The following is a 144,179-nucleotide window of genomic DNA, read 5'->3' on the forward strand; positions in this document are numbered from 1 at the left end:
ACAGAGCCTGAGAATCTGCATTTCTAACAAGTTCCTGGGTAATCCCCATGCTTCTGTTAGAAAAGTTGCAAAATGTAATGAATAGACATTAAATATTACTTATTTATTACACATTTGTAAAAGTTAAAGTGCTTGCTTTAGAGACAGAGAGAATAAATATTCAGATGTCTAGAGAATTCCCAGCTAGTGGTAAAGAATCCACTTGTAATGCAGGAGATGTAAGAGATGTGGGTTCAATCCCTGGGTTGGGAAGATGTCCTGAAGGAAGGCAAGGCAACACACTCTAGTTTTCTTGCCTGGAAAACTCCATGGACGGAAGAGCCTGGTGGGCTACAGTCTACAGGGTCACAGAGTCAAAAACGATTGAAGGACTAAGCATACACACACACACAGACAATCAAGAGTAAGACACTTAGGTCAGATTCTCAAGGATTCTGTGATATGTTTTAAGCATGAGACAGAAAAGTTGCAGAATTTCATACATATTTAGCATTGCCAGAGAAATGTTGCCTCAGGTTTTTATTTTTTCCTTTCAGGATTTTGCTGAAAATTCAGTTAATTGCGTATCTGCTGCTACCAAAACACTTTTTCATGCTACAGCGATTCATAAATCTTCCCTTATATGTAGTTATTAGGTGATGGCTCTGTCGGCAGTGATAGAGAATAAGACACTTGCAGAGGAAACAAGAGATCTTTGTGTTTGCTTTTGGCTTATGTGATGTCAAGTGGGTTCATCATGTATTTGGGAGGTGGTTATTATTTTGTGATATGACTACAGACAGGTTTAGATTTCAGAGTGTCAACTTACTTTAAAGAGTGTAAAGAAATAAAATATGATTCAAAAAAGTAAAAATAGATCATTTGAATAATAATACATCCTCAATTTAAAACAGTTTATGAAATGAATAAAGGTATCATGCAAATGGAAGCAATCTGAGTAGGGAAATTTTCTACCTTGTCACAACTAATTGCTTTGTGGATGTTTATTAGATGAGAAGCTTAAATTCAAACAATATCAGAAGAAAAAACTGAATTCTGTTTTCACCAATCAGACAGAAAGTAAAATGTTTATATATTTTTATAGGGTATAACAAAAAATGTACTGCCTTTGGAAAACTTGTATTTGTTTCAGTGAAAATATATACACATATATTTAAATAAAAGCTCATCATAATGATAAAAGGAAATTAAGAACATGACTTGGACCATAGGGGCAAACTAGCTGTTTTAGACCTTCTCTCTGTCTGAGAACACCAGAAATAAAATTAAGATAATAAAACCAAGACCTCAGATACAAGATTAATGACACTTCCAACCCAAAATGATAAATGCTACACTTAGAACTGTCTTTTAACTGTCAACAGAAATGATTGTGAATAGTACATTACATGGTGGTGTACTAGGTCATGTCCAACTCTTTGTGACCACATGGACTGTAGCCCACTAGATTCCTTTGTCCATGGGATTCTCCAAGCATGAATACTGGAGTGGGTTGGGTTGCCATTCCCATCTCCAGGGGATTTTCCAGACCCAGGGATTGAACACTTGTCTCCTGCTTCTTCTGCATTGCAGGCAAATTCTTTATGGTCTGAGCCACCAGGAAGCCCAATTTACCTCTATATAAAAAATTTCCAAATAATTATTGGACAATGCAGTCCCTTGGAATATGTTATCTCACAGTATTTTAAATATAAAGTCTTTATACATTCCTTTTTCAAGAGTGAGAATGAGTGAAACAGAAAAGAAAATAAAAATGACTTGAGGATATTTTGCGTTAGAATTTTTTAACCTCTGTGTAAATACTAAAAAATAATCTCTCCCTCTTCTGAATTCAACTTTGGTGAATAAGAAGGCAGTCTGGACCAAACCTCCTGTTGAAAAGAGCTAAATACAAAGAATAAAATATGTTTTTAAATCTTAAAAACATCAAATAAGCAGTAAAAAATTACCATTATACCTTATCAATGAGAAAACAAAGAAGCAACCTAGTAAAGAGAGACCAGGACATGAAAATATTAGAAAACATAAAAATATAAAATATGGCAGGGTAAATTTGAAAAGGAAACAAGCAGACTATGAATAAAAAATAACTGAAATTTAAAAGTCACTGCATAATAAAGGGGGTGGAGAAACACACTTAAAACAACAATGCCCATGTTTGATAACTATTGAATGAGAAGCATATCATATTTATTTTATGATTCTTATTATTTTGTATATATTTAAATATTCCCATATAATGAACATTCAAAAAAAACTCCATGCATGCAATTAATAGAAAATTGGACACTGCTAATGAGAAAGTTAAGGAATTGGAAATTAGAGTACAGAATAAAGAATCAAAATGAAAGTATGAAGAGAAGTTGAAGTTAAAAGATATAAAAGATAGGTTAAAACATTTTAATATTTTAAATGAGAAATCCATAAAGAAAGAGGAAAAGAATGAGACAGAGTCAATAATGAAATAGATAATGGGTGAGAACTTTTCAGATCTATTGAAAAATTCACAGTGCCAAGAACCTAGAAAATTTCAAGCAGGAAAAAGAAAAATGCTTACCCATTTTAGTGAAATTGCAGAAAATCAAAGATAGAAACAAAATTTTTAAAGTAACTAGAAGAAAAACATGTATTACTTTCCAAGGAATGGCAGTGGAACTGTCAGCTGACTTAATAGTTACAATGAAATAATGTCTTCAGAATGATGAAAAAAATTCCAGGACCTATAATTTTTTACTTAGTAAAATATTTCTTCTTATAAAATGGACAAATAAGAGAACTTGCAGACAAACAAAAACAGAAAATTTACTAGCAGCCAAGAGCAATAAATATAGTCTCCATGCATTTTGTCAGTGGCTGGCAACAGTTATAACTATACTTGTTATGTATGACAAATATAAGTAAGCAAGGCCGAAAGTAGAATTTTTTAAAAAGATTTCCATTGCTGAAAAAAAAGTTAATATGAAATTTTCTGACACAACAAAGGTTCAAATTATAATAGCCTAAAGATGGCATTCTAATTGCCTTTTATAAATGGTACCATATGAAATGGAGGTGTTGTGCAATCATACACAATGCAAAAATGAAACATTTTGGCTTTTAAAATTAAAATTTGGGTGATTCCCTTAAGTTAGAGAATGTGTCTTAAAGGAGTTTTAGAAGTTATCATAGAAGTTCTAGTGCAAATGTAGAATTCTCCTTAAAAGGGGGATAAATTGGAGTTAAGTCCGTGTAGGAGGGAGAGTACTGAAGGAACAGTGCTTAGCTCCTCATTCTGCAGAAGTTCGGTTCTGTTAACATTCAGTTTGTCTTGTACACACTGTTATATTTTAAATGGATAACCAGCAGGACCTTCTGTATAGCATAGGGAACTCTGCTTAATGTTATGTGGCAATCTGGATGGAAGGGGAGTGTGGGAGAGAATGGATACATGTATATGTATGGCTGAGTGCATTCACTGTTCATCTGAAGCTACCACAACATTGTTTGTTAACCAGCTGTACTCCAATATAAAATGTTGTTTAGTCACTCCTCATGACCCACTCTCTTGAGACCCCATGAACTGTAGCCCACCAGGCTCCTCTGTCCATGGGATTCTCCAAGCAAGAAAACTGGAGTGGGTTGTCACTGCCTTCTCCAGGGGATCTTCCCTACCCAGGGATCGCAGGAGGATTATTTACTGTCTGAGCCACCAGGGAAGCACCCAATATACAATAAAAGGTTTTTAAAAAGATCCAATTTGTCTAATAGGGTTATGATCACCTGCGTTTTCTTTTACTTAGAACATTTGCCCAGGCATTTTTCCTTAAATTTTGCTAATTTGTTTTCTGCATCTTTAACTAATCTCGATCTCAAGGGAAGAGAACACAAGTGATCTTCGTAACTAGGATGATAAACCAGACCCATCTTTGGGCTTTTTTCTTCTATATTTATTAAAGTTCCACATATAATAAGAATTTTAGAGTTCATTTAAAGAGACAGTTGCTCAGTGGATCACCAAGAAGAACATTTGATAAGGAGCATCAGTAACTCTGCCAGATAGATCATATAAAATACAGCATCTCTTAAACTATTCAGTCATTTGTCATCCATGTGGATTATTCTATTAGTTGGTAAAAGCCAGAGATGAAGTGGAAGATATGAAAAAAAAATGTTATCATGGAAGAGATTGGGTTTTAAATAGGGCAGATATTTAACTTACCAAACTAGGACATATTGAAAATAGGAGGAAAAGCTATTAACAATTTTGTTGGGACAACAGGTATGAACCAGTACTGTGCTTGGCAAAATGGGATATACAGTCACTTTGCTTTTAACTTATAAAAACGTCTATTTTACAACAAATAATCTCTTGGACCTTGAGCCACATAAATCCCCTGAAAAGTGCATTTTTTTCCAGCAAAATTTTTTGGGAGGTTATGTTATTGAGGAACTGAGATGAATATATGGGAAAAGTTATTTAATGGCATAGAAATCTAAAGACCTGCAAGGAGACTTAAAAATCCCAACCCTTGTTGCAACTTTTTAAAAAATATGTGGAATTATCAAAGTGCACATGAATCAAGTTTTAATATGCTGTATGATGGGTGGATGAGGCTGTCCATTGTACCATTTCTTTCTTTGAATTCTCAGGCATGGTTTGGCAGTGCAAAAACTATGTGTCATTAACAAATTCAATAAAAAGTAAATATATGGAAAAAATATATATATAGTTCTTCAGCTAAAATTGAAATGTCACGTTGCCTATTCCTATTCATGTTTAATCAGTGAGATGCTATTTTGGAGTCAGCCAGACTGAGTTCAGTTCTCAGCTCGACACCTCAATAGACCAATAAACTTCTAGGTTATCTGGCTTTTCTGTTTGCTAATTGTCTTATTTTAAAATGTGAGTAATAATAACAGAAACTACACCAGAGAGTTATTATAAGCTTAATTGACTAACTTGGTTTAACACTGCATTAGTCAACTTTTTCTGTAATGACAAAGAGCCCCCAAATCTTAGTGGTTTATAAAACAAACACTGACTTCCTGCTCAATTATATGAAGGCTGTGGGCTGGTTGGGCCTTAGCAGGATCTCTTTGACTCGGTTAGACCTGACTCAGCCTCACACGTCTTTTTATTCCAGATCCACGATGAAATAGGAACACTTCTGGGTCTTGATGTTCTCTTGAGGAGGGCAGAAGCCCCAGAGAAACAGAGACAACCCACACGAATGCATTTGAAATGTCTGAGTAGGCAAGGAATATTAATGCCCACTCCAATTAGATTGTCCAAAGAAAGTCTGAAATTGAAGATTCTCATCAAGGGAGTAGTGACGTGTACCCTGCCTACAGGGCAGCATGTTTTTATGTTGTGTGCTCAGTCCCTTAGTCATGTCCAACTCTTTGCAACCCCTTGGACTGTAGCCCACCAGGCTCCTCTGTCTGTGAGGTTTTCCAGGCAAGAATACTGGAATATAAGAATACTGGAGTAGTATGCCATATCCTCCTCCAGTGGACCTTCCCAACGCAGGGATCAAACCCCAGTCTCCTGCATCTCCTAAGTTAGCAGGCAGGTTCTTTACCACTGAGAGGTTCTTTACCTGAGAAGACCACAGGGAGGAATGGCAAGAGGTACATGACGGTGAACAAGCCATTCCATCTACTTTAGGAACTTAAAGCAAAAAAAATTTTCTGGCACATATAGCACTGTAAAAATGAGAGGGAATGGAAGCTCCCTGCCCCTTTCCACAGACCTTTTCCTCTTACATTAGGCTGCTTCTAAGTTATATCCTTTATAACTGGGGTCCCCAACCTCTGGTCATGGGCTGGTACCTGTCTGTGGCCTGTTAGGAGCCAGGCCCTATGGCAGGAGGTGAACATCAGCAAGTGAGCAAAGCTTCATCTGTATTAACAGTATTTACAGTCACTTTTCATCGCTCAATTCGGAGAAGGCAATGGTAATCCACTCCAGTATTCTTGCCTGGAAAATCCCATGGATGGAGGAGCCTGGTAGGCTGCGGTCCATGGGGTTGCTAAGTCGGACATGACTGAGCGACTGCACTTTCACTTTTTGCTTTCATGCATTGGAGAAGGAAATGGCAACCCACTCCAGTGTTCTTGCCTGGAGGATCCCAGGGATGGGGGAGCCTGGTGGGCTGCCGTTTATGAGGTCACAAAGAGTCGGACACGACTGAAGTGACTTAGCAACTCATCGCTCACATTAGCTCCTCCTCCTGTCAGATCAGAGGTAGCACTACATTCTCATAAGAGCATGAACTCTACTGTGCTTGAATCATCCCCAAATCATCCCCATCTCCCCAGTCTGTGAAAAAAAAATTGTCTTCCATGAAACTGGTCCCTGGTGCCAAAAAGTTTGAGGACTGCTGCTTTATAATAAGCCAGTAGAAGAAAGTTAAATGTTTTCCTATATTCTGTGAGCTGTTCTAGTAAATTATACCTGATGAGGGGGCTGTGCAACACCGCCCCCCACCCCCTAATTTATAGCTTGTCAGTCAGAAATCCAGGAGTCTGGGGATTTGCCATTGGTATCTGAAGTGGGGGCAGTTTTGCAGGACAAAGCCCTTCCCTTGTGGAATATGACTGACTCCAGTTTGAAGATGTCAGAATTAAATCAAATTGTAGGACACCTATGTTGTTTTAGAGAATTGCTTGGTGTGAGAAAAACAAAACAAGATGCACATTTGGTGTCAAGTTTTCTGTGAGTAGGAACAGATCATAGTAGCAGACATCCTAGGAGGTGTAACTGGATTGCAGGGAATTTATGGATTGTCCACTTGATATCTGTCTGCCTGAGTTCAACATGACACTGGTCAACCTAGCTGACAGAAGCTTGGTATGGTTACCAGGATTCACATGGATCACTGGGTAAGAGGTGTGGCCAGTGGGCACACAGAACCCAGTATAGTCTTCCAAAACTTTGCAAGTGAGATTGCTCTCTCTCTGTTTCATTGAGCCAGTGACTTCAGGAGACTTAACCATTAAGTTGAATCTGAAGATGAGAGTGATGGTTAATTTTCTGTGTCAAAGTGACTAAGTCATACTGCTCAGATATTTGGTCAAATATTTTTCTGCCTGCTTCTATGAGGATGTGTTTGGATGAGATTTGCATTTAAACTGGTGGTCTTTAAGTAAAACCGATTGTCCTCTAGAGTGTAGGTAGCCTGGTCCAGTCGGATAAAGGCCTGAACAGAATAAAAGGCTTCCCACCCCCCAGCAAGGGGGAGTTCTGCCAGCCGATAGCTTTCAGACTTCACACCAGCTGTTCCTGGTTCTACAGCAGACTGTTTTTGGACTAGGACTGCAATTCTTTCCTGAGTCTGCTGGTTTCCTTCTTCAGATTTTAAACTCCACAATTGCATGAATCAGTTCCTTAAATTGAATCTGTTACTATATCTATATGTATTTATCTATAGAGATATCTATGTCTGTATCTGTATCTATGTCTCTGAAACTTACCATTGAGTATATACATTATATATGTACACATCCAATTATATATACAAATATTTTTATTTTGCTGTTTAATCACCAAATCACATCTCACTTTTTTTTGACCCCATAGACTGCAGCCTGCCAGTCTCCTCTGTCTATGAGATTTCCCAGGCAAGAATACTGAAGTGGATTATCATTTCCTTCTCCAGGGGATCGTCCCACCCCAGGGACTGAACCTGTCTTTCATGAGTCTCCTATATTGCAGGCAGATTCTTTACCACTGAACCACCAGGGAAGCCTATAGATAGTATCTAATAGTCAGTCAGTTCAGTTGCTCAGTCATGTCCAACTCTTTGCGACCCCATGGACTGCAGCATACCAAGCTTCCCTGTCCATCACTAACTCCTGCAGTTTACTCAAACTCATGTCCATCAAGTCGGTGATGCCATCTAACCATCTCATCCTTTGTAATTACCTTCTCCTACTGCCTTCTATCTCTCCCAGCATCAGGGTCTTTTCCAATGAGTCAGTTCTTTGCATCAGGTGGCCAAAGTATTGGAGTTTCAGCTTCAGTATCAGCCCTCCAATGAATATTCACAATTTCTTTTGGATTGACTGGTTTGATCTTCTTGCAGTCCAAGGGACTCTCAAGAGTCTTCTCCAACACCACAGAAGGCAATGGCAAACCACTTCAGTATCCTTGCATTGAGAATTCCATGAACAGTATGAAAAGAAAAAAAAAATCATAGTTTTTTATAATATATCCTCCACTGCGGACAATTTTTAGATGCTTTGATCTCCCTTTTGTTTTCATTTCGTCTTTAAAGTCAATCCATTGTGCAACCAGGAAGGTTTGTTCTCTTTGAGATGAGAGAACCGAGGAAGTGGTGAAGGTGTCTTTCAAAAAATTGTCATTACTATTTACTTCATTTCATTTTTAGAAATTCAGATTTGTTTTGAAAATTAATTCATATTGTGTAATTTGCTGGGCTAGGTAAATGTGAAAGTTAGCCCTTTACTTATTTTCTCCATGTAAGGATAACATTGTTATTTTGAAGTCTGTAAATAAATATTAAAGTTGGTGTTGAGGTGCTGCTGATTCTAAGCCAAGAGGAAAGCATATCACTGAGTGATTTTTTTTTTTTCCTTAGGAAACAGATACATGCACATTTAAGTTGTAAGTGTGGTGAGGCTGTGCTCCAATGTGCAATACATTGTAGGTAATATGGTGTGACCTAGGTTTCTTAACTGAAACCTCCAGCTGGGATTTATGAAGACACAGGCTTCAGAAATCAAGGGATAATAAAATGATTCCTATCAGCATCTAAGGACAGCATTATCCCGTATCCTGAGGGATATAAATGAAGGTGCCAAGAAGATGTGTTATTTTATTTTATTTTTTGTAAATCAGAAGTATGTAGGATGAAGAGAAAAAGTCTCTTTGAGGGGTTCTGTAAAGACTATTGTCCTCTTTAAAGAAAAGATAAGGTTTAATTAGAAAAGGACCTCTCTGCTCGATGTGGGAGCAGCAGAAAAGGAAGCAGTCAATTATATTGGAATAAATGACATGAGGAGAGTATGTAACAATAGAGGAGAGGAAATCTGGGGTGGAAGGAAAAGGGCATGCAGGCAATACCCATCAGGAGAGGTGACGCTGAAGCAATGGTCCTAGGGAAGTAATCTCTATGGAGGTGATGTTCCTCCAGGTTTCATGTGTGATTTAAATATAGTAAATGATTCTAGTTCATTAAATTAAGCATACTTAATAGGACACCGCTTTAGATGTTCAGTTTTGAAAAATCTTTTGACTTGTACATTTGGAACAAGCTGCTTATTAGTAGCAAAGTTGTCAAGTTTGATTTCACTCCCCATGCATTCCTCAAGTTTCACTGCCAATTTCACAAACAGAAAAATTCTCAAGCACTGTCTACATGACTCTGTTAGCGCCTTTATTGCTGCCAATAACTTGAACCACAAGGTTCTGGGGACCAGAGTAGAGGCAGGGTAATCATGGAAAGATAACAAGAACTTAAAAAAATCACACACACAAATGACAAAATACCACAGGCAGGAGAGTGAGCGAGGGAGGCAGGGAGGGAAGTGGGCCTGGCTGTAAAAGAGGAGCAGCAGGGATCCTCATGGTGGAGACTTTTGTCCCTTGACTTTGGCAGTGGACACATGAACCCACGTGTGTGAAGCGATGGCAGAGAATGAAATACACACACGAATGAGTACATGCTACACTGGTGAAATCTCTATGGATTATGTCTGGTTGTGATATTGTACTGTCCATTTGCAAGGAGTTACTATAGGGGGACCTCGGAGAATGGTATAGGGGATTTCTCTGTATCACTTCTTACAATCTTAGGTTAATCTACAAAGTTGAAAAGTTAAAAGCCAGTAAAACAATTCAGTTACTTTAGTTTCAGCCATCCTCATAGGTGTGTGGTGGTATCCTCATAGGTGTGTGGTGGTATTGTGGTTTTAATTTGCATAATTTGTACTTACTTCCCATGCATGTGCTTTCTTTGACAAAGCGTCAGTTCAAATCTTCTTGAAGAATATTCAATTCTTTTAATTGATTATTTTATTTCTTATTATTGAGTTTTGAGAAGATATGCATATATATGCAAACATTTGTTGTTTAATCGCTAAGCTGTGTCTGAATCTTTTGTGACACCATGCACCGTAGCCCACCAGGCTCCTATGTCCAAGGGATTTCCCAAGCAAGAATACTGGAGTGAGTTGCTGTTTCCTTCTCCAGGAAATCTTTCTGACCCAGGGATCGCATCTGGGTCTCCTGCATTGTCAGGTGGATTCTTTACACTGAGCCACCTGGGTAGCCCTATATACACACACATACATATATATTATCTAAATCTATCTACAGGGGCTTCCCAGGTAGTGCTAGTGGTAAAGAACCCAGCTGCTAATGCAGGAGACATAAGAGACACAAGTTCAATCCCTGGGTTGGGAAGATCCTCTGGAGGAGGGCATGGCAACCCAGTCCAGTATTCTTGCCTGGAGAATCCCATGGACAGGGGAGTCTGGCAGGTCACAGTCCATGGGCTTGCAAGAGTCAGACACAACTGGAGTGACTTAGCACACACATCTATCTACACAGTATTCTGTCTATGGGATCATACCAAATATGTGCTTTCTGAGTTTTTTTTTTTTTTTTTCATTCTATGACTTTGCATTCTCTTACCAGTGTTTTTGAAGATAAGTTTTAATTTTATGCAATCTAATTCATCAGTAATTTATTTTATGAATTGTACTTTTGATATTGTAGCTAAGAAATCTTTGTTTAACCCCATGTCACAGAGATTTTCTCCACACCAAGTGGTGGTGATGACATGGAGAAACAGAACTCTTTTATACTATACTACTTGTGGAAATGACAACTGCTACAACCTCTTTGGAAAATATTTGGGAAGTATTTAAAATGTTTTTTGAATATTGACACTACTTTCTGTTGAAGTGTATTTGATTTATAGGAATTTTTTAGAATGTCGACCTATTCCTGTTATATGACTCAGTCATTTCACTCTTAAGCATAACCAAAAGGAAAAGGAAGCATGTTGTCAAGCGCACAGATGCTCACAGAAGCTTTACTGTAATGGCCCCGAACCGGAAACAATCCAAACGCCCAATAGATGAATGAATGTACAAATCGCAGCATATCCACAGAATGGTATAATACCCAGCAATAAAAATGAGTGAAGTATTGAAACACATACTACATACTAGTCTCAAAATAATTCTGCCAAGAGCCAGAACTCACCTCCCCTAATGGGTATATAATATATGATTCCTTGTGTATAAAAACTCTAGGAAATGCAAACTAATCTATATGGACAGACTGCAAATCCTGGGTTGCATTAAAAAGGGCAGGGAAGGGAGGAGTGGAGAGAAAGATTACAAAAGGGTATTAAGGGTGGTGGGTGTGTTCACTAGCCTGATTGTGATGATGGTTTGACAGAGGTGTATGCATGTCAGATATATCAAACTGTGCACTCTAAATATGAGCCGTTTACTTAATAAAGCTGCTAAAAAAAATACCAGAAACAAAGAGACACTCCTGTTTGCGCTTTGGTTGCTGAAAACTGCTGCCCTAGGACTGGAAAGAGCCCTGCCTACTCCCCAAATCCTTCCTTCTTACTAACAAAGCCTTGAACCAGGGTTAGAGGGGCAGAACTGCCCAGCCACCCTCCCACACTCTGCAATTCCAGAAAAAGATTCATTGCTTTTGCAGAAGGTGGAAGCAATGGGGACCAATCGGCCCACAATAGAAGAAAGAAACTCTCTTGGTCACAGAGTCCAGGTCCAGTGATATAAATTCTGGGCAATTTCTCTAGTCTAAGACCTGCTGCACAGCAAGGGAAGAGTCGGGTGGAGGTGGGGAGGAGGTGGAGAAATTAAGAAAGCCCCACACCTGAGACACCGGTTCACAGGGGCAGCTTAAGGCTAAAGCTGGACCAGGATCTCTGAGAAAGAAGGTAAATATGGAAAATTGTTTCACTGACTTAGCTCAGGAAGAAGTGAGCTTCCCAGGCACTAGGCCTACATGATATTTCATCTATTGAGGCATCCTGGCTTGGCACACTTTGACAAAGTTTCTACCAAAATGGCAGGCTCTTGTTTTCTAGTGGTAATGGGAGAGGTCATGCTCAAAAGTAGGGAGCACTGTGGGTCCATCTCAGACCTTGGCCATCTTTTCCTCCATCCACCAATGAAAAGCAAAGTCTTTAATATCAGAAGACTGATTCAAATCCTTCTGCATCTCATTGGATGCATTTTTTAGGTGGAAGCAATAAAGTATAAACTAGCATCTATTTGAAATGCTAGAGGCATTAAGCACATTATCTTTTTCCTCCAAATGGTTTGTGCAGGAAAAGAATGATGATTATTGTTTTATCCTCTGATAATTTGGGGGACTAGTCATCAGTTGCTAGATGTTAACTTTCATTCTTTACTAAAAGATATTTCTGCATCATGAGGCATCTTGAATAGATTAAATTGCTTTAAAAAAATGAAACATTAATAAGCTGTTTAATATGGAATTTTGAAAAAATGTCCACCCTTATTGTTTATTGAGAGACACTTCTGTAGATTTTCCCCCAGAAGAATTTTCAAAGCACTACAAAATCATTGCTCAATTTAGAGCTAGTTTCAATAGTTCTCCTAGGATTGGAGTGTAATAAACACATTCATGTATTTTTTTTTTCTTTCATTACATGTTTCTTTGACAGATTTCAACCATTTCTGTCTCAGGGAATATCAACTTGAAGAACTTTTTAGTTAGAGGCATTTTAATAGAACTGCCTTTTTTTTCTCCTATAAAGAAGATAAATGACATGAGTTAAATGATAACCACTAGCACTTTACTTGACAAAATATTTAACATTAGCTAAAGTAAACAAGGAAAACTAAAATGATGGTAGTTATTTAAAGCTGGGAATGTGAAATTCCTGTTAATCCACAGCATCTACAGGCAGTGCTTCCTGCCACATTGTGCAGTTAGCAACCCACCAACACACCAAGACCTCCATTCTGTTGAGGTCCCTGCCTCACAAACAGGAATCCACCATAATTGAAGTTGGTTTGAAATGGAGGGGTGGCCACATTTCTCCTCTCTGTTAGAGGAAGCGTGAAGAGCATGGGTGTTGGAATCAGATGGAAATATTTCTGCTTCTCTTCCCCTCTTAACACCTTGGCTACCTCAGGCCAATGAATAACAAGGACCACAACGAAAATAATAGTTGATAATTATTGAACACCTTTATGAGTCAGTCTTTATAATAAACACTGTATGCATCAATTTTTCCACTTTTCACCACGATATTATACAATCTCTCCTTCAGATATGAAGTTCGGAGGAGCTGGATATCTTGCCCAGGGATGCATGGCTTCTAAGTAGCCTAGTGGTTTAATTAGCACTTTATCTGACGGCTTTATGAATGTAGGATGACATTTGGGTATCTACCAGCAAGAGACTCTGCAACCCAGGTCCATGAGTGGATCTCTGCTTAAGGGATAAGAAGGAATCTGCAGCTAAGAGAAACCAGATATTAGCCAGACAAACAATGAACTGGTTTGTTTATGGGCCCCATCACGACATGATATCAATGTTAAGGTCAAGGGTGCCAGTAAGACTCCTTGATTTTTGGCAGCATAAAACTGGACCTAAAAGTGAGGAGGCCTAACCCTGCACACCAGTGGAGAAGTAGTTGCACCTTCCTAGGGAAGATGCAGAAGGAAAAGAATTCTGACTCTCAAGACAACAGAAACCAGCCACACTGAAATCTCCCCTCAGTAGTTAAGCTCTATTACCTACATTTGATCATTTTCCTGTATAAATCAAGTTTGAAAAACAAAAGAAAAGGTTTACTTCCTTAAAAGTTGTTTTGTATTCTTTTATGCAATGGTCAGTCAGGTTCAATCACAAGAGAAGATACAGGAGGGGCTCAAGAAAGAAACGAAGCTTATTATACTCACAATTCCTGGAGTCAAGAAGCATGACATGTCTGCTATATAGGGTCATTCGGGAAAGCACGAGGGTGATCCAGAGGTGTTAGAAGGCAGGACTCAGGGAGACTTTTTAGGTCATGATATTTACTGGGGTTTCTGAGGGAAAGACACAACAGGTTGGAGTGAAGAGTTTAAAATTGGCTAATTTGAATAATTTCAGCAAGCTTTGGGCTGTAAAGGTCATCTCTAGTTGCCTGGTACCTGGCCCTGGACTGATTAAGATGAAGGACTACTCTCTCCTGAGTGGATGGACCACAGACAGAAGGTGAGGCTTGGTTAGTTTGCATGTCAAATACATGCTCCTTCTCAGCCCTTTGTTATCTCTAAGAATTGTCCAACCCCACGAAGGGCAGCGTCTCCCCAGACAGGTTTTTCTAGTATGTCAAAATATTACAATGCTCAGCAAACAAAAACCATACGTGCAATACAAACATAAACAACCTAGTAAGGGAATCTGCTGTCCACATGACTCAGTCATTCTGCTTCCCATGTCTTGGACTTTCCAACGCAAATACCCTCTGAGCTTACAACCTTGGTCTCTTCATCCCAGAGTGGTGTGTGTCAAATTTTACTGTGACATCTTGTAAGACTGTTAAATACCCAGAGCCTTGGAACCTAATTCCCAAAGATGTGGATTTAATATTTCCTGGTAAAGATCTAGAAACCTGAAATGTTAGCCATGGCACAGATCCAGGCTTCTTTGGCACATGCTGGTGAAATGTACACACACATTCACTCAGACTCATGATCATACTTGCACCTAAAAACTCCAGTTCTATCACCTTTTGGGAAACTTTCCAAAGCTTCTCTCCTCCCTGGATTAAACCACTGTGATTTTTCACAGCCAGTACTTAAAAAAAAAAAAGAAATTCTGGATGGAGGCCACAGTCCCAGTGCATGGCAACTTCTACATTTGGCTTTACAATGAGAGATTTGCTATCCTCCTCAAATAAAACATTTAAAACTCAGGCCTCAAAAGCTGGCAAACATGGTAGCATAGGTGAGGGAAACTGCTTCACATTTCTTGCAGGCTCCTACATCAAAAAGAGCAGAATGAACCAGAGAGAAATTTAGGCAGTGCCACATCACTTCATACCCACTTCAGTGTTCTTGCCTGGAGAATCCCAGGGACGGGGGAGCCTGGTGGGCTGCCGTCTATGGCATCGCACATAGAGTTGGGCACAACTGAAGCGACGTAGCAGCAGCACATCACTTCATGGGAAATAGATGGGGAAACAGTGGAAACAGTGTCAGACTTTATTTTTGTGGGGTGGGGGGGAGCCTCCAAAATCACTGCAGATGGTGACTGCAGCCATGAAATTAAAAGACACTTACTCCTTGGAAGAAAAGTTATGACCAACCTAGATAGCATATTCAAAAGCAGAGACATTGCTTTGCCAACAAAGGTCCATCTAGTCAAGGCTATGGTTTTTCCAGTGGTCATGTATGGATGCGAGAGTTGGACTGTGAAGAAAGCCGAGCACTGAAGAATTGATGCTTTTGAACTGTGGTGTTGGAGAAGACTCTTGAGAGTCCCTTGGACTGCAAAGAGATCCAATCAGTCCATTCTAAAGAAGATCAGCCCTGGGTGTACTTTGGCTACCTCATGCGAAGAGTTGACTCATTGGAAAGGACTCTGATGCTGGGAGGGATTGGGGGCAGGAGGAAAAGGGGATGACAGAGGATGAGATGGCTGGATAGCATCACCAACTCAATGGATGTGAGTTTGAGTGAACTCCAGGTGATTGTGATGGACAGGGAGGCCTGGTGTGCTGCGATTCATGGGGTTGCAGAGTTGGACACGACTGAGCGACTGAACTGAACTGAAACATATATATGCACATGGAGATATATATATGGAAGTAGTGGTTTAGTTGCTAAGTCATATCCAACTTTTTTGCAACACTTTGGTTTGTAGCCTGCCAGGCTCCTCATTCTATGGGATTTCCCAGGCAAGAATACTAGAGTGGGTTGCCATTTCCTTCTATAAGGAATCTTCCCGACCCAGGGATCAAACCCAAGTCTCTTGTGTCTCCTGCATTGGCAGGCAGATTCTTTACCTCTGAGCCATCAGGGAAGCCATACTCTTCAGGAAAACCAACTTTTATCTCTCTTTGGTGCAGAGGTGTAACAGGATGTGATATTCAGATTCAGATCTCTATATAGCAACTCACTATAGCAACTGTGCCTGCTTCCTGATGCTGCCAGCTGACTGAAAGCTTAACAACTGCCTTAATACAATGCAAATCACCCAGGATTGCGCCTATACTCCTGAGACTAGGCGCCTGAGAATAATAATTAGCTTGATAATTTTCACTGACAGCTAAAAGATATTAAGTGCTATTGCTAGGTACTGTGTAAACCGTTTTACCTAAATTACATAATTTATCCTTCTCATCAATGTTAGGAAATAGATACTATGATTATTTCATTTTACCATTGGAAAAAAAAGAGCGACAGCACGCCAGGCCTCCCTGTCAATCACCAACTCCCAAAGTCCACCCAAACCCATGTCCATTGAGTCGGTGAGGCCATCCAACCTCCCATCCTCTGTCGACCCCTTCTCCTCCTGCCTTCGATCTTTCCGAGCATCAGGGTCTTTTCAAATGAGTCAGCTCTTCGCATCAGGTGGCCAAAGTATTGGAGTTTCAGCTTTAGCATCAGTCCTTCCAATGAACACCCAGGACTGATCTCGTTTAGGATGGACTGGTTGGATCTCCTTGCAGTCCAAGGGACTCTCAAGAGTCTTCTCCAACACCACAGTTCAAAAGCATCAATTCTTCGGTGCTCAGCTTTCTTTACAGTCCAACTTTCACATCCATACTTGACCACTGGAAAAACCATAGCCTTGAGTAGATGGACCTTTGTTGACAAAGCAATGTCTCTGCTTTTTAATATGCTGTTTAGGTTGGTCATAACTTTCCTTCCAAGGAGTAAGCGTCTTTTAATTTCATGGCTGCAGTCACCATCTGCAGTGATTTTGGAGCCCAGAAAAATAAAGTCAGCTACTGTTTCCACTGTTTCCCCATCTATTTGCCATGAAGTGATGGGACCGGATGCCATGATCTTCGTTTTCTGAATGTCGAGCTTTAAGCTAACTTTTTCACTCTCCTCTTTCACTTTCATCAAGAGGCTTTTTAGTTCTTCTTCACTTTCTGCTCATAAACAATGGAAAAAGACTCAAATCTAGATTTCTGATTATGAACTTTGGACTCTTTTTAAATTAACTTTTATTGAGATATAGTTGACATGCAATGTTGATTTAGCTTCTGCTGTAAGGTGAGTGTTATATGTATACATATATCTATCAGTTCAGTTCAGTTCAGTCACTCAGTCATGTCTGACTCTTTGTGACCCCATGGACTGTAGCAGGCCAGGTTTCACTGTGCATCACCAACTCCCAGAGCTTGCTTAAACTCATGTCCATCATGTCGGTGATGCCATCCAACCGTCTCCTCCTCTGTCGTCCCCTTCTCCTCTGGCCTTCAATCTTTCCCAGCATCACGGCCCTTTCCAAAGAGTCAGTTCTTCACATCAGGTGGCTGAAGTATTGGAGCTTCAGCTTCAGCATCAGTCCTTTCAATGAATATTCAGGACTGATTTCCTTTAAGATTGACTAGTTTGATCTCTTTGCAGTCCAAGGGACTCTCAAGCATCTTCTCCAACACCACAGTTCAAAAGCCTTAATTCTTCATCACTCAGCTTTCTTTATAGTCCAACTCTCACACTCATACATAACTACTGGAAAAACCATAGCTTTGACTAGATGGACCTTTGTTGGCAAAGTAATGTCTCTGCTTTTTAATATACTGTCTAGGCTTGTCATAGCTTTTCTTCCAAGGAGCAAGTGTCTTTTAATTTCATGGCTGCAGTCACCACCTGCAGTGATTTTGGAGCCCAAGAAAATAAAGTTTCTCACTGTTTCCATTGTTTCCCCATCTGTTTGCCATGAAGTGATGGGACTGAATGCCATGATCTTCATTTTTTGAATGTTGAGTTTTAAAGCAGCTTTTTATTTTCCTCTTTCACTTTCATCAAGAGGCTCTTCAAATGTATTCTTTTTAATGGCTGAGTAATACTCCATTGTGTATATGTACCACTGCTTTCTTATCCATTCATCTGCTGATGGACATCTAGGTTGCTTCCATGTCCTGGCTATTATAAACAGTGCTGCGATGAACATTGGGGTACACGTGTCTCTTTCCCTTCTGGTTTCCTCAGTGTGTATGCCCAGCAGTGGGATTGCTGGATCATAAGGCAGTTCTATTTCCAGTTTTTTAAGGAATCTCCGCACTGTTCTCCATAGTGGCTGTACTAGTTTGCATTCCCACCAACAGTGTAAGAGGGTTCCCTTTTTTCCACACCCTCTCCAGCATTTATTACTTGTAGACTTTTGGATCACAGCCATTCTGACTGGTGTGAAATGGTACCTCATAGTGGTTTTGATTTGCATTTCTCTGATAATGAGTGATGTTGAGCATCTTTTCATGTGTTTGTTAGCCATCTGTATGTCTTCTTTGGAGAAATGTCTATTTAGTTCTTTGGCCCATTTTTTGATTGGGTCATTTATTTTTCTGGAGTTGAGCTGTAGGAGTTGCTTGTTGAATCAGTTCTAATGAGGTGGATGAAACTGGAGCCTATTATACAGAGTGAAGTAAGCCAGAAAGAAAAACACCAATACAGTATACTAATGCATATATACGGAATTTAGAAAGATGGTAACAATAACCCTGTGTACGAGACAGCAAAAGAGACACTGATATATAGAACAGTCTTATGGACTCTGTGGGAGAGGGAGAGGGTGGGAAGATTTGGGAGAATGACATTGAAACATGTAAAATATCATGTATGAAACGAGTTGCCAGTCCAGGTTTGATGCACGATACTGGATGCTTGGGGCTAGTGCACTGGGACGACCCAGAGGGATGGTATGGGGATGGAGGAGGTAGGAGGGTTCAGGATGGGGAACACATGTATGCCTGTGGTGGATTCGTTTTGATATTTGGCAAAACTAATACAATTATGTAAAATTTAAAAATAAAATAAAATAAAAAAAAAAAAGAGGCTCTTCAGTTCCTTTTTGCTTTCTGCCACAAGGGTGGTGTCATCTGCATATATGAGATTATTGATATTCAGGCCACTCAATTTCTGTTTTGTAAATAAATACTTTATATATATATTTTTAGATTCCACATATAACCAATATCATATGATATTTGACTTTAACTATAATTTTATCTTGATTTAAGGCACAGGTTGGTAAAGTGGATCCTTGCTAATATACAAATGTCAAGATAAGGTGCTAGGCCACCATACGTTCTTTGGAAATCCTAAGATGCAGAGAGGAAAATGAGAGAGACTTCATGGAAACTATTCAGCATGTTGGATACCTTCTATTGGACTTGGGGCTTCCCAGGTGTCACAGTGGTAAAAAAATTTCACCCGCGAATGCAGATGATGTAAGAGGCACAGGTTTGATCCCTGGTCAGAAATATCCCCTGGAGAAGGAAATGGCACCCCACTCCAGTATTCCTGCCTGGGAAATCCCATGGACAGAGGAGCCTGGCTGGCCACAGTCCATGGGTCACAAAGGATCACACACAACTGAGTGACTGAGCATGAGCACGTACTGGATGTTGGAAGACCCTATGAAGACACTGCCTAGCAGTCATCCCTAAGGAATCTACAGGACAGGAAACCACTTCCATCAGGGTAAAGGCAGAAATGGAAGATGGAGATTATGCTTCTCATGGCCAGATACGTGCATAATGGAGAAATAACCAGAAAATACATTTAAAGGAAACTCTGACCAGAAATTCCTTTTGCTCGGAGAATACCAACTGTTGTTCACAGTTATGCCTTTCAGGGGAGAAATATCCTAATCTTTTTTCCTATCCCAGACTTGCTGCACTGGAGGCCTGAAAGAAAGTCACAGATGTATGGCTAAGAAGCTGGAGTTGAGGGGAGAGGGAAGAGAGAGAAGAGAGGAGTATTAGGTGGGGGGAAAAAAAGGACAGATGGCTCATACCATTTGTGCCAACATGGACTTCTCAGACTAGCACTGGCAGAGGGCAGGATTAGCTTTAAATGAGATTTGGTGTTTTGATTATAGCTGTAGATTGGATGCTTGTGTCCCCCTTCACAATTTTTTTGGTTGAAATCTAAATCCAATGAGATGATTTGATTTGAGAGGTAATTAGGTCATGAAATTATAAGTTCCATGAGTGGTATTAGGGTCCTTATAAAAAAGACTGCAGAGAGAATAGCATTGAAACATGTATATTACCATATGTGAAATAGAAGACCAGTCCAAGTTCAATGCATGAAACAGAGCACTCAAAGTTGGTGCATTGGGATGACCTAGAGGGATGGCATGGGGAGAGAAGTGGGAGGGGGGTTTGGGTTGGGGGACACATGTACACCTGCAGCTGATTCATGTCAATATATGGCAAAAACCACCACAATATTGTAAAATAATTAGCTTCTAATTAAAATAAATAAATAGATTAAAAAAACAAAGACTGCAGAGATCCCTCTTGCCTCTTCTGCCATGTGAGAACACAGTGAGAAGACAGCCATCTATGAACCAGGAAGCAGGCCCTCCTTGGACAGTGACTCAGCTGACACCTTGAGATCAGACTTGCCATCATCCAGAAGAGTGATACACACATTTCTGCTGTTTATAAGCCATCCAGTCGATGGTTGTTTGTTACTGCAGCCTAAGTGAGCTAAGACAAGTATTAAACAGGGATAAGCATTTTAATTACTAAATTGATATTATTCCTGGGGTTAAAAGTTACTGGAAATTTTTGCATTCCCTGAGAATGATAAAAAAAGAAAAACAACATACAGGACTTAGCCAATATGCCTTCCATGAGAGGGTCATAAATTGCCCACTTAGATGATTTAAGGAAACAATAAAAACATAGAGTACAGTTAGAGTTTTGTTTTGTTTTTGCTTATGCTTTATTAAGTTTTGCTCTTGAACAAAGTTGATTTATATAAAGCACTTACACTAGCACCCAGCTAATAGTAAAAGTTGATATTTTACTATTACTGTATAAGTTAATATTTCAATGTAATGGCTTCATATTTAATTCCTTAAAGGAATAGAGGGTTTATGGGATCTTTAAAAACTACAATCAAGAATTAGTTTAAGATAAAGGAATTTGTTGTCTTGAGTATATCCTAGTACAGTCTGAAAAGCAGATTGTTGGTAATACTGTATAAGAAGGTTGAGATAGATGACTATTAAGCTCTTTCATGAAAAACAGCTTCACAATTCACAAGCCTGGCCCAGAGTCAAGTTAATCATTCCCACTTAGGAAAACTAAATAAGCACATTAAGGATGTACTTTTTGCTACTCTACTTAGGAATGTTAAGGACTGGCTTGTCTCTCCTACCAAACTCTGCTGAACACTCAGTTACTGACTTCATAGGGAGGATAAATTAATCTAGAAATGTTATATATACATTTAGAAAGACTTGTTTGCTCTTAAAATGTTCCTTAAATAAAAAATAATTCCATCTGCAGCAACATGGATGGAACTAGAGATTGTAATATTGAGTGAAGTAAGTCAGACAGAGAAAGATGGATATCATGATATCACCTGTATGTGGAATCTAAAAAAAAAAAAAAATGGTACAAATGGTACTTATTTACAAAATGAAAATAGAGTCACAAATGTAGAAAAAAAACTTACAGTTACCAAGGGGGAAATTGAGAGAGGGATAAATTGGGAGATTGGGATTGACATATACACACAACTATATATAAAATAGATAACTAATAACAGCCTGGTGTATAGCCAAGGGAACTCTACTCAATATTCTGTAATGACCTATATGGGAAAATAATCTAAAAAAGAGTGCAAATGTATATCCTGCTGCTGCTTAGTTGCTTCAGTCATGTGCTAACCTAAGGACTGTAGCCCACCAGGCTCCTCTGTCCATGGGATTCTCCAGGCAAGAATGCTAGAGTGGGTTGCCATACCCTTCTCCAGGGGACCTTCCTGACCCAGGAATCGAACCCGGGTCTCCTGCATTGCAGGCAGATTCTTTACTGCTGAGCCACCAGGGAAGCCCTGGATATGTATATATGTATAACTAATTCACTTTGCTGTACAGCAAAAACTAACACAGCATTGTAAATCATCTATACTCCAATAACTATTAATTTTAAAAAGAATCTATAGGTTCCCTGGTGGCTCAGCAGTAAAGAATCTGCCTGCAAAGCAGGAGACGTGGGCAGGATACACAGGTTTGATCCCTAGATAGGGAAGATCCCCTGGAGGAGGCAATGGAAACCCACTCCAGTATTCTTGCCTAGAAAATCCCAATCCATGGGATCACAAGAGTTTAACATAGCTTGCTTATGTTTTGCTGTACAGCAAAAACTAACACAACACTGTAAATCAACTCTACTCCAATAAATATTAATTTAAAAAATAATTTATAGAAGTGTCTTCTATATAGAAGAGGCAACATAACTTGATGACAAGACTGGTCCCTCTGGTGGAAGAGAATGGCTGAGCTCATTTAAGAAGAATAAGTAGAGAACAGGAAGAAGGACAGATACATAGGAGGAAAATGTTCTAAAATAAGAATCAGTAAGTACTAAGAGATGAGCATCGAGTAAATTCACAAAACCTCCCTGGTGGCTCAGATGGTAAAGAATCCACCTGTAATGTGGGAGACCTGGGTTTGATATCTGGGTTGGGAAGATGCCCTGGAGGAGGGCATGGCAACCCATTCTAATACTTTTGCCTGGAGAAGTCCAGGGACAGAGGAGCCTGGTGAGCTACAATCCATGAGGTCGCAAAGAGTAGGACGTGACTGAGCCACTAAGCATAGCATAGCAAATATGCATTATAAGCCTTCTTATGTAAGACAAATAGGATTATTGGATAGTTAGTTGGAAAAGTATATGCAACATATATTCAAGGTTTCAGTTTTTATTAAGTTATGTAATGTATTCATTCTTTGGCTCTAAGACAAAAGTTTTCACCTTGACTATGGGTATATTAATTAAGCTAATACAGTGAAGTAGTTAAATGGAGGCTGGTTTAAGAGTTCCTACTTAGGCAGAAGCAGAAGCTAGGGTTCCTAGAAAAAACATTCTCCCATTGTCTACTGGGGGTATTTGATTTTTCCCTAAAGTTAACAACTGTGGGAGGTGACCATGAAGTATTTTGTGATAGATTGTATGGTCACACTAGAAACTAAAAGATGAAAGATTGATCTGACAATGATGTAAGAGTTGATTGTAAGGACAGTGAGTCCAGGGGCTATGTTTTCATGGCAATACAGAAAAGACAAATAGGAAAGTCTTCAGATAAAGACATAGAGAAATGGGATATATGGCAAAATTAGAGGAAATGAAATTAACCGGAGTCAGTGTTAGGTTGTATTAGGGAGGGGGAAAGGCCATTAGTAAGACTTGGGTAACTGAGTATGTAGGTTCTTTACTATATACATGAGGGCAGGTATTGATGGAGATCCTAATGCAGAATGTATGGAGGGGAACAATGTTTGTTTGTTGTGTTTTGTATGTTGGGTTTGAAATAATACAACATTCAGGTAAAGACAACCTATGAGAGATATAGCACACCAGATACCACACTAAAGGCAACAGATTAATTTCAAATTCTTATACGCTGATAAGAGTGGGTTTCAGAATTTACTGGCAGTTTTTTCCAAATGAGTTTGACTGATTGTCTAGAAAATCGGAACCTACAGACTCAAGATTTATCACACTAACAACTGGGCAAAGTCAGGCCATACCAGTTACAACATGATCCAGCTTCAAAATGTGTTCTTTCTAAGAGGAGAGGCAAGAATATTTGCAGTAGGACACCCCCACATATTATAGTCACTATCTTTGAACAATTGTCCAGAATACTTACTTTTTAAGATGTTAAGATAATATTTTACGTCTGTATCAAGGAATTCCTAAGGATGCTATCTGAATGTCAGTCTGATCTCCTGAATGTTCAGTCTTTTTGAAGGGCTCAGCTTCTTAGTGAGAAGGAAGAAAATGACTTATTTTGGAGGAAGGTACTTCTAGGTGTAGCTGTCATGGAAAAAAAACCACAGGAGCTGAAAGACAAAGAGATCAATACTCCTCTAAGCATCAAAAACTTCATTTTCCCAACAGCATCTCTTCTGAAGCCAAGTTCATATGTTCTTATTCAAACAGAAGAAATAGAGCAACTGTCAGGTGTTAAAATCCCCTTTTCTTCTTTTCCAACATTTCATCACTTAAAAGTAAAAACCCAAGCCTCTCCAAGAGTCAACATTTCAGTATGATACAAAAACTGAAATTTAATTTTAAGTCAAGAGGAACTTTTAAAAGATTTTTTTTTGGGGGGGGAAGGGCTGTGTTTTGTTTCACTTTAATAATTTCATTGCTGGTTAATCATGAAGAAGTTTCCCAAATTAACTATGAATGTAAGAACAAGGACAATACAATTTGCAATTATGAGACTAACTGCTATTATGTTGCCTTGTGTTTTTTGAAAATCTGAGTTATTCTGTTTTGTCTCTATAATTAAGCAAGAACCTTTGACCCAACTGAAGTTGTTTCTAGAAGAAGGAAAGAGAACAGAGGAACAAAACTTCAATTAAATACTTCTGCATTCTGATTTCTGTAATTACTTCTAAGGGTCAGGATATATCACAGCCTACCTTATATCTGTTGTTTTTTAAAATGATTTTAAAAATAGAAGCCTATGGCTGATGTTCTTTCAAACTCTCATATGTGGCATATGTCATATGTGGCATCACCATAGACATCTCTAAATGAAAATGAGTCAGTGATCACTGTTTAAAGGACATGGTTGATTGAGTCCATTCCTAAATAAGCATAGGCAAATTGCTCCATAGGAATTCTAAGTTAACCTATGGTCCAAATCCAGGTCCTCTATTTCAGTGTTACTTAGAAGAGTGGCCCATGGGCCAGGCCCAATCACCACATGCTCCAAATACATTCAGGAGATAGGTACAGCAATTAAGAGTAATTGTATTACTCTTCAAAAGCAAATAAAAGAGTACTTTTATGTGCATTGATTCTAACAATTTTGAAACAAACGGGGCTTCCACATTATAGGCGATTTTTATTAGTTCATTTTTCAAGTGATTCATTCATTTTTAATGTTGCAAATTCTGAGCCTCCAACAGATTTAAAATAGAAAAAAATTTTTTTTAAGTTTTTTTTTTTTTTTTTTTCCTCCATGAATAGTTTGAGATTCCCACCTCTGGTCAGGAGATGAAAGAGCTAAAAGTTTTTTGTTTCTTTTATCCATGCAGCATGAGGGAATCTTAGTCCCTTTACCAGAGATTGAAGTCTTACCCCCTGCATTGGGAGCACAGAGTCTAATCTACTGGACCTCCAGGGAAGTCCTAGAAGTTCTTTTGGATGTAAGAGATTTTAAAGGTACCACTTAATCACTCTATATTTATGTGGTGGTTTAGTTGACTCTTGTGATCCCATGGACTGTAGCCTGCCAGGCTCCTTTGTTCATGGGATTCTCCAGGCAAGAATACTGGAGTGGATTGCCATTTCCTTCTCCAGAGGATCTTTCTGACTCAGGAATCGAAGCTGGGTCTCTTGCGTTGCAGGCAGAGTTTTTTATAGTCCCTTGTCTACTCAGTGAAGAGATTAAACTCAATTAAGGGTTTAAACTGGATACTACATTAGGATCACAGATGTTATGTTTATATGTTAACAAAAATGAGTTGTGAGAGGTGGTCCTAAGATGGTGGAGGAATAGGATAGGGAGACCACTTTCTCCCCCACAAATTCATTGAAAGATCATTTGAACACTGAGCAAATACCACAAAACAACTTCTAAACGCTGGTGGAGGATACCAGGCGCCCAGAAAGGCAGCCCATTGTCTTCAAAGGGAGGTAGGACAAAATATAAAAGATAAAAAGAGAGACAAAAGAGTTAGGGATGGAGACCCCTCCTGGGGAGGGAAACTTAAAAGAGGAGAAGTTTCCAAACACCAGGAAACCCTCTCACTGGTGGGTCTGTAGGGAGTTTTGGAATCTCAGAGGGCAACATAACCAGGAGGAAAAAATAAATAAATAAAACCCACAGATTACGTGCCTAACTGCAACTCCCAGAGGAGAAGTAACCCAGACGCTAGCGTCCACCACCAGCAAGCAGGGGCTGAACAGGGAGGCCAGGGCTGCATTGCTTAGGGTAGGGACCAGGCCTGAATGCCCTGAGGGCAATCTGAGGGAGATAATGTAAGACAGCAACCTAAACTGTGGGATAGCCAGAGAGAGGAAAAAAGAGAGAGAGAGAGAGAGAACTATCCCGCAAAAAGCCCTAACCTAAGGCACTGCTGGGCCCCCTCACAGAAAAAAGGACTGAGTGATCAGAGAAGAGGTAGCTGGCACTGGACCAGTCCATCCCCTGCCAGAGGCAGAGAGGCAGGCGGGCGACAGCCAGAGCCGGAAGGCAAGGGACAAACTCGGCCCCAGAGACCACATCCTCTACCAAACTGCCAATAGGCTCCCAGTTGCTAAACAAGTCTTCCTGGGATCCTGGACGGTGACATCCACCAGGAGGGTCACAGCCAGAGATCAGCTCCCCAAATGAGACTTACGGTACACCTGAGACAGCGCTCCCACTGCACACCCAGGAAACCAAGAAGCTGGGATGAGGAAGGTGATAAGATGCACTGCCCCACCTGGAGAGTGTGCGCTTGTCAAGCACCTTATCGCCTGAGCTGCTTGGACCTAGGAAGGGCACAAAATGCAAGCCCAACTGAATCTGTGCCTTTGTGGAGTACCCAAGAACTTTAACCTGACCAGCTTAGATGTGGGAAGTGCATGCAACCCAGGGTCCACCTTAGACAGCTTCCCTGCAGATCAACCTGGAGCTTGAGCAATGTAGACTGGGATAGCATACGCCGTGAGTGGGGGCAAACCCAGTGTGGCCCAGACATTGCAAGCACTCCCTACACGTGCCAGTGATATTTGTTTGTGGTTTTCCTCCCTCCCCACAGCACAATTGAACAAGTGAGCCTAAATAAATGACTACCTTTTCCCCTTTGTGTCAGGGCAGAAGTTAGATACTGAAGCAACTTGCAAATGGAGGAAGCTAAAATAAACAAAGAAGAGGGAACTGCTTTGGAAGTGACAGGTGCAACAGGTTAAAACCCTGTCGTTAGTATTGGTTACATTGGAAGGGACCTATAGACCTTGAGAAGAAGTATAAGCTGGAACAAGGAACTATCTGAAACTGATCTGACCCCAAACTGCCCTCAACAGCTCCAGAGAAATTCCTAGATATATTTTACTATCATCATTTAAAAATTTTTTTAAATTTTTTCAGTTTTTTATTACTCCTTTAATTTTCATTTTTAAAACCTACCATTACCTTGTAAAAGAAGACCCTATTTTTAAAGCAAATTTCATATTTTTTAATAACTTTTATGATTTTGTTTTGTTTTTTTTAATACTGTATTTTTTAGAGTCTAACCTCTACTCCAGATTTTTAATCTTTGCTTTTTCGTATTTGTTATCAATTTTGTACCTTTAAGAATCCAATCTTCAGTACCCATTTTTACTTAGGAGTGTGATTACTGGCTTGATTGCTCTCTCCCCTTTTGACTCTCCTTTTTCTCCCCAAGGTCACCTCTATCTCTTCTCTACTTAACTTTGTGAATATGTTTGGGTGTTCCGGGCTGTGGAGAACATGTAGGGAACTGATCACAGACTAGATTGGTCTCTCTCCTTTTGACTTCCCCTCTTCTCCTCCTGGTCACCTCTATCTCCTTCCTCCCTCTTCTATTTATGGAACTCTGTGAACCTCTCTGAGTGTTCGACTGTGGAGAGCAAAAAAGGAATTGATTACTGGCTAGATTGCTCTCTCCCCTTTTGATTCCCCCTCTTCTCCTCCTGGCCATCTCTATCTCCCCCCTCCCTTTTCTCTTCTCCATGTAACTCTGTGAATCTCTCTGGGTTTTCCCCACTATGGAGAATCTTTTCACCATTAACCTAGATGTTTTATCATTGGTGCTATATGGAGAAGTCTTGAGGCTACTGTAAGAATAAGACTGAAAGCCAGAGGCAGGAGGCTTCAATCCAAAAGTTGAGAACACCAGAAAACTCCTGACTCCAGGGAACATTAATCAACAAAAGCTCATCCAAAAGCCTCCATACATACACTGAAACCAAGATCCACCCAAGAGCCAACAATTTTCAGAGCAAGACATACCAAGCTAATTCTCCAACAACACAGGAACCTAACTCTGAGCACAAAATCAGGCAGCCAAAAGTCACACAAAATCCATAGACACCTCAAAATTCACTACTTGACACTTCCTTGCACTCCAGAGAGAAGAGATCCAGCTCCACCCACCAGAACACCAATGCAAGCTTCCCTAACCAGAAAACCTTGACAAGGCACTCATTCAACCCCACCCACAGGGAGGAACCTCCACAATAAAGAGGAACCACAAACTTCCAGCATACAGAAAGGCCACCCCAAGCACAGCAACCTAAACAAGATGAAAAGGCAGAGAAATATTCAGCAGGCAAAGGAGCATGATAAAAGCCCACCAAACCAAACAAAAGAGGAGGAGATAGGGAGGCTACCTGAAAAAGAATTCAGAATAATGATAGTAAAAATGATCAAAAATCTTGAAAACAAAATGGAGTTACAGAAAAATAGTCTGGAAACAAGGATTGAGAAGATGCAAGAAAAGTTTAACAAGGACCTAGAGGAAATAAAAAAGAGTCAATCAATAACAAATAATGCAATAACGTAGATCAAAAGCATTCTGGAGGGAACCAACAGTAGAATAACTGAGGCAGAAGATAGGATAAGTGAGGTAGAAGATAGAATGGTGGAAATAAATGAAGCAGAGAGGAAAAAAGAATTAAAAGAAATGAAGACAACCTCAGAGACCTCTGGGACAATGTTAAATGCCCCAACATTCGAATCACAGGAGTCTCAGAAGAAGACATAAAGAAAGCCCATGAGAAAATACTTGAGGAGGTAATAGTTGAAAACTTCCCTAAAATGGGGAAGAAAATAGCCACCAAGTCCAAGAAACCCAGAGAATCCCAAACAGGATAAACCCAAGGTGAAACACCCCAAGACACATATTAATCAAATTAACGAAGATCAAATAGAAAGAACAAATATTAAAAGCATCAAGGGAAAAACAACAAATAACTCACAAGAGGATCCCCATAATGATAACAGCTGATCTCTCAATAGAAGCTCTTCAAGCCAGAGGGGAATGGCAGGACATACTTAAAGTAATGAAAGAGAAAAACCTACAACCCAGATTACTGTACCCAGCAAGGATCTCATTCAAATATGAAGGAGAAATCAAAAGCTTTACAAAAACAAGCAAAAGCTGAGAGAATTCAGCACCACCAAACCAACTCTTCAACAAATGCTAAAGGATCTTCTCTAGACAGGAAACACAGAAAATGTTTATAAACTCGAACCCAAAACAATAAAGTAAATGGCATTGGGATCATACTTATCAATAATTACCTTAAATGTAAATGGGTTGAATGCTCCAACCAAAAGACAAAAACAAACCCCTATATATGCTGTCTACAAGAGACCCACCTCAAACCCAGGGACACATACAGACTGAAAGTGAACGGCTGGGAAAAGATATTTCATGCAAATGGAGACCAAAAGAAAGCAGAAGTAGCAATACTCATATCAGAAAAAATTAGACTCTGAAATAAAGGCCATGAAAATGGACAAAGGGCAGTACATAATGATCAAAGGATCAATCCAAGAAGAAGGTATAACAATTAGAAATATATGTGCACCCAACATAGGAGCACCGCAATATGTAAGGCAAATGCTAATGAGTATGAAAGGGTAAATTAACAGTAACATAATATTAGTGGGAGACTTTAATACCCCACTCACACCTATGGATAGATCAACTAAATAGCAAATTAGAAAAGAAACACAAACTTTAAATGACACAATGGACCAGTTAGACCTAATTGATATCTATAGAACATTTCACCCTAAAACAATGAATTTCACCCTTTTCTCAGGTGCACACGAAACATTCTCCAGGATAGATCACATTCTGGGCCATAAATCTAGCCTTGGTAAATTCAAAAAAATTGAAATAATCTCAAGCATCTTTTCTGATCACAATGTGGTAAGATTAGATGTCAACTACAGGAAAAAAAAAAAACTGTTAAAAATACAAATATATGGAGGCTAAACAACACACTTATGAATAACCAACAAATCACAGAAGAAATCAGAATATGCATATAAATGAATGAAAATGAAAACACAACAACCCAAAACCTATGGGATTCAGTAAAAGCAATTCTAAGGGGAAGGTTCATAGCAATACAAGCCTACCTCAAGAAACAGGAGGGAAATCAAATAAGTAACCTAACTCTACACCTAAAGCAACTAGAAAAAGAAGAAATTAAGCACCCCAGGGTTAGTAGAAGGAAAGAAATCATACAAATTAGGGCAGAAATAAATGCAAAAGAAACAAAGGAGACAATAGCCAAAATCAACAAGGCTAAAATCTGGTTCTTTGAGAAGATAAATAAAATAGACAAACCATTAGCCAGACTCATCAAGAAAAAAAGGGAGAAGAATCAAATCAACAAAATTAGAAATGAAAATGGAGAAATCACAACAGACAATACAGAAATAAGAAGGATCATAAGAGACTATTATCAGCAACTATATGCAATAAAACAGACAACTTGGAAGAAGTGGGCAAATTCTTAGAAAAGTATAACTTTCCAAAACTGAACCAGGAAGAAATAGAAAATCTTAATAGACACATCACAAGCACAGAAATCGAAACTGTAATCAGAAATCTTCCAACAAACAAAAGCCCAGGACCTGATTACTTCACAGCTGAATTCTACGAAAAATTTTGAGGAGCAATAACACCTATCTTACCCAAACTCTTGCAGAAAATTGCAGAGGAAGGTAAACTTCCAAACTCATTCTATGAGGCCACCATAACCCTAATACAAAAACCAGACAAAGATGCCACAAAAAAAGAAAACTACAGGCCAATATCACTGATGAACATAGATGGAAAAATCCTTAACAAAATTCTAGCAAACAGAATCTAACAACATATTAAAAAGATCATACATCATGACCAACTGGGCTTTATCTCAGGCATGCAAGGAGTCTTCAATATCCACAAATCAGTCAATATGATACACCACATTAACAAATAAAAAGATAAAAACCATATGATTATCTCAACAGATGCAGAGAGAGCCTTTGACAAAATTCAACATCCATTTATGGTTAAAAAAAAAAAAAAAAAAAACCCTCCAGAAAGCAGGAATAGAAGGAACATACCTCAACATAATAAAAGCCATATATGATAAACCCACAGCAAACTTTATCCTCAATGGTGAAAAATTGAAAGCCTTTCCCTTAAAGTCAGGAACAAGACAAGGATGCCCACTCTCACCACTACTATTCAGCATAGTTTTGGAGGTTTTAGCCACAGCAATCAGAGAAGAAAACGAAATAAAAGGAATCCAGACTGGAAAAGAAGTAAAACTCTCACTGTTTGCAGATGACATGATGCTCTACATAGAAAACCCTAAAGACTCAACCAGAAAATTACTAGAGCTAATCAATGAATATAGTAAAGTTGCAGAATATAAAATTAACACTCAGAAATCCCTTGCATTCCTATACACTAACAATGAGAAAACAGAAAGAGAAATTAAGGAAACAATCCCATTCACCATTGCAACGAAAAGAATAGAATACTTAGGAATATATCTACCTAAGAAACAAAAGACCTATATATAGAAAACTATAAATCCTACAGAAAGAGATTACGAAACTCTTGGAAGAATTGAGAGAAGCCAGAGAAAATCATACACCAGAGATGAAACATTTTATGATCTTAGAAAAGAAAATCAAACAGATGGAAATGAGACATGAGCAAAGAGAACAGGAGCTTCAGCAGATAATACAGCAGACACACCAAGTAGTAGAAACCGAGCAAAACAAAGAAATCGAGAAATGGAAAAGACTTGCACAGCTGAAGAATCGGGAGCTGGACAAGTTCCGAATGGAGTTAGATTCGATCTTGGATGTTCTCCGAGAGCTGCACCGGCAGGGGGTGGTCGTGCCAGTTGCTTTGGCAGAAGTCAGTGCACCAGAGTATTAGTAGAAACTCACATATCATGTGACCTCACAGAGAGGCCTGAAGATGGTTGGGGTCCCAGTCAGAAGGAGGCTTTTGAAAAAAGTGTTCCAGTATGTTGCTGGAACACAACAACATTTCAAAATAAGTTATATTTTACCAGCTAGGGAAAATAAGAGCAGCATTAATGGTGTATTTTACTGGAAAAACCCTGGAGAAGGAAATGGCAATCCACTCCAGTACTATTGCCTGGAAAATCCCATGGACAGAGGAGCCTGGTAGGCTACAGTCCATGGGATTGCAAAGAGTCAGACACGACTGAGCGACTTCACTTACTTACTTATAAAACACTGATGAAAGAAGTCAAAGAGGACACAAATAGATGGAGAAATATTCCATGATCATGGATTGGAAGAATCAATATAGTGAAAATGAGTATACTACCCAAAACAATCTATGGATTCAATGCAATCCCTATTAAGTTACCAATGGTATTTTTCATAGAACTAGAACAAATAATTTCACAATTTGTATGGAAATACAAAAAACCTCAAATAGTCAAAGGAATCTTGAGAAAGATGAATGTAACTGGAGAAGTCAACTTGCCTGACTTCAGGCTCTACTACAGAGCAACAGTCATCAAGACAGTATGGTACTGGCACAAAGACAGAAATATAGATCCATGGAACAAAATAGAAAAACCAGAGATAAACCCATGCACTTATGGACACCTTATCTTCGACAAAGGAGGCAAGAATATACATTGGAGAAAAGACAATCTCTTTAACAAGTGGTGCTGGGAAAACTGGTCAACCATTTGTAAAAGAATGAAACTAGAAAACTTTCTAACACCATACACAAAAATAAACTCAAAATGGATTAAAGATCTAAATGTAAGACCAGAATCTATAAAACTCCTAGAGGAAAACATAGGCAAAACACTTTCTGACATAAATCACAGCAGGATCCTCTATAACCCACCTCCAGGTGTAATGGAAATAAAGGTAAAAATAAACAAATGGGACCTAATTAAACTTATGAGCTTTTGCACAATGGAGGAAACTATAAGCAAGGTGAAAAGACAGCCTTCAGAATGGGAGAAAATAATAGCAAATGAAACAACTGACAAAGAACTAATCTCAAAAATATGCAAGCAACTCCTGCAGCTCAATTCCATAAAAATAAGCGACCCAATCAAAAAATGGGCCAAAAAGCTAAACTGACATTTCTCCAAGGGAGACATACAGATGGCTAACCAACACATGAAAAGATGCTCAACATCACTCATTATCAGAGAAATGCAAATCAAAACCACAATGAGGTACCATCTTACACAGGTCAGAATGGCTGCTAACAATGGCTGCTATCAAAAAGTCTACAAACAATAAATGCTGGAGAGGGTGCAGAGAAAAAGGAACCCTCTTACACTGTTGGTGGAAATGCAAACTAGTACAGCCACTATGGAGAACAGTATAGAGATTTCTTAAAAATCTGGAAATAGAACTGCCATATGGCCCAGCAATCCCACTGGGCATACACACCGAGGAAACCAGAATTGAAAGAGACATGTGAACCCTAATGGTCATCACAGCACTGTTTATAATAGCGGACATGGAAGCAACCTAGATGTCCATCAGCAGATGAATGGATAAGAAAGCTGTGGTACATATACACAATTGAATATTACTCAGCCATCAAAAATAATACACTTGAGTCAGTTCTAATGAGGTGGATGAAACTGGAGCCTATTATACAGAGTGAAGTAAGTCAGGAAGAAAAACACCAATGCAGTATATTAATACATATATATGGAATTTAGAAAGATAATAATAATGACCCTATATGCGAGACAGCAAAAGAGACACAGATGTAAAGAACAGACTTTTGGACTCTGTGGGAGAAGGCGAGGGCGGGATGATTTGAGAGATTAGCATTGAAACATGTATATTATCATATGTGAAATAGATTGCCAGTCCAGGTTCAAAGCATAAGACAGGGTGAACAGGGCTGGTGCACTGGGATGACCCTGAGGGATGGGATGGGGAGGGAGGGTCAGGATGGGGAACACATGTACACCCACAGCTGATTCATGTGAATGTATGGCAAAAACCATCACAATATTGTAAAGTAATTAGCCTCCAATTAAAATAAAAAAAAAAAATGAGTTGTGATGTATGTGCTCAATCATGAAGACCACATCCTGCCCCTTAAAAGTGGGACATGCTTTTGTTTTGCACATAGTGCTAAATGTGTGTGAGCTTCTGACCTCTGGACCATGGCTGCTAAGGTTTCTTCTAGCTCTATGACTTAGAACAGGACATAAAATGTTGTTGTTCATTCACTAAGTTGTGTCCAACTCTTTGCAATCCCATGGACTGCAACATGCCAGGCTTCCCTGTCCTTCATCATCTCCTGGAGTTTGTTCAAATTCATGTCCATTGAGTCGGTGATACCATCCAACTGTCTCATCCTCTGTTGTCCCCTTCTCTTCCTGCCCTCAATCTTTCTCAACATCAGAGTCTTTTCCATTGAGTCCTCTCTTCAGATCAGGTGGCCAAAGTACTGGAGCTCCATCTTCAGCATCAGTCCTTTCAGTGAATATTCAGGATTGATTTCCTTTAGAATTGGCTGGTTTAATCTCCTTGAAGTCCAAGAGCCTCTCAAGAGTCTTCTCCAACACCACAGTCCGAAAGCATCGATTCTTAGGCACTTAGCTTTCTTTACGGTCCAACTCTCACATCCATACATGACTACTGGAAAAACCATAGCTCTGACTATATGAACATTTGTTGGCAAAGTGATGTCTCTGCTTCCTGATATGCTGTCAAGGCTTGTCATATAGCTTTTCTTCCAAGAACCAAGCGAACATAAGATAACATTGCATTATTATTGTTGTTGTTATCATTATTATTTATTAATTTTCTATGAGAGTTTGAACCCATAGAGTAGCTCTAGTTTTAAGATTTTTTGAACTAAATCCCTGAGTGGGCCTACACTCAAGGCCTCAAATCTTTGCTCTAACAAGAGCATTTCATCTGTACTTGGTTTACAAGTTGGAATTTCATGTGAAGTTGCACTTGAGAAAAGGGAGTCATAGCAATAACTTTTTGAAAATAGTTTATCCAAATGTGTAAAGCCAGCACAGCTTTTACTTTATCATATTGGCTATGTGTATTTGATGTGTTATATTTGGCACACATCAAGATTGGCATGGAAAGAACCTCGGTTTAATTTGCCCCCATTTCATCCACAGGCCATTATTCCACAAGGTCAAACATGGCACTCAATTCACAAGACTCCTCTTTAAATATAAAAATACATGGGTAAGGGAGGACTACGACCCCTTTCAAGAGATAAGAGAAGTAGCAGAACACACAGACTATATGTGTACTGTTTTATGTCAAATGCTATATAGCCATGTGAGGAATTCAACATGAATTATGATTAATGACCAAAAGACTAGGGTGAGTACTAGAAATTATCATTGCCCATGTACCTTTCAGAAAAATTAAATTTGATTAACTTTTGAGAACAGGACTTTGATTATCCTTTAAGAATAATCCCTTATTTCCTAATTTTAAAAAATACATATTATTTTTATTTGAATCTCTTGTTTAAAACTGAGTTATGCATACACCTATACATATCTTTTCTCTCCACAGAGTTATAGCTCTATGACAAGAGAGTTCTGTGTACACAGACACATACTTTCAGCAAAAAGAATAAAATCAAAATTTGGAGAAACAAGGGAAGTGAAAGAAATGGCCTGAAGATAAAAATGTAGGTAAAATTCATGATTCTGGGCTTCTTGCACATTTCCTCCCTGAATTCACTCACAGATTGATTTCCAGTAGGAGATGGGTGAGTCACTAAGCAAATTGGGGTGTCAGCATGACATCACCAGCCTAAGATAGCGTTCTGCTTGTGGCAAATACACAATATGTATTGCAGTGCCACTTTATTTTTAACATTTGTTTACTACTTGCCTGACACGGATCATAGCAATTTACACACTTTATTGTATTTAAGCATGACATGATTGTATTACTTTAGTTATTAGTTTTATTATTTTGAATGTGAAGAAATTGAGTCACATTGAGCCTGGGCAATTTGCCATAGGTTATAAAACTAGTGTGTAATTACACAGTTAATCTCAGCTAGTCTATTTCTACCTGTGCTTATCTCTGGGGGACACCTGGAACCACAGTGCCAATCCTTGGCCATATTAGAATAAAATATAGAGTGATTAATGCATTTCCATGCTAGAATTTTGAAACATACAAAGGAGGCATCATGTACCAACTGGTCAGTATTCTTTAGAGAAAATGTACAAGCTAATGGTTTGCAACTGGTTTTGGTTTTATTATCATAATTTCTGTTATTAAACCTGATCCTGTGGACTGCTTTAGGCAACATGACCAGAGGATTGTAAACAACAATAAAGTTTTTGGATGAAACTATAACTTCCCTGAGGCCAAAGAATTTTGTGTGTGTCTTGGCAGTTAACCATCCAGAGACAAAAAGTGTGTCTCATGTGACTAAGAAAGAAATTTGGAAGCTGTGCCTTGCTGTTATCGTTCAGTCCCTAGGTTGTGTCTGACTCTTTGAGACCCTATGAAATGCAGCACATCAAGCTCCTCTGTCTTCACCATCTCCCAGAGTTTGCTCAGATTCATGTGTCAATTGAATCCATGATGCTATCTACCCATCTCATCTTCTGTCATCCCCTTCTCCTTTGCCTTCAATCTTTCCCAGCATCTGGGTTTTTTCCAATGAGTCAGCTCTTTGCATGTGGTGGCTAAAAGATTAGAGCTTCAGCTTCAGCCTCAGTCTTTCCAATGAATATTCATGGTTCATTTCCTTTAGGACTGATTAGTTTAATCTCCTTGCTGTCCAAGGGACTCTCAAGAGTCTTCTCTAACACCACAATTAAAGAGCATCATTTCTTTGTTCTCAATATTCTTTATGGTCCAACTCTCACAACCATACATGACTACTGGAAAAACCATAGCTTTTACTATATGGACCTTTGTTGGCAAAGTGATACCTTTGCTTTTTAATATGCTGTCTAGGCTTGTCATAGTTTTCCTTCCAAGGAGCAAATGGCTTTTAATTTCATGGCTGCAATCACCATTTGCAGTGATTTTGGAGCCCAGGAAAATAAAATCTGTCACTGCTGCCTGCCTTGAACTTCCCAGATCTACTTCTAAACCTAAATGTGCATCTTAATTAGTAAATGGGAATTTATTATAGATCCTTCACCAAGAGGGGTCTTCACTGGTGGCTCAGAGGTAAAGAATCTACCTGCAATGCAGGAGACCTGGGTCAATCGCTTGGTTGGGAAAATCCTCTGTAGGAGGGCCGGGCGGCCTACTCCAGTATTCTTGTCTAGAGAATCACATGGACTGAGGAGCCTGACAGACCACAGTCCGTAGGGTCACAAAGAGTCAGACATGACCGAAGCGACTGAACATGCACCAAGAGGAGATTTGGCAGCTGTAAGGTAAAGTACAAACACATGAGGAACTTCAAATAGGTCCTCTGAATTGGAAAAAAGCACAGATCATTAAGATATTATTAAATTGTTGTATTTTCCATGGCTTCCCTTAGAACTGCCCTAATTGGAGTCATTGCCAACTCATGGACTAACTGTTGATTTATTTCAATGACTGGAGTCTAATTTTCAATTCCTAAAACAGAATGCTATAACCTATATTCCCTAGATACCCTTTAGGCTATGACTTTATTTGATATTCATGAATTTTATTGATGTTTTAAAATATGAGGCAATTTTCAACTGCTGTGTAAATTTTTAAAATCTGTAATTTTAGTGGAAATGAAAAGAAATTGCTTTTAGTATTGGAATTCAAATAGGTTTTAGAACAGAGTGTTACAGATCTATATTAGAGATGACTAAAAACTGTTCCCATCTACATTTGCCAAATCTGAGCCATTCCTAAAGTTTAAGTTCATAATTTTTCAATTGGAGATTTTATAAAAGTAATTGATATAATATTGTTGAATTATGAGGTCATTAGTACAGTAAGCTGTTATATAGTAACAGCAAAAATTATTATTATAAATCATGAAACTACAGAAAACTTTGGATTTACAGAGTTCGAACCAGAACTTTAAGAGATTATTCTTCCGAGTACAAAGATATTATCATGGAAAATATTTCTTTTTATCCAAGTAATCTAAAAAAGATTTTGTTTTGTCCTTGACTACTTCTTCATGTTAAAAGAAAGCAATATACAATTATTGCACGGCTACTACATGTTAGATGTTAATCCAGCTTCACTGTGCATTTTACACTTTTGCCTCAATAAAATCCTTATAAAATTGCTACAAACTGCATAGTACTTGTAATTTTGATGTGGGGAGGAGATGATCGTGTGTTGTTGAATGCATTTGCTTGTGTGCTCGGTTGCTCAGTCATGTCAGATTCTTTGCAACATCATGGACTGTAGCCTGCCAGGCTTCTCTGTCCATGGGGTTTTTCCCAGCAAGAATACTGAAGTGGGTTGCCATTTCCTCCTCCGGGGCATTTGCCTTGACAAATGGAATGGGGGTGGGGGTTGAAATTTTAAGCTTACTTCCAGCATTTTTTTTTTAAATTGGACTCCAAATTGCTTCATAGATTACACCTCTGAACACAACAGACATACAGAATGTGTCTGTAACACATATATATACCTTATAGATATGACATGCAGCTATGTGACAACTATGCTTAAACAGTGTACATATTTTCAATGTACAAGTCTACACGCTATAGGATGCCCTAGCAGAGGCTTCTAATCTCGGCACTCAATGTCTCCTTGTCAGCTTCCATACTGACCGAATTCAAAATAGATTGATTGATGTTATTTTTTTTTTTTAAATGGGACTCTGAACCAAAAATCAGATAAGCTTTATAAAACTTTCTGCTGCTCTAGACTATGACTTTTCCCACTGAAAGGGAAAAGAACACAAGGGTTAATACATGGACTTTGGTTCTCATCTGATAAACCTTTGCAGAGGGCACTGAAATAGCAAGCATTCTGTTTACTTTCTGGGCATAGTGTTATCAGCACTGTCATGCAAAGCATTTGGAGTCTCTCACTTTGGGCTACTGCTAAAGATGTGCACAAAGTGAATTTGATGTCAAAACAGCCCTTTCAGGAGAACTGATGAGTGATGAGCCATTATAAGATGCACCCTCTGAGTATTTCCCATAGGAACACCTTTGGAAGGAGGGTTAAGCGGTCGGATGAGCTGCTGCTTTCTGTACTGGCTGCTTTTCTTGTCAGGATTCCTGTCAAGTTGAATTAATTAACATTTGAAAATAATTTTCACTCTCAGGAATAACTTTAACACTCATGGTTTTAACAATTATTCAATGTTAACCTTTTATTAAAATGCTGTCCTGAACTCAAGTTTTTAACTGAAAGGCTGTTTGAGGTCTCAGATACAAGGAATATTACTCCATGAAGAGGAATTGAAGAAAAAAGGCTTTGACATACTTAAAAACAAAAACAAAAACAAAAAAACACTACTACTGTTTTCAGCTGTATACTAGAGGTCAATCAGTTTGACACCAGAATCTTGCCTTAGTGGTAATAATAATAATATTTGATGCTAGATTTCCGTTTGATCCATTTCAGTGAGTGAAAGAAAGTGAAAGTGAAGTCACTCAGTCATGTCCCGACTCTTTGCGACCCAATGGACTGTAGCTCGCCAGATTCCGCTGTCCATGGGGATTCTCCAGGCAAGAATACTGGAGTGGGTTGCCATTTCCTTCTCCATTTGATCCATTTCAGTGAGTATCTAGTACATAATTGTATGGTTTTGCAAGAAGCTATAAAATCAGGCCACTCCTTGAATATAAGCTCTTGTTGTGACCAATGACTGGAGCAGTCTGTAGCAAAAACTAAAGTAAAGCAGAATATGAAACTGTGAAGATGTTCACCAACGCTGAATGCTGCTCCATGAAATCTAGATTAACTTTCAAAAAAAAATCTCTCCTGGTTACTGAGCTAAAAACTACTCCCCCATCACTTCCACACATCAAATCAGGGCTTCTGCCCTTACTGTGAGGAGGACACTCCCACTCCTCAGGTACATTTCTTCAGTTCAAGGAGGAAAAAGGGAGAAACTTTTTATTTGTATAAGAGGCAGTAAGATTGAAGGCAGGAGGAGAAGAGGACGACAGAGGATGGGATGGCTGGATGGCATCACTGACTCAGTGGCCATGAGTTTGAGCAAATTCTGGGAGATGGTGAAGGACAGGGAAGCCTGGCATGCTGCAATCCATGGGTCACAAAGAGTCAGACATGACTTAGAAACTGAACAACAAAAATATGTCAAAGTGGTAGAGATGTGTGTCTGCACCAGGGCAGGTAAATGTCAAAGAATTGAATTCTAGAACTGAGCATACTTCCCTCTAAGCAACTGTTATTCAGTTACTAACTCGTGTCCAACTCTTTGCGACCCCATGAACTGCAGCACGCTGGGGTTCCCTGTCCCTCACTGTCTCCCGGAGTTTGAGGGTCTCCTTTGGAAGCATGGGTTGCTGGTGGCCTGCTGCAGGGACAGAGGAACTGGCAGCAACAGTCCTGGGAGGTACGTGTTGACAAAAGTCCTTTTTGAAGTTTGCCAGTAACCTTACCATAGAGCCTATAGGCTCCAGGACTCCAGGCCAAACAACCAAAAGGGAAGAAACACAGCCCCACCCATCAGCAGACAATTGGATTAAAGATTTACTGAGCAAGGCCCTGCCCACCAGAGCAAAAGTTTTCCCCGCAGCCAGTCCCTCCCATCAGGAAGCTTGCAGAAGACTCTTATCCATCAGAGGGCAGACAGAAGAAGTAAGAACTGTAATCCCACAGCCTCCAGAACTAAATCCAAGCCATTGACTTGGGTTTGATTCCTAGCCATCATGTTAGTTAAGGATGTAGAGAGTCAAGCTCCTGAGTTTGGAACCAATTGGATGAGGAATGAATATCATCCCTTCTGTGAATAAGGTTGAATTGGAGAATGTGGCTTGAGCATTGATCATGGTGGTATTCCCTGACATGCTCTGGTAAGATGACTGGGCTGATCAACAGAGAAGATCTGTGTCCTTCGAGAACAGCCTCCCACAAAGTGACAGAAAGTCTTGAGATTAAAAAGCGGAATTTTTTTTTCTCCCAATATCACCAAACAGAAAAACTATTCTTCCCTGCACAGAAAGAAATAAGAATAAGAATAAAATTAAACAGAAGTGTTCCTCCCATTCATTGTCCTCAGTGAGAACAAAAGTTTCCTCCCTGTAAAGAAACATGAAGGATGGAGGAGAAACAGTCTCCTCTAATATGAGAAGCTACATGAAATTTTTAGCTTTAATATTACATATTAATATACTCTGACATGCAAATAAACTCTATCAGTGATGGTAAAACTACAGAGCAAATCAGAATCATCCAGGGATTATAAAAATAAAGATTATCATACAGAGAGAAGTAAATCAGAAAGAGAAAAACAAGTAATGTATCTTAACGCATACATGTGGAACTAAAAAAATGGTACAGATAAATCTATTTGGAGGGCAGGAATAAAAATATAGACATAGAGAACGATGTATGGGTGTGGGGGAAGAAGAGGATGGGATGAACTGAGAGATTAGGTTTGACATGAATACACTACCGTGTGTAAAATAAATAGCTGGTGGGAAGCTGCTGTAAGCACAGGGAGCTTAGCTGGGTGCTCTGTGATGACCTAGATGGCTGGGATGGGAGTAGGGTGGGAGGGAGGTCCAAGAGGCAAGGGATATAAGTATACATATAGCCGATTCACTTTAGTGTACAGCAGAAACTAATATAGCATTGTATAGCAATTGTACTCCAATAAAAAATTAATAAAAATGTTTGTTGGATGGAATTGAATATCTTTGGGTGAGCTCAAAGAATCTTCTCATGCTTCATTCAAGATAGATGATCAGCCTTTTCAAAGCTTAGACCAAGCTTAGATTGGTTGTTTCCTTTATAAAGGAATGTTAAGAACTGTTGAAAATATGTTCAACATATTTTTTGTGCTACCAGTTCTTAGTCATCTTTTAATTAAAAGTGCTTTTTATTGAAAAAATAGATGCCTGACCCCACTACATTTTTAATAACTACTTCCTGGGTCCCATTTCTTTCTTTCTTTTTTTTTTTTTAATGAATGTAAGTTTTGGAGCTCCATTCATCCTTTAAGAATTACTGCATTTGAGCATTTAAGACAATATTGCTTTAATATTAGCAGTGCTTACTGAACCCATGAATTCTGCATCCCAGAATCACAGAGGAAGTTTTAATTGATCTTGGACTCTGACTTCTGCTTTTCAGAATGCTCCTTTAGTTACGTTTGCATATGTGAAAGGAAAGTGAAAGTGAAGTCGCTCAGTCCTGTCCAACTCTTTGCTACCCCATGGACTGTAGCCTATCAGGCTTCTCCCTCCATGGGATCCAGGCAAGAGTACCAGAGTGGGTTGCCTTTTCATTCTCCAGGGGATCTTCCTGACCCAGGGATTGAACTCAGATCTCCCGCATTGCAGGCAGAACACAGGTGCTCCCGCATTGCAGCCACCAGGTACCTCCACATAAAATATAATAGAGAGACTAAATAAAGATACAGAGATGATCATAAAATCAGCAAAAATGTTTAGTATTTCACAGTATTTAATTAAGTGCAAAAAAGTAAGGAACAACTCTCTGACCGGAGACTTTTTCTGCCTCAAATATCATGATAAACATCCTCTCTTACCCTTCAAAGTACCATTGTAATTACTTTAGAGGAGCACTCCTCAGTAGGAATTTCTATAAGGGAAATACATTATATTTGTGCTGTCAAATATGGAAACTACTAGCCACATGTGACCACAGAGTTCTTAAATGTACACAGTGCAACTATAGGACTGAATTTTAAATTTCATTTAATTTTAATTTCAGTTAAAGTAGCCCTATTTGAATCCTGGATACCACATCGGAGAGTAAAACTTGAAAGCATATTTTTCAGATTGTAGGTTGAAATGCATTAATGGGCTCTGAACAAAATTTCATGTTTCATGCCAACATTTTAAAAAAGAAATTAAATAGTATAGATAAGAACAACATTCTTCACACATAGCAAATGTTTCTCTATGCGGGGTGACAAAATTGAGTCTTGCCTCGTGGCAGAAAACAGGGTTTGTGTGATTCACTGACCCCTGGCCTCCAAGGTCAGTGAAATAGTTGGTTATTTGGTGAGCAAACCAAAGAAGCAACAGACATGAAACCTGCAGTTGTTGGTTCTGTTTGCAGTGAGGGAAGATGAGCCCCTGAGAAACTATGTGATGATGGCTCCTCCTTGAGGTTCGATGATAATATTACAAGTGTGGGAAAAACTAAAAGGAAACAGCAGAGTAAAATGAGAAGAAACACACTAGCTTTCTCATGTTTACATGCAATAATTTACCTCTTCTCCCTACCGTCCTCAAACAGAGGGCCCACCTGCGCCAAACTTCCAGAACTTAAACTGGCCACTTCAAGCATAGGTTCTAAGTAGCATCTGTGTTAGTGGACAGAGCCTGCTCAGTGGTACTTCTGGCTATGTTCTGGTCCAGCTTTTTGATGTGGCATTTCAGCCAGGGACATAAAATCCCACTGAGCTTTATCTTAGGGGCAGCTCAAAGGTGGCCTTTGAAAGTAGCTCTGAATTTGAAATGATAAACGCGGTATGTCTGTGTGGATGGAGCAAAATTACTAAACCCTCAGAACGTGTACAAATATAGAAGTATGAGAGCTCTGTACTCTGAAAGTTGAAAGTTAATTATATCACAGTCAACCCATAGAATTTTTTTGTTACTGTTATTTATGATGTAATTCTATTAGAGAATTGGGGGGAGCAAGTTGTTGAAGCAGGGATAGATTCCACATGACACAAAGGGTGATTGTTTTTCTTTATTGAAGTTTAATTGACATATAAGGAGATAAGTTGCTCTTCACTGTTCAGTGAGATGAGTCTTGACAATTGTATATAACAACCACGGTTTGAAGGCATCAATTCTTGGGCACTATGTTGTGCTAGAGAAGACTCTTGGGAGTCCCTTGGACAGCAAGGAGATCAAACCAGTCAGTCCTAAAGGAAATCAACTCCAGGAGACAGTGGAGGACAGAGGAGCCTGCCAAGCTGCAGTCCACAGGCACACAAAGAGTGGGACATGACTTCATGACTGAACAACAAAAATGAACAAATACAGCAACCAACCAAAACAAGATAATGGACTTTCCCATCAACCCAGAAAGTTCCCATCTGCTCCCTCCCCACTGAATACCTGCCTTGCCATAGACAGTCCCTGTGCTGTGTTCTAGCACCAGAGACTAGTGCTAGACAAAACAGACTAGTTTTGTCTGTTTTTTTTTGGGGGGGTGGGGGTTCAGATAAATGGATTCAGGCACTATCTACTCACATGTGTCTGACTTCTTTGGGTCAGTTTCATGGTTTGTGATTCATTCTGGTTGTTCCACACATCAGTAATGCATTCCTTTTTGTCCCTGTAAGTAAGTGTTAGTCGCTCAGTGGTGCCCGGCTCTTTGCGACCCCATGGACTGCAGCCTACCAGGCTCCTCTGTCCGTGAGATTTTCCAGGCAAGGATACTGGAGTGGGTTGCCATTTCCTTCTCTGAGGGATGTTCCCAACCCAGGGATTGAAGCTGGGTCTCCTGCACTGAAGGCAGATTTTTACCGACTGAGCTACAAGGGAAGACTTTTTGTTGCTGAGTAGTATTCTATTCTACAAATAGACCACCTTCTGGTCTCTTAGTGGTTATTTATTTATTTGAAATTTATTTTGTATTGGGTTATAGCTGATTTGATCACTTATTATTTTTTAAAAGGCTGCTATGAACCCTCTCGTGCATTGTGTGTGTGTGTGGCTCCGTATTTTTACTTTGCTCAAGTAAACACACAGAGATGGAATTTCCAAGTCACACGATAAGGACATACTTAACTGTATAAGAAACTGCTGAAAAGCTTGCCACAGGGAGGACTTCAAGCCCGGATGAGTGTCCTTTGTGCATCCAGGGCACCAGTCATTTGTTGGGTGTATGTATGACTAAGAATGTTCTGTACCTTGTGGCTTTGCTATTTATTTCATTTGGTTCGTTTGGTGAGTAAAGCTTTAATTTAGCTGATGTCAAGTGTATATATGTGTGTGTGTTGCCGGGGTCCAGCCCTGGTGGATCCAGGGTATTCACAGGAGAGACGGCATCGGCGACCTATTTATTTAAATATTCATCAAAGATATAAAGAGTAATAGAATGAGGATAGCTCAGTGAGGAAATTCAGTGGAGAAAAGAGGCTGAATAATTCAGCCAGAAGGTGAGAGAAAGAACGACATGGGGAGGCCAAGTTTCGGTGAACAAGGCCCACACTTTATTTTTCAAAGTAGTTTTTATACCTTAAGTTATGCATAGAGGATAACGGGGGAAGGGGTAGAGTCATGCAGTAAGCCAGGCTTTCTTCCTGAAAACTTATCATATGCAGAAGTTTAGGTGATTTGCATCATCTTCTGGCCTGGAGGCCTGTTAACATTTTAAGACCCTTTCTTCAGAAAACTTATTTTTATCTAAAGGTGATTAGGCAGGCGCCACCCTCCAAAAGCATTCAAGTTGTATTCCTATAGGGCAAAGGTGTGGTGGGCTACAACAAAAAAGAATTAACTCAAGGGTCCAAGGTTACAAACATTAAAGCTACTACTTACACCAATTATATTAATCAATACACTGCCAGGGACACAGCAGGTAAGGGATATGGAGACTTAGCAGCAAACATTGGCCCAACAAGTGAAAAACCCTTCACCAATACAATTTCTAATCAATCTTTTAACTGCTCAAAGGACTCTGTATTTAGACAGTTTAGAACATCTCCTGCCTCTCACAGTTGGGAGGCTCTGAGCAATCACATGTGGCTGGAAAAACCTATTCAGGCAGGCTAGAGGACTTCCAAAGGAGTTTGTAGGTTGAAACACTATCACACCCAGGAACTTTATTAACTGGAGTTATAAGTTAACTCTTTTTTCAGAGAGAGGTAGTGGGGGACAGCCCCCCCCCCTCCCCGTAAAGTCAGAGGTGTAGGTGAGAGCACAAAGCAGAAAGTAGGCAGACTCTGGTTTTGGGGATAGATGCTTGAGAATTTCCAGGGGGACTCCTGAGGCTCGATCCTGCCTTTGAGTATGCCGAGCTTCCTTCCTCATGACCTTTGTCATGGGCGGAGTTCCTCACGCTGGCTCCCGGCAGTGATAGTATTCCAGATCCTGAAAGATTATGCTGTGAAAGAGCTGCACTCAATATGCAATATGCCGGGAGATGGCTCCCGGCAGTGTGTGTGTGTATATATATATGATTAATTTAAGACTGTTATTATTTCTAACCTAAACATTCAATAGAATTCACAGATGAAAGCCATTTGGGCTTCTTTGGGGAAGGTATTTAGTTATTGATTTAATTTCTTTAATAAATATTTGACTATTCAGATTTCCTATTTCCTCTTCTATAAGTTTTGGTAATTTATGTTCTTTTCCGTGGAATGTGGGTAGTTCAACAAAGTTGTTGAGCTTATGGCTTAAGGTTTTTAATGATTTCTGTGTCCTTTTCATGCTTATCGGTTATGTTATCATGTTTTCTATTTTATTATCAATACTGTAATTTCTGTTTTCTATTTCTTAATTAAGCTAGTTAGGCATTGATCAGCTTTACTAGCTTTTTTTTTTATAGAAACCAACTTTTATATTATTGATTTTTTCTATTATCTGTCTTCTATTTCATTAAATCTTTCTCTTATTTGTATTATTTTCACTCTTCCCCTTACAATGAGTTTAATTTGCTCTTCCTTCTCTAATTTCTCATGGTAAAAGTTTAATCATTGATTTTAAACACTTCTGTGTTTCTAATCAGGCATATAGCTTTAATTTTCCCTCTAATAACTTTTCCAGTACATCCCACACAATTTTGACACATTGTATTTTTAACTTCTATCTTAAGTATAATTAAATACATTAATTTCTTTTTTCTTTGATCCTTGGACCAGAGGAGGTGGCTTCAAGACTAAAATATACATTATTCCAAGGACATTTAAAAGAAAATATCTTGTAGCCTTAAGATCACAATGTGAACTTCTAAACAGACATTTTGATGGAAAAGTATTCCGGGATCTAACCTTTCATCATTTTATAAAAATGTAATTTGTTAAAGTACAGAATTATGGGATGTTTTGGAAAAGAAATGCCAGCTGGATATCAATAGCATATCAAGATCTTTCAGAATATCTTGATCTTGTATCATATTTCTTCTACATTCTGCACATTTTAAAAAAATGAATCCACTATTGCCAGTGAATGTGATATAAAAATGTTTGACGTGGCAAGATCATCAAGTCAGGGCTGTTAACTAGGACCGTTGCCTCAATTAGGAAAGCAGTTTGAGGATGCTCTGTCAGCTGGACGAGTAACATTAGGTAGGTGACAACGTCTCTGTTTTGACCCCATTGGTCCGTAGGATAAATTTTCGAGTGTGACAAGTGCTTGTTTGAACTGAATGTGAAGACAAAACCAAGTCACAAATGTGTTACAGAAGAAGGAGTGGGGAGGGGACAGGCAGAAATTTGAGTGAAGGTAAAGGAGCTGAGTTTGTCTGATCTTGTAACTAGTCAGTGAAGCATCCTTGACTGACTGTCCCAAAGAGTCCCCAGTCAAGGCAAAAATACTGTAACAACAACCTCTGTAGGATGGGAAGATTTTTTTTTTTTTCCTTTAGCAGTGCTTCAGCGAGTGGGATCTTAGTTTCCCAATCAAGGACTGAACCCATGCCCCCTGCAGTGGAAATGCAGAGTCTTAACCACTGGACCACGAAAGAAGTGACTGGAAAGGATTTGAAGCTGGGAGCCCATAGGCTGAGCAAAGATGAAGCGGAACAAAGAAGAGAGCTTCCTTGCATGAGATTAATTCACTGAAAAATTAGCACAACCAAAGGGAGTCCTTTTTGAGATTTTGGTTTTGAATCCTCATTATCACCTAACCAAAAACATACACTGTTTGGGAATAATATAGTTTTGAAAATTATCTTTTTTTCCTTTAGCTAACATGTGCATGACATTGCAAAGCAGTTTATGAATCAATTCAGCAGATGTTATTTCCATTTTAGAGATGAGAAAACTGAAATATAGGCAGATGTTGACTTGGCAGACAGAGATAAAAACACTAGTATTAATATAGCTCCAAAATCCATTATCTTCTTAATGGATCATGTTGCTTTACACAGATTTCCACATGCTGTGTTTTCTGGAAAATTCTAACTTTTGCAATCAGAAACTTACACCTTACAAGATTCATTTTAAAGCATTTATATCATCAATAGTCATCATGTTAAAAGACTCAGCACTACAGGAATGGACTATTAAGATTCTTGTTTACACAGCTAATGGATGGGGATTTGGGCCAGGACACATTGATGTATTGGCACACTAGAGACTTGAATAAACCCTGGCCGCGTCTGCTTCTTTGAAGGAGCTCTGTCCCATTTCTAAGCTGGCAGCCAGTCTTGCCCAAAATATTTGGAACTTGCAACAGCCTCCAAACACCTGGTGAGCTTTTCCACAGAAGCGCATCCAGACACTAGCGAGATACACGCCTTCCCTTTCCTGTCTCCTTGCATTCCACCAGCAGCTGGACCAAAGATGACTCATGTATGTCAACTATCAAAACATGATGTTTTGATTCTTCAGAAATCACAAGGTGCTTCAAGGATTAGAACATATTTTAAACTCATTTAAAAGGTGATTTTCCAAATAAAAAAGTGCTTATTGCAGTTATTCAGAATGTGTTTTGAAAAGCAAGTTTTGTACTGTTCACAGACCTTTTATTCAATTACTGGACCCATTCTCCACACCATTTCTTACAAATAACATTTTCCAGGTTAAGAAAAAAATCTTTGCATGCCTACATATCAGAAGAAAATATAAGTCAGAATAAAATGTTATTGCAATATTGTTTTTCTCCATTTACAAAACTAACATGAAACCATAAAAAGGTATATAGGGATTTTTCCTGGCCATATCTAGAAAGGCTGACTGTGGTATTTGTTTAAGGATCTACCTATGTATCTACAAAATGTAAGGTGAGTCTTAAATTTGAAGTTGAGGGTAATGCATTATTGGCCCAAAATACTCAGAATAGAATTCCTGCTACACTTGACTTGAGTGTGGGTGTTGGAGGTGGGGGTGAGTAGGGTCATAGCACAAAGACCAAAGACTCTTGCTATTCCTATTAATATTTAGTAGATGTCCTTGAATGAATGTTTTAAATTTGCTCTAGGCCCTTGGAACAATTTCTAGTGTCATTAAATAGCTGCTTTATTTTTCATAATACAATTTTCCGCAGTTATAATTGTTTCACCAGGTTAGGCGTTCATGGAGCTCTTCACATCACCATTTCAAAAGTCTATTCTTTTTTTCAGTTTTTTTTAAATAATCTGATTTTCAGTTTAAATAATTGTTTTTGCAATGTTAAAGTTCATTAATCTTTTATCTTGCAGTGCTTAACTAAATACCCAGCAGTTAAATAGCCAGTGAAATTTTCAAGTATTATATTTTTATCTCTAGATACTATTTAATTCCTTTTTGTGCCTTCCACTTCTCTCATCACTATATTTATGTTTTTCTTGAAATATTTGTTTATATTCAGTATATTTATAGCAACACTTTAAAATTCTTTGACGACTAATGCTATCATGTCTGTCATTTTTTGTCCACTTCTATGACTGATTTTTCTCCTGGTTATGATTCACATTTTCCTGTTTTTTGGTATGTCTTGTAATTTTTTATTACATGTCAGGTACTCCAAATATTATTTGCTTGGGATCTACTTGGAGTCAATTCTGTCTATCATGGTCTAGAGCATGTGTATATAGGTGGAAAACCATGATTACCCTGAGGCTAACCTCATGTTGTTGCTGTTTGTTTGTTTGTTTGTTTGTTTTCCCTAGAGGGCATAATTCTATGATGTCTGTAATCCAGTATCTATAAGCAATTATTTTATATATTTTGCCCTGTTTCTAGTTCTTTATAGCAGAACGTTTAAGTCTGGTCCATTTCATCAAATCATGGTTTGAAATTACATCATGACAAGATTTTAAGGAAGGCAGTCCTATTGTGAAAGCAAAAGTTTAAGAAAATGGATTTGAAATTGGTGTACAAAAAAACAGAAGTACAAATCAATGCCTGACTTCAAAGAATACACAGTTTAATGTGAACTTACCAAGATTCTCTTATTAAAATGTATCAGAAAAATATGTTCCCCCATTTGAAAGACTTTCTTGTGTATTTCTATGCCCTGTATCAGAGATCTTCATACCTGACTATAAAGCAGAATCATTGGAGAGCTTTTTTAAAAAAAATTACAGGTTATAAGACCACTCCTCAGATAGTTATGATACAGTTAGTCTGGATGGGACCCAGAAGTCTGTATTTTTAAATGATCTCTTCAGGTAACTTACACACAGTCAAGCATGAACCTTCAGAATGCAGACTGAATTACTTCAGATTCTTTCTGGGAACCATAAAATTCTCAAAATTGTTCCTGATTAAGTAGATACCAATCTGTTCTCTTTTGCCTTCCCTCTCTCTGTCCTGAGGCTCTCTGATTACTCAGCTTCTAGTTGCACTGTAATATTTCTTGGAACCCTAGGTGGCCCCCCAAATTTCCAACCTTTGTAACATAGCCCACATCAAGTCACATAAGGAGATTTGCAAATTTACCTCATTCCAGCACTATTTGGAAAAGCATCTGTGAATTTCACTCAACAGTTCTCCAAAATGTGTGTTTAGAGAACACACACATTCAAATGAAAGCCTTTTCCCTTTGCAGCTGGCTTTTCTGCTTGAATGGTTCTTATGGTCTGGGGCCTGGACCTAACTCCAAAACCATTTCATGACTCCTAAGATCCCTAGGATGCCTGTTCCCCAGGGCTCAACCTTTCTTGCTGTTGCTATTTAGTCCCTAAGTCATGTCTGACTCTTTTGCGACCCCATGGACTATAGTCTACCAGGTTCCTCTGTCCATGGAATTTCTCAGGCAAGAATACTGGAGTGCATTGCCATTTCCTTCTCAAGGGGATCTTCCTGACCCAGGGATTGAACACATGTCTTCTGCACTGGGGCAGGCTGATTCTTTACCACTAAGCCACCTGGGAAGCCCTCAGCCTTTCTTAGTGTGACTCTATTTACCCTTCATAAAGACCTAACAGTTTAAGTTTCTTTTTCTACCAATACTATTTTCTAAGGAAACCCCAAATTGACCTCTGCTTCTAGAAACTTTAACGGGGGAAGACAATTGACCTCTTTCTGGTCCTCTGGGCAAGCCAGCTGGCCTACATTCCCTTTTCTGCAGCTGTGTGTAAGCTCCATCTGCATTTTCAACCTTCACACCACAAAGAGGCAGCTCTGATCTGTGTGGTTGACCAGTGCCCCTTGTAAGTGAAACATGTCATCTTATCTTTGACATTAGATCTAGGAAATCATTTAAGTTCAATTGGATAATAAGAAAGGCCAAATGACTTCTAAAGTTGCAATTACAAATGCACCAACCAAGTTCAGTGCAGACCTAAATCTGAGATTTGGGAATGACGTGATGGCAGACTGGATATGCCTGATCTGTGTTTCCTGAGCTTCTTTTTCAGCTCATTCTGACCAACAAGAAAACAAATTTGAGCAATTTTATAAGGATAAGAGAATACCATGAGTTAATTTCCAGGAGGAATGTCTGCTAATTGGAATACTGATGAAGTGGGATGAGAAAAATATTCTTGAACAACACACCACATACATCAAATTCTGAAATAAACAAAAAAATTGCCCCCCTAAAACTTGCCTTATAAATTCACATTAAATTTATTCTAAAACCATGCACTTACCTCCACCCATATCCCTACCATTTTCTTTTTGTTGTTTAGTCGCGAAGTCATGTCTGACTCTTTATGACCCCATGGACTGCAGCATGCCAGGCTTCCTATCCTTCAGTATCTCCCAGAGTTTGCTCAAACTCATCTACATTGAATCGGTGATGCCGTAAAACCATCTCATGCTCTGTTGCCCCCTTCTCCTTCTGCCCTCATTCTTTCCCAGTATCAGGGTCTTTTCCAATGAGTTGGTTCTTTGCTTCAGCATCAGTCCTTCCACTGAATATTCAGGGCTGATTTCCTTTAGGATTGACTTGTTGGATCTGCTTGTTGTCCAAGGGCCTCTAAAGAGTCTTCTCCAGCACCACAATTCAAAATCATCAATTCTTCGGTGCTCAGCCTTCTTTATGGTCCAACTGTCACATCTGTACATGACTACTGAAAAAACCATAGCTTTGGCTATATGGACCTTCATCAACAAAGTGATGTCCTTGATTTTTAATATGCTGTCTAGGTTTGTCATAACTTTCCTTCCAAGGAGCAAGCATCCTTTTAATTTAGTGGCTGCAGTCTTTCTATCTTGGTTCATCTATTTAGAGATTTCAAGTGGCCAACATTAAAATCAATGCATACTTACTAAAAAATTAAGGAGAATACAAGTAAGCATATTCCAACTAAAGCTTGCTGGTTACATATGCAAAAGTTTCAAGAAAAGTTAGAATAGTAGAAGCAGTGTGTGCTAGGCATGTATCATTCATTCATGCATTCAGGCATTTATTTTGCAAACCACTGAGTACACAGGAGTAAACAAAAGAGATCCCAGCCTCACATTGGAGGGGAAAAAATGGAAAAAAAAACTTAAATGATTAATACAAGTATCATCTAATATCAAATTTATTCTATTCACAAGGATTTTTTTTTTATTCACAAGGATTTTATTTTTAGTGAGAGATATTATTTTACCTGAATATAATTGATTTCTATGTTTTGAAGAGTAAAATGAGAAAGTTTAGATTCAAGGGGTGTATCTAAAAATTTATTCAAGTCTATTTGAATCCTAGGGGCTTCCCAGTTGGCACATTGGTGAAGAATTCATTTACTATTGCAGGAGATGTGGGACAGAGAAGCCTAGCAGTCTATAGTCCATGGGGTCACAAAGAGTCAGACACAGCTTAGCAACTAAACAGTACCAGTAAATTGGTTATGGCCTCTGGGCTTCCCAGGTGGCTCAGTGGTAAAGAATCTGCCTGTCAATGCAGGAGACACAGGAAACACAAATTAGATACCTGGGTCAGGAAGATCCCCTAAAGTAGGAAATGGTAACCATTTCAGTATTCTTGTCTGGAAAATTTCATGGACAGAAGAGCTTGGTGGGCTATAGTCCATAGGGTGGCAAAGAGTCAGACACGACTGCACACACACACACACACATTTGGGTCCTGAGTCTTGGTATCAAAAATCAGAATAGTGGGAGACTGGGTGCCACAAAATACCTGTGTTTGTGAATTGTGTAGCTACCATGTAGGAGAAAAACAGGGTGAGCCAGTAAATAACAAGATGGAAGACCTGATGTAGGGTGATCAGAGGAATTCTAACACTGTGATGTTTCAGAGGAGATCTTAAAAGTGAGGTGGAGCTGGTTGAGAGAAACATGAGGGGGGTGTTCTTCCTTCTGACAATCTTTGGTGTTCAAGTCAATTAAAATGCCAGGTGCAAAGGCTCTCAGGTTGAAAAGGGCTGGAAGAAAACAAGTGTGTTTAGAGTGGGGTGGGGCTGAGCTAATGATGGAGATGCAGGGAGACACCTGTCCTTGCAGTAACCTGTAGGACTGGACCAGTTTCTGGATTCATAGCAGGGCTAGTAATTTCCCTCACAACTTGAAGGTACAAGTGGCAGCATCACATCATTATAAATAGTAGCAGATACTTCAAAGAGAAGCACAAACTGCAGAAAATTCAATGAGGTGAGAGCAAAGCCTCAAAGGCTGCTTCAAACTGGAGATGAAAAAGAAAAAAAAAAGTGAAACCCAAAAGAAGAAAAATATAGTTATTGTGATAAAACAACAGAGATCTAACATGCAGATAATTGATATTACTAAACAACAGATAAGAAAAATTAAATCTTGTTAGGCATATTGTTAAAATCCACTATATTCTGTTATCTCTAGCTACATGATAATTAAAGACTAAGTGGGACACATTTAACACTTACACTGTGGTTGAAGTTTTGGTCCTTTTTTGTTTGTATTTCTAACTTCTTTGGTTTTATACATTTCATTGCTGATATCTGGCACACTATCCTTTATATATAAAGAGCATCTATAAATCAACAAGAAAACAAGAATATGTTAATGGAAAAATTGTTAAGGAAAGCAAATTGGTTCTACAAATATGAAGAAATACAAGAATTCACTAAATAGATAAAAAATGAGAAACCTTATTTGTAATTAAACACAGGTCCATGAGGAGAAAAATTTAATCAATTAAGTTGGTTAGCTTTTAAAAATTATAATATCCTATTGAATCAAAGATGTGGGGATATGGATACTTAAGACACAGCATGTGCAATCAGCGCAACATGTTAGAAGAAAATCTGGGAATGTATTTAAACAGTTACCAAATATTCATATAGAAAAACAAAAGAAAATATGCACTGTTGTTAAGAATAAATAAAGATGGAGTAACAGGCAAATTTGGTGTTGGAGTACAGAATTAAGCAGGGCAAAGGCTAAGAGAGTTTTGCCAAGAAACGCACTGGTCACAGCAAACATCCTCTTCCAACAACACAAGAGAAGACTCTACACATGGACATCACCAGATGGTCAACACTGAAACCATATTGATTATATTCTTTGCAGCCAAAAATGGAGATGCTCTATACAGTCAGCAAAAACAAGACTGGGAGCTGACTGTGGCTCAGATCATGAACTCTTTATTGCCAAATTCAGAATTAAATTGAAGAAAGTGGGCAAAACTACTAGAACATTCAGGTATGACCTAAACCAAATCCCTTATGACTATATAGTGGAAGTGAGAAATAGATTTAAGGGACTAGATCTGATAGACAGAGTGACTGATGAACTATGGATGGAGGTTCGTGACATTGTACAGGAGACAGGGATCAAGACCATCCCCAAGAAAAAGAAAAGCAAAAAAGCAAAATGGCTGTCTGAGGAGGTCTTACAAATAGCTGTGAAAAGAAGAGAAGAAAAAATCAAAGGAGAAAAGGAAAGATATACCCTTTTGAATGCAGAGTTCCAAAGAAAAGCAAGGAGAGATAAGAAAGAGAATAATAGAATGGGAAAGACTAGAGATTGCTTCAAGAAAATCTGAGATACCAAGGGAACATTTCATGCAAAGATGGGTTCCATAAAGGACAGAAATGGTAGGGACCTAACAGAAGCAGAAGATATTAAGAAGAGGTGGCAAGAATACACAGAACTGTACAAAAAAGATCTTCACAACCAAGGTAATCACTATGGTGTGATCACTCACCTAGAGCCATACATCCTGGAATGTGAAGTCAAGTGGGCCTTAGAAAGCATCACTGCAAACAAAGCTAGTGGAGGTGATGGAATTCCAGTTGAGCTATTTCAAATCCTGAAAGATGATGCTGTGAAAGTGTTGCACTCAATATGCCAGTAAATTTGGAAAATTCAGCAGTGGCCACAGGACTGGAAAAGGTCAGTTTCATTCCAATCCTAAAGAAAGGCAATGCCAAAGAATGTTCAAACTACCGCACAATTGCACTCACCTCACACGCTAGTAAAGTAATGCTCACAATTCTCCAAGCCAGGCTTCAGCAATACGTGAACCGTGAACTTCCTGATGTTCAAGCTGGTTTTAGAAAAGGCAGAGGAACCAGAGATCAAATTGCCAACATCCGCTGGATCATGGAAAAAGCAAGAGAGTTCCAGAAAAACATCTATTTCTGCTTTATTGACTATGCCGAAGCCTTTGACTCTGTGGATCACAATAAATTGTGGAAAATTCTGAAAGAGATGGGAATACCAGACCACCTGATCTGCGTTTTGAGAAACCTGTATGCAGGTCAGGAAGCAACAGTTAGAACTGGACATGGAACAACAGACTGGTTCCAAATAGGAAAAGGAGTACATCAAGGCTGTATATTGTCACCCTGCTTATTTAACTTCTATGCAGAGTACATCATGAGAAACACTGGGCTGCAGGAAGCACAAGCTGGAATCAAGATTGCAGGGAGAAATATCAATAACCTCAGATATGCAGATGACACCACCCTTATGGCAGAAAGTGAAGAAGAACTAAAGAGCCTCTTGATGAAAGTGAAAGAGGAGAGTGAAAATGTTGACTTAAAGCTCAACATTCAGAAAATGAAGATCATGGCATCTGATCCCATCACTTCATGGCAAATAGATGGGGAAACAGTAGAAACGGTGCTGACTTTATTTTTTGGGCTCCAAAATCATTGCAGATGGTGACTGCAGCCATGAAATTAAAAGATGCTTACACCTTGGAAGGAAAGTTATGACCAACCTAGATAGCATACTGAAAAGCAGAGACATTACTTTGCCAGCAAAGGTCCATCTAGCAAGGCTATGGTTTTTCCAGTAGTCATGTATGGATGTGAGAGTTGGACTGTGAAGAAAGCTGAGCACCCAAGAATTGATGCTTTTGAACTGTGGTGTTGCAGGAGATTCTTGAGAGTCCCTTGGACTGCAAGGAGATCCAACCAGTCCATCCTAAAGGATGGACTGGGTGTTCATTGGAAGGATTGATGTTGAAGCTGTAACTCCAATATTTTGGCCACCTGATACGAAGAGCTGACTCATTGAAGAGACCCTGATGGGGAAAGGTTGAGGGCAGGAGGAGAAGGGGACAACAGAGGATGAGATATTTGGATGGCATCACTGACTCGATGGATATGAGTTTGGGTAAATTCCAGGAGTCATTGATGAACAGCGAAGCCTGGCGTGCTGCAGTCTGTGGGGTCGCAAAGAGCTGGACATGACTGAGGGACTGAACTGAACTGAACTGAAACTATAAGTCTGTCAATTATATGTTGACACATATATGTAACTATACATTAATATATAGATATTAGATGATGGAAAGGGGGAATACACAAATATCTGGATGGCTGGCTTTTTTATATTCTATGTAATTTATATATTCTTTGTGTCCTTCTCTAGCTTTCAATTTTTCCAAAGTGAACATTATTCTTGTAATATATGAAAATAAATGGGCAAAATTGAAATAATGGAAACAAAATAATTCTCAAATACTAGTTCTTATAAATTCAATTTTATCAAAGATAAAGAAGACACAGAATATATGTATGATGTAAATTATAAAGCTATTCAAAAGAATCAACTTTTGGATTCTGTAGATAGAATGAAAACCTCCATTAGACACAAAGATATATTTTATAGCACAAGGAACTATAGACAATATTTTGTGATACACCATAATGGAAAATAATATAAAGAAAGAATGTATAGACATATGTATAACTGAATTTCTTTGCTGTACATCAGAAATTAACATGACATTGTAAACCAACTATTCAGTTCAGTTCAGTCACTCAGTCGTGTCCGACTCTTTGCAACCCCATGAATCACAGCACACCAGGCCTTGCTGTACATCACCAACTCCCGGAGTTCACTCAAAGTCATGTCCATTGAGTCAGTGATGCCATCCAGCCATCTCATCCTCTGTTGTCCCCTTCTCCTCCTCCCCCCAATCCTTCCCAGCATCAGAGTCTTTTCCAATGAGTCAACTCTTCGCATGAGGTGGCCAAAGTACTGGAGCTTCAGCTTCAGCATCATTCCTTCCAAAGAAATCCCAGGGCTGATCTCCTTCAGAATGGACTGGTTGGATCTCCTTGCAGTCCAAGGGACTCTCAAGAGTCTTCTCCAACACCACAGTTCAAAAGCATCAATTCTTCGGCACTCAGCTTTCTTCACAGTCCAACTCTCACATCCATACATGACCACTGGAAAAACCATAGCCTTGACTAGATGGACCTTTGCTGGTATATAAACCAACTATACTTCAGTAAAAAAATAAATAAGCTTTCATCACACGCAATTTTTTAAAATTTGAGTTGTTCACAAGAAGATTTTAGACCAGAAATAATAGCTCAAAATGTCGGATTTGCCAAATATTTATACCACATACTGTCATCATGGTGTGACTGAATTGGAAATGTTATTAACGTGAATATATATGAATAAGAAAACTCTATGAATTATAAATTTTTAAAATAACTAAATAGTTGGCTGACTCTCACACATATGGCTCACAGATTTGAAGTCCATGGCCAAAGCTGAACTCAGAGTTAAATCATTTATTTATGCTTTCTTCTCTTTAAAAATGAATTATTCATCTTAAAAAATGTAAAAATAATATAAAACTAATAAAATTAAGACATCGGTTTATATGATGAATTAATTAATATAAAGAAGTAGTGCAGTAACATGAGAACTAATATAGGTGGAAAATAACTTGATGCCTCTGCTAAATTGAATTGAAATGAAAGGAAAAATAACATGAACAAAATTAGACACACAATATGAACTTTTTTTTTTAATAAGACAATAATTCTCTGTTCTAGTACATCTTTCTCCAAAACAGGTCACTTGAATTTTTGATATCTTCAAATGAGAAAATGTAACCATAATGACCCCAAAGGTCACATTTAGCTTTTTTAGTTTGGGGATTCCCAGCTGTCTTCAACAGGTGCTGTGGCTTAGCTAGTTAAAGCACCTGTCTAGTAAACAGGAGATCCTGGGTTTCAATCTCAGTGATGCCTGGGACACTTAACTGTAGTATATTATTGCTGTGAAGGGGATACATTTCCAGACTTCCAAGGGGAATGTGGAAAACTGTTAAAGGGGTGGAAATACCAGGCCACCTTACCTGCCTCCTGAGAAATCTATATGCAGGTCAAGAAGCAACAGTTAGAACTGGACATGGAACAACAGACTGGTTCCAAATTGAGAAAGGAGTTCGTCAAGGCTGTATATTGTCATCCTGCCTATTTAACTTATATGCAGAGTACATCATGTGAAATGCCAGGTTGGATGAAGCACAAACTGGGATCAAGATTGCTGGGAGAAATATCAATAACCACAGATATGCAGATGACACCACCCTTATGGCAGAAAGTGAAGAGGAATTAAAGAGCCTCTTGAAGGAAGTGAAGAAGGAGAGTAAAAAGGCTGGCTTAAAACTCAACATTCAAAAAATGAAGATCATGGCATCTGGTCCCATCACTTCATGGCAAATAGATGGGGAAACAATGGAAACAGTGAGAGACTATTTTCTTGGGCTCCAAAATCACTGCAGATGGCAACTTTAGCCATGAAATTAAAAGAAGCTTGCTCCTTGGAAGAAAAGCTATACCAACCTAGACAGCATATTAAAAAGCAGAGACATTACTTTGCCAACAAAGGTCCATCTAGTCAAAGCTATGGTTTTTCCAGTAGTCATGTATGTGAGGTGCTTAGTGGCTGGGTCATACCTGACTCCTTGCGACCTCATGGACTGTAGCCCACCAGGCTCCTCTGTCCATGGGATTCTCCAGGCAAGAATACTGGAGTGGGCTGCTCTCCTCCAGGATGGATGTGAGAGTTGGACCATAAAGAAAGCTGGGCACCAAAGAATTGATGTTTTTTGAACTGTGGTGTTGGATAACACTCTTGAGAGTCACTTGTATAACAAAGAGATCAAACCAGTCAATGCTAAAGGAAATAAGTCCAGCATATTCATTGGAAGGATTGATGCTGAAGCCAAAGTTCCAATAGTTTGGCCACCTGACGCAAAGAACTGACTTATTAGAAAAACCTTGACGCTGGAAAAGATTGAAGGCGGAGAAGGGAGTGATAGAAAATGAGATGGTTGGATGGCCTCACCGACTTGATGGACATGAGCTTGAGAAAGCTCTAGGAGTTGGTGATGGACAGGGAAGCCTGCATGCTGCAGTACATGGGGCTGCAAAGAACAGGACTGGACTGAGTGACTGAACTGAACTGAACTGAGCTGTCTTCCAGGTAGAAATGACTGAGTATGTAGTACCTGATTTGAAACACTAGAGGACAGAACAGCAAAGGAAACAGGAAGGCGAGCAGGCTCCAACAGTAGGTAATACCAATGCTGGGGGAAGCCAGGAGAACATGCATTACGTCTGGCTTATGGAGACAGGCTTACAATTTAGCCACAAACCCAGCCTTGGAAGGTTCAGATAACAGCAAAACTAGTAGTCAGGCCTGTTGAGCCATCTCTATTACCAGGCGTTCAATCTGGGCAAAGGCAAGAATAAGCAATCCACTTTAGACATTAAACTGTGCGCTGCTGGCTTTGTATGAATTTTGTGGAAACTACTGATCTGTCGCCCCTCCCCGCAGACAGGACAAAAGCATAGCATTTATCCTTGTTCTATTCTCCTTCTACACTCTTTGGCAAGAGTGGCTTACTAAAAACAGTGTTTTTGTTCATTAGAAGCCTGCCCTGGCCTTTGTTCAGGACTTTAGGGCCATACAATGGAGTGGGTGTCATGCAGGAGGAAGAGGGGCATTTGGAAAACGTGTGTTTTGGGGGGCTGAGGAGAGCAGTGGCTCTGCTGAAATGCCTGAGGGGGCTGGTTCAGAATTTCTGCAGAAACACAGACCCCCATACGTGGACCAGCTCTGCCCCTTGAGGTGACAGGATCAGTGGAGTGAACGTCAGGATGGGCAGACCCAGGGTCCAGTCCAGTGACCTCTGGATGGGAGCCTGAGTGAAGGACCCACCCAGGTCCTCTTAGTGGAAGGGGCTCCTGGGAGGGTGTCCTCACCCCAGATCAGAGTGCTGGGGTCTGCTGGTATGATACAAAGATCATTCGACCCATTTTCCAAACCTAGAATGCCCCCAGGTTCTTGTCTAGAGGAAACACTGGGCGGTGGGCAGGTGGGTGGGTGGGTAGGGGGTGTGCACTCTGACCTTCCACGGTAGCTGAACTTGATGCCCGAATTTCAAAGCTGGATTTCATTTTACCTAAATTCATGCAGAGCACCAGGGGTAAGAAATGGAATAGTCATGAAAAAATGTACTTTTATCCTTAATGTCATAACATTTACTATGGTTTATGAATACAAGTTAAAAATAATATGTATTTTCATTAAAAAAAAATCAAAGTGAAATGAACTCTTTTAGTATCAGGAAACACATCACACCTGATCAGAATCCATATCTCACATAATCTCTGGGACATGAAGGAATGATTCTTACCTGTATCCAACATGTAATGAATCTGGAGTCTATGTGGTTTAAGCAAATTTCTCAAAGTCACACAGTATACAGCACTGGGCAGTCTGTGTCTGCTAACTCCGCATAGAGATTTCAAAACTTCTCAGGAAGCACAGATTCAAACACACTTGCCTGCTGGAATTTCTTTTTTTTTTTTTAATTTTATTTTATTTTTAAACTTTACATAATTGTATTAGTTAGAGACGTATTACAAGTTTGAATCTTAATGCCAGTCATTTATAATCAGGAGAGAGATACATCATCTTATGATGTGAGGAGAGTAAGACTCCAAAGACTCAAACTATCCAAAAAGGATAGTTTGAGCTTCCCATGATATTTCAGGGCAGGTACTGCAATATTTCTGTTGAAAGGTGATGACCTTGAGGCTTTCCATAAAACCACTGCTCCTTAAACATGCCTGGTAGGTGAGAATATCTGGAGTGCTGCTTAAGAATACAGATTCTCAGGCCTCCTCCCAGAAGAATTGGACTCGGTATGTCTAAGGCAGAACCTTCAAATCTGTATTTTAAAAACAGGCAAAATCTGTGGTTGTGTCTGGGAAATACTGGGCGTGATTTCCTGGGTAGCATGCCCCATATTTAATTGTGACAAGTTTGTTTCTTCAGAGAACCAGATGATTTAAGCACTGGAAGAAGTTTCAGCGATCCCATGATCAAACCCTCCCTTTCTGCAGCTGGGAAAACTGTGGCCTACATGATAAGGTAAATGATTTAACCTTGACTTTAGTGGTTTAAATCTTTCAAAGTTACTAGAACTACACATATAGATGTAGTTATATAAAATACTTGGGAATCTTTGTTTTATTTTCATTGGCTTATTTGCTTAGCATTTGGGTTCTAAGGAATGAAGAAAAAAGGACCAAACGCTGAAAATCAGGAAAAATTTAAAAGAAGGCAGCAATATTAGAGAAATGCTTGCCAGCTGTATACCGTGTCAGAAATTTTAAAACTTTTAATTTAGATTTGTAAATGTTCCTATGTCCACATAGGTCCTTAATACCTTGATGGGGGAAGAAGGCCCATTGTACCCATTTTCCAGATGAGGAAGGTGAGTGGTAGGAGGCTTACTGACCTGTTCATGGTTGGTAAGCCAAGAACAACAGAGGCACAACTGGATGGCTATGGCAGAAACCCTGTCTTTCCATTCCTCTGTGTTGGCGGGAGTGCCAGTTGAAGGTCAAGATGAACAATAAGAAGGTGGAAAAAAATTACACGAAACATAATGACTGTAATGATAAAACCTAAAACCTTTTGTGCGGTGACATTTACCAGTCATTCCAGAGGTGAGTGCATGAACTAGACCTGGCATATCCATCATTCCTCTCGCAGAGTCCAGCGTCCTGTGTGTCTGTAACTCATTTGGCTGCTGCAAGCTTTTCTGTAGTGGTTGAGACCAGACACTCAAGACCTCCAAGTGGTTTGCAGGCACTTGTTTTCTCCAGTCTGTGGTTGGATGATCGGGTTTCGCCTAGGAGGGGAGAGCTGTAGGAGAGATGGAAAGTTCAGAAACCAGTTTCGTTTACCATCAAACCAAACCAGCTCCGTCTTCTCGAGGCATCTGCTGATGGTTACTGGGTAGGGACTGGAACAATCTGGGGGTTGAACTGATCGGGTCTGCGAGGCTGTGGGCGAGGTGTGGGTCGGGCAAGAATTCCAGACCCCCAACATCCAGCTGCGCTGCTTGAAAATTGCCAAGCCTGCAGCTGTATTTGAGACCTTCTGCAAAGATGCAAGCAGCAGCACAAACATCTCCTGGAACATTCCAACTTAAAAATTCTAACCAGGAACCCACAGCCGGCCAGATTATCTGCTTCCTCTTGGATTCACCAAATGCTCCTTTCTGCTTCAGCTAAGTTTAGCTTCAGTTCACTGAGTCTCCCTTTGTGCTGGATGGGACTCTGGGCACAAGGAATTCAGAGGTGAAGGGGGCAGGGGCTCGGCCCTAAGGACCTGAAAATGTTTCTGTGGAATTTGGTCGTTTTCTCAACGAAGTGTGCAAAAGAGTGAAGTGCTTTTCCTCTGCTTCCTGCTCGTGAAGCCACCCACAGCCTGAGTTCCCACAGCCTTGTGTTCAGGACCAAAAGGTGCTTTGACAATGACCTAGTGTTCAAAGAAAGAGAGATGCATGGAAATAAAGGACCTTAATAAAAGCAAGCAAACAAAACAAAATACCGTCCCCTCACAAATGCTCTCTTGTTATTGTTAGGACCTTAGTTGAAGCTCTGATACTTTGGCCACCTGATGTGAAGAGCCGACTCATTAGAAATGACCCTGATGCTGGGAAAGATGGAAGGCAGAAGGAGAAGGGGACCACAGAGGATGAGATGGTTGGATGGCATCACTGACTCAATGGAGATGAGCTTGAGCAAGCTCCGGGAGATGGTGATGGACAGGGATGCCTGGCACGCTGCAGTCCACGGGGTTGCAATGAGTCAGACACGACTGAGTGACTGAACAACAACAACAGTAACCACAGGAATTACTCTGTGCTGATGCCTTGGCCTTCTGAGAAATTTGTCATGCATTCTCTCACAGATGTGATGGGCACCGTGGTAAGAACAGCAGTGTGAGAGGTGGGAGATACCAGAAAGGCTTTACCGCACCTGACTGGACAGCCCTGTACCAGCCACACTGGCCTCCGGGCTGTTCATCAAGCCAACCATCAGCTCTCACTTCTGGAGATTTTTCCTCATTTTCCTCTCCTTCTGGAATGTTCTTTCCCCAAATATCCTCATGGGTAGCTTTCAACAGAAAGAAGGAAGGAAAGAAGGGAGAGGAAGGAAAGGGATTCCCAAAACACTGGGGCCACAGTCCCCTTTGGGTGAAGCCTGCTGGATGGAAAGATCAGGGACTGAGCCTGCAGCCCCTGGGCTCTGGACTTCTGTTAAACAAATGGACTTCATCAGCATCATCTCAAATGGGGATGCATACCCACACATTTCCTCTTGAGTCTCTTGAACTGTGGCTGTGATTCAGTCGCTTAGCTGTGTCTGACTCTTCGGGACCCCTTGGACTGCAGCCCACCAGGCTCCGCTGTCCATGGGGGTTCTCCAGCAAAGAATCTGGTGTGAGTTGCCATGCCCGCCTCCAGGGGATCTTCCCAACCTAGGGATCGAACACGGGTCTCCAGCACTGCAGCAGGCAGGTTCTTTACCGTCTGAGCCACCAGGGAAGCCCACAAGAAGAGAGGGCTCTGCAAATACGCACGAGCTTCAATCTCTGCGTCTCCAGTGTCTTGGGAACAGAAGGGATGTGCCTAACTCAGCTGGGGAAGTAAAGGTTAGAGACCAGATGGAGACTTTTGCCTTGATCCTAAATGCCTGAGAAGATATGGGAGTGGGAGAGGGGAAGCCTGGAGGTTTTCCCAGCACTGTGACCCTCCTGTGATTGTATTCTGGCATCATTTCCATTAGTCTGGAGGCTCCGCAGAGACGCTGATGCGAGGGGAGGGGAGAAGAAGGGTGGAGCCTGAGTGGGTATTGGCAGGTGAGTAAGAACAATGGCTCTTTCTCCCAGTACATCCTCTTTGTTGCCACCAGAGGGCAACGTGAGCGCAGTTTTCAGGTCCCTCCCTGCCTCCTGGCCACACCCTCCCCACTTCTGGGCTAACAGGTTATCTTCATGGGGGCAGCTTCTGCATTATGACTACATTTGTGTCCGGTTACAAAACTGTCCAAAACCCCAACTTCTCTGAGTAATGGGTTTGCATATATTCATAGCCCTAAAAGGACTCATCGCTATATACTTTGGAATATACAAAGCCCTGTGCTATGTGTTCTCTGGCAGTGATCATTTAGAATCTTCACAATTGCCCCTCACAACATGGAAACTCTGCTTATCCCCTTTTGTCAGATGAGAAAAGTGAGGCACAAAGAAACAGGCATGTGGTCTGTTCACCCAGCCTCCTTGTATGGAGCTAACGGGCAAGGTAGCCATCCCAACCCCTTCACTCGCCTCCCTGCAGACAGGGTGGGAAGGAGCGGGAGTTGTCTGCGGGGAGCAGGAGAGCAAGATTCCCTTAGGAATGAAGGAAGGGTGGGCTAGAGAGTAGAGACCCCGTGATCAGAGGATCAGAGGAGGAAAGAGGCACAGTGTGTTCACCAAACCATCACAAGTGTGATTTTGCTGAAGCTAAACATGTCTATGTCCTTTTCTAGGGCTGTGATGACAAGTGAGGCTGGGAGTGTAGCAGAGATCTGATGGTGCCAGTCTCTGGGCCAAGGTGAAAAGTGCATCTCATTTCCAAGGAAAGAGGAGCTGGGATGTGTTTGGCTGAGCCGTTTGTCAGCTGTACCCACTTAGGATCCTTTGGGTCTAGATTTTGACTACCTTGTATACCTGTTGGATCCACTGCATTCCTTTTAATAACTTGAAGTGATACTTTCTAGAGTTAATTCCCAGCAAGCATTTGGTGTGCCAGCTCCTGGGTTCTAGAGCACAGGCTCAGTAGTTGTGGTACATGGACTTAGTTGATCCTTGGCATATGGGATCTTCCCAGACCAGGGATCGAACTCATGTCTCCTGCTTTGGCAGGTAGATTCTTAACCACGAAGCCACCAGGGAAGCCCCAGGATTGTTTTCTAATAATATCATTCCCACCCAATTGTATACTTGATTTTAAAAAATTATTTGTTTTAATTTGAATGGGTTTTTTAAAAGCAATAACTTCAGCAACATTTTCTCAGTTATTCTAATGAAAGGATTATTCAGATCATTCTTTGAATGTGAGTTGGAATTGACAATTTCACACATGGTTTAGCAGTAAAACAAAATTTCTAAAAGCCTCAAACAACTATAACATATAGGTTTTTATGCTGAGAAATTGTGATGAAATGGATACAAAGTTTTGGGGGGAAAAGTAAAAATGGTCTTTGGCAGTTCCTTTGCTTTGCTTTCAATGTAGAATAGGGTGTTAAGACCAAAGATAGTTCAGCCTAGCTCTGTTTTTCCTATATAATTCCTAGGGTTTATAGAATGTACTTCTTTCTCAGAGTTAAAAAGTACAGTAACCATGACATATATCATTTGCCTGAATGAAAATATTAGTTATGTGACAGCAATGAGCTTCACTTTGGCTTAAGTGTTGCCCTGGGTCTATGTCTCCGAGCTTTTCTTTCCCTCTCCAGGCAACGAACCTCACTTTGTGCACGTCATGTTATTTCAGGGGACCTTTAATTTTAGTCCATAAAATAATTGAGCTTCTTTCATCTTGCTAATTATTTCCATGACTTCCTGACTCACTCTCCAGTAAATTGGTGAGATAATTTTCTTAATGAATGAAGCCAAATTACCAAAAACTCCCTGACTGTGAGTCACGGTTAAGTAAGTCTTGGGGTTTTAATCTGAATTTACCAACTAGCGATGAGGCCTTCAACAAATGCTGATTATACTATATTTTCCTTTCTAGACTTAGATTTTTTCATGTATAGAATAACACATTTAAAGAAAGTATTTGGAGGCTGTAGCCCATGGGGTTGCAAAGAGTTGAACACGACTTAGTGACTGAACAACAACATTTGAAGGTAACCCTCTACCTTCTTGATTTTATACCCTTTTATCAGAATATCTTTAAACTGTCATACTGATTTTATTAAACAGGTATAACATAGCAAGTTCAATAAAATTATTATCATTTTCTCTTTTATTGTGATTTTAAAAACTAACTTTATGGTTCTTTTGTTGAGATAGATGAACAGTGTTGAATAATCATTGTGTGTGTGGTCGCTCAGTCATGTCCAACTCTTTGCGACCCCATGGACTGCACCACGTCAGGCCTCCCTGTCCATCACCAACTCCCAGAGTTTACTCAAGCTCATGTCCATTGAGTCGGTGATGCCATCCAACCAGCTCGTCCTCTGTCGTCCCCTTCTCTTGCCTTCACTCTTTCCCAGCATCAGGGTCTTTTCAAATGAGTCAGTTCTTCGCATCGGATGGCCGAAGTATTGGAGTCCCAGCTTCAGCATCAGTACTTCCAATGAATATTCAGGACTGATTTCCTTTAGGATGGACTGGTTGGATCTCCTTGCTGTCCAAGGGACTCTCAAGAGTCTTCAACACCGCAGTTCTAGCTAGTGTACTATAATAAAACCAACCACTGGGTGGCAGTATAATGCAGAAATTCGTAGGCACCGAGGCTCCATAGCTGTCCCTTAATGAGATGTGCTTTGTCACGTCTTCTTTATTGTGAATTACTTAACCAATATAAATTACAGCAAACTAGTGAGTTGGGAGATATTAAAATAATTCTCTGACTGTTTTTAAAGACAACATTTTAAACTTTATGGTGAAATTCATCCCAAGGAATAATTCTGAAATATGGGGTGGGGATTTCTCAAACATTTCAAGAATTTCACCAAGATTATTGGAAAAGTATAGCAATCAAGTACAATGCTTTTCTTAAAAAAAAAAAAAAAAACAGGTGCTATGAATTATTATTGTGGGAAAAGGGTATGGCAGGAGAAAAAGGCTTGCTAATTTTTAATTTCTTTTAAAGGTTGGGCTGGTGAAGAATCTTCACATCATTACCACACATGGTGTGAGTGGTGTGAAATGGGCCCAGTGATCCCAGGCTCAGGTGATGGCCTAGGGTGAAAAATGAAACATTCTTGAATCAGAGGCATCACCCCTGGGATCTTCCACCTTTCCACAGGTTTCCTGAAAGGCTCTAGTTCAGACTCTATTACAATCACCTTTTCCCTCCATCACCAGATACGTTACAGGGGGACTGGGGCAAAGTGGTGAATTTCCTGTTCATGGAAGGTTACCCCTCCTCTCCTAATGGGAATGTGGGGATGTCTCCCCCAGGAAAGGGAAGACCTCAAAGATTCACGCATGAAGACTGGGGACAGCTGACCCCAGATGAGTAGAAATTCAATTGCTGCTTAGATTCCCACAGCAGAGGCGGCAAAGACTGTGGAGGAGTGCAGCCCAAGGAGGTTCCGTGGAGCTCAGCTGGGTAAATTATTGAGGAAACACATAGCATTTGACACAATTTTCCCAATGAGTTGAGATTTCCGAATGCTCCTTGCTTGCAATGCTGTTCTATGTACAGTTAAATTTCAGCTGCATCTAATTTCCTGTAAAAGCAGCACGTTGGTAGGTTTGCATTTTGTAGTAACTGTGCTGTAAGATGCACCTTGAAATTCTTCATTTGTACATCTCACTTATCTTTTTATCTGGTATCTGGCAGAGAAGAGGCAATCAAAACAATACAGAACTGAAGCAGACCTAGTTTATGAGCTTGTGTGCCCTTTTTCCTCTGGATCTTGCTGTTTGCTTTGCCCCCTTTCTTGTATGTTGTCTTGGGCACAGCTCTTGCTTGAGCAACCTCACATTGTAATCAACCTCAGAATTATAAAATCTGCTGATGCCTAGATACTTTGTTCAGAGGCTTTGATCTAAGTGCTGTGAGTGTAGAATGGACCCTGGGACTATTTTAAAGTTTCAGGAGATTCTAACATGTAGCCAAGACTGAGAGCTGCTATCTAGATTAATAATCTTGCTTCCCACCAATTTTTCTTCAGCTGTATCTGAGCTATAATCTGACCTAATGGTTGAGAATTTAATTTAAATGACTATGCTTTCTTTTCATTTCTAAGTGAAAGTGAAAGTCACTCAGTCATATCCACCTCTTTACGACCCCATAGATTGTAGCCTTCCAGGCTCCTCTGTCCAGGGAGATTCTCCAGGCAAGAATACTGGAGTGGGTAGCCATTCCCTTCTCCAGGGGATCTTCCCAACCCAGGGATTGAAATCAGGTCTCCTGCGTTGCGGGCGGATTCTTTACCTTCTGAGCCACCAGGGAAGCCCTTAATTTCTAAGACACACATTTTTTTTAAAACAAATTAATTTGCTTTTTCATTGTGATACCATTTTCTTGTGATCTCAACATCTTCCTTTATATCTTTAATTATTTAAAATCTGTTTATTTTGCAGCTTCTATCGGACAATTATTTTATCAGAAAATCCTGGGATTCTACTCTTGCTTTTTTACGTGGCATGTGCTGTCTCTTGCTGTCTCTTGCATGTTTTATAATTGTGGATTGTGAACCTAACTTAAGCAGAGCTCTATCTGGGATCCTGGTGGCATGGGATCCAAGATACTCTTTTCTGCTGCCAAATGCCAAGTACTATTTCCACAGTTGGAGGAAAACTATTTTATGTAAATTTCTGGTGTCCTGTGTCCTTGGATCACAGATATTTGCACTATGCTACTACAAACCACTGGAGTAGACAAGGGCTGGATTTTAGAATTCTCATGCATGGGTGGTCAGTCATGTCTGACCTTTTGCAACCCCATGAACTATAGCCAGGATCCTCTGTCCTTGGGATTTCCCAGGCAAAAATACTGCAGTGGGTTGCCACACCTTCCTCCAGAGGATCTTCCTGACCCAGGGATGGAACCCAAGTTCTCCTGTGTCTCCTGCATTGGCAGGCGGGTTTTTCACCTTAGCCCCCTGGGAAGCTCATTTTAGAGTTCTCAGGGAAGCATTTTTCACCTCCGGCCCAAAGGTTTGACAAGGTTAATTATTGCCTTCTCTTATGAGTGGATACATTTGTTAGGTGGATGATTTTTCTTAAGGATGCACATGTATTATTTTTTGCCTTTGTTGCTGTTTTGGAGTATAATTGCTTTACAATATTGTGTTAGTTTCTGTCTAACAAGGAAGTGAATCAGCTATATTCATATATATATCCCCTCTAGCTTAATCCTCCCTCCCACCCCCATTGCACTCCCATCCCACCCCCTAGCTCATCCAGAGCACCGAACTGAGCTCCCTGTGCTATATAGCAGCTCCAACTAGCTATGCTTTACACGTGGTAGTATACATATATGTATACATACATGTCAGTGCTCCTCTCCCCGTTCGTCCCACCCTCCCCTTCCCCACTGTGCCCTCATGTCAGTTCTCTACATCTGTGTCTCTATTCCTTCCCTGGAAATAGGGTTTATCTGCACCATTCCTCTAGATTCCACATACATGCATTAAGAAGGCCTCTATTCTTGGTTGTACAAAGAAATGACAGCCCAGTCCCCCACTTCAGTCACCATCCTTCCCTGACACTGTCTACCCCCAGAGCTTTACCGCTGCTCACATTTCTTATCTGTGGTTTATCTCTGCCACACAAGGGTTTGCCTTCTTTCTTGGCACCTCAGCGATGCAAGGGACATCATGCTTTCATCACTTTACCTGGCATTTTGTGAGCTGTGCCTCTAGAGACTTTCCAGTTTAGCCTCCTTCTTGTATAAACTAACTCCCATCTCATCCTCACCCTACTTCACTGTCATCAGACGTTCAAAAATATTTTCTGATTTCAGCGTCCACCAGCCTCACTTCTTCCATCAGTCCCTAATACCTGCTGGAGTCCTGTTACACCAAGCAGCACCTGTCATCCTTCACTTCTCTTATGATTTATTAATTCAATTGCTTTCACATATATTTACAGCACTAGGAGTGTTCAAAATTTCAGGTTAATAAACTTGTTCTGTTTTATGGATGAAAGAGCTTCTTGAAATTCCACCTGTCCCCAGATGCTTACAGGACATGGAGTGATCATTTTAAAATAGGCATGAATTTTTAAAGTTCTGACTAATTTTGAAAGAAAAAAAAAAAACACCAAAAAACAAGCCTTTCACTTCCTCTACTCACAAAGCCGTCCTGCATGGATGCATAGTCTTAAATATGTTCTGCAAAATCAGTGAGATTGCTAGTATTTTTGATGCATTTTTAAGTAAGTAACTCCTCCCATTCCATGTACTTTACATTATAAACTAAAATAGAAGCCTATGTCATTTATTTATATACTGAAATTTGGTGAATTTATGGATGATGATACTAGCAGATTATACTGAGATTTTTTCTTTATTGATTGTGTATATCTTAAAAAATAGTTTATAGCAGCTGTCTTAAAGGACTTCTAGCAAGATAATAACAATAAGCAAAAAAAAAATAGATGGTTTCTCCTACCCAATATTGAAGAAAAACACAATAATAAAAATACCTGTAGTGTAATTGGAATTTAGCTTTTAAATTGCATAGATTTTCAAGGAACAAACGAAGTAAAAGATAATGAAGGCAACATTCATCATCAGATTTCTCAGATGCATGAAAATGTCCTTGCCCTTAGTTTCAAAAAAAACCAGTGCCTCTCATATGTGATTAGCCAGACTTGGTTTTGATTGTCTCCATTATGATCTTCTTGTTAGAGTGTAATGAGATTCAAGCCTGCACATATGAATACCCACCGCCTGTCACTGAGCCATCTGTCCATGACTTAAAGGCAGGAGCACGCCGTCTGCACTGAATAGAGAAAAAGGGAAATTTATATTAGAACCGTTTCTCTTTGTCCTTTGTTCGGGATGTAAAGCCACTTGGCGTTGTTCACTGGGACTCAGATATTTAGCAGGCAAGCTATCCAGCAACTTTAAGACATGTCCTAAAATAGGGGGATATTTTGGCATATAGGCATTGGCCAGCTTGCCTCCTGTACCAGGTACTTTTTTTTTAAAGAAGTCTTTAAAAAGTATTAGTAGGCTTTGTATTCTACTGCAGCTATAGGTTTAACCTAAAAACTGACCAGAAAGTACAGAGCTCACCTTCAGTCCTCCCGATTATTAACATCTGCTGTTGGTGAGGTACATTTGTTACAGCTGGTGAATAATATTAATAACATTATTTTTAGCTGAAGTCCATAGTTTGGATTAGGGTGCCCTCTTTGCATTGCAGGTCGTGTGGGTTTTGTCAAAGGCATAATGTCAGACATTCACCCTGAGGGTATCATACTGAATCGTCTCATTGCCTAAAATCCCACATCCTACTGATTCATCACTCCTCCCCAACCCTAGCAATCATTGGTCATTTTTACCATCTCTATGGTTCTTCCTTTTCCAGAATGTCATAGAGTTGGAATCATATGCTATCTAGCCTTTCCAGACTTTCCAGATTTCTTTCCTTTAGTAATATCTGTGTTCCAGGTTTTAATTACACTGAGTACATCCTTTATTTCAACTCACCCTCTTTTCTTCTAATTCTTCCTCCTTCAATTGTGATATTTTCATTGTCACTAGTCACATCCCTAATGTCCGTCATCAGTTAATAATAACCAATCAGGAAAGCATGCAAATAAAAGCCAGAGTGAGATTTTTAAATGTACTTAGTCATGCTGCTTTTACAGATAGAGATATAAAAAGAAAGGCAGATAAAACAGAAGGTGATGATGTGGAGGAATGAGATATGTGCGTACCTGTTTGACTCTCTAAGCCTTCATCGCTTTATCATGAGAATGAGGATGCTATTACTGCATTTCAATTTCTCCTGAGGCTTAACCCTTCCATGTGGTGTATATAGAAGGCACTCGATGACAGAGAAGGAGACAGATAGGACATAGAAGAGACACAGAAAGAAAGCATGAAGAAAGATTCAGGAGCAGGAGAATAGAGCAGATTTCATCATGACCCAAAGTAGAAGTTGTTTCTGAGAACAAGGTTCCATCATCAGAATATTAAAATCTATTAAGTGGTGTGAAATAGAAAAAAAAAATGTTTACCTTTCAGAAAGTCCCCATGGCTTTTGGAACCCATATGACTTTTTTGATGGTCATTTCCCAAAGTCAATAGAACAGGCATGATATTTAAGACCTATTTCTCTTCCTTAATAATTCTAAAAATAAATAAAAAGAACAAGAATTTGCCTATTTACTGTGGAATAAAAATTGTGATGAAATATAATTATAATATTTGAGCTATTTCATTGAAAACATCTTTTTTAAATTTTCCATCGGTCCCATCTTTAGAGATTACATTGTATAGTCATACCACTAGTCTTCTTAAATATTATTGAATATTTTAGATCAGTGCAGAGGTACTATTTTGAACTTGCATTTTTGTTTGCCCTGTCCAGTTTCTGTTCCTTTTCTCTCCAAGCTGTTCTCCTCAACAAGTCTCTGGCCCCCACACTGCAACTCTGCCTCCAGGTCCACTTCCTGTGTCAAGTATTAGCCATACATTTAAATAAATAGGTGTTTAACTGAAAAGGGTGAGACCCATGCTGGGGGCCCAGAATAATGATTGAATAAATGACTAGAAGGCAGAGCTGAGTCTTCCTTCCAACACACAGCAATTGCATATGGTCACTTTCCAATAAAGGCTTGTTGAATGCAGTTTTCCAAGAACTCCTCTTTGGCTAAGTTTTTGTTCTTTGTTAACATATCCTTTTCCTTTCCCCACCCTCAAAGCATATACAGATAAATGTATAGTTCAGCTTGGAGGTCTATGCATTAACTGCATAGACACAATTGTGCTGATTAAAAATCCCCAAGTATAGATACCAAGGGGCTTCCCTGGTGGCTCAGATGGTAAAGAATCCACCTGCAATGTGTGTGACCTGGTTTGATCCCCAAGTTGGGAAGATCCCGTGGAGGAGGGGGCATGGCAGCCCACTCCAGTATACTTGCCTGGAGAATCCCCATGGACAGAGGATCCTGGTGGGCTATGGTCCATGGGGTCACAGTGAGTCAAACAGGACTGAGCGAGTAAGCACAGAATAGCACATAGATCAGATCAGATCAGATCAGTCGCTCAGTCATGTCCGACTCTTTGCGACCCCATGAATCGCAGCACACCAGGCCTCCCTGTCCAACACCAACTCCCGGAGTTCACTGAGACTCATGTCCATCGAGTCAGTGATGCCATCCAGCCATCTCATCCTCTGTCGTCCGCTTCTCCTCCTGCCCCCAATCCCTCCCAGCATCAGTCTTTTCCAATGAGTCAACTCTTCTCATGAGGTGGCCAAAGTACTGGAGTTTCAGCTTTAGCATCATTCCTTCCCAAGAAATCCCAGGGCTGATCTCCTTCAGAATGGACTGGTTGGATCTCCTTGCAGTCCAAGGGACTCTCAAGAGTCTTCTCCAACATATAGATACCAAGGGGTTAAGGGGAGGAGGGTGGGTGGGAGATTGGGATTGACATATACACACTATTGATACTATCTTTAAAATAACTAAAGAGAATCTGTCTAGTCAAGGCTATGGTTTTTCCAGTAGTCATATATGGATGAGAGAGTTGGACTATAAAGAAAGCTGAGCACCGAAGAATTAATGCTTCTGAGCTGCGGTCTTGGAGAAGACTCTTGAGAGTCCCTTGGACTGCAAGGAGATCCAACCAGTCCATCCTAAAGGAGATTAGTCCTGGGTGTTCATTGGAAGGACTGATGTTGAAGCTGAAACTCCAATACTTTGGCCACCTGATGCAAAGAGCTGACTCATTGGAAAAGACCCTGATGCTGGGAAAGATTGAAGGCTAGAGGAGAAGGGGATGACAGAGGATGAGATGGTTGTATGGCATCACTGACTCAATGTACATGAGTTTGAGTAAACTCTGGGAGTTGGTGATGGACAGGGAGGCCTGGCGTCCTGCAGTCCATGGGGTCTCAAAGAGTCAGACACGACTGAGTGACTGAACTGAACTGAAGTGAATGAGAAGCTACTGTACGGTACAGGGAACTCTACTCAAGGCTCTGCAGTGACCTACGTGTGAAGGAAATCCAAAAAAGAGGGGATATATGTCAGCATATAGCTGATTCCAGAGAAGGAAATGGCAACCCGCTCCAGTATTCTTGCCTGGAAAATCCTGGGGACAAGGGACCTGGTGGGCTACATACAGGCCATGGGGTCGCAAAGAGCTGGACACGACTGAGAGACTAACCCACACAGAGCTGACTCACTTTGCTGTACAGCAGAAACCAGCGCAATGTTGTCAAGCGACTACACTCCAATAACAATTAAAAGATCCCCACGTAAATTCAGGTTAATTGCTTGACTGCCGAAGCCCGCCTGCCTCACACAGGATGCAAAAGACAGCCCCTCTGCTCCTTAGCTTCCCTTACTTGGCAAGACTGGGCATCTCCGCAGCTCTTTTGGCAGACTCAGCTGAGATGTCATTTTCCAAGAAAAGGATTCACTCCTAGTGCAACTGACTGCTGCCTTTCTGTGTTGAAATGTGTTTTGGCAGCTACACAAACAGAGATTAGGCACAGGCTTCTCTCCCTTTGAAGGCGACTTGCTGAGACCGTGAGGGACCCGTCTCCCCTCTTTCAGGACATGCGGTCTAATGAGTCACATGTGAGGCCTGTGACTTCCATTGACAAAACAATTGCTTTGGGTGGACTCCACACCATCCGGTGCCCTTGTTGCAAACTTTATAAATAGGACACTTTTTCATCATGTTGTTTTTGTTTAGTCTCTCCATCGTGTCTGACTCTTTTGTGACCCCATGGACTGTAGCCCACCAGGCTCCTCTGTCCATAGGATTCTCCAGGCAAGAATACTGGAGTGGGTTGCCATTTCCCCCTCCAGGGGCTCTTTGACGATAGGGGTTATTTTCCTTGTAAAAGCTGCATTCCCTCCCTGCTCCTTAGGAGGCTGTTGGATGATAGAATGAGGGATCTGGGAGGTTAGCCTAGCCTTCTATTTTTTGAGACAAAATTTCTAGGTAATCAAAACATCTGCCTCCTGTATGTCCTGTCTATTCGCAGTGGTCTGATTATATCCCCTGCAAAATTCCTATGCTGAAATTCTCATCCCCAAAAGTGATGGTGCTAAAGGGTGGGCCTTTGGGAGGTGCTTAAGTCCTAAAGTTAGAGCCCTCAGAGATAGCATTAGTGCCTAATAAAAATAGGCTCCAGAGAGACTCCTAGCCCTTTCCACCATGTGAGGACATAAAAAGAAGGCAAAGTTATGACCCCAGAAGAGGACCCTTACTCAACCATGCTGGCAGCTTGATCTTGGACTTCCTGTCCCCAGAACTGTGAGAATTAAATTTCCATTGTATATAGGTTTCCCAGTCTGGAATATGTCACCATCGCAGCCCAAAGGGACTAAGACTTGATGATGAGTGTATTAGTTGCTAGTCACATCCGACTCCTTGGAACCCCATGGACTGTAGCCCACCAGGCTCTGTCAACAGAGAGAGAATTCTCCAGGCAAGAATACTGGATTGACAGGTAGCCATTTCCTTCTCCAGTGGATCTTCCCTACCCAGGGATTGAACCTGGGTCTCCTGCATTGCAGGAAGATTCTTCCACATCTGAGCCACCTACTCGGCATCTTTCTTAACTCCCTCATATCTGGAGCAGACTGAAAGCAACCAATGAAGGTTTACTTACATAAGCTAGCACTGTTTTATTCTGCTTGTTTTCTAAGAATCTTTCTTAATACTTATTCTAACTCTCTCCCACCTTTCCTAGTTTGATATCCTGCTGTTTCATTCTCCTTTCTCTTGAATCCCTTCACACTTTCTACTACCTAATGGCAAGCATCTCCTGGGGCTTCCTTTGCGGGTCTTTATTCTGTAATCAGGAATTTACTTTCATGGAATTATTATTCTGTTGGAATTTACTCTCATGGCTTCACAATCCATTTAGCATGTACCGACTCTCCAAATTTAAATTATTTTGTGTAAATGCCTATTTAACTTTATTCAAGATGTCCTACTACCTGTTCAAAATTCATGATTCATTTGGGATAGACACAAGCCGCTCAGAAATGCAGTATAAAGTCAAGAACTAAAGCTCTAGTTTCCTTAAGAAGGTAAGTTCCCTTCAGTACCCTGAAGCCTTCAGGGTCTTTGTGGAAGCCTGGTCCTCACCCCTGCCATTTCCACTGATACTGAGGAAGAGAATTTTGAGGGATTTCTTGGCCTCTCTTCACCCCTCTCACTGTACTCTCACCATAGGAGGAGGAATATCTGAACTTAAGTTAAAAAACAGTGAATGTGAAACTCAATCTACCTCCCCTTTTTATTTAGGAGATCCCTGGCTGTTTCCCAGCCATACTGTAAACTGCCCAGGCAGATGCCCCTGGAGGTCCTGAGAACATAGATTGCTTGACCAAGTGTCTAAATCTAGTTTTACAACTTGGCGAACACTCCAAAGTCCCGTTGTCCAACATCTGCATCAGACGATTTATTATTCGTTTTTAAATTGAGATATAATTCTCATCTAACATTATATTAGTTTCAGCTGTGCAACATAATGATTCAATATTTATACATATTGGGAAATGATTATAATTCTTTTATGGAGTGTAGTCAGTTTAAAATATTATGTTAGTTTCAGGAGCACAGCAAAGTGATTCATATAAATATTTGTATATGTATATGTACACTCTTTTTCAAGTTCTTTTCCACTGTAAGTTATTATAGCTGCTGAATATAGTTCCCTGTGCTATAGAATAGATTCCTGTCTTTAATCAGCTTTATAGATGGATAGTAATTTATATCTGCTAATTCCAGCCTCTTAATTTACCCTGCTTCCACCTCCATCCCTCCTGATTACCATGTTTCTTTTCCATGTCTGTGACTCTCTTTTAGTCTTGTAAATAATCCTGTCTTCTAGATTCCACATATAAGTGATATTATATAATATTTGTCTTTCTCTGTCTGACTTAACTTTGTTTAGTATGATAATTTCTAGGTCCATCCATGTTGCTGCAAATAGCATGATTTCATTATTTTTAATGACTGTATAAAATACTCCATTATATATATATGTACATATGATATATATATATAGAATATATTATATGCATATATATATATGCATCTTCTTTATCCATTCATCTGACGATTTACACTTAGGTGGCTTCCATGTTTTGGCTATTGTGAATACTGCTGCTATGAACACTGGGCTGTATGTTTCTGAATTAGAGTTTTCATCGTTTCCAGATATATGCCCAGGAGTGGGATTGCTGGATCATATGGCAACTTATTTTTAGTTTTTTAGGAAGCCTCCATTCTGTTTTTGTAATTATGATTCTTAATTTTCTATTTTACATATCTTTCTCATATCTAATTTTATTTTTATTCTATCTCCTTGTTTAGCATTTTATTATGAAAAATTGCAAACATAGCAGTTAAAAAATATTTTCTAGTAAATACCTGTACATTAATATCATCAGCATTTTACTAAACATGTTTTAACACACAACTGTTCATTTCGCCATCTTTCTATCCATTGATTCCATTCTATGCTCAGTTGCTCAGTCATGTCCAATTCTTTGTGACTTAGCCTGCCAGTCTCCTCTGCCTACCGAAGTTTCCAGGCAGGAATACTGGAGTGGGGTGTGATTTCCTATTCCAGAGGGTCTTCCCAACCCAGAGATGGAACCCATGTCTCTTGCATTTCCTGCATTGGCAGGCAGATTTTTACCACTAGCGCCATATGGGAATGCCATTTATTGATTAACCCATCATTTATTGAAGCACAGAAAAGTAATGCCTCAAAATAACACAACACTAACTTTCTCCTAAGTTCTTTCCAAAGTATTGGAGTTTCAGCTTCAGCATCAGTCCATCCAATGAACATTCAGGGTTGATTTCCTTTAGGATTGACTGGTGATCTCCTTGCAGTCCAAGGTACCCTCAAGAGGCTTCTCCAACACCACAGTTCCAAAGTATCGATTCTTTGGCACTCAGCCTTCTTTATGGTCCAACTCTCACATCCCTACATGACTACTGGAAAAACCATAGCTTTGACTAGATGGACCTTTGTTGGTAAAGTAATGTCTCTGCTTTTTAATATGTTATCTAGGTTTGTCATACCTTTTCTTGCTATAGGCAAGTGTCTTTTAACTTCATGGCTGCAGTCACCATATGCAATGATTTTGGAGACCAAGAAAATAAAATCTGCTACAGTTTCCATCTTTTCCCTCATCTTTTTCACATGAAGTGATGGGACCAGATGCCATGATCTTCATTTTTTTAATGTTGAGTTTTAAGCTGGCTTTTTCACTCTCCTCTTTTACCTTCATCAAGAGCCTCTTTAGTTCCTCTTTCCCTTCTGCCATTAGAGTGGTATCATCTGCATGTTTGAAGTTGTTGATATTTTTCCTGGCAATTTTGATTCCAGCTTGTGCTTCGTCCAGCCCAGCATTTCATGTGATGTACTCTGCAAATAAGTTAAATAAGCAAGGTGACAATATACAGCCTTGACTTACTCCTTTCCCAATTTGGAACCAGTCCGTTGTTAGATGTCTGGTTCTAACTGTTGCTTCTTGATCTGCAAACAGGTTTCTCAGCACATACCATTACAGTTTCTTTTCATTTTGATATAAACTAAACAATCCATGAAATGCACACATTTTAAGTATATCTATGTTGAATACTGACAGATACACAGTGAGGTAACTAAAACCTCTGTCAAGGTTTAGGATGTTACTATCAGCCCAAGAAAGTTATCTTATACCACTCTCCAGTAAATTTTTATTCCCTCACTTTCAGAGCAACTTCTGATTTTTTCCCACCATAGATTAAATTTGCTTGTTCTGGAGTTTTATATAAAGGGAATCACACATACAGTATGGATTCTTGTGTAAAGGTTTTTTTTTTTTCATTTAGCATAATACTTTTGAGACTCACCTATTGGTTCCATATATTAGCAGCTCACTGTTTTAGGATTATCGTATTGTATAAATACTTCACAGTTTATCTATTTTCCTAATGATGAATACCTAAGCTGTTTCCAATTCAGGGCTATTAGAATAAATATGTTTTGATCAATCTCGCAAAATTCTTTTGGTGAACATTTATTTCTTTTGAGTAACTACACAGGATTAGCTACATTAAAAAAATTATGAGTAGGCATATACTTGTGTCCATAAGAAAATGCCAGATCTTTATCCAAACTAGTTGTGACATTTAACTTTCCCACCAAAAATACATGGAAATCCCAGTTACTTTACACCCTCAGCCACAACTGATATTATTTGTCTTTGTATTTCTAGCCATTCTGTTGACTATGAAGTATTTCATTTGTTGACGAGTAGTATTTCATTTCTGCATTTTGTTTTACCGTAGTATTTCATTGTGGTTTAAATTTGAATGTATCTAATGACTCATTGTGTTGAACACTTTTTTACAGGCTTATGGGCCCATTTGTATGTCTTCTTTTGTGAATGTCTGCTTGAACTTTGCCCCAAATTTATGGGGTTGCTTGTAATTTTGTTACTAAGTTGTAAAAATTTTATAGCCTAGATCCCACATATGTCAGATGTATTCTGTGAATAATCTCTTCAAGCATATGGTCTATTAATTTTCTTAATGGTGAATTTGCTAAGATTTTTTTTTAATGAAGCATAACTTATCAATGTTTCTCTTATTGCATTTTTGTGATCCAAAGGCTGCTTTTTTACCATGAAGTCATGAAGATTTTTCAACTACATTTTCTTTTAAAACCTTTATAATTTTAGCTTTTACATTTAGGTCAGTATTCCATCTCTAATTACTTTTGTGTGTGGTAGAAAGCAAGAAGCCAAAGTTCACTATTTTCCACATGAATATCCAATGATTCTTGGATCATCACTTGTTTAAAAGTCTTTTCTTTCTTCTTTGGATTCTCTTGGCACCCTTATTGAAAATCAAAGGACTATTTAAGTGTGAGCCTGTTCTGGGCCTCTTTATGCTATACTATCGATCATTTTGCCAATACTTACATTTGTATCACACTCTCTTGATTACTATAACTTGAAGTATTAAAGCCAAGCACTGTAAACATTGAAATCTATTTTTTAAAAATCCTCTGGGATATCTATGTCCTCTGCCTTTCCATATAAATTTTAAAATTTGCATGTCTATTTCTACCAAAAATGTTACTTACTGAAAAAATGGTTGAAACTGTGTTGATTCTATAGGTGAGTTTAGGGAAAAAATGACAACGATGTTAAATCTTCCAATCTGTGGACATGATTTTCTCTCCATTTCGTAGGTGAGTTTCTCCTAAAAATTTTATCATTGTTTTCAACGTTGAAGTCTTGTGTGTTCTTGGTTAAATGTAATATTAAGAACTTTATATTTTGATGCTATTGTACAATAATTGGTTGTTTTATTTTCTATTAATTTATTGCTAGAATGCATATTTGTGCTAAGTCACTTCAGTTGTGTCTGACTCTGTGCCACACTGCCAGGCTCCTCTGTCCATGGGATTCTCCAGGCAAGAATACTGGAGTGGGTTGTCATGCCCTCCTCTATGGGATCTTCCCAACCCAGGGACTGAACCTGCCTCTCTTATGTCTCCTACATTGGCAAACGGCTTCTTTACCCCCAGTGCCACCTGGCTTAGAGTTAATTTTTGTATATTAACTCTGGGCTTCCCAGGTGGTACTAGTGGTAAAGAGTGTTAGCCGCTCAGTCATGTCCAACTCTTTGTGACCCCATAGACTGTAGCCTGCCAGGTTCTTCTGTCCATGAGATTCTACAGGCAAGAATACTGGAGTGGGTTGCCATTCCCTTCTCCAGGGAATCTTCCCAACTCAGGGATAGAATCTGGGTCTCCTGCATTGTAGGTAGATTCTTTACTGTCTGAGCCACCAGCAAAGCCGCCAAGTGGTAAAGAATCTACCTGCTATTACAAGAGGCTCAAGAGACTCGGGTTCAATCTCTGGGTTAGGAAGATACCCTGGAGTAGGAAATGAGTCAGACATGACTGTGCATACACACATATTAACTCTATATCATAGGTGATAAATTTCTTTATTAGTATTTGGAGTTACTTTATAGATGCCTGAAGTTTTTACACATAGACAATTAAGTCATCTGCAAGTGGAGACAATTACTTAATGATGCTTACATTTTTTTTTTATTCCTCCCTTCCCTTATTTTTATGGGCTAGATTTCCATTGCAATTTTAAATAAAGATAATGGGAGTGTGCAACTTTGCCTTGTCCCCCAAATTCAGGAGAAAACAGTCAATATTTCATTATCAGACATGATGCTAACTATAAAGATTTCATAGTTGTTTTCTCAGATAAAGAAAGTTCCTTTACATTCCTTGTGTGTTGAGGATATTTATTATATTTGAGTGTTGAGTTTTGTCATATAATTTTCTACATCTTGTTCTACCATATTACTAATTGTTTTCTCTTTCTCCCTCTATTTCTTGATCCTTTGTGTTTTCACTGATTTTTCTTTTCAAATTATTTGAATATTTAGATTTATACATTAAGCCATGTATTCCTTAGTTATACTCCTCTGCAGTAGTTATTGGTGTTTCGTTCTTTGTTTTACAGAATCTAGTTAAGCTTAATTAATACCATTTCATGGGCTTCCCTTGTGGCTCAGCTGGTAAAGAATCTGCCTGCAATGTGGGAGACCTGGGTTCAATCCCTGGGTTGGGAAGATCCCCTGGAGAAGGGAAAGGCTACTCAGTCCAGTATTCTGGCCTGGAGAATTCCATGGACTGTATAGTCCATGGGGTCACAAAGAATCGTACACAACTGAGCAACTTTCACTTTACTTCATACCATTTCATGTTAAATATAAGGATCTTGCCACAGAATACAGTCATGCATCCCCATATTCTTTGCACATATTTGTCATGTGTATTAAAATATATATAATTTCCACATGGCAATGTTTTAATTTTTGCTTTTAAGGAACCATGTGCTTTAAAGAGGTTAAAAAGAAAATCTAGTCTTCTGTATCTCCCCATAACTTTACCATTTCAACGGGTATTCAATTTTTCCTGAATATCTAAGTATCCATTTGGTATCATTTTCTTTCAGCCCATAAACTTTCCTTTGATGTATTTTGTCATGTATATCTGCTGGAGAAGTTTTCACTTATTTTTACTTTCTAAAAGATGTTTTTATTTCAACTTCATTAGTAAACTATATCTTTACCTATTATAGACCTGTGACAGAGAAGGCAATGGACCCCACTCCAGTACTCTTGCCTGGAAAATCCCATGGATGAAGGAGCCTGGTAGGCTGCAGTTCATGGGGTCGCTGAGAGTCGGACACGACTGAGCGACTTCACTTTCACTTTTCACTTTCATGCACTGGAGAAGGAAATGGCAACCCACTCCAGTGTTCTTGCCTGGAGAATCTCAGGGAGGGGGGAGCCTGGTGGGCTGCCAGACGTCTATGGGGTTGCACAGAGTTGGACACGACTGAAGCGACTTAGCAGCTGCAGCAGACCTTTGAGCTGACAGATTTGTTCTTTAGCAGTTAATATTATGCTCTACACTGTATCAGTATTGTAGTTTTTGTGCAACCTTAAAGTTCATCTAGAAAGCTGTCCTTCTATATGTACTATACCGCTCTTCTCTGGCTTCTTTCTATATATTTATAATTGGCTTTTAACAATTTGAATTGAGGTGACTAGACATAATTTAATTTATCTTTCTTGATGTTTGCTATACTCTGAATCTGAAAATTTCTTACTTTCCTCAAACTTTGGAGCATTTTGACTTTTGTATTTCAAAATAGTTTCTACATCATTCCCTCTCTTCTCTCCTTCTGGAGCTCAGATTATACATATAAGTGAAATCTTGATATTACTGTCTCACAGGTCTGTGAGGTTCTGTCAGTTTTTTTCAATACTGTTTCTCTAAAATCAGATTTGATTACTTCTATTAACTCAACTTCTGGCTCACTTTACCTTTTCTGTTTTAATTCTATTCTGCTAATAAGCCTATCCTATGTGATTGCTATGACTGATACATTATTTTTAAGTTCTAGAATTTCCATTTCTTTCTTTTAATAATTTCTCTATTGATTTTTTTCCTCTTTATTATTCATTGTAATCCAATTTTCCTTTTAGCTCAGTGAGCATTATTTGATAGCTGTTATAACATTTGAATGCCCACTCCAGTATCTGGATTATTTTGGAGTTGTTTCTATCTGTTGTCTGTTCCCTTCAGAATGGCTCCCATTTTCCTGACTCTTAGTATATCAAATAATTTAAAATCATATATAGGCATTGAGTTAGTTAGGAGCCTCAATAGTGTTGATGTTTGTTTTGTTTTAGCAATAAATTTGCTTTGTTGAAATTAAATGCAAGTTATGTGGCATTCATTAGGTAGTAACTCAAATCTGACTTCTGTTTTTTTATCCTGAGTTGCACTGCTTTGAATCTTCATGTATGCATGATTAAGAGTTCACCCACAAATTTTACTAGTTTATAATTTGAGATGCTCTTTCTTTGGCTTGCTTTGCACTGACATCCTTACCTCATCCTACCTTACCAGTAGCTGTTGTTGCCCCAAATTCTATTCTTTGTTTTTTTCAGAACAGAAACATTGATGCTTATTTAGGAAATCTTTTCACCCCATGTATCACTGATTGTAACCTGCTCTATCAGTTCAGTTCAGTCGCTCAGTCGTGTCCGACTCTTTGCGACCCCATGAATCGCAGCACGCCAGTCCTCCCTGTCCAACACCAACTCCCGGAGTTCACTCAGACTCACGTCCATCGAGCCGGTGATGCCATCCAGCCATCTCATCCTCTGTCGTCCCCTTCTCCTCCTGCCCCCAATCCCTCCCAGCATCAGAGTCTTTTCCAATGAGTCAACTCTTCGCATGAGGTGGCCAAACTACTGGAGTTTCAGCTTTAGCATCATTCCTTCCAAAGAAATCCCAGGGCTGATCTCCTTCAGAATGGACTGGTTGGATCTCCTTGCAGGCCAAGGGACTCTCAAGAGTCTTCTCCAACACCACAGTTCAAAAGCATCAATTCTTCAGCTCTCAGCTTTCTTCACAGTCCAACTCTCACATCCATACATGACCACTGGAAAAACCATAGCCTTGACTAGATGGACCTTTGTTGGCAAAGTAATGTCTCTGCTTTTGAATATGCTATCTAGGTTGGTCATAACTTTCCTTCCAAGGAGTAAGCGTCTTTTAATTTCATGGCTGCAATTACCATCTGCAGTGATTTTGGAGCCCAAAAAAATAAAGTCTGACACTGTTTCCACTGTTTCCCCATCTATTTCCCATGAAGTGATGGGACCAGATGCCATGATCTTAGTTTTCTGAATGTTGAGTTTTAAGCCAACTTTTTCACTCTCCTCTTTCACTTTCATCAAGAGGCCTTTTAGTTCCTCTTCACTTTCTATGCTAACAGTGAAAGTGAAAGTTGCTCAGTCATGTCCAAGTCTTTGTGACCCCATGGACTGTAGTGTGCCAGTCTCCTCTGTCCATGGAATTCTCCAGGCCAAGAATACTCGAGTGGGTAACTGTTCCCTTCTCCAGGGGATCTTCTCAACCCAGGGATCAAATCCAGGACTCCCACATTGCAGGCAGAATCTTTACTGTCTAGGCCACAGGGAAACCCATGCTAACAGTAAAGCTATGAAATAGAAAATGTATCATCCCATGCTGTTTTCTCCTTCCAAGTACTGCCTCTGGAATTTCCCTACTCCTCCTAGTGCCTTTGGGTAACTTTTTTCATATTTTGTCCAGAGTTTGTAGTTGCTATCTGGGGTAGAGTCAGTCTGATAAGAATTTACTTAGCCATATTAAAAACAAACTCCTTATAGCAACTGATATTTTAATCTGTGTCTTCTTGACTCTTTGATCTCTCTGCATTTTTGAGTAGCACAAAATTGGAACCAGATAGTAAGATGTGGCAGTAATCACAGTAAGTCAGACAGAAGGGGTTGAACTGGAGCAATTCCAAAGGAATACAAAGAAGGAATAGTTTTGCAATAGTATAAAAATCCATAGGACACGAAGTGATATATTAAATTAGTAATAATTTAGTTCTTAAACTGAGTGGTAACTTCATGGGTATTCATCTTGTTATTATTCTTCAAAAATAGTCCTTTAAAATGAACATGAATATTTTAGGATAAAGAGGAATACTTAAAATTAAATACTTTAAATAAAACACCAAATTACATGTGATTTGATCTTACAATATATCCTAAGTGAAAACTTGAGAGTGAAAGGGTGAGTCTCTCAGTCATGTCCGACTGTTTTGTGACCCTATGGACTATCGTCCACCAGGATTTTTCTATGGAATTCTCCAGGCAAGAATACTGGAATGGGTAGCCATTCCCTTCTCCAGGGGATCTTCCTGATCCAGGAATCGAACCCTAGGCAGGCAGATTCTTTACCTTCTCAGCAACCAGGGAAGCCAAATATATCCCATATTCCACAAAATTCCTTAATATAACCATAATTTATATTGTAAATAGTATCTTAAATTTAATGAAAAACTGTATCCATACTAAAAAAAAAACAAAAACTGAAAGTACAAAGAGAAAGAAAAAGTTCAAAAGGCTCTATAATGTAGCATGTCTAATTTCTAATAGTGGAGGAAATTATAACAGATACTTCATTTCTGGATAAAAATATATTAGCTAGGAACAGAACAAAGGAATCTAACTAAGGGAGACTTCTCCGGCACAGTGAAACAGCTGGTGCCACAAAAATTTTCCTGTTTCTCCTCTAGGGAATTCAGATGCTGACCGTATATGTTTTTCCAGACTAAAAATAAATATTAGGCTTATACTTCTACTGAGTATTAGTCCAGCCTGTCCTGAGGGAAATTCAACTGTGGATCTAAGAGTCAGAGAGCCTTAGAGAAATGTTTCATTCATTTCTTCAGCTTCCTTGTGAATTTGCTTTTAGTAGGGAGTGTATTTGTGATATTTAAAGAATCATAAGTAAGTAGGAAAAGTAAAAACTGACTGAATGAAACAGTTCAGTTCAGTTCAGTCACTCAGTCATGTCTGACTCTGAGACAGAGACACATTCAACTCAGAACAGAGGATCCCATGGATGGGGAGAGGATACAGAGAAATTTTGATGAGTAATTTTTTTCCTAAGCTGGATAGTGTGTTGAAGGGCATGCATCATATCATTGTTTGTCTTTTGCATGTCCAAAATATTTTATAAAAGATTTAAAATTTCAAACTATTAAGTCAAGAAACAAAAATCTCATCGAGAAATGACCTACTCTGCCAAGATTTATTATGGACATGCTGTGCTCAAGGCTCTGCAAGAAACATTTCTTTTCTGTGGGAAAGGAAGACACACAAGATCTGAACATGAACACCTAAAGAGGAATGGACTTCAGTGCTCAAATGACTCTGACACGTGTCCTGTGTCTCATGTGCCTGGTAAGCAATGTAAACACAGAGCCATAGATATTCAACAGGATATGACTCTTCTGGTGAGAAAGGGCTGAATGAAGCAGTTATCCATTCACTGGGGATTTGGTTAGGAGAACATTTTGCATGGAAATGGTTGAGTGTGGGAATGATTCCAAAAGAGACTCAAGATAGCATTTGCTATTACTAGGGAGGATATTTGTCAGAATATTTGTAAGGGCATACTGAAGGCTGTATTTGCTTAGTAAACCTCTGAAAAACCTCATTTTATATTGTAAAAGTGGAATATTCAAGGAACTTCCTGGCTGTCAAGAGGTTAAGACGTCTCCTTCCAATGCAGGGCGTATGGGTTCAACCCCTGTCAGGGAAGTAAGATCCCTCATGCCTCGTGGCCAAAAAAAAAAAAAAAAAAAAAACCCACAAAAGCAAACCATAAAACAGAAGCAATATTGTAGCAAATTCAATAAAGACTTTAAAAATGGTCCACATGGAAAAAGAAATCTTTTTAAAAAATTGAAAAGTAGGATATTTGGCATAAGATGACCTGGACCCTCCTCCTAGTCATATCACTTATTAGAGATGTGACATTGAGCAAGCTACATAATCTTTGCAACACACATTTGATAATTGGGAATAATGGAAGCATTGCCCTCCACTCTCCCCCTTAGAAATAAATAATGTATGAACTCTGCTGTTATGAGATAAATGTTAGATTTTATCTGTAAGCAGTAGAAAAGAAGGCTTCCCTAGTGGCTCAGTTGGCAAAGAATCTGCCTACAATGCAGGAGACATGGGTTTGATCCCTGAGTCAGGAAGATCCCCTGGATAAGGGAATGGCACCCCCATTCCAGTATTCTTGCCTGGAGAATCCAATGGACAGAGGAGCCTGGTGGGCTATGGTTCATAGGGTCACAAAGAATTAGACACTACTAGAGTGATTTAGCTACCAAAGTGACTTAACATGCAGGCCCAGAAAAGAAGGCTGCAAAAGTATATTTGGGCACTTGATGAATGGGCTTGTGGTGATAGATTTCATAAATTTTTATGATTGATTGAATGTAGGAAAAAATTACAGATGAATAAAAGGTATTAAACCAGATTGAGAGGTTAATAGACTGTGGCAATAATGATATGAAGTAAAGGAAAAGATTGGTTGAAGTTCATGTTGAGTTGGATATGCCCACAAGACACACAAGCAGAGATGTGCAGGGGGCATTGAGATGTATAAGGAAAAGATCAGAACTAGAGAAAATATCTCTTTCCTCGTGTCAACCCCCCTTTCAACATCTGTGGCTGAGAGATAGTAAGTCTAAAACCAAAATGGCCATGGTTGTTGAAAACACAAAATTGATGTCAAGGGTGGAATAGAGACAAGAAGAGAATATCACAGTCACAACATGAGGAATGTTCCAGAAGGAGAGATGAAACTAAAAAACGAGAAAAAAAAAAAAGGTGAAAGACTAAAGAATAAAATTGGAACACTGTTGGAGATGGTAGACAAAAGTGAGGAGGGAAGACTATGAGGGGACAAAGTAGGGGTCAGAAATTGTGCAAAACATGATAGATTAGGACTGAAGATGAAGTTTATGAAAGGACATTAAATTGGGTGATTTCCATGGATTGATTTCAGTTTGATAATATTAGTAGAATAAATCAGATTGCAAGATCCTACAGTGCAAGCAAGCATCTGAGGAAAGGTGTTTTGATCATTATTTCAGGAACATTGATGGAAAGTGGAGGTCATGGTTGTAGTGTTAGTGGAAGAGGAAAGAAGCACATTAGGAAAATATCAAATAATTTACAGTTTACTGCATTCTTTTATATGAGCAGCACAGAGTACAGCACAGAAAATGCTTATACAAGACAAAAAGATGGCAGATTTGGTGCTCAAAGGCTGGTGTTAGTGGGCCTGTGAGTAATTTTATCAATCATCTGTCATCAAACCCAGGAATCTCTGGACCTGCATGTTTCTCACATGGACACGTTTTATGTCATCTTGAACAAAGTCAAAACAAGCAGCACGGATGCAGCCTCCTGATGATACACTATTGTTCTTCCACTTCATGTCTGGTCAGGCTGTGTTAGCATTTGTCAGGAGGTGCCAGAAGCCTTGTAAGCACTCTTATCCTGAGCAGAAAAATCAGCATCTCAGGAGAACTGATCTGTGGAAAACAATAGAAGGTTAAGGGAGAAAAGACATGTTTTGAAAAATATTGGGTCCAGTTATTTTTGCTTTTGGTGCCCAGAAGAAAAGTTTTTAAGATGATTTCCACATGATTAAGATGTCCCTGGTAGTTAATATCACACAGGAAGATCAACAAAGTTTGACTTAAAGGAAATGTGAGCACTAGTGTTGTTGCTGTTCAGTCACTAAGTCATGTCCAACTCTTTGTGACCCCATGGACTGCTCCCCTGTCCTTCACTATCTCCTAGAATTTGCTCAAACTCATGTCCATTGAGTCCGTGATGCTATCCAGCAATCACCTCTTCTGTCTTCCCCTTCTCCTGCCCTCAGTCTTTCTCAGCATCAGGGTCTTTTCCAATGACTCAGCTCTTCACATGAAGTGACCAAAGTATTGGAGCTTCAGCTTCAGCATCAGTCCTTGCAATGAATATTCAGGGATGATTTCCTATAGGATGGATTGGTTTGATCTCTGTGCTGACTAAGGGACTCTCAAGAGTCTTCTCCAGCATCACAGTTGGAAAGCATCAATTCAGTGACTGATTGGCATATCCAGCTCAGATTTTTGAGCATATTGGGAATTATCCAGATGGGCCCTATATGCAGTCATGTGTGTTCTTGTAGGAAAGAGGCAGAGTGAGATGTAACCATGTGCAGAGGTGAAGGAGGACCAGAGGGAGACTTGAAGATGAGGAGCTTGAAGTGATGCACCCACAAGTCCTGCAGTGCTGGTGCCCACCAGAAGCTGGAATAACCGGGAGCAGACTCTCCTCCAGTGCTGCTGGACGGAGCATAGCCCTGCTGCGACCTGGGCTTTGAACTTCGGACCTCTGGAAAATAGAGAAATAAATCTTGTTGTTTTAAATAGCTTGTAATCATCTGTTACTTACACCAGCCCTGGGAAACATGCACTGAGTAACTTGATGAGAGTTCCATATAACCTCCAGAGCCAAGTCCCAGAACTTTCTGATTCCAATGTTTAGGCCCTGCTGGAGCAAAGTTTAGTATTTCCAAGGTTAGTGGAGAAGAGGGATAGGATAGATGGACTGTTAAAGGACAAAAGGTAACTGGTTCATCCTTCATTCATTCAACCACTATAGAGCATCTCTTTCTACACTTCTTTCCTTTAGAAAATGATGTATTAAATGGATCCCCTTACTTCCTGTCCTCCAACCCATTTCTTTTGACTTTGGAGTGATCTTCAAAGAATTGTAAGGAAAGTTTCACAGGTAAAGTTAACTCTTCTGCCCACTTTCTCACCTAGTGCAGTTGTAAAAAAAAAAATAGGTGATGAATTTGACTTTATGTCCCCTTTGCAAACACCTGGAAGATGCAATTTGGGTAGAAAATGAATTCAGTTGGAGTGCAGGTGGTCTTTAACATCTTTGCTGAGAGCACATCACAAAAGGATCTCTGATCAAATTAGGCTAACTCCTAAATTTTAAAGCAAGTTTTAAGTAATTCCTTATCTTTCAGAGCTAACCATTTCCCAAATTATGTTTGTGGCAATCAAATAGTCATAGATTATAGTCATTAGAAATCTGTTTCAAATATAGTAAAAGGTTATAGTCCTGAGGGGTGGGGAGTTTGAAATTAGAATAAATCATCTTTTTACTAAGATTACACAGCGTGACATGCACAGCAAACTGAAGCATGCTCATCATATTTATTATGTTGGAATATACAGTTGTTTGGGATTTCCAAGGTGGCACTAGTGGTAAAGAATCCCCCTGCCAATGCAGGAGACACAAGAGACTCAGGTTCTATCTCTGGGTCAAGAAGGTGCCCTGGAGTAGGAAATGGCACCCTGCAGACGTAATCTTGGCAGGAAAATCCCACAGACAGGAGAGCCTTGTGGAATACAATCCATGGGGCTGCAAAAGAGTCAGACACGACAAAGTATCTGAGCTCCATAGTTGTTTGAAAAGAGTCTGAACCCCTTCAAACAGCTTTGTTGTTGTTGTTATTCTATCAGTTGTTCATTCAATAAACAGCTATTACAAACTTGTCAGGTGCTTGGTCTTTGTGGTATGATTAAAAGGCATGTCATGACACTCCCACAGGTACCCTCATTTAGTTTACTCACCAGTAGAGCAGGGAGGACATTAACATACATCCTTATTTCCTGTTCTAAAAATCAGTCATCGCACTGAAGCACAGAGTCGTCAGTTCAGAATCCATGAGATTTCCCAGGATCTACACACACTTTCATGAGTCTACCATCAGTTTCCCAATCTCAGAACATAAATTCTGACTCAGTTTTCTACCCAGCAAAGTAAGGAGAAAAATCAGTGGTACTGTAGGACAGATATGGGGATCAAATGAACATAAGTATTTCAATAAAGTTTGAAAATATTTTTATGAAAGACTTAGCAGATCCCAACTATACAAGAGCACACATCTATATTTTACATGAACAAGACAAATGACATCAGACATCATTCCAGTTTTCCATGAAATTTGAACTGTGCTTTATTTTTTCCCTAGCTTTTTTGAAGTATAATTAACTAATGCAATTGTATCTATCTAAGGTATACAATAGGGCTTCCCTGGTGGCTCAGCAGTAATGAATTCACCTGCAATGCAGGAGACTTATAGGTGACGTGGGTTCAATCTCTGGGCTAGGAAGATCCCCTGGAGAAGGAAACAGCAACCCACTCCAGTATTCTTGCCTGGAGAATTCCATGGAGAGAGGAGCCTGGCAAGCAACCAGACAACAGCAACAAAGACTATATGATGTGGTTATTTGATATACATATACATTTTGAAATGGCTACCATAGTCAAGCTAATTATATCCATTGCCTCACATAATTACCTTTGTGTGCGCATGTGTGTGTGTGTGTGTGTGTGTATGATGAAAACACTTAAGATCTACTTTTTTAGCAAATGTCAAGCATATAAAATAGTATAATTACTTATAATCACCACTGTATATCGGATCCTCCGAATGTTTACATCTTATAACTGAAATCTTTGTACCCTTTGACTAACATCTCCGTTTCTCTCACCCCTACATGCCCTTTATTCTTTGACGTATTTAGGATGACCTATAGGGCTACATATTGTTGACCTGAAACAAATAGATTGTCAGTTACTTCTATAGCAAAGATGGGTTTATTTGAAATCAGCAGAAAATTAAAATTTAGGGTTTGCAACCATGGAAAGCCACATGCATGGCAAGAAAAAGAGAGAGCTTTCCTAGAGGAAAAGGAAAGTTGGAAGGGCCATAGTAAATAAAGAGTTCATGGTCTTTCATTAGCTGAGTCCTTGCCAGGAAAGAAGAGTCTGTCTTCTTCCTATTGAGCTCTGCTCTTGTTGGGTTCTGCTCACAGGATGTGAGGGCACCCACTTTGGGTCACCCAACTCTATTTAAATGAAGATTGTTGATTGTTGTTTTTCAATGGCTAAATCACGTCTGACTCTTGATGACCCCATGGACTGCAGCACACCAAGCTTCCCTGTCCTCCACTATCTCCTAGAGTTTGCTCAAATTCGTGTCCATTAAGTCAATGATGCCATCTAACCATCTTATCTTCTGCTGCCTCTTTCTCCTTCTGTGCTCAATCTTTCCCAGCATTAGGGTCTTTTCCTGTGAGTCAGGTCTTCGCATCAGGTGGCCCAAGTATTGGAGCTTCATATTTCACCAAGTGTAGAGAAGTATTCGCTTGGATGTAAACTGGAAGAATTAACAAGGTATCCTTATAACGACCAACTCCTCTCCTCTCCTGAGCCATACGGACTATGTCTCCCCATGTCTCCATCACCAGCACCACCGTGAACTGGAGTCACTGTCACTGTGGTATTACATTTGGATGCAATGAGTTAAAGCTCATCTTATGTTTCCAAATAGTGCAAGACTACTTCTTTCTCTAAGAGCTGCATATTTGCCATAGAATTGTTATCCTGGCAGCCAGTTGGATTTTGGATGGACAACTGACCGAAATTATGCCAATTAATGCTATTAATGGGGTTTCTCTGTTGGCTCAGATTGTAAAAAATCTTCCTGTAATGCAAGAGACTCAGATTCAATTCTTCTCTAGGGAAGATCCCCTGGAGAAGAAAATGGCTACCCACTCCAGTATTCTTGCCTAGGAAATTCCATGGGCAGAGGAGCCTGGAGAGCTATTTGGAACTAGAGCTGAACTAGTTAGTTCTAGTTCAATCAGTTTGACATGGACTCTTCAAAGAGAGCAGATGAGCCTAAGAGGCTCTTGGTGACCACACCCTGCCTGCTGTGTACAGAGAGGGCAATGCAGCTGTCCGCTCAGTCCAGGAGGCAGAGATAAGACACAAGGGTAGCGATGACAGTTTTACAGATCATTCCTGGCCCTGGTTCCCATACCACCAGACATTCCTGAGTTCTAAGAGATAACCTTGCTTCTTTTTAATGAGTTCCCATCTCACAGTCAGCCAGCTAGCTGGTTTCTGTTACTTGCACATCTTGACTAAGATTCCCAGGATATATTTTCCCAAATGCTAAAATATGTAATGTTTATAGCACAGCACTATTCCTTCTGTGAACCTTCTCTTCACACAATTTCACATTCCTTCTGTGAGAAAAACTGTTTCAAGTTTCAAAAAGTGACTCATATATATTTTGAAGAATTTGTCTTTGAAATATAAGGACTACCTGTTCCGCTTTTACTATTATTTGTGCTTCCCTTTTAAACAAGCACAAATACTTGTTTTTTTTTACTTCATAAAAGTGACATAAGAGATGGAGTTAAATAATGTTTCTCCCTAAGCTGACAGGACAACTTGGATTGAAATCAGACTCTTTCTGACTCAATGGGAATTTTCTAAAAGCTACTAAAAACAGTAGTAAAAATGTTTTATAAAGAAAAACAAAGAAGCAAAGTCAAGTTCATTATGTTTCTAGAAGGGTCACGCCACCTTTTTCTCTAGTTTCATGACTAAAAAACTTTCAAAATAAAAAGTGTTCAACCTGGAGATTTTTTTTTTTTAACTGCTAATTTCTTCACAAATTGACCCAGAGTTCCTAACAGGCTGGAGCCCCTGGGTGAGTAATTTCCCGTTAGGTAATTTAGCTCAAGGACCGCATTCTTTGCATGCTTCCCAGGTTCTCTAGTTCTCCATCTGCAAAGGCTCTTGTTTTCAACTTCATGAAGTCTTTCATTCCAGCAAAGCTTCATGCCTTGTTAGCCAGGAGGCTGGCAGAATCTTGTCACTTCTCCTGGCATGAGCTGCCAGGGTTCCACATGGCCACAAGCTGAGCAGAGATGTGAACTCATTTGAAATGTTTATTATGTTTTATGATTTTAATTCATTTCCTGCTCCTGTAAAGTTACCAAGCTATTTACTGGAATATGAAAGCATACAGGAGACTTCCAGAGATGAAGTAATTAATGTTTTTGGTAAAAGTTTTCAAAGTTTTCCAGTTACTCCCTTGTCAAAAAGAAACATTCACATTGGATGCAGAGAACGTTAGCTCTGCCTGACAGTACTTGAGAAAAATTCAGGGCTTCTGAAAGAACTTTCAAAAGACTCAGGGGTAAAAGACTCTTTGAATAAAATTCCTTTTATGAAACCTAAAAAAAAAAAAAAAAAGAAAAGAAAAAAGCTATTGATTTCTTCCACTTAGTGAGATATATAGAGAGGTACGCATGCTTGTGTGCTCAGTTGCTTCAGTCCAACTCTTTGAGACACCATGGACTCTAGCCCGCCAGGCTCCTCTGTCCATGGGATTCTCTAGGCAAGAATACTGCAGTGGGTTGCCAGGCCCTCCTCCAGGGGATATTCCCGACCTAGGAATTGAACCTGTGTATTAACACCCTATGAATGCAACCCTAGCACTGTTCAATCAGTGATACAACTAAAAGTTTATTCCTGATCAGCCCTTCAACCTCCTTCCTTTTATTATAAAATGTGTTCAGTTTTTATATCTATGTAGAGAAGAAATACAATAATACTTTATAATTCACTTCACAAGCAACTTTATTCATAGCAACAGTAAAAGGAAAATACACACAGAATTAGAAAAATGCAAACATTTAAGTGCAAAATAAAAAAATAAAAACCCCTTATCCATTTCGTTTCTTGCATCCCCAAAGGAGTACTAGAAGTAGTTTTTTATCATTAAAACACACACACACACACACACACAAACAGTAACACAAGTTGAGTGTTATGCTGTCAGTTGTGTCAGACTCTTTGTGACCCTATGGACTGCAGCCTGCACGCTCCTCTGTCCATGGGATTCTCCAGGGAGGAATACTGGAGTGGGTTGCCATTCCCTTCTCCAGGGTATCTTCCCGACCCAGGGATTGAACCCAGGTCTCCTGCATTGCATGTGGTTTCTTTACAATTGAGCCATCAAGGAAGATAAAAAGCAAATAACTGGCATCTTTCCATTTTACAAATTATGAACTGTTTTCATTATTATTCCTTAAAACCTTGTATTGATATCAGTTTGACCTAGTCATTGCTAATGTTTCTCTCTCCTCTCCCTCACCCCTACCCTGAAGACTCCTGCCAGCTTCCATAATTTTTTGAGTAGTTTCAACTTGATTGCAAACTCAAGGTGAAAGAGTTTAGTGTTTGCACATTGAGTGTGATGTTTTTGGTAGATATGTTTCATTTGATTGAGGAAGTTTCCTTCTATTCCTAATTTTATGGGCTTTAATACAAGGCTATTGAGACTCATATGGTGTTTTCCTTTATCCTGCTAATACAGTGACCTACTTTTATCAATTTTTGAATGCTAGTCTCATCTTGCAAGATTTTCTGATATAATTATTAATGATAATCATATATTATTCCTTAAAAATATTATTGGATTTGATTTATTATAATTCTCTTTAGGATTTTTGCCTATAGTCATGAGAAATAATAGCCTGCAATTTTTCTTACAATGTTCTTGTCAGTTTTATTATCCAGGTCATGCAAACCTGAAAAATGAACTGGGCAGTTTTATATCTTATTCTATGTACTGTAAGAATTTATGCAACATTTGAGTTATTTCCTCTTAGAATGTTTGAAAATATTCACCAGTGAAGCTATGTATACCATAAATTATGTTTGTGAAATAATATTAATTTTGTATTCAACTTATTTAATAGTACAGGAATATTCATATTTATTATGTTTTCTCATTCAGTTGCTTTGTTTGTCAAGTGATTCATCCGTTTATTCTATATCATAGAATTTATTGGTATAAAGTTGTACATAGTTGTGGTCAGTTGAATTATGGCTCCAATTATTCTTCTGCCTCTCTGTGCATTCACTTTTTATGTTCTCCTGGCTGGGCACAGCCCTGTCAGCTGAAATCCTGCAGCCCAACAGACATATGAGAAACAATAAACAATTACAGTTTTAAGCCACCAAGATTTAGGAGGAATTATTTTACCCTAGTCAACCAATAAAATAACTTTCTATAATTAGTTTTGCAAATGTATGCAAAATGCATAGTTTATCTTCTTCTTAATCACTCTTGCTAGAGATTTAACAAGTTTATTGATCTTAAAAAACTTTTTTTTTCTATTGTGCACCTGATGTTTTAGATCTTCTGTAGTTGCAGTGAGCAAGGGCTACTTTCATTGCGATCTTTTCATTGTGGTGGCTTCTCTTGTTGCCTGGAGCACAGGCTCTAGCGAGTGGGCTTCAGTAGTTGGAGCACATAAGCTCAGTAGTTGCTGCATGTGGACTCTAGACCACAGCTCAGTCGTTGCAGTGCACAGGCTTAGTTGTCCCACAGTGTGTGGAATCTTCCCGGACCAGGGATCGAATCCATGTCTCTGGCACTGGCAGGCAAATTCTTAACCACTGGATGACCTGGGAAGCCCCTTGATGTTTCTCTTAACTGAATATTTGCTTCTATTTATTCTCCCAGATTAGAATCTTATTCAATGCTTGTCACACATTTTTGTTGTGTCCTAAATTCCTTTTACATTCTTTTTCCTTCATGCATAAATATGCATGCTTTCTGAAGACATGTCTTCCAGTTCACTAGACCTTTGCTCTGCTGATATTTCATTACAGCCATCTACTCAATTGTTAGTTTCAGTCTTGCATTTAACTGTTCTCAAATTTCCATTTGACAATTTTGATGGATTCTGATTCTCTCCTGGAATTCTCCAAATTTCCTTCTGTTTTCTTGACATATTGACTCTTATTATTTTAAATATTCTGCCTAAAAACTCCAGCATCTGAATTATCTATTGATATATTTCTATTTATTTATATTTTTCTTCATCTCTAGTCTGTCTTTCTGTATTTTGACAAGTTTCATATTTTTGATTAGACATGTGAGTAAAAATTAAAGTGTTTCCCTTCAAAAATGTTATATTTTCTGAGAAAGGTAGATAGAGGTCTAGTGGACCACCTTGATCTTATTGAAGGTTATTTGGTGTTTTGGTAGGTATGGGCTATTTCAATATTGACTTTTTTCCCCTAGGGCATGGTCCTTCTGAGGTCTCAGGAGAAAGCTTGAGTTGTTTGCCAAACCCAAAGTCTCTAGTAAAATAATGACCACCCCCTCAAAATCCATGTTCTAATTTCCAGAAAGTGTGACTATATTAGGTTATATTGCAAGCTATAATCAAGTTTGCAGGTCGAATTATATTTGGCAATCAGCTGACCTTGATTGATATGGAAGGAATATCTTGAATTACCTGGATGAACCCAGTAAAATGACAGGCATTCTCGTTAGTGGGAAAAAAGAGGTAGAAGAGAGATATGGAAGCAGGAGAAAGATTTGAGAAGCAATGGTGACTCTGAAGGGGGTCATGGGCCAAAGAATATATGTAACCTCTTGAAGCTGGAAAAGATAAGAAGATGGATCTCCCATGAAATATCTGGGAAGAAATGCTGCCCTTCTGACTGTTTGGTTTTAGCTCATTGAGATCATTTTAGACTTTTGACTTCTGGAACAGTAAGATGATAAATTTGTATTGTTTTCAGACTTTAGGTTTGTGGACAACTATACAGCCAGCAATAGGAAACTAATACCCATCACTATAGATTAAACTGCTGCCTCCCAAAATGTTGAAGCCTTAACTCCCCAGTGTGATGGTCAGAATTTTTAAAAGTAATTAGATTTAGATGATGGAGAAGGAACTGGCAACCCACTCCAGTATTCGTGCCTGGAGAATCCCAGGGACAGCAGAGCCTGGTGGGCTACCATCTATGGGGTTGCAGAGAGTAGGACATGACTGAAGTGACTTAGCAGCAGCAGCAGTGGCAGATTTAGATGAAGTCGCGAAATTGGGGCCCTTATAAGAAGAGACACCAGAGACCTTTCTTCCTTTCCCTCTGCTGTGTGAGAACACATCAAGAGGGCAGCCATCTATAGACCTGAAAGAGAAGCCTCACCATGAGCTGATTATGCTAGCACCCTGAATGTGAACTTCCATCCTCCAGAACTGTGAGAAAATAAATTTCTTGTTTAAGCCACCCAGTCAATTGTATTTTGCTATGGCAGCCTGAGCAGACTAGGAAATGAATAAAGTTGTTGCTGTTGTTCAGTTGCCAAGTCATGTTTGACTCTCCGAGGCCCAAGGTATAGCATGCCAGGCTCCTTTACCCTCCACTATCTCCTGGAGTTTGCTCAAATTGTTGTTCATTGAGTCAGCGATGCTAGTTTACCATTTCATCCTCTGCCGGCCCCTTTTTATTTTGCCTTCCATCTTTTGCAGCATCAAGGTCTTTTCAATCAGTCAGTTCTTCTTATCAAGTGGCCAAAGTATTGGAGCTTCAGCTTCAGTATCCATACTTCCAAAGAATATTCAGGGTTTATTTCTTTTAGGATAGAGTGGTTTGATTTCCTTGAAGTCCAAGGGACTCCCAAGGGTCTTCTCCAGCACCTCAATTCCAAAGCATCAATTCTTAGATGATGCAGTTTCTCATTCCTCAGCATCAGGAAGCTATTGAAATCTCGCCTTAGCTCTTTTGCCTCCCAAATTCTGTTTTCTGAGGGATTTCTTAGAATCTTACCATGAAGGTATATACATCTTAGGAGTCTGCTCCTAGCTTATCAACATTCCCCCACCAGAGTGGTCCTTTTGTTACAAATGATGAACCTACACTGACACATCATCGTTATCCAAAGTCCATAGTTTTCAACTGGGTTTACTTTTAGTATTGTACATTCTATGGGTTTAGAAAAAATACCTAATGACATATATCCACCAATACAGTATTGTACAGAGTTTGATAGAGTTCACTACCCTAAAAATCCTGTGTTCCACTTATCCATCCCCTCTCTTACAATCCCTGTTAACCACTGATCTTTTTCCTGTCTCCACGTTTTGCCTGTTCTAGAATATCATATAGATGGAGTCATACAGTATTTAGTCTTTTCAAATTGGTTTTCTTCCATTTAATAATATGAATTTAAGGTTCCTACATAAGTTTTCATGGTTTGAGAGTTTATTTCTCTTTAGTACTGAATAACATTCTGTTATTTGGATGTACCCTCCCTCGGTTCAATAGGATACATTTGCTACAATGGCTCACAGAACTCAAGGAAGCTCTGAATTACATCATACTTGCTCATTATATAACAGAGGATGATACACAGGATGAGGACTGGAAGGATTCCGAGCACCGGAGCTTCTGTCCCCATGAAGTTGCTGTCTGCCACCCTCCTGGCACATGGATGTTTTCATTTAGCCACAAGTTCACCAAATCCTGTAGTTAAGAGGCCTTTGTGGAGGCTTCATTATATAGGCATGATCAATTTATCAGTTCAATATCCAGCTCCTCTCCTCTCCATGAGGACTGGGCTCAAAGTTCCAACCATCTAACCGTCACTTCTTGGTGAACACCCTTCTATTCTGAAGCTATCAGGAGGCAACCAAGATATGTTCCTATCACATGAGACATTCCAAAGAGTTTAGGAGACCAAATAACAGTATAAAATATGCTCTTACTACCTCTGTGATTTAAGAAGTTACAAAGGCTTTAGGAATTCTGGCCAGGAACCAGGGACAAAGACAAAAATATATATATTTTTGTCTGTTGTTTAGTCATTAAGTTGTGTCTACTCTGCAACCCCATGGTACATAGTCTGCCAAGCTCTTCTGTCAAGGGGATTTCCTAAGCAAGAATACTGGAGTGGGTTGCCTTTTCCTTCTCCAGGGGATCTTCCCAACCTACATACCCAATCCATGTCTGTCTCTTCTCCTGCTTGACAGGCAGATCCTTTACCCATGAGCCACCTGGGAAGCCTCATATTTCTTCAGTTCAGTTGCTCAGTCATGTCCAACTCTTTGCAACCACATGAATCGCAGCACTCCAGGCCTCCCTGTCCATCACCAACTCCCAGAGTTTACTGAGACTCACGTCCATTGAGTCAATGATGCCATCCAGCCATCTCATCCTCTGTCGTCCCCTTCTCCTCTTGCCCCCAATCCCTCCCAGCATCAGAGTCTTTTCCAATGAGTCAACTCTTCTCATGAGTGGCCAAAGTACTGGAGTTTCACCTTTAGCATCATTCCTTCCAAAGAAACCCCAGGGCTGATCTCCTTTAGAATGGACTGGTTGGATCTCCTTGCAGTCCAAGGGACTCTCAAGAGTCTTCTCCAACACCACAGTTCAAAGGCATCAATTCTTCGGCGCTCAGCCTTCTTCACAGTCCAACTCTCACATCCATACATGATTACAGGAAAAACCATAGCATTGACTAAATGGACATTTGTTGGCAAAGTAATGTCTCTGCTTTTTAATATACTATCTAGGTTGGTCATAACTTTCCTTCCAAGGAGTAAGCATCTTTTAATTTCATGGCTGCAGTCACCATCTGCAGTGATTTTGGAGCCCAGAAAAATAAAGTCTGACACTGTTTCCACTGTTTTGCCATCTATTTCCCATGAAGTGATGGGACCGGATGCCATAATCTTCATTTTCTGAATGTTGAGCTTTAAGCCAGCTTTTTCACCCTCCACTTTCACTTTCATCAAGAGGCTTTTTAGTTCCTCTTCACTTTCTGCCATAAGGATGGTGTCATCTGCCTATCTGAGGTTATTGATATTTCTCCTGGCAATCTTGATTCCAGCTTGTGTTTCTTCCAGTCCAGCATTTCTCATGATGTACTCTGCATAGAAGTTAAATAAGCAGGGTGACAATATACAGCCTTGACATACTCCTTTTCCTATTTGGAACCAGTCTGTTGTTCCATGTCCAGTCCTAACTGTTGCTTCCTGACCTGCATACAAATTTCTCAAGAGGCAGGTCAGGTGGTCTGGTATTCCCATCTCTCAGAATTTTCCACAGTTTATGCTTTGGCATAGTCAATAAAGCAGAAATCGATGTTTTTCTGGAACTCTCTTGCTTTTTCCATGATCCAGCGGATGTTGGCAATTTGATTTCTGGTTCCTCTGCCTTTTCTAAAACCAGCTTGAACATTTGGAAGTTCACAGTTCACGTATTGCTGAAGTCTGGCTTGGAGAATTTTGAGCATTACTTTACTAGTGTGTGCTGCTGCTGCTGAGTCACTTCAGTCATGTCTGACTCTGTGAGACCCCATAGACAACAGCCTACCAGGCTCCCCCGTCCCCTGGGATTCTCCAGGCAAGAACACTGGAGTGGGTTGCCATTTCCTTCTCCAATGCATGAAAGTGAAAAGTGAAAGTGAAGTCACTCAGTTATGTCTGACCCTCAGCGACCCCATGGACCACAGCCTACCAGGATCCTCCATCCATGGGATTTTCCAGCTGTATAGAGCTTCTCCATCTTTGGCTACAAAGAATATAATCAATCTGATTTCGGTGTTGATCATCGGGTGATGTCCATGTGTAGAGTTTTCTCTTGTGTTGTTGGAAGAGGGTGTTTGCTATGACCAGTGCATTTTCTTGGCAAAACTCTATTAGTCTTTGCCCTGCTTCATTCCGTATTCCAAGGACAAATTTCCCTGTTACTCCAGGTGTTTCTTGACTTCCTACTTTTGCATTCCAGTCCCCTATAATGAAAAGGACATCTTTTTTGGGTGTTAGTTCTAAAAGGTCTTGTAGGTCTTCATGGAACCATTCAACTTCGGGTTCTTCAGCATTACTGGTTGGGGCATAGACTTGGATTACTGTGATATTGAATGGTTTGCCTTGGAAACGAACAGAGTTCATTCTGTCGTTTTTGAGATTGCATCCAAGTACTGCATTTCGGACTCTGTTGACCATGATGGCTACTCCATTTCTTCTGAGGGATTCCTGCCCACAATAGTAGATATAATGGTCATCTGAGTTAAATTCACCCATTCCAGTCCATGTTAGTTCGCTGATTCCTAGAATGTCGACATTCACTCTTGCCATCTCTTGTTTGACCACTTCCAATTTACCTTGATTCATGGACCTGACATTCCAGGTTCCTATGCAATATTGCTCTTTACAGCATCGGACCTTGCTTCTATCACCAGTCACATCCGCAGCTGTGCCAGGGTCCAGCCCCGGCTGATCCAGGGTATTCGAAAGAGAGATGGTGTAGGCGAGGGTCAGGAAACAACTGCTTAATTAAACTAATTAAATTAAGGATATAAAGAGTAATAGAATGAGGAAAGCTCAGTAGGAAAAATTCAGTGGAGAAAAGAGGCTGAGTAGCTTGGTTTAAGCGGGAGACCAATAAAACTTCAAGACAAGAAGTTTGCACCACTTACGTAGGCCACAGGCGTCCTTCCGTTCTCCCGAAGGAGAGGAGACACTGAGGCCTCCCCGGTCGGATCTTAGAAGCCCAGGCATAATTAGTAAGCATGGCGGGTTCCCCGCTCCAGATGGGACTCAGCCAGAGTGAGAGAGAGACATGGGGAGACCAGTCTTTTGAGGAACTGATCTCAATTCTTTATTTTCCATGGTCTACTTTTATACACTGAGATGTTATGCAAGTGTCACGTGGGGTCAGCAGTCCTGACTTTTATCAAAGTCAGGTGCTCCATACAAATGTATACAGAGGTCTTAGGGGTGTTACATCATCTTCTGGCCAGGGAGCCTGCTGACAATTTACGACCCTCTCCTTGTGACAGCGGTCAGTCAACCAGGACACTTACTTCTCCAGGGGTGATTATTCTTAAAACAGACGCCACCCAAATAAAGTTACATTCCTATAGGGTGAGGGTGTAGTGGGTTTTAGTTAAGGAAAGAATTTACTTAGCCTAAGGTCTAATGTGATTAATATCAAAGGTTAATACTTATTTCTTCTATATATTCATTAATGTGTGTAAGGGCAGGGGATGTGGAGACAGCAACAAGCATTGGCTCAACAAATGAAAAACCCTTCACCAATACAATTTCTAATCAGCCCATTATACTTATGGTTTTCTAACTTTTCTAAGGAACCTGTTTTTAGAAGGTTTAAAGTATCTCGTGCCTCTCACAGTTGGGAGGCTGTGAGCAATCACATGTGGCCGGACAAGCCTGTCAGGCAGGCTAGAGAACCTTCAGAGGAGTTTGTAGGTTGAAACACTCCTATCACGCCCAGGAATTATTATTAACTGGAGCTCTAAGTTAACTCCTTCTCCGAAAGAGGTGGTGGGGGACAGCCCCCCGTAAAGTCAGAGGTGTAGGGGAGAGCACAAAGTAGTAAAGTAGGCAGGCTCTGGTTATGGGGGTAGATGCTTGAGGATTTCCAGGGGGACTCCTGAGGCTCGATCCCACCTTTGCGTATGTCGAGCCTCCTTCCTCATGACCTTTGCCATGGGCGGAGTGCCTCATTCCGGCCCCCAACACAGCTGGGTATTCTTTTTGCTTTGGCTCCATCCCTTCATTCTTTCTGGAGTATTTCTCCACTGATCTCCAGTAGCATATGGGGCACCTACTGACCTGGGGAGTTCCTTTTTCAGTATCCTATTATTTTGCCTTTTCATACTGTTCATGGGGTTCTCAAGGCAAGAATATTGAAGTGGTTTGCCATTCCCTTCTCCAGTGGACCACATTCTGTCAGATCTCTCCACTATGACCCGCCCGTCTTGGGTGGCCCCATGGGCATGGCTTAGTTTCATTGAGTTAGACAAGGCTGTGGTCCTAGTGTGATTAGATTGACTCGTTTTCTGTGAGTATGGTTTCAGTGTGTCTGCCCTCTGATGCCCTCTTGCAACACCTACTGTCTTACTTGTGTTTCTGTTACCTTGGGCGTGGGGTATCTCTTCACAGCTGCTCCAGCAAAGTGCAGCCGCTACTCCTTACCTTGGACAAGGGGTATCTCCTCACTGCCGCCCTTCCTGATCTTCAAGGTGGGATAGCTCCTCTAGGCTCTCCGGCGCCCGCGCAGCCACCGCTCCTTGGATGAGGGGTTTGTCCTCCTGGCCGCCGCACCTGACCTCGGACTTAGGTAGATCTTCTCAGCTGTTCCTGCGCCGTGGCAGCCTGGCACTCTTGGTGGCTGCCCCTGACCTCGGACTGGGGTAGTTCCTCTCGCCCACGCTTAGTGCGCAGGTCACAGCCTGTATTTCTTATTACATCACAATAACACAATCACAGTTTGGTGATGAGAAATTCTTGCTCTGTTAGTTATAGAAGTGAAGAATCTCACCCCAGCACAAGTCTCTTTTTATACTATTAGAACTTGGAAACTTATCCTATAACGCACCTCCTGCCAGGTTTCATTTTACATTTCTTTATACACACATTTCCTTATGCTTCCTTAGTAGCTCAGATAGTAAAGCATCTGCCTGCAATGCAGGAGACCTGGGTTCAATCACCAGGTTGGGAATATCCCCTGGAGAAAGAAATGGCAACTCATCGAAGTATTCTTGCCTGGAGAATTCCATGGACAGAGGAGCCTGGCGGGCTACATCCACGGGGTCACAAAGAGCGGGACACGACTGAGCAACTAAGCTCACACATACATTTCCTAATGAACTTTAAAGCAGTCTGAATAAAGCATTCTGGTTGTGGTTTCAGGTACCTCTAGGGGATGCTGCAGTAAATTTTCATTCTCAAATCACATTCCTGGTTTTGAGTGGGTTATTTCTTCTAAAGATTCAGCTTGTTTAATTTCAGCGGCCCTTTAGATTTTAAAATAATCTTCTCTGTTATATAAGACCCTAAGCTAGCTGCTAAATAGCAATGACGTTGCTAGACCTAGAAGCTGATGTCTTCCAAAAGCAGGGATGTACCTTCCCCATTCTAGATGTTTGTGAGAAGGAATGCTTTTCTAGACAAATGATGGAGGTGGGTAGAAGATTGTTGTTTTTGTTTTTGTTTTTGTTTTTTTAACTAAAAGCCATTCTGTTATAGTGGGAAAAGGTGAAAAAGACGGTGGCATATGGTAGCAAAAAAAACAAAAAAAAAAAAAACAAAAAAAAACACAGGATCCAAAATGTTAAAGAAAAGACCGGTAGTAGTTTTTTAACTAAGGTTTTTTTCTAACATATTCAAAAGTGAAATTCCATCAAGGGAAATAAATAAAATGTTACTGTTATGAATATAAATATGGATCATAAAAGAACACAAAAAGAGAGAAATAACATGTATGTAAGACACTTGAGATCCATAAAACATACTTATACTTTGATAAAAACAAATTGTTATGTACTGAAACATATTGATATATCTTCTGGGTATATCCCTTATAACTAGTGAAAATTTTAAAATAAAAGCCTTAGTGATAAATAACTTAATTTTCAATATTAAAGCATGCCTTAGTCTTTCTATCATTTCAATATTAATTTTACTGTAAAATAAAATATATTTTACATCAAGAAAAAAAAAACCCTCTTTATATCCATTTTGAAATACTAAAGAAGATAATTTCTAACTTATGTTCAGATAATATCAGGTCTTTTTCTGTCAGCAAATCTTTTTTATTTAGTTTCATGGCATAGACAAGAAAAATTCTCTGTGGTTTCTGGAAACATCAGGGCTTATTCTCCATTAGGGTTTAATACCATCATTATAAAGGATGCCTTTTATTTTGAGAAATCCATTTTTCTTAGTAAAACAACTGTGTGACTATATTTACTTTGAATTAAACTACTCTAAATCTCCATACATCTTCCCACACTCTACATTACAACTCATTTTCATTTCATTCCATATTCTTGTGTCTCTATGTTTTTAAAATCTTAATTCTTCAGTCACTTTCATCTGTAGCTCAGATCACTCTTCCTTCATTTCAGATTCTTACTGAAATAAATATTGTATTTTTATCTTGTCTTTCCAGCTTGCCACAAGAAGTGATAAAAGCATTCGATTGAGGTTTCATTACCTTCCTTTGCAGCTATTATTATGTGCTGTAATAAGTACCCAATGGTTAATGTACTTAATCCATACACAATCGGTTAAAGATACACTACATATCAAGCATTTGACTTGGTGCTTCATATACTTTGTTTCTAAAGGCATGAAGACTACAAGCTATTTAGAAACACAGGAAAATAATTACACAAGGTATTTAATAAATTCATTTATATTGGTGTAAAGTAGCCATGGCTGCGAGGGCGCAGGAGGGCCTAGAGGAGCTATCCCACGTTGAAGGTCAGGAAGGGTGGCGGTGAGGAGATACCCCTTGTCCAAGGTAAGGAGCAGTGGCTGCGCTTTGCTGGAGCAGCTGTGAAGAGATACCCCATGCCCAAGGTAACAGAAACCCAAGTAAGACAGTAGGTGTTGCAAGAGGGCATCAGAGTGCAGACACACTGAAACCATACTCACAGAAAATGAGTCAATCTAATCACACTAGGACCACAGCCTTGTCTAACTCAATGAAACTAAGCCATGCCCGTGGGGCCACCCAAGACGGGCGGGTCATAGTGGAGAGATCTGACAGAATGTGGTCCACTGGAGAAGGGAATGGCAAACCACTTCAATATTCTTGCCTTGAGAACCCCATGAACAGTATGAAAAGGCAAAATGATAGGATACTGAAAGAGGAACTCCCCAGGTCAGTAGGTGCCCCATATGCTACTGGAGATCAGTGGAGAAATACTCCAGAAAGAATGAAGGGATGGAGCCAAAGCATAAACAATACCCAGCTGTGGATGTGACTGGTGATAGAAGCAAGGTCCGATGCTGTAAAGAGCAATATTGCATAGGAACCTGGAATGTCAGGTCCATGAATCAAGGTAAATTGGAAGTGGTCAAACAAGAGATGGCAAGAGTGAATGTCGACATTCTAGGAATCAGTGAACTAAAATGGACTGGAATGGGTGAATTTAACTCAGATGACCATTATATCTACTACTGTGGGCAGGAATCCCTCAGAAGAAATGGAGTAGCCATCATCGTCAACAGAGTCCGAAATGCAGTACTTGGATGCAATCTCAAAAACGACGGAATGAACTCTGTTTCCAAGGCAAACCATTTAATATCACAGTAATCCAAGTCTATGCCCCAACCAGTAACGCTGAAGAAGCTGAAGTTGAAAGGTTCTATGAAGACCTACAAGAACTTTTAGAACTAACACCCAAAAAAGATGTCCTTTTCATTATAGGGGACTGGAATGCAAAAGTAGGAAGTCAAGAAACACCTGGAGTAACAGGGAAATTTGTCCTTGGAATACGGAATGAAGCAGGGCAAAGACTAATAGAGTTTTGCCAAGAAAATGCACTGGTCATAGTAAACACCCTCTTCCAACAACACAAGAGAAGACTCTATATACATGGACATCACCAGATGGTCAACACCGAAATCAGATTGATTATATTCTTTGCAGCTAAAGATGGAGAAGCTCTATACAGTCAGCAAAAACAAGACCAGGAGCTGACTGTGGCTCAGATCATGAACTCCTTATTGCCAAATTCAGACTGAAATTGAAGAAAGTAGGGAAAACCACTAGACCATTCAGGTATGACCTAAATCAAATCCCTTATGATTATACAGTAGAAGTGAGAAATAGTTTTAAGGCCTAGATCTGATAGATAGAGTGCCTGATGAACTATGGAATGAGGTTCGTGACATTGTACAAGAGACAGGGATCAAGACCATCTCATGGAAAAGAAATGCAAAAAAGCAAAATGGTTGTCTGGGGAGGCCTTACAAATAGCTGTGAAAAGAAGAGAAGTGAAAAGTAAAGGAGAAAAGGAAAGATATAAGCATCTGAATGCAGAGTTCCAAAGAATAGCAAGAAGAGATAAGAAAGCCTTCCTCAGCGATCAATGAAAAGAAATAGAGGAAAACAACAGAATGGGAAAGACTAGAGATCTCTTCAAGAAAATTAGAGACACCTAGGGAACATTTCATGCAAAGATGGACTCGATAAAGGACAGAAATGGTATGGACCTAACAGAAGCAGAAGATATTAAGAAGAGGTGGCAAGAATACACAGAAGAACTGTACAAAAAAGATCTTCATGACCCAAATAATCACGGTGGTGTGATCACTCACCTAGAGCCAGACATCCTGGAATGTGAAGTCAAGTGGGCCTTAGGAAGCATCACTACAAACAAAGCTAGTGGAGGTGATGGAATTCCAGTTGAGCTATTTCAAATCCTGAAAGATGATGCTGTGAAAGTGCTGCACTCAATATGCCAGCAAATTTGGAAAACTGAGCAGTGGGCACAGAACTGGAAAAGGTCAGTTTTCATTCCAGTCCCAAAGAAAGGCAATGCCAAAGAAGGCTCAACTACCGCACAATTGCCCTCATCTTGCATGCTAGTAAAGTAATGCTCAAAATTCTCCAAGCCAGGCTTCAGCAATATGTGAACCGTGAACTTCCTGATGTTCAAGTGGGTTTTAGAAAAGGCAGAGGAACCAGAGATCAAATTGCCAACATCCGCTGGATCATGGAAAAAGCAACAGAGTTCCAGAAAAACATCTATTTCTGCTTTATTGACTATACCAAAGCCTTTGACTGTGTGGATCACAATAAACTGTGGAAAATTCTGAAAGAGATGGGAATACCAGACCACCTGACCTGCCTCTTGAGAAATTTGTATGCAGGTCAGGAAGCAACAGTTAGAACTGGATATGGAACAACAGACTGGTTCCAAATAGGAAAAGAAGTATGTCAAGGCTGTATATTGTCACCCTGCTTATTTAACTTATATGTGGAGTACATCATGAGAAATGCTGGGCTGGAAGAAGCACAAGCTGGAATCGAGATTGCTGGGAGAAATATCAATAACCTCAGATATGCAGATGACACCACCCTTATGGCAGAAAGTGAAGAGGAACTCAAAAGCCTCTTGATGAAAGTGAAAGTGGAGGGTGAGAAAGCTGGCTTAAAGCTAAACATTCAGAAAATGAAGATCATGGCATCCAGTCCCATCACTTCATGGGGAAACAGTGGAAACAGTGGCAGACTTTATTTTTTGGGCTCCAAAATCACTGCAGATGGTGACTGCAGCCATAAAATTAAAAGACGCTTACTCCTTGGAAGGAAATTTATGACCAACCTAGATAGCATATTCAAAAGCAGAGAATTACTTTGCCAACAAAGGTCCATCTAGTCAAGGCTATGGTTTTTCCAGTGGTCATGTATGGATGTGAGAGTTGGACTATGAAGAAGGCTGAGCACTGAAGAATTGATGCTTTTGAACTGTGGTGTTGGAGAAGACTCTTGAGAGTCCCTTGGACTGCAAGGAGATCCAACCAGTCCATTCTGAAGGAGATCAGCCCTGGGATTTCTTGGGAAGGAATGATGCTAAAGCTGAAACTCCAGTATTTTGGCCACCTCATGCGAAGAGTTGACTCATTGGAAATGACTCTGATGCTGGGAGGGATTAGGGACAGGAGGAGAAGGGGACGACAGAGGATGAGATGGCTGGATGGCATCACTGACTCGATGGACATGAGTCTGAGTGAACTCCGGGAGTTGGTAATGGACAGGGAGGCCTGGCATGCTGCGATTCATGGGGTGGCAAAGAGTCGGTCACGACTGAGCGACTGAACTGAACTGAACTGAACTGAAAGTAGTAAAGTATCTGTAAAGTAGCAAAGTAAAGTGTTTAGTAATAAAGTACTAAAGTACAATACTTAGTATCTGTATCAGTGAAGGATCGGTAGTAAAGAATCTGCCTGCAATGCAGGAGACACAACAGGAACTGGGGGTCCTATCTCTGGGTCGGAGAGATCCCATGGAGTAGGAAGTGGCAATGCCCTCCAGTATTCTTGCCTGGGAAATCCGCTAGACAGAGAAGCCTGGTGGCTGGCAGTCTAAGATCCATGACTTAGTGACTAAACAACAACAGTGTTACCCTATGGATTATATAAGATACAGAGGAGCCAAAAATTCTAATATCATAATATTATTCTTCATTTATAAAAAGCTTTAAAATGGGAAAAGGAGGTTAAATTGTTTCAACCCCAAAGGAGTAGTGTTTTAAGGCATAATCTCTCATTTCCTATCAAGCCAAATTTTTACTATAGCCAAATATCTCTAATTCCATCTTGTGGCTCAGTCAGTCAGTTCAGTCACTCAGTCGTGTCTGACTCTTTGGGACCCCATGGACTGCAGCACACCAGGCCTCTCTGTCCATCAACAACTCCCGGAGTTTACTCAAAGTAATATCCATTGAGTTGTTGATGCCGTCCAACCATCTCAACCTCTGTCGTCCTTGTTTCCTCCCACCTTCAATCTTTCCCAGCATCAGGATCTTTTCAAGTAAGTCAGTTCTTTGCAACAGGTGCCCAAAGTATTGGAGTTTCAGCATTAGTCCTTCCAATGAATATTCAGGACTGATCTCCTTTAGGATGGACTGGTTGGATCTCCTTGCAGTCCAAGGAACTCTCAAGAGTCTTCTCCAACACCACAGTTCAAAAGCATCAATTCTTTGGTGCTCAGCTTTCGTAAGCATCCAACTCTCACATCAATACATGGCTCTTGGAAAAACCATAGCTTTGACTACATGGACCTTTGTTGGCAAAGTAATGTTGCTGCCTTTTAATATGCTGTCTAGTTTGGTCATAACTTTTCTTCCAAGAAGCAAGAGTCTTTTAATTTCATGGCTGCAGTTACCATCTGCAGTGATTTTGGGGCCCCCCAAAATAAAGTCTGTCACTGTTTCCTCTGTTTCACCATCTAGTTGCCGTGAAGTGATGGGACCAGTACTGCATTTTGAACCCTTTTGTTGACTTTAATGGCTACTCCATTTCTCCTAAGGGATTCTTGCCTGCAGTAGTAGATATAATGGTCATCTGAGTTAAATTCACCCATTCCAGTCCATTTTAGTTTGCTGATTCCTAAAATGTCAATGTTTACTCTTGCCATCTCCTGTTTGATCATTTCCAATTTGCCTTGATTCATGGATCTAAGATTCCAGGTTCCAATGTACTATTGGTCTTTACAGCATCGGCCCTTGCTTCCATCATCAGTCACATCTACAACTGGGTGTTGTTTTTGCTTTGGCTCTGTCTTTTCATTCTTTCTGGAGTTATTCCTCCAGTGATCTCCAGAAACATATTGGGCACCTACCCACCTGGGGAGTTCATCTTTCAGTGTCCTATATTTTTGCCTTTTCACACTGTTCATGGGGTTCTCAAGGCAGGAATTCTGAAGTGGTTTGCCATTCCCTTCTCCACTGGACCACGTTTTGTCAGAAGTCTCCACCATGACCCGTCCGTTTTGGGTGGCCCTACACAGCATGGCTCATAGTATCATTGACTGTATCAAGACTGTGGTCCATGTGGTCAGATTGGTTAGTTTTCTGTGATTATAGTTTTCAGTCTGTCTGCCCTCTGATGGAGCCCATATCTTGTGGCTATGAAGTATTTTATAGAGTTTAATAATATGCCAATAAATTTTATTTTTAAATGAACATAAATCCTTGCCTAACATTTATGAGTAATATTTAAATTGTCAATTAAAATACTATAAAATTTTATTTCATGTTAAATATTCAACAAAGCATCAACAATTCTAAGTATATGTCAGAAATAACATTAAAAAAAAATAATGTTGAGACAAGCTGCCTGGAGTCAGACACACTGAATATGTGTTTTACTTTACTACTTAAAAGCTTAATTTAGTTACTTCACATCTTGGTGACTCCATAACCACATTTCTTAAATGTCATATACAATAATATGCATATCAGTGGATAGATATGAAGATTAAATGAATTAATATATATATTAATAAATCACAGTGCCTGTGAGTTGAGTGAACCCCAAATAAATGTCAGTCTTCATTATTAACATTAGTGATCTGAGAATTGATAGGTCATTATCTTTAACTATCACTTTCTCATGTCTAATTTTTATAGCATTGCTTTGTTGAAATATTGCTCTTGGGTCAGCTTTTTATCTCCCTAAGGCTTTTGCTGGGAAAGATTGAGGGCGGGAAGAGAAAGGGGTGACAGAGGATGAAATGGTTGGATTGTATCATTGAGTCAATGGACATGAGTTTGAGCAAACTCAGGGAGATGGTGAAGGACAGGGAAGTCTGGCGTGCTGCAGTCCATGGGGTCGCAAAGAGTTGGAGATGACTTAGTGACCAGACAACACCAACAAAGGCTTTTAAAAACTTTCTAAATTTATTAACCCTGAATATTCATTGAAAGGACAAATAACTGAAGCTGAAGCTCCAATACTTTGGCTATCTGATGTGAAGAACTGACTCACTGGAAAAGACCCTGATGCTGGGGAATACTGAGGGCAGGAGGAGAAAGGGGAAACAGAGGGTAAGATGGTTGGATGGCATCACCTACTCAATGAACATGAGTTTGAGCAAACTGTGGGAGACAGTGAAGGACAGGGGAGCCTGGCGTGCTGCAGTTCATGGGGTCACAAAGAGTCTGACATGACTTCGAGGCTGAAAAACAACAACAATGCAGAAGAGCCAACACATCTCAGCCTCTCCAACACTCAGAGGGCAATAGATTTTAAAATTATGCTGCTATAACTACATGAAAACTTAGATTTTTCTACAGATATCTATGGATAAGGAACTTATATTAGGATATCTAGTAAACAGATGTCCATCCAGCATTCTGCAAAGGAGTTCTCCACACACGTTCTCCACACACATGCTCCTAAGTATCTGTAGATGAAAGTTCTCTTCCTTCTACATTCCTTCTTCTCTATAAATGGGGAACTTTAGCAAGTTACCAGTGAACTGAAGTGTAACTTATTCAATCATGTTCAACTCTTTGCAAACCCATGGATTATACAGTCCATGGAATTCTCCAGGCCAGAATACTGGAGTGGGTAGCCATTCCCTTCTCCAGTGGATCTTCCCAACCCAGGGATTGAACCCAGGTCTCCCACATTGCAGGCGGATTCTTTACCATCTGAGCCACCAGGGAAGCCCTGAGTTACCAGTACCAAGGTCAACCTAGGATTTTCACCATGTCATTGAACCCACACCTCTCACACCTACCAACACACTTTTAAGGATCAGAGTAACCTTCTGGGCTCCACTTCCACCAACATAGGACTCAGAGAAGCCCCTGCTCTCACAGGGTAAGATGAGGAGAAATGTGTGCCTAGACTTTGAAATGACTTCTCATAAGAAATAGCCAACGTGAGGTTTTGTTTACTAAACTGCACTATCAACATTCAAAGCACAACACCAGGTCTACAGTTGTTTCAGGCTAACCTGAGAACCCAATAACTATGTAACACATCATTTCTAGGGCTTCCCTGTGGCTTAGCTGGTAAAGAATCCACCTGCAATGTGGGAGACCGGGGTTTGATCCCTGGGTTGGGAAGATCCCCTGGAGAAGGGAATGGCTACCCACTCCAGTATTCTTGCCTGGAGAATTCCATGGACTTCATAGTCCATGGGGTCACAAAGAGTTGGACACAACTGAGTGACTTTCACTTTCACTTTCTAGGAAGAAGTCAGTTCTTCTGCCAGAGAAGTGCCTGGAGCATTAACTTTTTGGAAACACAACCTTTTTTACATCAGAGTCTACTTTGTCTTCAATTCCATAATTTAAAATCAGATACTTTGAAATATCTACATCTGTGCCAATCTGAAGTCCAAAGTTTGCTTTTCTAGAAATCTGATCTAAAAATGCCAGTATGTCATAAAGAACCATTATTAGTTTTCCCCTAAAATTATAAGTTAAATGTAAAAAGAGAGATGCTTGTGTCCACTGCAGAAACTTGGCTTCCCTCCTCACCTCTACTTACTGACAATACATTTCTCCATGCAAACATCCCAAGCATCCTTCCAGTCCACGATTTCATGTTCTATTATTGCTTCTCTTTCATGTAAAATTTTAATTTGCCTTTAAAATGCAATAAGAGATTTTAGATACAGCCTCATGAAGGTGCAATCTGAGCAGTTGCACAGAGCTCTGTGCTGGGAAGTATCCCATATTTGATAAATTGCCTTGCTTATATGGTCTTGAAATTCTCAACTTTATTTTTGAAGCTGTCTTTTGTAATTGAAGAATGATAAGATGATGACACACACGTTTGGTAGAGGATGGCACTCGGTGTGCATGTTCATGGATTCTGGATGCCCCATTCTGGGTATAGTACTTGCAAGATGTCAAGAACGCAGAACTCCAGGGGACCTAAAATATGTGGAAACTCAGTGTGAATCAAAGAGAGTACAAACTAAATGTGTTAGGTCTGTAATGGAGTAGGTAGAAACACTGATAGCCGGGAGATGCCAAACTTTTGGTCAAACCAGAACTTGTTTTGAATCCTTAAAGAAGAGGGTGCATTCTAGGAAATACAAATGGCCACAAAATCCTAATATACTTATTTTTTCTTGTGTTACTTGCATGTATTAGCAGACCATCCATAGATGGCGCATCCCATTTCCTTTTCTTCTAGGATCTTCCTTGTGTGTGCGAGTTCAGTCGTTTAGTCGTGTGCAACTCTTTGCGACCCCATGGACTGTAACCCGCCAGGCTCCTCTGTCCATGGAATTTTCCAGACAAGAATACTCGAGTGGGTTGCCATTTCCTCCTCCAGGGTATCTTTCTGACCCAGGGATCGAACCTGTGTCTCCTGCTTCTCACGCTTTGGTAGGTAGATTCTTTACCCTTGTGCCATCTGAGAAGCCCAAGGTCCTTCTTACTCATCAGTAAACCAAAGGTAGAGAACGTTGGTAGAAATGTGCGCTTGTCAAGAAGTGCTATAAAAGCAGTTAAGTTAATTTTAAACAGCCTTCTCACCATTCTGGTTAAGGATGCGATACATATGCATGTATGTGCTATGAAATAGGGATTGTGTCATTTTGATGATTCCGCACACCAGTTAAATGCTCTAAAAATATTCAGGGAAAGCTGGCCCTGCACAGTATAAAGTTGAACTGAAAAACTCATGCTAATAATTTAAATTTTTAATTTGTCTTTACTTAGAATGACTTTAACTAGCAAACAAAACACCATGACAAGTCAAGAGAGAAATCAAAAAATAAAAAGTTATATTCATCAGTACCTCAATGACACTTTTTTCCTGTTTTTAGATCAAGGGGCTGTCTGCATTTGCATTTTGTTCTGGACTTCACAAGCAAGAGGGTCCACCCTGACTAATAATGCATATTTCAAAGAGAATTATAATGAGTGTCTCTACTTCATTGCTTTCCAGAAAATTAATAACATAAATGTTGTGAATATAGCTTCAATTACACATAAACTAATAAAAACTCAATATGATTATTCATGAAAAATCTGAAATATGGCCTTTCTGATTGTATTGATTTGGTCCTTTTAAACTCCATAGCTCATTCATTTGATTCCTCCACCACCACACCCCCTGTTATGTGATTTCAAAGCACATTATAATATTCATCAAAATATGCTATATCTTATTTTCTTTGTTCTCGTTATTGAGAAATGAAATGCTGTGGGATCCAGGAGGGAATTAAACTACAGATGGCTGTCTCCTTCCCAGAATCGATCTGTACCTGCTCTCCAGAAAGTGCCCAGAAGGTAGGATTCTGTTTTAACACCAGAGCAGAAGGCATACGGTGTGCATTTCTAGCATCAATCATTGTCCATCAGGGATGCATTTGTGTGGATGTACAATTAATTTATTCCAGGTCCCAAGAATCCCATTCAACCCCAGGTTTATCCCTTTCCCCTGCCTTTTTTTTTTTTTTCTGGCTTGAGAGGATCCCAAACCAAGTCCTTTAGTATTCTTGACTCTGCAGACTCCAGTCTGAAGATACTTGCTTCCAACCCAGAACTCCGCCACTGTCTTGCATCACCATCTCTCTAAATGCCAAACCTGGTCCTCTGACTCAACAACTCAGCCTGGCTTGAAACCTCTCCAGCTTTATCCTGAGGTCTATCTGAGGTCATCTTTGCCCTCAGAACTTGAGGAAATAATCTAACCCTACAAGCCAAAACATATCACAGCAGTAAATTTAGGTACTGCATGTCTAAGGTGAACCACAGAGAGAGAAATGATGTACTGAACTAGGCGAAGGTGAAAATAGGGTACAGCAAGAAGTAAGATGGAAGTGACGAAGGGCATCTTTTCATAATTTCCTCTGTGTCATTCAGTCACTCAAGTGACTGGGTGACTACAATGTTGTAAATTCTAGAAACATCATGGTGAGGCAATAAAAGACAAAAACATCTTTGTAGAATTATGGTTTAATTCTACCAGACATTCAATTTAAGGACATTGTGCATGCTTGTTTTCAAACTTGTATTTCTACTCTATATGTGGGAAAGAGTGAACTGAAGAAATACAACCAAAACAAAACAAGAAGACATAAAGTTGATTATGTGAATTTTTCCTTGGAGGATGTCACTTGAAAAGGAGAGATTTAAGTATGAATTTTCAGAAAGGATTTGCTTCACGATTCCATTTAGAATAGCTGAAAAAGTGAATAAGCTTTAGGAGCATTTAAAAGAGCTATGACAACATCCTTAATCAAAATACAGTTTTTAAAAAAGCAAAGCAAACTCTCACCGCAGTCTTTAGTTATTACTGATATGTTGGCTTCTCAGAATCCAAGCTCCTTTCTGGTGTTTGTGGAATCCCTCACTATGTAGTTTTGGTGGAATCAATGTGAGCATTTTCAATGCCTTTGAAGGAAGCCTTTGTGTACAGAAAAGATTATTCAGAAGACAACTTAAAAAATTAATATTTAATTATTAGAAAGCCAAATCCCCAAAACTAACTCATCCTTAAACTTTAACTTAAAATTATGAATCTTATTATTTCATTTATTAACAAATTTTTGGCTAGCAGTTTTTAGAGGCACCTGTGGCAACTCTGGTTTTATTCACAAATTTGATTCTCACTTGCATTGAGATGATTTTAACTAAATTTATAAATTTAGCAATGCTGATTTTCTTTCTAGGTACCACTTTTTGATGGAAGAATCAAAAACCATAGTAAATCTTAAAATCTAATGAATTGAACATAAATATTATTAAAGTAGGTTCTCAGACAAATTGATTCAGAGCCTAGGTCTAAGTTTTGCTTCAAGGGAAAGACTTCTAAGAAATTCAATGATTGCAACTCAGTAGAGGCATTTTGTAGTAGGAAGAAATGATTAGAGAATCATTTTACACTGGATTTTTAAGATTCTTATTAAGGAGACAGCAAGACTGGATAAACAGTAATTAAAGTCCTGAGGCATGTCACCAGGTTAAAGTCAGCTAGGCTGTTCTCAGAAGAGGTTCTTGAGCTAATTAATGTCTATCAGAAAATTGTTCAAGCATTTTTATCATGTAGGTTAATAATTATCTCCCAGAAGGGGCTCTGGAGCACATCATACCACAAAGTTCTGCCTCATCCCAGGACTGGAAAAATTATTTCTCAAGAAGGTGACTCTTAAAAAACAAAGATCATTATACTTAAATGAACATGCATGCTTCAATATCATAGTAAATTACCACTAAAATTTTCAACCAAGAATTAAGCAGGTTTTATTTTGAATTACTCTACCACAGCGTATTATTGTTGATAAAATATTGAACATGCTGAATTGCACAAAAATCCATCTTAACACAGCAGGGCTAATACTATCAATTTGATTCTTCTAAATGTTTCCTTAGAAGATTAGATCTTCCAATGTTAAAATTTATGTATGCCCTGGAGAGGCACTAACCCTGCTGACTTGGGTTCACTACTGACCAGAGATCTCAACAGAGTTTGAAGTGTTCTTTAGCCACTCAGTTCAGTTCAGTTCAGTTCAGTCACTCAGTCGTGTCCAACTCTTTGTGACCCCCATGAACCACAGCACGCCAGGCCTCCCTGTCCATCACCAACTCCCGGAGTTCACCCAAACCCATGTCCATTGAGTCGGTGATACCATCCAACCATCTTATCCTCTGTCGTCCCCTTCTCCTCCTGCCCTCAGTCTTTCCCAGCATCAGGGTCTTTTCCAAGGACTCAGCTCTTTGCATCAGGTGGCCAAAGTATTGGAGTTTCAGCTTCAACATCAGTCCTTCCAATGAACACCCAGGACTGATCTCCTTTAGGATGGACTGGTTGGATCACCTTGCAGTCCAAGGAACTCTCAAGAGTCTTCTCCAACACCACAGTTCAAAAGCATCAATTCTTGGGTGCTCAGCTTTCTTCACAGTCCAACTCTCACATCTCTACATGACCACTGGAAAAACCATAGCCTTGACTAGATGGACCTTTGTTGGCAAAGTAATGTCTCTGCTTTTGAATATGCTATTTCGGTTGGTCATAACTTTCCTTTCAAGAAGTAAGCATCTTTTAAATGAATGGCTGCAATCACCATTTGCAGTGATTTTGGAGCCCAGAAAAATAAAGTCAGTCACTGTTTCCACTGTTTCCCCATCTATTTGCCATGAAGTGATGGGACCAGATGCCATGATCTCAGTTTTCTGAATGTTGAGCTTTTCACTCTCCAACTTTTTCACTCTCCTCTTCCACGTTCATCAAGAGGCTCTTTAGTTCTTCTTCACTTTCTGCCATAACGGTGATGTCATCTGCCTATCTGAGGTTATTGATATTTCTCCCAGCAATCTTGATTCCACTTGTGCTTCATCCAGGCCAGCGTTTCTCATGATGTACTCTGCATAGAAGTTAAATAAGCAGGGTGACAATATACAGCCTTGACGAACTCCTTTTCCTATTTGGAACCAGTCTGTTGTTCCATGTCCGGTTCTAACTGTTGCTTCCTGACCTGCATATAGGTTTCTCAAGAAGCAGGTTAGGTGGTCTGGTATGCCCACCTCTTTCAGAATTTTCCACAGTTTATTGTGATCCACACAGTCAAAGGCTTTGGCATAGTCAATGAAGCAGAAATAGATGTTTTTCTGGAATTCTCTTGCTTTTTCCATGATCCAGCAGATGTTGGCAATTTGATCTCTGGTTCCTCTGCCTTTTCTAAAACCAACTTGAACATCTGGAAGTTCAAGGTTCACATATTGCTGAAGCCTGGCTTGGAGAATTTTGAGCATTACTTTACTAGTGTGTGAGATGAGTGCAATTGTGCAGTAGTTTGAACATTCTTTGGCATTGCCTCTCTTTGGGATTGGAATGAAAACTGACCTTTTCCAGTCCTGTGCCCACTGCTGAGTTTTCCAAATTTGCTGGCATATTGAGTGCAACACTTTCACAGCATCATCTTTCAGGATTTGAAATAGCTCAACTGGAATTCCATCACCTCCACTAGCTTTGTTCGTAGTGATGCTTCCTAAGGCCCACTTGACTTCACATTCCAGGATGTCTGGCTCTAGGTGAGTGATCACACAACCGTGATTATCTGGGTCATGAAGATAGCCACTCAGTTGTGTCCAGATTTGAAGTGTGGGTCTTTACAATTCACAGGGTTTTTTTCTGCATAATACTTGCTGAGTCCTATGTTATAGTCACTATATCCAAATTTTTGCTCTCCTCATCCACATGGCCCAGGTCCCCAGAATTAAGACTTAGAGTTATCTAATGTTTCCCTCTACCAGTGAAAGTCTGAAAGGTACATTAACCTTGTTAAAGGATGCTGCATTTCTTTGGTGCTATATATTGAATGATTTCCTAAGAGAGTCTCTCCATGGTCCAGCCTGGCAGCATCTGGCAGCACTACGGAGAAACAGTGATGATGAAGGAACAAATAGATGGTGGCCACGATCTTGCCCTATATGCAGCGGTGATAGCTATGGCATCCACGCCAGGTTCTCCTATGGCACAGCCTTCAATAATTCCTGCCAACTTGCTTCCTTAGGTTCCCAGTCATTTTTCAAGTCTGGTTCTTCCTCTCAGCAGTCCCTAATAGACTTCCAATATATTAACTTTCTGCTTAACAGTTTGCAGCCAAGAACCTGGTAAGTAAAATTTTGTTTAAAGTAGAAAAATGTGTATACCTGTGGCGGATTCATGTTGATATATGGCCAAACCAATACAATATTGTAAAGTTAAAAAATAAAATAAAATAAGAAAAGAAAAAAAATAGAAAAACTTAGTGAAACCTTAACTGATAACATTAAAGTGACATGATAACAATTTGTACCTAGGTATTTCTCTAAGTCACTTTCTAACTAAAGGGCCATTTTAAAATATTTTAGGTGGTTTAGTTGCTAAGTCATGTCTGACTCTTTGTGACCCCATGGATTGTAGCCTGCCCATGGGATTTCACAGGCAAGAATACTGGACTGGGTTGCCATTTCCTTCTCCAGGGGATCTTCCCAACCCAGGGATCAAACCGGGATCTCCTGCACTACAGGCAGATTCTTTACTGAATGAGCCACCAAGGAAGCCTAAAACATCTAATCTGTTTGTTGCCTTGGTAGAAATTAATATATTTATATGTATATATGTATGTATATATTTATATTGGAGAAGGCAATGGCACCCCACTCCAGTACTCTTGCCTGGAAAATCCCATGGATGGAGGAGCCTGATAGGCTGCAGTCCATGGGGTCGCTAAGAGTTGCACATGACTGAGCTACTTCACTTTCACTTTTCACTTTCATGCATTGGAGAAGGAAATGGCAACCCACTCCAGTGTTCTTGCCTGGAGAATCCCAGGGACGGGGGAGCCTGATGGGCTGCCGTCTATGGGGTCACATAGAGTCGGACACGACTGAAGCAACTTAGCAGCAGCAGCAGCAGCATATATTTATATATATAATGTGTGTGTGTGTGTATATATATATATATATATATATCTCCTGAAATATGCAAAGCAAATTACTTAAAGTAATTACCCTTGTCTCCTAGGGAACAGCCTGTCCAAATAACCCCCCATTCCCTTGGAGGCTACCGCACTCCGATGAGGAACCCACACTCTAGGGAGAACTGCTAGAGAACCAGCTGGGCAGGGTGTCATGGCAGCCATGGATCTGGTAGCTGTTAGGGTGTTAGGATCTTTAGTTAAGACACTTCCCTCAGATGCCAGGGTCCTGAGCATAGACCCAGGCCAGGGTGTGGTCAGCCCGTAGCTGATCCTGTTTGCCTTCTGGCCAGACATAATTCAACAGGAATGGAGATTTCAGACTGCAAAGCAAGGAGTTTGTACATTTGATATTTTAAGCATTTGTAACATGAAATCAACCATAACCAATTAGAATAAAAAGTCAGTTTTGTAACTCCTTTTCCAAATACAGAAATGAGTAATGTTTTAAAATAAATATTTTATTTTATTTTAGTTGAGTTTTAGATTTACAGAAAAAAATGTGCAGATAGTACAGAGTTCCTGTGCAGCCCACACACTATTTCCCCTGTTACTAGCATTTCACATTAGTGTGGCGCATTTGTCACAGTTATTAAACCAATATGGATATGCAGTTGATCTTTGAACAACACAGTTTGAACCGTGCAGGTGTGCTTATACATGAATTTTTTTCTATAAATATAGTACCTGTATTTTCATTTTACAGATCTTTAAAATAATTGTGTGGAAAATTTGAGGTTTGATTAAAGATTACAACTGTGTGTGCATGTATGCTCAGTCATGTCCGACTCTTTGCATCCCTATGGATTATAGCCTGCCAGGCTCCTCTGTCCATGGGATTTTCTAGGCAAGAATACTAGAGTGGGTTGCCATGCCCTTCTCCAGGGGATCTTCCCTATCCAGGGATCGAACCTGGCTCTCTTGAGTCTCCTGCATTGGCAGGCAAGTTCTTTACCACTAGCACTACCTGGGAAGCCCAGAGATCACAATATGTTTAGTCAAAAGATCTAAGATTTGAGTACTGATTTTACCCAAACAGTTTCAGCCTCCAGCCCTTGGATGCTTCATTGATCTATTCCTTTATGTTTGAGGCAGAGATAGCAGCATGCAGATTTTTGCTAGGGTGGGCCTCGCTAACCTCTGCTTCCTTCCAGTGTCATCTATGTTCTTACTAACTCAAGTCCATACTTTTTCAGATATCCTTAGTTTTGACTCCTGTCATATTTATGTTTTATTTTTTGTGTTTATTTTTCCCTTTATGTTTCATCCAGGACAGCATATTGTACTTAGTTGTCTTGGTTCCTTAGAGTCTTAGTTGATTAGGCTTTAAGATGAAGTTGAAAATATTCTTGGGACATCCCTGGTGGTTCAGGGGTTAATAATCCACCTTCCAATGAAAGGGAGGTGCTTGTTTTCAATCACTGGTGGAGTAAGATTCCACATTATTGTTAAGTCGCTCAGTCATGTCTGACTTTTTGCCAACCCATGGATTGCAGCTTACCAGGGTTCCCTGTCTTTCAATATCTCCTGAAAGCTTGCTCAAACTCATGTCCATTGAGTAGGTGATTCCATCCAACCCTCTCATCCTCTGTCTCCCCCTTTTCCTCCTGCCCTCGATCTTTCACAGCATCAGGGTCTTTTCCAAGATCCCACATGCTGTAGAGCAACTAAGCCCATGTGCTGCAACTAGAGAAGCTCACGTGTCACAACTAAGACCCAGTGTAGCCAAATGAAAACATGCTTTTGCTTGGAAGCGGGCATCCTTGAGGTCCCCTCCTACTCCAAAAGCAGTGAGTTTCTCTGAAAGCAACTTGTGGGAACCCGGGGTCTCTGAGACCAACCTCAGCTCGAAGATGACAGTGCTGGTGTCATTCTCAAGGTGCCTTGGGCCACAGATGAGAAGTCTCCTTGAAGCCTCTTGAAGATCTTAGTAGATGCTAGGGGCATCCTAGCCAGACTCACAACTTGGAAACACTGGACACAAAATAAGACAAGAATGACTCTCTCTCATGGCACTTTATTTTGCATGTTCTACCTTCATCCAATGCTACAGAGAACTTTTATCACATTAAAATTAGGCCACCGGGCAGTCATGTTGACACAGATGGACCTAGTGGGTGACTTGTACTTTTTTCTAAAATATATGCTTTTATTGTCATTGCTGGCTATCTGAAATGTTTGGAATGAGAACCATCTCCAGTCAAATGTTTTTGGCATTGTACACTGTGTAATAACTTGAAAAGACTGTGCTCATGTCTGTAGGAAAAGCAGGATGCCTTTGTGCTATTTCCTCTTGGTGGTCTGTAGGTAGCTGCTGCTGCTACTAAGTCGCTTCAGTCGTGTCCAACTCTTAGCGACCCCATGGACTGCAGCAGCATTCAGTGTTTTGGGTCACTGCGAAGGTTCTTTTTCTACAGAACAGGCATAGATCAAAAGTATATCAGTATAAAATTGCCAAACTGCACTCCGTATTCTGGGAACATGGAATTAGAAAACATGAGCAAATGTAAAATGGCATGTATGTCCAGACTGCCTCTGATTCATAACATATGCTTTTGAGGATACTAAGAATTTAATTTACATATATGTATGTGTATATATATCAGAGAAGGCAATGGCACCCCACTCCAGTACTTTTGCCTAGAAAATCCCATGAATGGAGGAGCCTCGTAGGCTGCAGTCCATGGGGTCGCTGAGAGTCGGACATGACTGAGCGACTTCACTTTCACTTATCACTTTCATGCATTGGAGAAGGAAATGGCAACCCACTCCAGTGTTCTTGCCTGGAGAATCCCAGGGACGGGATGCTGGGCTGGCTGCTGTCTATGGGGTCGCACAGAGTTGGACACGACTGAAGCGACGCAGCAGCAGCAGCATGTGTGTGTGTGTGTGTATATATATATACATATATATATATATATATATATACACACACATATGGGCTTCCCAGGTGACACAGTGATAAAAAATATGTCTGCCAATTCAGGACACATAAGAGACAGAGGTTCAGTCCCTGGGTCAGGAAGATTCCCCTAGAGTAAGAAATGGCAACTCATTCCACTACTCTTGACAGGAAAATTCCATGGATGGAGGAGCCTGGTGTGCTGCAGTCCGTGGGGTCACAGTCAGACACAACCAAGAACTGAGTACATTTATTACACACAGACAAATATATATATATGTGTGTATATATACACACACATGCACATATAAGTTTGTGTATGCATGTGTCTGTGTGTCTGTCTACAGGTATAGTTCATTCACTGTTGGTTCTAATGGCCATTTATTGAACACTCAGCTCTGCCCAGCACTGTGCTAAATGCAAGATATGAATCATCTTGTTTAAGCTTCCCCACAACTCTGAAGGTTGGGCATTACTCTCTTTCACTGATGTCAGGGCAATAAACTACATTACTCATTATCTCAGATCCAGAATAAGATGAAGACTAGATCAAAGGCTAAATTGAGTTAAATAACTGCCTCTGCTTTTACCAAACAGGTGACATAATGCTTCTATTAACAGAATGGAGATTCATACACTAGGCATATGTCCTGAGTTTACACAATGACTTTCCAAGGTCAGCACAGACACAACAGGTGTTTGAAATCAGTGCCCCAATCCTTGACTCTTCCTTGTGAATTCGTTCCTAAAACTGATGTGCCCAAGAAAGCACCAGCTTTTGAGGCATCTTGAAGGTTCTCCTTTTCCACCCCTGCTGCCCTCACAGCAGTGCACACTCCTACAAAGGTGTGCCAACATCCATCTCAGATCTTCTGTGTCTGCGTTGTCAGCTATTTTCTTTTCTTTAGTGTTTACACCGATGGTTGTTTATGACTTTACAAGATACTGTTTTCTTCTTTCTAACTTTGTTGGACAGTTTTTCCTAACGGAGAATGCTGTGTTTAGTCACTCAGTCATGTCCGACTCTTTGTGACCCCATGGACTGTAGCCTGCCAGGCTCCTCTGTACATGGGTGTTCTCCAGGCAAGAATACTAGAGTGGGTTACCATGCCCTCCGCCAGGGGATCTTCCCAACCCAGGGATCGAACCCAGGTCTCCTGCATTGCAGGCAGATTCTTTACCAGTTGATTTACCAGGGAAGCCCTAACAGAGAATGGATATAGTCAATAATTCTAGGACAAGTTTAAAGCATCTGTCCCATAACCACTAGGCTTCCCCTTTTCTTTTTCTTTTCCTTTTCCACATGGAAAATAGAAAAAAAAATTAAAACCTAACTTCATAATATTTGGATCTCAACCAGTCTGGTGACCATTTCTGCCCCCAAATTAGGAAAGCCATCCTGGGGACACGTCACCCTCATCCTAACTGGTCAGCTCATCCTGGGATACAGTGCTTCCACATTAGAAATGGCAAGAATTTTTAAAACCTTTTAATAAGTCCTAGAAAACTTTTTGTTTGTTTTTAATTTTCTGGCATAGGACTAATCATTCTTAAAAGGGCTAAACACTCTTTAAAATATTTTAGAGCATAATCAAAATAAATAGAAATCAAAATAAACAAAACACCTTATGCATACTCTTCGATTCGTGCACTTCTTCCCTTACATTCTCTGTGCTGTGTGCTGCTAACATCTTGGCTGAACACACCCCCAGCCTAAGCAGACTGCCATTTTTTAAAACAATCAATTGTAGGGCACTTTCGATCTTTCAGGCTCCTATCTCAATCTGCTACATTTAAAAATAACCGATTAGAAAGATAATTAACATTTGAAATCGGAGTCAAAGGGATCAAAATGAATACACAGACTACCACCAGCCAGACACACACTAATTAGGTCAGCACTTGATCAGAGTAACAAAACAAAACAAAACAAAACCTATTTCACTTCACAGACATTAACAATCCTTGCCTCTGATACAAAGTCATCTTAACAGAAAGCAAAATTGAGAAAATCATGAGATTGGGTATTCATCATAAAAACATTTTCATTTCAGTTCTATGCCGTAGTCCTTAGAAGATGAAGGACTATTTCCAGTTTTTTAAGGAATCTCCACACTGTTCTCCATAGTGGCTGTACTAGTTTGCATTCCCACCAACAGTGTTCATCGCAGCACTGTTTATAATAGCCAGGACATGGAAGCAACCTAGATGCCCATCAGCAGATGAATGGATAAGAAAGCTGTGGTACATATACACAATGGAGTATTATTCAGCCATTAAAAAGAATACATTTGAATCAGTTCTAATGAGGTGGATGAAACTGGAGCCTATTATACAGAGTGAAGTAAGCCAGAAAGAAAAACACCAATACAGTATACTAACGCATATATATGGAATTTAGAAAGATGGTAACAATAACCCTGTGTACGAGACAGCAAAAGAGACACTGATGTATAGAACAATCTTATGGACTCTGTGGGAGAGGGAGAGGGTGGGAAGATTTGGGAGAATGGCATTGAAACATGTAAAATATCATGTATGAAACGAGTTGCCAGTCCAGGTTCGATGCACGATACTGGATGCTTGGGGCTGGTGCACTGGGACGACCCAGAGGGATGGAATGGGGAGAGAGGAGGGAGGAGGGAGGAGGGTTCAGGATGGGGAACACATGTAAACCTGTGGCGGATTCATTTTGATATTTGGCAAATCTAATACAGTTATGTAAAGTTTAAAAATAAAATAAAATTAAAAAAAAAAAAAAAAAGAAGATGAAGGACTTTCCACCAGGATGAAAAGTCTTTGCAGAAATAGACATCGTATCTCTTTGCTGGCGTTATGAATGATGGTGAAACCTGACAGCCCGTTGAAGTCTCGCCGTTCTCTGGAAACCATGGATGGAAGCAGCTTGACTTGGTACCAAAAGGAACATTAGAAACCCTGTAGGTGTCTCTTCAAATGCAACCCTCATTTTCCGAGCAATTAAAGCTGTTTCATGCCAACAGGACAATAACAAGGGGGCCGCACCTAGAAAAGCCTGCTGCTTCACAAGATTGCATCTGGGAGAGCAGCTCAGCCACACATCCTGGACAAGAGAGCTCCTGGGGAGCCTGAGGAGCCTGTGGGGCCATAATCCTGCTCTCTGTGGGAGTTTGGGAGGTCAAATAATGACAATCATTTATCCTGGTAATTAACTCCTGGCTCCCAGGGAAGACCAGGACCCTCTTCTTCTTCTTCAGACTCTCTCCTGGAATAGCTCACATACACACTGATGATAATTGTGATAACAGATGTTACTGAGAACCACTAAAAACAAAAATAAGAGCAAGCAGGGGGAGTATCCCATGGACAGCCAATATCAGCTGTGGTATGACTAGAAGAATAAGATGATATCATATAGACCACATTTCAGTTTAGCTCATTTTCTGATTTGAAAACTGAACACCCACGTAAGATAAGGTTCCTATTTCTGGTTGAATCTTAACAACAACCCAACCCAAATCTATGACTCAGTCATCAACAGGTATTTATCAGTCCCCTAAGATGCATCTGATCATCATGCAATTCTATGCCCTGGAAGACAATGTAACAGTGATTAAAACAGACTGTCCTTGTGGTGCTTACAGTAGTGGGAAAGAGAGACAGGCTCCAGTTACGTAAGTAGGTAAATAAGAAGAGTATACTGATAAAACCTAGTGATATGAAAAACTCAGCTTTTCTGAACACAGGTGCTGAATCGAATCTCAGAGACAGAGTTCTGAGTGAAGTAGAAAAGGACAGCTTTATTGCTTTGCCAGGTAAAGGGGGACACAGTGAGCTCATGCCCTCAAAACCATATGTCCCAACTCGGGGAAGATAGTGAGAAGTTTTATATTAATTGTCCAAAGAGGGTGTAATCAGCTCATGGACATTCTTCCGGTGGTGAGGTAAGTAGGAGTCAGCATCATCAGCATTCAGGTCCAACTGATCTGGTGTCTATATGCTTGTGGACAGCATAGCATTGTTAATCGTTAGCGAGGGCTTTCAGTGTCTGCAAAACAGCTCAAAGATATTATTGTGTGTATCCATTGATGAGGAAACAGGACCATTTCTCTTTGGTCCCCCATCTCCTCCCTTCCTTAATTAACAATTGTTTCAGTCTGCCCCTTGGAACTCAGGGAAGGTCATGGAGGCTGAATGAAGGCTGTTTCCTTGTAGTCCAAGAAATGGGGGACACAAAGACTGTGTGCTGAGAAGTCCCACAGGGCCCTGCTGATATCTCTAATGATGGGGACATCCCTGGTGGTCCACTGGCTAAGACTTTGTTTTCCCAATGCAAGGGGCCCAGGTTCAATTCCTGGTCAGGGAACTATATACATATTCCACATGCCACTACTGAAGATTCTGTATGTTGCAACTAAGACCCAGTGAAACCAAATAAGTAAATATATTTTTAATCTAATAATGTTTGGAATGTCAGTGGTAATAAGAGTTATCACTAAAAAGGAGTTGTACAGTGGGCCGGGAGTGCTGGTGGGGAGGTCAGCGATAGGGTTGCTCAAATGTCTCCCTTGAATGCATGGACAGTTGAACACAAATCTAAGAAGCAATAGTTTCTCACGTAACAGGGAACAGAACAGTCCAGAAAAGGGCACAGTGAGGGTGGGATCCTGGAGGCATGATGGCCAGCCTGTCTGAAGAGCAGGTATTTGGAAGCAGAGAGAACAAGGGTGAGGGCAGATGTGGGAGGAGTCAAAAGGTAGAAGAAGGTGATGAGGATTGAGAGGAAGACAGATGATGTATCTTTGCAAGCATTTGTAAGGACCTCAGCTTTTCTCTGTAGTGAGGTAGAAGCCAGGCTGGCAGTTCTGTGCACAGAGGCCTCGCAGTATCCAGGACCTCACACCTCAAGCATTAAGGTAATGGAAGCATAATCACATGGATATGTGTGCTCATTCAGTGGTGTCCAAGTCTTTGTGGCCCCATGAAGCCCAATAACATGGATATACTCAATGCAAATAGAAACCAATGGGCTTCCCTGGTGGTTCAGATGATCAAGAATCTGTCTGCAATGCAGGAGACCTAGGTTCGATCCCTGGGTCAAGAAGATTCCTTGGAGAAGGGAATGGCTACCCATTCAAGTCTTCTTGCCTGGATAATTCCATAGGAGCCTGCTGAGTTACAGTCCATGGGGTTCCAAAGAGTGGGACACAACTGAAGTGACTTAACATGCAGGCATGTGGAATTTTTATTTTTTAAAAAGATATGCAATTAGGAATAAAAATTAGGTGCAAAAGTGATTTTTGTTAGAACAAAAAAGGAAATGACAAAAAAAAATTTCAAGCAGAAAAGATTTTAACTAACACAAAAATCACAAAGAACTTTTCAAAGCATTGCTTTCTTAATTAAGGGCTTGACAAACCTCTTTACTCTTTTAGGGGGAGGAGGTTATATTTTTAACTGAATACTTTTAATCACTTCTTTATATGACAACAATTTAGTAGGACCCTCTCTACAGAAAGAATTAAGAGATAAATTAGTCTTTCTTCAAGTTTTATGAATTGAATGGTGTCCCACGCTCCAGTATTCTTGCCTGAAAAACCCCATGGACAGAAGAGGCTGGTGGACTACAGCCCATGAATTTGCAAAGAATTGGGCACTACTGAGCAGCTAAAGAACACAACCATCCCCACAATAGACATGTGGATGTTCTAGCATCCAGTATATCAAAATATGATCTGATTTGGAAATAGATTTTTTTTTTTGCAGATGTAATTATTTAGATGCAGATGAGGTGACATTAGAGTAGGGTGGATCCCTAATCCAGAGGGGTGTCCATGTGAATAAACAAAAATCACAGGGATACATCTAAGTGAAAGGATAAACAGAGTCTGGAGTAATGCTACTACAAACCAAGGAAAACCTGGAGCTGCCAGATGCTAGAAGAGTCCAGAAGGATCTTGCTCTGGAAGCTTCAGTTGGATGAAGCTTTGCTCTGACAACACCATGATTTTGGACTTCCAGAACTTCTCCAAAGATGTGAGGCAATAAGTTTCTATTAAGTCACCTAGTTTATGATACTTTGTTATGGCAGCCATGAGAGATTTATTTTTTCTAGTATGACTGGTAAAATTCAACTTTTATTATAGAGAATTTAGGAAACATGTTTTGGGTTTTGTGATCTATTATTGATAGCATGATGAAAATGTTTATTATTATTGTTGAATTTGAGAAAACCTCTATCAAGTTTCTCTCATATTGAACTGCTGCAGATGGTTTCATGTGATTTCCATGTGTATGTGCATGTATATGTTTGTATTAAACATGGTGCATTATCAAAAATTTTTGACACAAAAGAATTTCTGTTTTATTGACTAGGTATCAATGAGAAACAAAGACTTCACTTAAAACCCTGTATGTCTGATATCTGGAAGGTTTTTACAAAGACTAACTCCGGGTTCTGTGAACCTCAAGGATTTTCTTTTTCCCTTTCTCATTGTGCCAGGTACATGGTTTACATTCATATTACGGTCCAACCTGTGGTCAGGCATGTCTTAGGAAAATATGATGCTTGCTAAGCTGGCATAGAGAGTGGTAGAAAAATTCCTGGGAGTCACTTCTGCACTTGGAATAGATGCAATATCTTGACTCTACTCAGGAAATGACTGAGAACCACAATAACCACCCAGTCCCAAACTTGAACTATAGGTACCCCAACTTAATTTACTCTTAACTAGATCCCCCAAATGTCTGTACATTCCAATATTACTAACCAGTAGGGGGGATACGAAAGAGGATAATTTAAAGTGGAAAGAGGCATCAGTTTTGACCAATGGGAAGTAAATACTTAGATTTACAACTTATACAAAACCATGTGAACCATACTTCATTCTAATTCTGTCCAGGGCCCTTGGAATACCCCTTGTGCAAGTGAGAGTCAGCGTATCTTATGTCTCCTAAGCTTACTGCTAAATTTGCTTTTCTGTTTCCTACTTGATGTTAGGGACCTGCCCTGTGATGGTTAATTTTCTGAATTCAACTTTATTGGGCAAACGGATGCACAGATAACTGGTAAAATTATTTTTGGGTCTACCTGTGAGGGTATTTTTGCGAGATAATAGCATTTAAATCAGCAACTGAGTAAAGAATATCACTTTCGCCAATGTGTTATTATTATTGTTGAGTCTGAGAAAACCTTTATCAAGTTTCTCTCATATTGAACTGTTGCAGATGGTTTAATGTGATTTCCATGTGTTTCCAATAACACATTGTCCAATCTATTGAGCACCTGAGAAAAACAAGAAGGGGAGAAAGGTTAAATTCTTGCTTTCCTCTTCTGAGCTGAGACATTCATTTTCTGCCCTTGAACGTCAAACTTCCTTCTTTTCAGGTCTTTGGTCTATGGGACTTATACCATCCTACCCCAAGTTCCCAGGCCTATGGTTTGGACTGAAGTTACCCCTTTATTTGGGACTTGGACTGACTTATACTTGCAGCATCCCCAATTCTCCTGGTTGCATGGCATATATCAGCTTCCATAATGATGTGAGTCAATTCCCATAGAAGACCTCTTCTTAAATATCTACGTATGTTCTTGATTCTGTTTCTCTAGAGAACCCTGAACAAAGCACTCAGTCTGCTTTGTCTTTCAATTTAGCATAATGGTTCTCAAAACACAATGTGTTTAAGAATCACTGTCCAGGATTGTATCTATGAAACATGTATTTTGTAAATAATATTTATTAAGGTGGTCATCAGGAGATAACCCCCATTTCATGTAAGAATAAACTCCACAGCTAATCCCTTCTAAACTTGGATACTTCTACAATTAAGACTAGAATGTGTCCTCTAAAAAGAATTATATTAAATCTACATATTTGAAAATAAGACCCAGAAAAGGGGAAGTCCTCGCTTATTGATATTAGCAGGCAATTGGCCTTTGCACATCTTTGCTTTTTTAAGTGATAAAGCTTCATAAGAGAGAGCATTATCACAAATTTGTTTCCTTGATGAATAAAGGTTGGATATTTAACATCAAAGATCAGATTATTCATTGAAAAAGTTCAATTTTTTTTAATGTAAAAGTGTCAGTCTCTAGTATTCATAACATTGTAATACTGTAAGAAGTCTAAAGTATCTGTGTTAAATGAGGAATTAAATAATGTAAGTAGTTCACCCAAGGCCATATAATGAGGTGTGTTTTTTTTTTTAATATCTGCTAATGGTAACAAACAAGCAAAAAATAATAATTACAGAAATTATACAGATCTTAGCGATTACCAAAATGCATCCTTGATCAGTGAGAAAACTCATTTTCTGCAGCTCAGATTCAGCCAGAAAGCCCATGGGACCTGTAATTAGAGTGACTCATTCCTGAAGAAGCTATTGTGAGTAGTCACTGTTCCTACAATAATGCATTGGTTTTTGCTTATAAAATTCTCCTGAAGTTAAACCAACTCAGAGGTGATGATTTTGGATGCAGAAATTATTACATCAGGTAAATCCATCAACAAAGTGTTTCATCGCAATGGGTTTTATGTTTTTCTCTACTTATTTTTTTAAGATTTCTTCTGCCCTTCCTTCCAGTCACACTGTTTACTTACACAGACATTTCCATCCAGTTGAAATCATGGGCTTGATGATTTCTATTATGACTTTATTGAGGATAAAACTCAACACAGTCACTGGATTCTTAAAATACCTAAGAAATAAATACAATTCAAACTCTTTAATTTTAGAGATTTGGGCACGAAAACAACAGAAATGTTTTCTTCAAAATCACATTTAGGGAATATGGACTAAATACCTAAGTCACCCAGTATTTGTCCTGACCTCTCCCATGTGTTATGCTGCTGTCTTGTGTCAGACAGGTAGGCACTCTTTCTAAAGCTTTGGTTTCATGCTGTCATCCTAATTTCCTCCAGGATAAATTTTGGACTCCTATGCCAGGACTTCCCTAGGAGCTCAGAGGGTAAAGCATCTTCCTACAATGCGGGAGACCTGGGTTCAGTCCCTGGGTTGGAAAGATCCCCTGGAGAAACAGATGGCTTCCCACTCCAGTACTCTTGCTTGGAAAATCCCATGGACAGAGGAGCCTGATAGGCTACAGTCCACAGGGTCACAAAGAGTTGGACACGACTGAGTGACTTCATTTCACTTCATGCCAGTCATTCAAGACTGACCTCAATTTGGTTGAAGTTATTGAACTAATCATAGTCACCATTATTTCTCAGTATAAAATACTCTACTGAAGTCATCTTGGTCTTTTCCAGTTCATAAACCAAGCCTTGCTATTTGTGCTAGGTAACAAAATAGGTGAGAAAGATCTATAAGACTGATGGGGATATATAATTAGATGTCAAACCTAAGAACTTTACTCTTATGTCAGTTAACTTAAGAAGAAATATGTTCATAAACTCTAAAAATCAATGGGTTCAAAGAGAGCCTTGTAGTATTGTAAAACAGAAAATTGAAAGGTAGAAAAGAATATTATTTAAACAGTCTGGCATAAACATCTCATCATTTATAGAAACCAGGTGGCCCCAAGATGGAGGTACATTCTAAAGGATGATGTCAAGATCACTGAGGAAACCAGAATTGAAAGAGACACATGTACCCCAATGTTCATCGCAGCACTGTTTATAATAGCCAGAACATGGAAGCAACCTAGATGTCTATCAGCAGATGAATGGATAAGAAAACTGTGGTACATATACACAATGGAGTATTACTCAGCCATTACAAAGAATACATTTGAATCAGTTCTAATGAGGTGGATGAAACTGGAGCCTATTATACAGAGTGAAGTAAGCCAGAAAGAAAAACACCAAAACAGTATACTAATGCATATATATGGAATTTAGAAAGATGGTAACAAAAACCCTGTATACGAGACAGCAAAAGAGACACTGATGTATAGAACAGTCTTTTGGACTCTGTGGGAGAGGGAGAGGGTGGGATGATCTGGGAGAATGGCATTGAAACATGTGTAATATCATATATGAAACCAGTCGCCAGTCCAGGTTCGATGCACGATACTGGATGCTTAGGGCTGGTGCACTGGGACGACCCAGAGGGATGGTATGGGGAGGGAGGAAGGAGGAACGTTCAGGATGGGGAATACGTGTATACCTGTGGCGGATTCATGTTGATATATGGCAAAACCAATACAATATTGTAAAGTTAAAAAATAAAATAAAATATATTAAAAAAAATGGAAACATGCAAGAAGTTGACTCTTCATGAAGAGGTTTGGAGTTGTATTCAAGCCATCAGAGCTAAGTGAGATGGATAAGAACATGAATTCTAGAAAGGGAGATGAAGTTAACTCTCAAGAAAACATATGGAGCTGCATTCAAGTCATCAGCTAAACTAAGTGAGATGGAGAAGAACATGAATTCTAGACAGGGAGACGAGGCTAAAGACCCAGGGCCAAGCTCAGAAAACCAAGTGCCACTTGGTGACAAAAAACTATGGCAGTTGAAACAAATATGGAGGCATTCCTAACCCTGGTCTTCTTAGTCCTGTGTAATCAATTTGGCAGGCATTTCCTGATGGGCAAAGAAAGATAATAATTTTTGCCCAATTATTCTGGGTAGCCAGTGGTCACTGAACAAGAAGTTTGAAGCAAAAAATCTAAATATGCACACACTTGCATACAGCTGTACACCATTCATTTCCTCTTCTCCTCCTATACCCAAATTCTACCTTCTTTTTTGTTTGAGGTGAAGGAGAGACATGTACACTATTTATTTTATGTACATATTCTTCCTTGACTGGTGGTATCTGCATTGTTTTCAGATCATTAGCATAGTTTCTTCAGAGAGGAGATTCAAAAAGGAAAACTAAAATCTGTAATGACAAAGACTCAAGCTTAGTTTACTTAAGTGTGCTTGCTGCTGTTCAGTTGCCAAATTGTGTCCGACTCTTTACAACTATATGGACTGCAGCACGCCAGGCCTCTCTGTCCCTCACCATCTCCCAGTGTTTGCACAAGTTCATGTCCACTGAGTCGGTGATGCCATCCAACCATCTCATCCTCTGTTGTCCCCTTCTCCTCCTGCCTTCAATCTTTCCCAGCATCAGGGTCTTTTCTAATGAGTCAGTTCTTCACATCAGGTCGCCAAAGTATTGGAATTTCAGCATCAGTCTCAGTCCTTTCAATGAATATTCAGGGTTGATTTCCTTGAGAATTGACTGGTTTGATCTCTTTGCAAGTCCAGGGGATTTTCAAGAGTCCTCTTCAGCACCAGAGTTCAAAAGCATCAATTCTTTGGCCCTCAGCCTTTTTTATTGTACAGCTGTCACATCTGTACATGGCTACTGGAAAAACTATAGCTTTGACTAGATGGACCTTTGTCAGAAAAGTGATGTCTTTGCTTTTTAATATATTGTCTAGGTTTGTCATAGTGTACTGGTATTTAGTTTCAAAAAAAGTAGATCCCCTCCAAGTTTATTAGTACTGAAAAAAAAATAATTTTGGTAGATTTCCATCACCCCTATATGTATGCTTATTTAAATTACAGAGAAATGAGGTAAAACCAGAAGCTCAAAAACAGGGCTCTACATAGAGAACGCTTTAAATAAAATTATTGTTAAGGGTCAGAAGAACAAGAAAGAGCAGGAAGGAAAGAACAAGAGACATTTATCAGAAACATTCATAAAATGGACAAAACACCAATAAAATGTAACACCTCCAGTTTATCTTTTTCGACACCTCCAGTTTAAATGACTGAGTAAAATGTTATGCTAAGGCATGGCTAGCTAGTATGTCTTTTGAAATAGAAACAATACAGAAGTATTCATTTGATCTCATCATATTTGTTGGAAAAGTGTCATACATTTTTCACATTTATAGCACATTGTATTTATTGTATAAAAACAGTGGCAATACTCTGTTCAATACACAGGAATACGTTTTAAACATTCAAAAGTAATTGAGATACTGAAGGGGAAATGAATAAACTCCCAAATTCCCAGGCATCATTCTGAGGTTCATTTTTCATTCTTTACCTGAGAGTTAGAATATATGAAAGCAACCAGTTCCCTTTGAGTTACATTTGTAAGCTCTTTGTAAGGTGAAACTTCTCTGTTTGTCTTTGTACATGAGTTGCATCCGACTGCCTTCCATCATCATTCAGGCTGTCTCCAGCCAACCCCACAGGACTTCCTTTTGCCCTCAGGCCAAGCTCAGCTCAGGCAAAATTAGTATGTACAAGCTGAGCACATCAATTTGGTGCAGAACCTGAACGGAATATGAAAGGAAGACACATGCTAAGACACCTTCTTCAAACTGTCTGGACTCCTGGCCTTCCATGGGTACTTGCCAGACATGTGGGAATATTAACCCAACTAAAATTTACTGCCTCGTCACTCCTCGCTGTCTACCTCACTCTTCTTCCATAAGGCAAATCTGTTTTCTGCCTCCAGTCTGTCTGATGACCAGAGAGAAGGGAAGAAGAAGCAAGAAGATAATAAAAAGCTCTAGGCAGGTTTTTAATCAAAGGGAAATAGCCATTCCTCATTGGATCCAAATATAGACACTTCTAAGAGGGGAAAAAAAAATAACCACTATCTTTGCAATATCTCGTTAGACTTATCTGTCGTCCTTCGAAGAGGCTCTATTTCCTTATTTGCCAAACTGGCCTATTTTAAGGACTCTTTGTGAAGTCCCTAAAAGAACAGAATGTCTTGTTCATTTACATACAGTAAACAGATGTTTCCTCCAAACAGCTCAAAATTGGGAAATCATTCTGAAACTCCAGCCATTCACTGAAGCTTTGAAATCCCTAGCTAATAAGAATCCCAAAAGGATGAACTTCCAGTTGTTTATATGAGCAGATTATGTTATAAAAACATGTTTATGAAAGACAATTCATCTTTTGTTTCCTACATACTGAGTTTCAGTTTAACTACAGTTTCAGAGACAAGCATTAGGGACTTCTATTATTTATCTATCTGTGTTGTGATGAAACTGGGTTTCATAAACAGACAGGCAGTATACATGTCAAACTTATTGTCTTGGTTCAGTTCTACTTTGGAAGTTGAAAATAAAATCTGAAAGAGAAATATTGTCTTCCAGAGGTCATTGTTTAATCTTCATTCATAAGGCAGGGGTTATTTTTCTCCCTGTGTTTTTCATTCTGGAAATTGGAAAGAAGAAAAAGAATGCTTCCAACTGTTTGGGGATTTTTTTTTTTCATTCCCGTCAGTTATCTTGGCCAGTCAGCTATGTGAGGAGTCTCTAAATCCCAAATGAAGCAATAGTTTGTACTTTGATGTTAAATATCAGCGGATCCCAAAGTTGTAAGTAGCAATGGACATACAACATAGAGTATATGAAATAATTGCTCAGATTTATGTAGGTTTTGTTTTGTGTTTCAGAAGCTAGGCTCTGCAAAGCTAGTTTTTTGTATGTGTGTGTGCTCAGTTGTGTCTGACTCTTTGCAAACCCCGTGGACAGTAGCCCTCCAGGCTCCTCTGTCCATGGGATTCTCCAGGCAAGAATACTTGAGTGGGTTGCCACTTCCTCCTGCAGGGAATCTTCCTGATCCAAGGATTGAACCCATGTCTCCTGTATTGGCAGGTGAATTCTTTACCACTCAGCCACCAGGGAAGACCAACCTTATCCCCTGCCCCCTACTAAAATGCCTGCCTGAGAAAACAAGGCAGCCAGAACATTTGCTATTTCTTCTAGCCAACAGCTGACGATAGGTACATATCTCTCTTTCTTACATTTACTAGAAAGGGCTTATAGTATAGTGAAAGTCACTTAGTCATGTCCGACTCTTTGCAACCCCCATGGACTATGCAGTCCATGGAATTCTCCAGGCCAGAATACTGGAGTGGATAGCCTTTCCCTTCTCCAGGGGATCTTCCCTTGTGGCTCAGCTGGTATAGAAAGGGCTTGCAGTTGTGACTATGTATCTTACACAACTCAGACGCATCTTTCTCAGGGACCCAAGAACCATTTCTTTGCAATGTTATCATCAGGAAAAACAGGGTCTCTCTCTCCCAGATTCTGTGGGGGGATAAATTCTTAACTTGGATAACTCCCTGCCAACAAACACAGCTGGCCTAATCATATTTACATTGACCAACCCTTTGTGATTTTTCACTTCTCTGCTCTGTTAAGACCCCACCGTCCTCTCTCTTTCACTCTCCCTTAAAATGTTCAAAAACAAAACAAAACCGTACCAGTCATAATGGAGTTCGTCTATTTCCCCCACTGTCAGCAGTTACTGAATAAACCTGTTTTTATTACTTTAATTAATATCCAGCTCTGCTTGCCTTTGACACTCTGTACCAATAAATCTCTTGCCCATCTTATTCCATCTTGAAGTCACTTCTTGAAGAAACTAAACTATCAAAGGTGCCCCGTGTGGCTGGAATCTCTAAAAGTGTATGAGGGATGAATGGATGAAGCCAAGAAGGCAGCAATGGAACAGGTCATGGTTAGAACTGAAATTTTTTATCTTGAGTGAGATGAGGATGAAATGAAGAGTTTTGAGTAGAGAAGTGACAAGGTCCGTTTTCTTTCACTTTTTTAAAAAGGATATTCTGGCTGCTTTGGAAAGGCAAAGCCAGGAATCCCAGGAGGAGGCTATAATAATAATAGGCTATAATAATAATAATAACAGTAAATGATGATGATAATTAAAGGGCTTCCCTGGTGACTCAGACAGTAAAGAATCTGCCTGCAGTGCAGGAGACCAGGGTTCGATTCCTGGATTGGGAAGATCCCCTGGAGAAGGAAGTGACAACCCACTCCAGCTTTATTGCCTGGTGAATTCCATGGAGAGAGGAGCCAGGCAGGCTACAGTCCATTGGTTGCCAAGAGTCAGACAGGACTGAGCGACTTTCACTTCATAGTAATAATCAACGGGAGTGGTGGCTTGTATTAGGTAGTGTCAGTGGATGTGATGGGAAATGGTCAAACATTGTATACATTCTGAAAAAAGAAAGAAAAATATTTGCTGATGCAACAAATGTGGATTGTGGAAGCAAAAAAAATAATTTGCTTATGGAGAAAATAAGTGTTTCAGTCTGATTATCTAGAGGAAAGAAGTTATGAATAAGTCTACAGGAAAATCTGTTTTGCATTTTTGGCCATACCATGTGGCTTGTAGGATCTTAGTTCCCTGACCAGGGATCAAGCCCATGCCTTCTGCATTTGAAGTGTGGAGTCTTAACCACTGCACCACTAGGGAAGTCCCAAGAAGTTGTTTTGGAGTAGAATATAAAGAACTCAGTTTGAACCATGATTTTTATATGTATATATGGCTAAAAAGTACCTGAAAATATTATCTCTTTAGTGGCACACAAAGATTTCAAATTGAGGGAAAAAAAGATAAGTGGGAGAAGTAAAACACTTTCAGTAATGCAAATAATCAAGGGAGAATAGCTGAAATACATGGTATTTCTTCAGCTCAGTTCAGTTCAGTTCAGTCACTCAGTCATGTCTGACTCTTTGGGACCCCATGGACTGCAGCATGCCAGGCTTCCCTGTCCATCATCAACTCCTGGATCTTGCTCAAACTAATGTGCATTGAGTCGGTGACACTATCCAACCATCTCATCCTCTGTCATCCCCTTCTCCTCCTGCCTTCAATCTTTCCCAACATCAGAGTCTTTTCCAGTGAGTCAGTTCTTCACGTCACGTGGCCAAAATATTGGAGCTTCAGCTTCAGCATCAGTCCTTCCAATGAATATTCAGGACTGATTTCCTTTATGGTTGACTGGTTTGATCTCCTTTCAGTCCAAGTGACCCTCAAGAGTATTCTCCAACACCACAGTTCAAAAGCATCAATTCTTCATTACTCAGCTTTCTTTATGGTCCAACTCTCACATCCATACATGACTACTGGAAAAACCATAGCTTTCAGTAGATGGAATTTTGTCAGTAAAAGTAATGTCTCTGCTTTTCAATATGCTGTCTAGGTTAGTCATAACTTTTCTTCCAAGGAGCATGCATCTTTTAATTTTGTGGCTGCAGTCACCAACTACAGTAATTTTGGAGCCCAAGAAAATAAAGTTTGTCACTGTTTCCATTGTTTCCCCATCTTTTTGCCATGAAGTGATGGGACTGGATGAAATCATCTTAGCTTTTTAAATGTTGAGTTTTAAGCCAGCTTTTTCACTTTCATCAAAAGGCTCTTTATTTCCTCTTTGCTTTCTGCTGTAAGGGTGGTGTCGTCTGCAAATCTGAGGTTATTGATATTTCTCCAGGCAATCTTGATTCCAGCTTGTGCTTCATCCAGCCTGGCATTTTGCATGATGTACTTTGCATAGGATTTAAATAAGCAAGGTGACAATATACAGCCTTGGTGTACTCCGTTCCCATTTTTTAACCACTCCATTGTGTCATGTCCGGTTCTACCTGTTGCTTCTTGACCTGCATACAGATTTCTCAGGAGGCAGGTAAGGTGGTCTGGTATTCCCATCTCTTGAAGAACTTTCCACAATTTGTTATGATCCACACAGATAAAGGCTTTTGCATAATCAATAAAACAGAAGTAGATATTTTTCTGGAATTCTCTTGCTTTTTCTATGGCCCATTGGATGCTGGCACTTTGATCTCTGGTTCCTCTGTCTTTTCTAAATCCAGCTTGAACATCTGGAAGTTCTTGGTTCACATACTATGGAAACCTAACTTAGAGAATATAGTTTATTTACTCTAAAAATTGTTTTGTAATACTTTCAATGTCATCCTGTGATTTCCCTAGCTTGCACAGCCTTGAATGTTTCTTTATTAACCCACTCTTAAGCTCTTTGCTTAGAGTTAACATTGGGCAATAAAGTTTCTCCAACCTTCCCCTTGGCTTAGTACTTGAAGTCATCTGCTCCTCTGTACCTCAAAACTGTAATTTATTCACTTCATCTGAGATGCACAAATTAAAAAATTTCTTCTAAATCTTATCCCTCTTATCTAAAATAGAAATAATAATAAAACCAACAGTTCTCTTAACTAGCTTAGAAATGAATTTTACTGAATAGAATATCATCCTACGTAGACCATGACTTATTTTATTGTCAGAAACTGGTCACTCTTCTTTGAACTGCCCACTATGAATTATTATAATCATTGAGCTTCCCTAGGGGCTCAGTGGTAAAGAGTCTGAATGCAATGCAGGAGACACAGGAGACATGGGGTTCAATCCCTGGGTTGGGAAGATCCCCTGGAGGAGGAAATGGCAACCTACTTAGAGTATTATTGACAGAAAAATCCCATAGGCAGAGGAGCCTCATGGGCTACAGTCTGTGGGGCCACAAAGAGTTGAACATGACTGAGCACTCACTCACAATAATTATTATTTGATTTGTAACAGGATGGTATTTAGTAAGAGATTTGCAATTAAAGAAGGGATTCCCTAATGGCTCATACTGTAAAGAATCTGTCTGCAATGCAAGACACCTGAGTCTGATCCCTAGGTTGGGAAGATCCCCTGGAGAAAGGAATAGCTACCCACTCCAGTATTCTTGCCAGGAGAATTTCATGGACAGACGAGCCTTGCAGGCTGCAGTCCATGGGATTGCAAAGGGTCAGACATGACTGAGCAACGAATGTTTTGAAGTTAGAGACATTGTTCAAAATATTGGTCAATCACTTTTGAATAACATTTCATAAACATCAGTCAAGATGGAACTTCAAAACTGTAAAGTTCTTCCAACATACTTGATAACTAGTGTTCAGGGTAGAAGACCCTTACTAACCCAAGTCAAAGAAAAACAGTAATTTAGCAGTTCACATAAAGCAGCATCATGGAAGACTTCTCTCTTACAGCTGTGATCTAAGTCACAATAACTTAGACACTGGAGATGAAGTCTTGGACGGTATGTGTAAACCCAGAGAGTCAGACTGTGAACATGAAAAAACAAGATAGAAAAATCTCCAGTTCCATCAAAATGTTGATAAGCCGCAGTGGGTAGTTACCCCATAAACAATCAAGAAGAGGGAAGAAAAACTGGGCAAGTACTGTGTGGTCTCATGGCGAAGGAGAAGAGGGTTCTGGATTGCAAATGACACAACATCTAAAGAAGCATTCAGGGATATTTCTTAAAAGTTTTTGATGTTTGAGTCAATGGAAGTCCTCTCATACTTCTAACAAAATTGTCATCAAGATACACACATTATTGTATGTAAAACAGATAACCAACAAGGACCTACTGTATAGCACAGGAACTCTACTCAATATTCTGTAAAAACCTATATGGGAAAAGAATATGAAAAATAATGAGTGTATACATGTAACAATCACTTTGCTGTATACCAGAAACTAACACGTACTCTTGCCTGGAAAATCCCATGGATGGAGGAGCCTGGTAGGCTGCAGTCCATGGGGTCGCTAGGAGTCAGACACGACTGAGCGACTTCCCTTTCACTTTTCACTTTCATGCATTGGAGAAGGAAATGGCAACCCACTTCAGTGTTCTTGCCTGGAGAATCCCAGGGATGGGGGAGCCTGGTGGGCTGCCGTCTATGGGGTTGCACAGAGTCGGACACGACTGAAGCGACTTAGCAGCAGCAGTAGCAGCAGCAACACAACATTGTAAATCAATTATCCTTCAGTAAAAGTAAAGAGAGCTATTTAACATGACCAATAAAAGCTAAATTAAATATGCAATCCCACATCTAGAAATTTATTCTAGATGTGTAAATAATAGGATACTATTGCATTATGGCTTAATAGATACATAACATGCAATAGAATATTATACAATAGTTTAAAAGAATGTGACATTTTGTATTTTGTAATCAGTACCTTATAATAACTTCAAATGAAGTTCAGCCTTTAAAATAGTATAAAAATTTTATTAAAAAATAAATAGAAACTTCCCTGATGGTCCAGTAGTTAAGACTCTGTGCTTCCACTGCAGGAGGCATGAGTTCAATCCTTGGTTGGGAAACTAGGATCTCACGTGTTGCACGGAGCAGCCAAAAATAAATTTTAAAATATTTAAATAAATAAAGACTGCCCATAAAAGGAAAGTCAGAAATAAGTTAAAATGAATATCATAATAGACAGTTATCAATAGCAGTATTTGCAGCTATTAGTTATAATAATGTATATATTTAACTCTTGAATAACTAATTTACCAGCAGAACACCACAGACCATTATACCATGTTAAAAAGTTCGTTTTGAAAGTCCCCTATGGCTCAATAGAGACAGGAAGCCATGATGTAATACAGTGTGGAGAGAAAAGTAAGGGCCAGTGAGAAATGAATTTGGGGCTATACTAAAATTTTTGGAAACTATTAATTTACTTTAACCAAGGAAGGGCTAAGATCATATTTACACTTTTAAAAAATAACTGGAAATAAAAATACAAAATAATGTATTGGAGATGGGCAAAATTGATGCCTCATGGCTCAGTCAGTAAAGAATCTGCCTGCAATGCAGGAGGCCTGGGTTTGATTCCTGGATCAGGAAGATCTCCTGGAGAGGAAATGGCAACCAACTCCAGTATTATTGCCTGGAGAATCCCATGAACAGAGAGCCTGGCGGGCTGCAGTCCACAGGATTGCAGCAGTCGGACACGACTTAGTGACTAAACCACCACCAAAAATTGATGCAAAGAGATTAGTTAGGAGACTATCACAGTATTTTAGGCACTAGAAAATGGTGGCCTGGATGAGGTAAAAGGATTAGTATTAGAAAGAAGTAAATGTGTTCAAGATGAGGCAGGAACTGGTAATTTTTAGATGGAGGGAAGTGGTAAGAGAGGAGAAGTGAAGATGATGCTGAAGTTTTGGCTTTAAATAACTAGACAACTGACACAATCATTTCCTGACATTAGAACAAAGAAAGGCAGGAAAACTTGAGTGGGAAACATCACTTTGGACTAGTTCATTTTGAGGTGTCCAAAGGTATCTAAGGTACCTAAGTGACCATGTTACATAGACACTTGATGTATTGGTTTCAATTTCCAAAATCAGGTCAAGACTGAAGACATGGATTTGGGAGTCATTATCTACCCAATATTCACTCTCTCCTCCACTGCTAGCAAGACTCT

This window comes from Bubalus bubalis, chromosome 2 (assembly GCF_019923935.1).
Source record: "Bubalus bubalis isolate 160015118507 breed Murrah chromosome 2, NDDB_SH_1, whole genome shotgun sequence".
NCBI classification, from domain to species: domain Eukaryota; kingdom Metazoa; phylum Chordata; class Mammalia; order Artiodactyla; family Bovidae; genus Bubalus; species Bubalus bubalis.